At 43.0% G+C, this 121,896-nt stretch overlaps 1 protein-coding gene across 1 annotated transcript; it reads right to left on the bottom strand.

Annotated features, from left to right (window-relative positions):
* Positions 1 to 8,594: 8,594 nt before the first annotated feature.
* Positions 8,595 to 80,870, bottom strand: LOC120020517 (voltage-gated potassium channel subunit beta-1-like). Its single transcript, XM_038964220.1, has 14 exons — positions 80,641 to 80,870; positions 49,094 to 49,137; positions 47,379 to 47,416; positions 46,214 to 46,293; positions 43,993 to 44,037; positions 43,313 to 43,357; positions 41,840 to 41,883; positions 37,981 to 38,067; positions 10,361 to 10,446; positions 9,882 to 10,002; positions 9,603 to 9,697; positions 9,377 to 9,497; positions 9,167 to 9,255; positions 8,595 to 8,690 (listed from the first exon to the last, which is right to left on the bottom strand). The coding sequence occupies exons 1-14, from the start codon at positions 80,868 to 80,870 to the stop codon at positions 8,595 to 8,597; spliced, it is 1,221 nt and encodes a 406-aa protein (XP_038820148.1).
* Positions 80,871 to 121,896: the final 41,026 nt, after the last annotated feature.

Genomic DNA, 121,896 nt, shown 5'->3' with positions numbered 1-121,896 from the left:
TACAATTCATAATGTGAATGGAAATAATGGAGTTGATTTGGGTCAGAGCCCTGGGAATCTGAATGCTCGGTCTGGACCGCAGGCCACAGGAGGTCTAACCAGTTATTCACTTATTGAAATGGATCTGTGTGAAAGTACTGAGCTAGCCCTCCCTCTGACGCCCAACCTTCCTTCATTGTCTGGTTTATCTCCAGAGGTTGTAGTCTTACAACTTCAAGGTGACATCCTTGATATTCGTCGGACTCAACAACATCTCCAAACTCTAATCCACCATAAATTCAAATGTCTGAGTGAAGAGCAACAACAGAGTGCCATGGAATTCAGAAACTCACTGAGCATTCTAACCCACACTCTGACAGAGCTCAGTGAGAGTGGAAGACAGGATGTTACTGGTGCCATGGACAGGCAGTTTGACTACCAACGAAACCAACTCACTGCCACTCCAGGACTTGCATCCATGGCACAATAAAGTTATTATATTCTACTCAAGCCATAGGCTTTATTAATGCCATTCAGACTTGAAGTCGATACAACGACTTTGATAGCTGAGGTTCATAGATAGGTTCTGAACTAATATTCATACCAAAAGTTTTAGGGTCCATACACAGATCGGCTACATACTGTAGCTAGCTACACATCCATAGGCATACAGTTATTTTTATCCTCCACTACACATTAAGCAAATAGTTTGCTCGCTATGTTACTTTAGCTGTATTGCATGACAAATATAAGTAAAGCAAGCTAACACAAATGTACATTCAATTTGCAGTAAATGCTTTAGCTAGCTAGATTCTTTACGTCCACTGTTTCACAAGATGACAGCCTGGTTTGCAGGTTTTCTCAGCAGTTCCTAAAACATTAAACAACACGAATTACAAATTCATTCTCACATCATAACACTAGCTGGCTAATGTTAGCTAGTCAGCTAACTTGCTTAATAGCGATTTTTGTAAATTAACTTTATGACAGAAAAATATGCACAAACGTTTGTCTCTACATTAACTGACATATTCCTCTCAATTGTAAATGTTTTGCTTGACTCGTTATGACGTTACAACTACTTACATTTGCTTCCACCGTAATGTTTTGTCAGCCATCTTTGCTGAAGAAAGTCACCAGGGACGGGTTCGTCAAATTCATAATTGGAACCACTCAATATGATTGGTCATATAAAAACCTTGGGACCCAAATGCATAATGACTGCTCTAACTCCCCCTTGCGGTGGTCTGGAGAAATGAAGCCGTGACCCTGGGTACCTCTAAAAAAACTGATTTAAGTTTGCCTGCATTAAAGTCCCTGGCCACTAGGAGCACCGCTTCTGGAGGAGCATTTTCTTGTTTGCTTATGGCCTTATAGAGTTGGTTGAGTGTGGTCTTAGTGCCAGCATCGGTCTGTGGTGGTAAATAGACGGCTACGAATAATTTAGATGAGAACTAGATAGTGTGGTCTACGGCTTATCATAAGGTACTCTACCTCAGGCAAGCAATACCTCAAGACTTCTTTAATATTAGCATTTTAGTGTTGTATTTTGGAACAGGCTTGAAAAGCTAAGTAGCCAATAGGCAGAGGGTAGCAAACTTTGTCTGATTCTCTGTAATAATGGCATGGGAATAATAATGCATTTTATTTTGTAAAGTGGTTTCTTGCATCAAACAACAACATTTTCAGTCACCTCCTTGTCTGAAGGACAAGTGGATGAACTGTTAAGCAGATGAATGAGGACCCAAAAGCGACTTAACAAAAACAGAGTCTTTATTCCAAACTTAAACAAAACGGTACTCCTGGATATATCTTAGATGACACCTGCTCACACGCAGCATCTGATGAAGGCAAAAAACACGACAGGGCGGAACCAGGACGCCTGCTCACACGCAGCATCTGATGAAGGCAAAAACACGACAGGGCGGAACCAGGACACGGAACAGCAAACATCAAACAAAGATCCGACAAGGACAGAAGCGGAAAACAGAGGGAGAAATAGGAACTCTAATCAGAGGGCAAAATAGGGGACAGGTGTGAAAGATTAAATGAGGTAGTTAGGAGAATGAGGAACAGCTGGGAGCAGGAACGGAACGATAGAGAGAGAGCGAGAGAGGAAGAGAGGGAGGGGAAGAGAGAGGGAAAGAACCTACTAAGACCAGCAGAGGGAGACAAATGGAAGGGAAGCACAGGGACAAGACATGATAATCAAAAGACAAAACATGACATGAACAGGTTAATGTCAAGCCCTGCATGCTTTTTTCAAAAGTCTCATGGAATGTAGGTCTACATTGAACATGGAGGCTGCTACTGTAGGCTGAATCATAGAACCGCTATTTCCATTTTTATTTAAATTATGTGATGCATTTTCTCCATTTTTTTTTTAATGGTAGGCCACTATGGTAGGCCTACATTATGATCAAATAGCCACAGTATTAGAGGGAACATTGCTCCTCAGCACACATTTCTGCAGGCCCACCAACCAATGAATTTATGTTATGCCCCTGGAATAGAGCACACACAATCTCCTATACTGTTCCAATCGGATTAATATTTGAGTTTCATTCCAAATCGCAATACACACCAATTTTTCATATTCATGTTTTTTCATCAGAAATGATTTCTTATGCGTGTGTAAAATATGTAATGTTCTTATCCTGTATATTTGAATTTGATGTGTGGTTGTCTCACCTAGCTATCTTAATATGAATGCACTAACTAAGTTACTCTGGATAAAAGCATCTGCTAAATGACTAAATTGTCAAATGTAACTATTTTACATACAGAACTCATAACTGTATAAATAAATAAAAATGTATATAAATAAATATTGATGTCACAAATGTATAATTTGTACAGTTCTTTATTAAAAGTATGTATAGTGTTTAAGTAGTTGTTTCACATCTGACTGTAAAACCAAGCAGTACTACCCATCTGACAGCGAGGTGGATATATAGCGTTTTGAACCATATGGAAACTATCAAGTGTTAGATTTCAAGCAAGTACATGTCTGTCATTGAACAACCCCATTTCATGATTAGATGGTGAAACATTCTCTCTACAAGTTCTTTAAACAGTAAAAGCTAATTTACCAACATTTCGGGAAAAAAGAAAATATAGCGTTTTGGAATAAAACTCTTGATTTGATCTACACAATACATTACTATGTGAACACTTTGCAAATGGACAAGCTAGTTGGCTAGCTCGCTAACAGCTGTGTTAACTTGTCCTTGCTGGCTTGCTTGAGCAGGTTGGTTGCTAAGGTCAGAAGAGCTGCCATAAATTCCGATGAATCTTAAATAATCTCGCACCCGACACGTATCGTGTTTAGTGACACAAGTTCATGGGTAGTTGAATGCTAAATATAATCAAAGAAAGAGATTCAACTTCGCTTTGTTATTTGTAGCTAACGTTATGTGGTATCCCAGGAGGTCTACCCCAGGGGGTGGTAATAGAGGGGAGGTACGTGATGCGACGTTGGCTCCCTCTGCTGGGAGTACACGAGCTGGACACCCCGACACGGATAGCTCCAAGCGGAGGTAATTAGGGATTGTGCCAACCAGCCGTGGAGGCCACATAAAAGGAGCACTGTGGCACATCGCGAGAGAGAACTGGGAGAGACTGACACAGAGCCAAAGCGGAGAAGAAGTACCGAGCCAAACCTAAGTGATTGTCTTTGTTATATTTATTTTATGTCCTAGTAAAGTTGTGTTTGCGGACTAAAAACTCCCTGTCTCTGTGTTAGTCTCTGCATGCTCAACCCAACACCCCACAGTTTACCACAGTTAGATGGTCAAGAAAAGTTTGCATTATAGCTAGCGGCTAAGTGGTTCTCCTAAACCTGCTACGAAAAGTCAATTTTGACAAAGGCTGTATCCCTTCTAGACAAAACCGGCTTTGGCAGAGGTACCAAACAGTGCATTAGTGGAAAAAGTGATGAATCGGTGCATTGTGTGCATCAGAGCAAAAGTTTATATTCCTTTGAAATCAATAAAAGGTTTAATGTTGTTCAAATAGAACATCGAGACAATTTAGATATCTTATTGACTTCTGCGTGCTGGTGGAAAAAGCTACATAATGAAATTGGTAGCCTACATCCTTAACTTTAGAGGAACATTTTCCCAATAAAGTCATCAATTCCACTCTGACCATTACTTTCACAAATATGAATCATGTTCCTTAGTCCTGGAAACTTGTCTTTTACTTATTTTTTTTTACTACATATTTACAGTGCTGCTTGATATGAGGTGCTTTCTGAACAGAAAATACCATTGTTCACACTGGATATTTATTAATATATGTACAAATTAACAACAACAATAACAAATACAGTCTTGACTCAAAACTCAACCACTAACATAATCTCATTATACAATTTTACATTTGAACAGACATTGTATTCAGTTTTAGCCCTGCTGCAATGATAAAGGGGACAGCTAATAACTTGGATAAAATGAAAATGCTTCTCGTGGTTTGGCGGGTCATGTTTCGGAGGACTCGACCTTCGCCTCCCAAGCAGGTTGGGGAGTTGCAGCGATTTTACAAGATCGAAATTATGGACAAAAATGGGGTAAAAAAAATATATATATATATTAATATACATGTTTTAATGTTTCTGTACGTGCTTTGTGGGTAATGCTGTTTACACAATGATAGAACTACGTACATGAGTTCAATATCTGTCAGCAGAAGAGACGATCCAGAGAAATGGGAAGATCCTATGAAAATAGTATTCCAATAGTGTGTTCTGCTGTCCATCATTGAAAAAATTAAATGAGTTAACAGTCATTACAAATGTTTTGAATTTGAAATATTCAACCCAACACACACACCTCTGTTGGTATTTTAGCATCATGATGCAAAAAAAAACGAAAGATCTCATCATGTACCAAAGAGTTCATTATCACAACAACAATGCAGGGCTAGGTAAGCACTCAGGTCGAAGGGTAGGAAGGGCTCAGCCATAACTGACCATCACGGACAGTAGAGATCATTTGTACATGCCACTGTCAATCACTCTGAAGACAGGAACACAGTCCTCTGTCCAATAGTTTTTCCTCAAAATGTCCTACTGTAGTCTACAGAGGTCAGCAGGATGGATAGAGAGAGGGTTCACTTTGGCTTCTACAGAATGCAGGACAGCTGGGTGTACCCAGAGCCATGTACAGTGGCAAGACAAAGTATGTGAACCCTTTGGAATTACCTGGATTTCTGTATAAATTGGTCAGCAAATTTGTCACAACAATAGACAAACATAGTGTGCTTAAACTAATAACACACAAATTATTGTAATTTTCTTGTCTATATTGAATACATAATTTAAACATTCACAGTGTAGGTTGGAAAAAGTATGTGAACCCCTAGGCTAATGACTTCTCCAAAAGCTAATTGGAGTCAGGAGTCAGCTAACCTGGAGTATAATCAATGAGACGAGATTGGGGATGTTGGTTAGAGCTGCCTTACCCAATAAAAAACACTCACAAAATGTGGGTTTGCTATTCACAAGAAGCATTGCCTGAGGTGAACCATGCCTCGAACAAAAGAGATCTCAGAAGACCTAAGATTAAGCTGGAAAGGGTAACAAAAGTATCTCTAAAAGCCTTGATGTTCATCAGTCCATGGTAAGACAAATTGTCTATAAATGGAGAAAGTTAATCACTGTTGCTACTCCCTAGGAGATGCCGTCCTGCAAAGATGACTGCAAGAGCACAGCGCAGAATGCTCAATGAGGTTAAGAAGAATCCTAGACTGTCAGCTAAAGACTTACAGAAATCTCTGGAACATGCTAACATTTCTGTTGACGAGTTTACGATACGTAAAATACTAAACAAGAATGGTGTTCATGGGAGGACACCACGGAAGAAGCCACTGCTGTCCAAAAAAACATTGCTGCACGTCTGAAGTTTGCAAAGGTGCACCTGGCTGTTTCATAGTGCTACTGGCAAAATATTCTGTGAACAGATTAAACTACAGTTGAGTTGTTTGGAAGGAACACACAACACTATGTGTGGAGAAAAAAAGGCACAGCACACCAACATCAAAACCTCATTCCCACTGTAAAGTATGGTGGAGGGAGCATCATGGTTTGGGGCTGCTTTGCTGCCTCAGGGCCTGGACAGCTTGCTATCATCGACAGAAAAGTGAATTCCCAAGTTTATCAAGACATTTTGCGGGAGAATGTTAGGCTATCTGTCTGCAATTGAAGCTCGACAGAAGTTGGGTGATGTGACAGGACAATAACCCAAAACACAGAAGTAAATCAACAACAGAATGGCTTCAACAGAAGAAAATACGCCTTCTAGAGTGGCCCAGTCAGAGTCCTGACCTCAACCCCATTGAGATGCTGTGGCATGACCTCGAGAGCAGTTCACACCAGACACTGAAACAGTTTTGTAAAGAGGAATAGTCCATAATTCCTCCTGACCGTTGTGCAGCTCTGATCCGCAACTACAGAAAACGTTTGGTTGAGGTTATTGCTGCCAAAGGAGGGTCAACCAGTTATTACATCCAAGGATTCACATACTTTTCCCACCCTGCACTGTGAATGTTTACACAGTTTGTTCAATAAAGATATGAAAAAGTATAATTGTTTGTGTGTTATTAGTTTAAGTAAACAGTGTTTGTCTATTGTTGTGACATAAATGAAGCTCAGATCAAATTTTATGACCAATTTATGCAGAAATACAGGTCATTCCAAAGTGTTCACATACTTTTTCTTGCCACTGTATATAGAGAGTTAGGACACTTTTTTGAATATTGTTCTAACTCTAGACATTCAGTTAATTTAAATATTCCCCATGCAATGTTAATGAGGTGCTAACATGGCTGCCATAGAATGTTGACATTTATACAATGGGTGGGTCTAATCCTGAATGCTGATTGGCTAAAACCGCATTCCAGCCAGTGTCTATTCCACAAGTTACCACCAACTAAATCAATGATGTTAAAAATATATATTTTTATGAAAATATGTCAATCATTACTGGAATATGTGATAATAGTGATAATGTCCTCGAAGCCGGTGTTTGGAGGATATATTGGCACGCGTTGTCACTTAAGTCATGTACAGTGCCTAGTGAAAACCTACGCACCGCTTGTACAGTCTTCAGATTTTGCTGCCTTGAATTTAAATCTGAAACGGGATTAAATAGGATTTTTGTTTTCCTGCTGATCTAGACAATCTACACACATTTTCAAAGTGAAAGGAGATGCATAGAAAATGTCTAAACGGATTCAAAAATAAGAAGCAAAGATACCTTGATTGCATAGCTCTTGGTGGATGCACTATTGGCAGCAGTTACTGCTATGACTCATTTTGATTAAGATTCCACCAACTTTGTACAAGTTTTAGGGCAAAATATATACATTGTGTTTGTCAAAATTGCTCAAGCTCAGTCAATTTGGTTGGGAATTATTGATGTATTAGCAATATTCAAATCTTGTCTCTGATTTTAAAGCAGATTTAGGCCAAGTCAGGACTGAGACTGGACCACTAAGGAACACTAAACATCTATTCGAAAGCCATTCTGGAGTGTTTTTGGCCTTAAAATTCATATAAATTTCCTTCTGAAAAATACAATTATATCCTAGTGTTAGGTCTTCAGAGGAATGAGGCATGTTTTCCTGTAAAATTTTAGATTTCCTTTGCTCCATTTATATTGATCTGGACAAACTCCCCAGATATTGCCGGTGACATGCATACCCATAACATGATACTGCCACTACAATACTTGGAAATACAGAGGTTTTTACTCTGTGATGTGTCGCGTTGGATTTGCCCCAAACGTTTTCTTATTTAGGCCAAAAAGTGAATTTCTTTGCCATGATGTATTGCAGTATTACTTAATGGCCTTGTTGCAAATTGGATGGATGATTTAGAATGGATGTTTTACCACAGGCTTCCTTCTTTTTACTTTGTCAGACATGCCAGTAATATGGAGTGAATGTGATGTTGTTGATCCATGTACGTCTTTAGTCTCATAGTGATATCCCTGAGCAGTTTTCCATTCTCGGCCACAGCACATTTAGGAAGGGTGGCCAGATCTTTGCAGTGTCTGGGTGATATGATACACCATCCAGAGATGAATTACCATACTTGACCATACTCAAAGGGATATTTCGTGGCTTGGGATTATGTTTAACCTCCCCTGATCCATGCCTGTCTAAAAATGTATTGCAGACATGCTTTTAAAGCTCATTGGTGTCTCTGAGGATGAATCATTGTTTGAAATGCACTATACACTATCCTCTGACGTTACAAAGACAGAGGAAGTTGCTCTCAAATCAAGAGAAAGACTACTTTTACAAACAGATGGACCCCATTCAAGAAATTGTGTGATTTTTTTTATGAGCACATCTTGATAACGATGATTGTTTAGGCAAGTTTAAACTGTCTGCACTGTAGCAGAGCTGTGGCATGCATGCTTTGTCAAGTAGAGCTCTCAGTTAACAACATTGAGTACAGATTGATCTTCATACAGATGAGACAGGAGGAGGAGCTGTGCAGAACACACACACATACACAAGAACAGGGTTGGGCACACACTGGAGGTGCCATTGATGAGAACTTGTCCAGATTAGGCCTATCAATCACAGTTCTGTAAAATGGTTCTATCCTAATGTGCTTGATGAAAGTCCTTCTTACTGTGCGGTCGGTTTCCCAAGACGTGGTCAATCTCTGTGACAATGCCTGCTGTCATCTTTGGAATGACCTACAATATATGAAAAGGAGAAACAAAACATTTGATTCAGTTAGTTGTGAAGGTGATAGCAGTAGTTAGTAAAAACACCACAATAGATGTACTGTATCCAAAATATTCAACGAACAGTGTAGACTAGAGAGAGGGAACAATTTTTGAGTGCTGAGAAAGGGACGCCAGAAAAATTACATAATTTATATTTACTACGTCCATGGTCCAAGTTCCGGCCTGGTCATCAGTAAGACAGCTGGTCTAGCTCAGTTGGTAGAGCATGGTGTTTGCAATGCCAGGATAGTTGATTTTAGTCCTGGGATTACCCATATGTAAAAATTGTATCCACAGATAACTGTATGTCGCTTTGGATAAACGTGTGTTCTAAATGTCATGTATTGTTATTATTATTATATATTAAAGCTTGAAATGTATTCTTCAAAGGAGTCCTGCTCCCCTAAATGTAGACAGTATAGTATATGAGAGATGCTCCTTGCCTCCATGGCCCTCAGGTTCTCTGCAAGCTGGATGGGGTTGGATGTTCCCAGCAACACTGAGCTCACTCCTTCATTCCTCAGGCACCAGGCTAGAGAAAGAGAGAGAGAGGTTAATCAGGACAAGTCCCATGTGGAGGTAGTCCCTCCAAGACTCCAAATAGGGCAATCCTCTACATTTAGTATGGTTATCTGTCTGTACCGATCTCTTACCGATGGCTAGTTGTGGCAGAGTGCAACCCAGCTTCTCAGAGATGGTAGTCAGCTCTTTCAGCTTGGCCTGTTGTTTCCTCCCGTCCTCACTCACTATCTTCTCCTTCAACCAGGCATACGGCTGGAGGAGAGAGAATGGAGAAGGATCTTAGAAAACCCCTCAGGACCAAGCAGACATTCATAAAACCCCTCAGATGTTGTTGGGACAAGAAGATACGAGCAGTACCTTCATGGAGGCCCTGGAGCATTCTGGGATACCATTCTCATACTTCCCAGTGATGATTCCACAGGCTAGAGGCGACCAGGATACCACACCCACACCTGCAATGGCACGTGGTAGTCAGGCCACATGACAGGCAAGGTAATCATCAGACGACCATGGTACTGAAGGACAAAAGAACTGGTATCTACAGTTTACCTTTTGAGGCATGAAATATTGACTGGTATGTCAAAGACCACAGCATGCAGGCCACAGTATGCACAGTCCAATATAGATGCCACTTGCCTATCTTGTGGTAGAGCTCAGGCAGCTGTGTCTCCACCTTGTCCCTCTGGAAGAAATGATACTCGGCCTGCTCACACACTGGAGGGATCAGGTTAAACTGCCTAGCCACAGAGTACGCCTCCTAAAAGAATGAGGGATGAGAAAGAGAGGAGGAGGAAAGGGGAGAGAAACACGGTGAGGAAAGTGGCATCTGAACTCTACTGACGGCATTCATCTTTTAAAGCTTTGCATTTCTCGTCAGACCAAACTTCCATATCTTCAAAAACATTGATATTACAAGACATCACCTGCACTTTTCAGACTTCATTTACCTTTACCCCTGTAGTGTTTGTTTACTCCCTAATGTCAGACTTCAGAAGCATTCATTTCCCAAGCATGCTAGTGAATTATGTCGACAGAATCTAGTTAGTAGGTCTACAGCAAATTAGAGTATGAAGTTCATGTGTTGTGAGGTTGTGAGGAAGTGTGTTCCTGCTCACCATGATCTCCATGGCAGACCACCGTGATGTCCCCCAGTACATGGACATACCCTGGTTGATCACATGGGTCATCGCCCTCACGATCTCTGCAGAGACAAAAACAACAAACACCTGCTAGCCAAGGGATGGAACCATGGCTTTTTTGGACAAATGGGATGTTGTGAGTATTGGTGTAGGTTGGCATCTGCCCCTTTCTGCACAAAGGGAGTTGGGAGAGTATAGCAAAATAAGATAAATTATGTTTTTAAGTGATGTTCCCCTGAAAATATACATTAATTGTCCGTTTACCTGTAAATCGAAGCCTGGTTGTGTTTTGAGTGGAACATACAGAGGAAAACTGATACGATGAAGATACTCCAATGTTAAGGAGACATCAGAAAGATCACTTCTCACTAAACGATGCATTATAAAGGCTTTGTATAATTTCAGCCAGTAGTTTTGAAAGTAGTGCTCACGAGCCAAAACGGGTCCACGAAAATGTTGTATGATAAGTTACGTTCTGCTAAATAAATAAAATACAAAAATATTCCTGAAATTTGTATATGTTACGGATTCCAATTCCTACAATGTGTTAGCAATTTTAAAGTGCTTAAAATCCTGTTCAATCTTCTCAAAGGCAAATATTGACTTTTGTTGTCTAATATCCTACTGGGCACACCAAGTCAGTTCAACGTGGAGAATTGGGTAATATTTGTTAGATGAGATTCCAATCTATTTTCACCCTCTCAAAAAGACCACTAAAAGACCTAAAAGTTTGTTGAAATCACAATGTGTTATCACTATGCTTTCAACCATCTAAAAGCACAACCAAATTCCAATGGAAAATCAAATTCTGATTTTTGGTTTAGTTGTCAGCTAAATGTGTTATCATTGCGCTTTCAACCATTTAAAAGCAAAACAAAGATCAAATGGGAATACAATGTCAGATATGTTGTTAATTTATACAACAACTTAATGTGTTATCACTGTGCTTCATCTAATAGCACAACCAAATGACCTGGATTGCAGTTGAGATTACATTAAAGTACATGGTGCAAGTGTTCATTGCCGTTTGAGATTCTGTGTAGGTTATTATAGCAATTGTGAAGATTTCCATAGACCGGCGACCCTGAACATGCATGCTTTCTATGATTACATAAGAAGACATTTATTGTTACAGTAACCTCAAATTGTGGCCAAGGATGTGTTACTCATTTTTAAAACGAATAAATACTGTTACATTAGTTTGTAAGATAGCCTTACCATTGACGCTATTTACTGTCTTACAACCAAATATGAACATTTAATGGAGATGTATCTACTGCTTGGATAGTTAGATCTGAGCCACTGGCTTAATCCTATACCTTTAGCTTTTGTTGTTGGTTGAGATGGAGACGTGAATCCAACATATCATTTGTTAACTTGTCGACAAGTTAATAGGCTGTTTACCGTATTGCTAGTGTGTTATTGAATTGTTTTAGGTTGTCAACACAAACAATATCAACATTTGAAGGAGATGTTTTTTCTGCTTGGATAGCTCCATCTATGCCACTGAGCCTGGCTTTAATTCCAGTTTGTTTACAAATTAATTATTGATATGTTGGCTTTAAGTCTCCATTTCCACCGAAAATCTAACTGAAAGAATAGAACTAAATCATATCCAATCCAACTTTAAATGCACTTTAAATACAGTTTGATTTGATTTAGTTGTATTTTTTTACTTTGATTTTTTGGTTGAGATGGAGACGTGAATCCAACATACACTAAGTGTACAAAACATTAAGGACACCTTCCTAATATTTTGCCCTCAGAACAGCCTCAATTCATCAGGGCATGGACTCTACAAGGCGTTGAAAGCTCGAAACCGTTCCACAGGGATACTGGTCCATGTTGACTCCAATGCTTCCCACAGTTGTGTCAAGTTGGCTGAATGTCCTTTGGGTAGTGTACCATTCTTGATACACAGTGGAAACTGTTGAGCATGAAAAGCCTAGCAACATTGCAGTTTTTGACACAAACTGGTGCGTCTGGTGCACCTACTACCATACCCCGTTCAAAGGCACTTAAATCTTTTGTCCTGCCCGTTCACCCTCTGAATGGCACACATTCGCAATCTATGTCTCAATTGTCTTAAGGCTTAAAAATCCTTCTTTAACCTGTCTCCTCCTCTTCATCTACACTGATTGAAGTGGATATAACAAGTGACATCAATAAGGGACCATAGCTTTCACCTGAATTCACCTAGTCAGTCTATGTCATGGAAAGAGCATGTATCCTTAATGTTTCGTAAACTCAGTGTATTTATAATTAACTTGTAGATTCAATTGGAAATCAACCAAAGCTTGAAACCCCAGGCCTACATATCTATTTTTAGTTGATCCTGGACTGAATTTAAACAATAGCTGTTGGTGACTTCCCAGATACTAAATACAGTAGGCTTAAATAGCATCATTGATGATGTATGATTGATCAAGTATGGTTCCATTTAAATTGCTCTGTTGAACCTACCTTTTGGAATGACTTCAATAGCAACAGTTAATCTATTTTTTTAACATTTCAATTTCACCTTTATTTAATTAACCAGGTAGGCCAGTTGAGAATAAGTTCTCATTTACAACTGCGACCTGGCCAAGATAAAGCAAAGCAGTGCGACACAAACAACACAGAGTTACACATGGGATAAACAAACGTACAGTCAATAACACAACAGAAAAATATATATACAGTGTGTGCAAATGTGGTAAGATTAGAGTGGTAAGGCAATAAATAGGCTATTGTGGCGAAATAATTACAATTTAGCAATTAAACCCTGGAGTGATAGATGTGCAGAAGATGAATGTGCAAGTAGAGATACTGGGGTGCAAAGGAGCAACAAAAAAAAATAACAATATGGGGATGAGGTAGTTGGGTGGGCTAGTTACAGGTGGGCTGTGTACATGTGCAATGATTGATAAGCTGCTCTGACAGCTGATGCTTAAAGTTAGTGAGGAAGACATAAGACTCCAGCTTCAGTGATTTTTGCAATTCGTTCCAGTCATTGGCAGCAGAGAACTGGAAGGAAAGATGGCCAAAAGAGGAGTTAGCTTTGGGGATGACCAGTGAAATATACCTGCTGGAGCACGTGCTACGGGTGGATGCTGCTATGGTGACCATTGAGCTGAGATAAGGCGGGGCTTTACCTAGCAAAGACTTATAGATGACCTGGAGCCAGTGGGTTTGACGAGGGCCAGCCAACGAGAGCAAACTGGTCGCAGTGGTGGGTAGTATATAGGGCTTTGGTGACAAAACAGATGGCACTGTGAAAGACTACATCCAAGTTGCTAAGTCGAGTGCTGGAGGCTATTTTGTAAATGACATCGCCGAAGTTAAGGATCGGTAGGATAGTCAGTTTTACGAGGGTATGTTTGGCAGCATGAGTGAAGGATGCTTTGTTGCGAAATAGGAACCCGATTCTAGATTTCATTTTGGATTGGAGATGTTTAATGTGAGTCTGGAAAGAGAGTTTACAGTCTAACCAGACACCTAGGTATTTGTAGTTGTCCACATATTCTAAGTCAGAACCGTCCAGAGTAGTGATGCTAGACGAACGGGCGGGTGCGGGCAGTGATCGATTGAAAAGCATGCATTTAGTTTTACTTGCATTTAAGAGCAGTTGGAGGCCACGGAAGGAGTGTTGTATGGCATTGAAGCTCGTCTGGAGGTTTGTTAACACAGTGTACAAAGAAGGGCCAGAAGTATACATAATGGTGTCGTCAGAGAATCACCCGCAGCAAGAGCGACATCATTGATGTAAACAGAGAAAAGACTCGGCCCGAGAATTGAACCCTGTGGCACCCCCATAGAGACTGCCAGAGGTCCGGACAACCTGCCCTCCGATTTTACACACTGAACTCTATCTGAGAAGTAGTTGGTGAACCAGGCGAGGCAGTCATTTGAGAAACCAAGGCTGTTGAGTCTGCCGATAAGAATGCGATGATTGACAGAGTCGAAAGCTTTAGCCAGGTTGATGAAGACGGCTGCACAGTATTGTCTTTTGTCGATGGCGGTTATGATATCGTTTAGGACCTTGAGGTGCACCCATGACCAGCTCGGAAACCAGATTGCGTAGTGGAGAAGGTATGGTGGGATTTAAAATGGTCGGTGATCTGTTTGTTAACTTGACTTTAAAAAGGCAGGATAGGATAGATATAGGTCTGTATCAGTTTAAGTGGAGGTTCCTCAGCAATCATTCTCATGATAGCGCAATGGTTATAGTCAGTGACAAATATCAAAACTAAGCAGAGCTGGATGATGTTAAAACTCTGGATGGGAGACTGAAGGGATAGCTCTCCAGGAGGAGGTCTTGCCCAGCCGACAGTTTTTTTCTGATAGTGAATATTACATTGAAGATCTGACGTTGTTTCAAAGGTAAACATTTTACATATTCTATACAAGGTTTTTCTATGTTGAAAATTGGTTACCATGACAACATAATCATTTGGTTGACATTGATTACTTTTTTCAAATCTTATGTATTTTCCACATAGATTCCCGCGTCAAAATAATTTGACAAATTATACTGAACAAAAACATGAACGTAACATTCAACAATTTGAATGATTTTACTGAGTTACAGTTCATTTAAGGAAATCAGTACATCTAAATAAATAAATTAGGCCTTAATATATGGATTTCACATGACTGGGCATAGGCCAACCCACTGGGGAACCAGGCCCAGCCAATTAGAATGAATTTTTCCCCACAACAGGGCTTTATTACAGACAGAAATACTCCTCAGTTTCATCAGCTGTCCGGGTGACTGGTATCAGACAATCCCGCAGGCGGTCACAGAGTCCGAGGTGCTAAAGGAGCTCCTTAAACTTGACCCCCAAAAAAACATCTGGGTCAGATGGTTTAGACCCTTTCTTTTTTAAGGTCGCTGACCCTACAATTGCCAAGCCTGTCTCTCCTTTCTGAGGAGGTTCCCATTGCTTGGAAGGTAGCCACAGTTCATCCTTTTTTAAATGGGGAGATCAATCTGATTTTAACTGTTATAGGCCAATTTCTATTTTGCTCTGTTTATCAAAAAGTGTTGGAAAAAAGAAAAAAAGAAAAAAAGAAACTTCTGATGTCTATAGTATTCTCTAGGGTATGCAATCTGGTTTCCGCTCAGGTTATGGATGTGTCACTGCAACCTTAAAGGTCCTCAATGATGTCACTATTGCCCTTGATTCTAAGCAATGTTGTGCAACTATTTTTATTGACTTGGCCAAAGCTTTTGATATGGTAGACCATTCCATTCTTGTGGGCCTTTGGGGTCTTTGGCCTGGTTTTCTAACTAACGCTCTCTCAAAGAGTGCAGTGTATAAAGTCAGAACATCTGCTGTCTCAGCCACTGCCTGTCACCAAGGGTGTACCCCAAGGCTCAATCCTTGGCCCCAGGCTCCTTTAAATTTACATCAACAACATAACTCAGGCAGTAGGAAGCTCTCTCATCCATTTATATGCAGATGATACAGTCTTACACTCAGCTGGCCCCTCCCCGGATTTTGTGTTAAACGCTATACAACAAAGCTTTCTTAGTGTCCAACAAGCTTTCTCTGCCCTTAACCTTGTTCTGAACACCTCCAAAACAAAGGTCCTGTGGTAAAAATAATTGCCCTCTCCCCACAGGTGTGATTACTACCTCTGAGGGTTTAGAGCTTGAAGTAGTCACCTCATACAAGTACTTAGAAGTATGGCTAGATGGTACACGGTCCTTCTCTCAGCGCATATCAAAGCTGCAGGCTAAAGTTAAATATAGATTAGTTGGTTTCCTCTATCGTAATAGCTCCTCTTTCACCCCAGCTGCCAAACTAACCCTGATTCAGAGGACCATCCTGCCCATGCTAGATTACGGAGACGTAAGCTGTAGATCCGCAGGTAAGGGTGCTCTCGAGCGGCTAGATGTTCTTTACCATTCGAACATCAGATTTGCCACCAATGCTTCTTATAGGATACATCACTGCACTCCATAATCCTCTGTATACTGGTCATCTCTGTATACCCGTCGCAAGACGGTGTTGCTACCATGTTGTTGTCATGTTGTGCTGCTTCCATGCTGTGTTGTCATGTGTCGCTGCCATGCTATGTTGTTGTCTTTCGTCTCTCTTTATGTAGTGTTGTGTTGTCTCTCTTGTCATGATGTGTCTTTTGTCCTATATTTTAATTTAATTTATTTTTATTTTTAATCCCAGCCCCCATCCCCGCAAAAGGCCTTTTGCCTTTTGGTAGGCCGTCATTGTAAATAAGAATTTGTCCTTAACTGACTTGCCTAGTTAAGTAAAGTTTAGATAAATAAATTATAGAAAAAAGAAGCCGGATGTGTAGGCCCTGTATGTAACCACGCGTGGTCTGTGGTTGTGAGGCCGGTTGGACGTACAGCCAAATTCTCTTTAACGACCTTGACGACGGCTTACAGTAGAGAAATGTATATTGAATTCTCTGGCAACAGCTCTAGTGGCCGTTCCTGCAGTCAGCATGCCAATTGCACTCTCCCTCAAAACTTGAGACATCTGTGGCATTGTGTTGTGTGAGAAAACTGCACATTTTAGAGTGGCCTTATATTTTCCCCAGCGCAAGGTGCACCTGTGTAATGATCATGATCATGCTGTTTAATCAGCTTCTTGATATGCCAAACCTGTCAGCTGGATTGATTATCTTGGCAAAGGAGACATGCTCACTAACAGGGATGTAAACAAATGTGTGCAACAAAAAATGAGAAAAATAAGCTTTTTGTGCAAATGGAAAATGTCTGCAATCTTTTATTTCTGCTCATGAAACATAGGACCAACACTTAACATGTTGCATTTATATTTTTGTTCAGTATACATTGAAACAACGTTGATTTAACTAGTTTGTGCCCTGTGGGAACTTTCTCACAAACACTGTGTGGTATAAAATAAATAAAACAATTCTGACATTGTATTCCCATTTAAACTGTGTTGTCCTTTAAAATGGCTGAAAGCGCAGTGATAACACATTTACTGTAGATGACAACTAAACAAGAAATCAGACTTTGTTTTTCAATCGGAATTTGGTTGTCCTTTTAGATGGCTGAAAGCATAGTGATAACACATTAGGAATTCAACAAACTTCTGGCTGACTTTTAGAGTTGGTGAAAAAAGGTTGCAATCTCATTGACGTCTCTACCAAAATATTACCCACATTTACATGTTGAAATACTGTGGTGTGCGTGTGCCCAGTGGGTAGCTTGTAGAGGCTCTAATCAGAGTAGTAACATTTGATGTAGCAGAAGTCACCCGTAGTGGACCTTTGTCAGTTCTGTAATGCTGCCTATGACCCTCTGTAATTCAATAACCTCTCTCCTCCCACAGAAACAGTGTTTGTGTATCGCTCTTCACGCCACAATGGCCCTGCAATACCACTCTACCCTCAGGCACAAACAGAACTGACAAAGGTCCACTTTGGGTGACTTCTGCTACATCGAATGTTACTACTCAAGTTGTCTAACTAACCAGAAGCTCTATTGTAAGGAAACTAGAACATTCAATTCAATTCTATATACTTTAGATGGGGCAAATATGCTAGGCAAGCAGTGCAATTTGGTAGCTTTACAAAATCCTATATCTATACCCCAAACAAGAAAACGTTGGTAAGATGATAACACAGTACGACTCAACAGGCAGTACAGTATATACAGTGGGGCAAAAAAGTATTTAGTCAGCCACCAATTGTGCAAGTTCTCCCACTTAAAAAGATGAGAGACGCCTGTAATTTTCATCATAGGTACACTTCAACTATGACAGACAAAATGAGAAAAAAAAATCCAGAAAATCACATTGTAGGATTTTTTATGAATTTATTTGCAAATTATGGTGGAAAATAAGTATTTGGTCACCTACAAACAAGCAAGATTTCTGGCTCTCACAGACCTGTAACTTCTTCTTTAAGAGGCTCCTCTGTCCTCCACTCGTTACCTGTATTAATGGCACCTGTTTGAACTTGTTATCAGTATAAAAGACACCTGTCCACAACCTCAAACAGTCACACTCCAAACTCCACTATGGCCAAGACCAAAGAGCTGTCAAAGGACACCAGAAACAAAATTGTAGACCTGCACCAGGCTGGGAAGACTGAATCTGCAATAGGTAAGCAGCTTGGTTTGAAGAAATCAACTGTGGGAGCAATTATTAGGAAATGGAAGACATACAAGACCACTGATAATCTCCCTCGATCTGGGGCTCCACGCAAGATCTCACCCCGTGGGGTCAAAATGATCACAAGAACGGTGAGCAAAAATCCCAGAACCACACGGGGGGACCTAGTGAATGACATGCAGAGAGCTGGGACCAAAGTAACAAAGCCTACCATCAGTAACACACTACGCCGCCAGGGACTCAAATCCTGCAGTGCCAGACGTGTCCCCCTGCTTAAGCCAGTACATGTCCAGGCCCGTCTGAAGTTTGCTAGAGAGCATTTGGATGATCCAGAAGAAGATTGGGAGAATGTCATATGGTCAGATGAAACCAAAATAGAACGTTTTGGTAAAAACTCAACTCGTCGTGTTTGGAGGACAAAGAATGCTGAGTTGCATCCAAAGAACACCATACCTACTGTGAAGCATGGGGGTGGAAACATCATGCTTTGGGGCTGTTTTTCTGCAAAGGGACCAGGACGACTGATCCGTGTAAAGGAAAGAATGAATGGGGCCATGTATCGTGAGATTTTGAGTGAAAACCTCCTTCCATCAGCAAGGGCATTGAAGATGAAACGTGGCTGGGTCTTTCAGCATGACAATGATCCCAAACACACCGCCTGGGCAACGAAGGAGTGGCTTCGTAAGAAGCATTTCAAGGTCCTGGAGTGGCCTAGCCAGTCTCCAGATCTCAACCCCATAGAAAATCTTTGGAGGGAGTTGAAAGTCCGTGTTGCCCAGCAACAGCCCCAAAACATCACTGCTCTAGAGGAGATCTGCATGGAGGAATGGGCCAAAATACCAGCAACAGTGTGTGAAAACCTTGTGAAGACTTACAGAAAACGTTTGACCTCTGTCATTGCCAACAAAGGGTATATAACAAAGTATTGAGAAACTTTTGTTATTGACCAAATACTTATTTTCCACCATAATTTGCAAATAAATTCATAAAAAATCCTACAATGTGATTTTCTGGATTTTTTTTCTCATTTTGTCTGTCATAGTTGAAGTGTACCTTCAAAAAATTCAGAAAATTACAGGCGTCTCTCATCTTTTTAAGTGGGAGAACTTGCACAATTGGTGGCTGACTAAATACTTTTTTGCCCCACTGTATATATACGTATATAAAAAAGTGAAATCACACAGAGAGCTTCGGTGATACAATTACGGGGTGGCAGGTAGCCTAGTGGTTAGAGCGTTGGGCCAGTAACCGCAAGGTTGTTCGATTGAATCCCCGAGCTGACAAGGTGAAAATCTGTCTCTGATTCAGAGGTATTGGGTTAAATTCCGGAAGACACATTTCAGTTGAATGCATTCAGTTGTACAACTGACTAGGGGTCTGTCCCCCTTTCCCCCCATACCCTTACAAATGTATAGTCTAATCAAGCAATGCAACAGGATGTATTGGGTTTGGGTGTATTTCTCCATAAATAACTACAATCATGCTGTACAACAATATGTAAAACAGGGAGAGATGAAAAAAGATAGATGAACCTACATCAGTGTGATTAAAAAAATGTGATTCCCTTTCATGAGCAGCTCATTCTGTGAGCCTACAGACAGCGGAGAGTGCCAGGGTGTGTGGGTGAAACAGGTGGGAAGTGGAGAGGGGAAAATATCAGGCATGAACAACAATACATCAGTTCTGAGATGGAAGAGAGAAATGGAGAAAGAATGAACGAGATAGCTGTGAGGCGTACATTGTTCATCAGATTCGATGAATTCTTAAAGCGGCAATCAGCAGTTGAACAAAATGGAAGTGTTCTTGCTGCCACTGTTTCGCTAAAATCTCAGGGATGGGGCTGGAAAATTGCAACCACTCTCAAATTCATAGACAGACCCACAGAGTGTCTAAAACTAGAGGTGAAACGTCATAAGATTTCCGGAAACGCTTGACGAACAGACCAGGCTGGGGTTTGAGAAGACAATGAGAGAAGTGAAAAATTCTTCCTTTGTTGTTCATTTTCTCAAAATCTAAAGGCACAACCCAGATTCGAGACGACGTCTTAAAGAGCTGAACATGTGATTACTCAAACCTCGTGAAAGTGACAAACTGACACGTTTTCATTTTTGTCCAAAAACATTTTTATACCGAAGAAGTGCCTTTGATTTGACGCCCTGCACATGCGCAATTCGGCGTGAGGCAACTGTTAGAACAGACGCGCATGACCTTAGCTCACCAACATTGACATGACATGGCCTACAAGTGTGATCTGGGATTTTATTGGAGAAGCAGTTTCTGTCTATCTTTATACTGCACTGTCTTTGACAGAGCTATGGATGTAAGGACGGACCATCCATGATAACAAAATTATAGTTTTAACCATGGTTTACATTGACTTTGTTTACAAACATTGGGGTGAAACATGCTTATATTTCGGGTTCTGATGAGGCAAGACAGTTGAACTAAACTCATGAGGCATTTCTAAGTTATATTCTTCAAGAATCAATGGGTACATATCAACATTTTATAAGTCCAAAAATGGACGTACTGTAGTAACCCAGCTAACAACAAATGTTCCCACAACTTTAGAGAATGTTCCCTTCCCTCTATAGGTCATTAACTAACGTTTTCATAGGAATGTACCCAGGATGTGCTTGGAATATTTCCAAGAAAATATTCCCTTAATGTCAAATAGAACTTACCTAAAACATGGTTACCATGAACTCACTTAAGATATTCATGTTCTATACATGGGAATGTTGCAAGAACATTCATGTGTCCCATTTCTGTGGGTTAGGAGAATATTCCATGAACGTCCCACCAAACATACACAGAACATAGTTATCATGTTCTCAGAACATAAGATATTCATGTTACAGACACGTTTCATGGGAACATTGCAAGAACATTTATGTGCACAGTTTCCTGTGTTAGGAAAATAATCCCATCATCATCACACCAAACATACACAAAACATGGTTGCCATGTTCTCAGAATATATGACATTAATGTTCTAGACGGGTTTCATGGGAACGTTGCAGGAACATTTATGTGTATCAATTGTCAGGACGACGCTTTATAGTTCTAAAGAATTGCTCTCCCCCCCAAAAAAATGCTTTACACATCACGTCTTGTTACTGTTGCCGAGCCAATCAATGCCCTGATTGGTGAACCACGGATCCATTCATAGCTCGCTGTCTGTTGGCAAGGTTAGAGATACTCACACACATATTTGACATACAGTAGATGGTCACATTGTGTACGTACAGAGTCATTATTATTCAACATGTCCTCACCTGGGATTTAAACTCACAACCTCTTAGAGCTTCCCACAACGCCACCATGTTCATGTCAGGTATCAGTTAATCTGACTATTCTCATCATTGATTTGATTTACTTATTTCAGAAATGTAAGGGCTGAAATGATACTCCCAGTCCTTAATGATTGCAAGCATACCCATAACATGATGCAGCCACCACTATGCTTGAAAATATGGAAAGTGGTACTCAGTAATGTGTTGTATTGGATTTGCCTTTTTTGCAGTATTACTATAGTGCCTAGTTGCAAACAGGATGGATTTTTTTGAATATTTGTATTCTGTACAGGCTTCCTTCTTTTCACTCTGACAATTAGGTTAGTATTGTAGAGTAACTACAACGTTGTTGATACATCCTCAGTTTTCTCCTATCACAGCCATTAAACTCTGTAACTGTTTAACTTCATTGGGATAGGGGGCACTATTTTCACGTCCGGATGAAAAGCGTGCCCAAAGTAAACTGCCTGCTACTCAGGCCCAGAAGCTAGGATATGCATATAATTGGTAGATCAGGATAGAACACACTCTAACGTTTCTAAAACTGTTTAAATAATGTCTGTGAGTATAACAGAACTTATTTGGCAGGCGAAACCCAAAGGACAAACCATCCATGAATTTCTTTTGACTTCACTGTGTTTTCAATTAAGTTTCTATGGGAATCTAGATTTCTGAGGCATCTGGTTACAGTTCGTATGGCTTCCACTAGATGTCAACAGTCTTTAGAAATTGGTTGATGTTTTTCTTTTGAGTAATGAAGAAGTAGCCCTTTCCTTTCTGAGTGTCGAGCCAAGTGGACTGTTTTGTTTGCGGCGCGCGACCTGAAGCTCGCTCCACTTTAATTTTATTCGCTATTGAACACAGTATATTCCGTCTTTAATTTTATCGATTATTTACTTTTTAAAATACCTAAAGTTGGATTAGGAAAGTTGTTTGAAATGTTTGGACCAAGTTAACAGGTAACTTATTAGATAATTTTTAGTCATGTTGGGCGAGTTGGAACCGGTGTTTTTCTGAATCAAACGTGTCAAATAAATGGACATTTTGGGGATATAACGACGGAATTTATAGAACAAAAAGGACCATTTGTGATGTTTATGGGACATTTTGGAGTGCCAACAGAAGAAGATCTTCAAAATTAAGGCATGAATTATATCGTTATTTCTGAGTTTTGTGTCACGCCTTGAAATATGATTGTCATGTGTTTGTATGATGGGGTGTTGTCCTCAGATAATCGCATGGTTTGCTTTCGCCGTAAAGCCTTTTTGAAATCTGACACGATGGCTGGATTAACAAGGAATTAAGCTTTATTTTGGTGTATTACACTTGTGATTTTATGAAAGTTAAATATTTCTAATAATTTAATTTGAATTTGGCGCTCTGCCATTTCACCGGATGTTGTCAAATTGATCCCGCTAACGGGATTTGATCCCTAAGAAGTTTTAAAGTCATCATGTTGAAATCCCTGAGCGGTTTCCTTCCTCTTTAACTGAGTTAGGAAGGACGCCTGTATCTTTGTACTGACTGGGTGTATTGATACAACATCCACAGTGTAATTGCTAACTTCATCATGCTCAAAAGGATATTCAATGTCTACTTTTTTTTGTGTTACCCATCTACCAATGAGTACCCTTCTTAGCGGAGCATTGGAAAACCTCTTTGTAGTTGAATATGTGGAAAGTGGTCAAAATTCGTGCTCAAGAAGAGATCCCCATATTTGAGTGACAAACTCATTTTAACTATATCAGATAGGTATTTTAACTTTGACATTAACATATTTTGATAAGAATGTGAGAGTAGGGTGATTCCCTTAGCTCGTCTCTCAAACTCATTCCACAGAGGGCCGAGTGTCTTCCTCCCTTGTAATTGATTGATGAAGTAAGGTCACTAATTAGGAAGGAACTCTTCTCGCCTGGTTGTCTTGATCTTAGTTGAAAATAATAATAAATAAAACAGCAGACACTAGGCCCTCCATGTAAGGACTTTGACACACCTGTCTTAGCGGGTCTCAAATCCAGGCCATCAGCACCATCAGCACAAACACCATAACCACTGTCCCAATAAAGGATTGCTCTAGGACATGTGCTTATTGGGTCAGTATAGTTAGGCCCTGTCCAGTACTGAAAAAAGCCTAACCCTTCCTCCCTAGGCACTTGTGTGGATCTGAAACAACTTTATAGGTGTAAGGCTGTAAGAAATAGGGTGAACGCACTTTGAAGTAAATCTCAACTCTGTTAAAACTACACTCAAGAAACGCGTTTATTGATCATTGTGATTCAGGAGTATCATTAATATACGTTAACATCACAGGAGGTTGGTGGCACCTTAATTGGGGAGGAAGCTCTCATGGTAATGGCTGAAGCGGAATAAGTGGAATGGTATAAAATACATCAAACACATGGTTTACATGTGATCCCTGCTTTTTGTTGCTGTTTCCACCTTCCCTGCGAGCTGCCCTGTCTGGAACTGCGAGGAGTAACAGCGTAGCCTACGTTGCTACCATGAGAAAGACCAAAACCGGTGGGAGTACCTTTGAGGATAGGTCTATCACAGGTGAGGGATATTTTAGACAACCAAAAAGATTTCTATAAGCAGTTGTTACAACATCAAGCAAATAACTTCAAGAGTTGTGTACAAATACTGGTGGAGTCAACTAATAAAAGAATGGACGACCTGATCAGACAGGTCCAGGACCTGATGAACAGTTTGCAGTTCTCCCAGAGTCAGCTCAATGAGTTTAAACAGGAAAATGGCAAGATGACAGCAATCTGTAAGTCATTGAGAGAGGACTTTAGTTCTGTATGTGAATCCATGATAACAATGACGGACAAATCAGATTATCTCGAGGGACAATCAAGGCAGAACAACATTGTTGTGGGCGGAATTGCAGAATCTCCACATAAGAGCTGGACAGAGTCTGAGGAAAAAGTGAGGGAAATGATCTCAGAGAAACTGAAGATGGACCACAGGAAGATTCCCACAGGATTGGAAAACCCACCACCGGCCCACGTGACAGGCCCAGGCCAATAGTGTTTCAAGTTCAAGACAGGCCCAGGCCAAGTTTAAGACAGACCCAGGCCAATCAAGTTCCTGATGTTCAAGGACAATGTAGCTGTTTTGGAAAGAGCCAACAACTTGAGAGGAACATACATTTTCCTCAATGAGGACTATCCTGAAGCTGTGCGCCAGAAGAGAAAATAACTTATCCCGTCCATGAAAGCTGCCAGAGCGCGTGGGGACAATGCTTACATCTGCTATGACAGGCCATTGTCCACCCTCATTCCCAAAAGCCTGGAAGGGATGAGAGAGCCAAGCCTATGGGTTCATAGATTCAATCCCAGAGCGCACACACACACACCAACTGATTAATGGAATTCGTTTTTTTTTCTCTTGCTTAGTTTGTTATTTTCCATATTATGTCAATCTCTGAGAAGCTACCCAGGAAAGGCTTGACGCAGTTGTGTCCGTTTGTTGTTTGCTTCTGCCAAATAAAGTGTGCGCCTGATCACAACTCTCTACTCTCCTGCACCTGACTTCTACACCAGTAGCGCACAACCTGACACATATATTAGCCATTTCTGAGACTCATTTAGATAATTCCTTTGATGATACAGCAGTAGCAATACAAGGACATAACATCTATAGAAGAGACAGGAATGCTTATGGGGGAGATGTTTCTATAGACATATTCAGAGCCATATTCCTGTAATGCTTAGAGAAGATCTCTGTCAAGTGTTATTGAAGTGCTGTGGTTGCAGGTTCAGCTGCCTCATCTAAAGCCTATTATTTTGGGGTGTTGCTATAGACCACCAAGTGCTAACAGTCAGTATCTAAATAATGTGTGTGAAATGCTTGATAGTGAATGTGATGTTGTTGAATTCTAGTTTGAAATACTTGCTTTACTAGAAGTTAAGTGTTACATGTATGAGGAATGTATATGGTGGGGTCAATGGAGGTTGTATAAGAAAGAGCCAGCGCCCTGTATAGTTACTAAGTAAGGGTAAAGGGAATAACATGTTTGCTGTCACTGATAAGGGTGGATAGCTGTTGATTAGTTTGTGGGCCAAGGTCAGGTCAGGTCACATGAAGGGAGAAGGCACAGTTTATGACCCACATCCCTAAACTTCCTGCCTAGCAACAATAATGTAGTGTTTAGAGAAAGGAGGAGACTCTGCCTAAATGGGGGTATAAATATGTGTAAAGAGGTCTTTTTCTTTGCAGCTGTTTGACCCAGTGGCTGAATAAACTTGGTTTGAAGTGTAAAACTAACAATGTAAACAGAGAGGTCAACTTTCTTGGGGACCTCAATATTGACTGGTTTTCATCAAACAGTCCGCTCAAGAGGAAGCTTCCCACTGTAACCAGTGACTGTAATCTGGTTCAGGTTATTAATTAATCAACCTCCAGGGTGTTTACAAACACGACAGGAACAAGATCACCCACATGTAGTGATCACATTTTTTGCTTTGACTCTTATGTGGATGATCGAAAAAATATTTGTTGGTCTGATGTGATTAATAAAGAGCATCCAGACGGGTGCACTTGTTTCATTTGTGAAATTGCTTCTTCCAATTATTGATAAACATGCACCTGTTAAGGAACGGACTTTTAGAAATATTAATGGATGTATGGTTGAAAGTGATGGGGTAAAAGGAGTGGCTAATAAATCTGGCTGCAAATCTGTGGCTGATTTATTGCAGATTAAGAAAATATGTGACTAAACTCAACAACAAAAAAATAAACAAATAAATGAAGCCAAGATCAATGATATAAAGGATGATGGGGGAAACACTTTGGAGTACCTTAAATTAAATTATTGGGACAAAGACAAATTCAACTCCACCCTTCCATCAAATCAGATGGCGTATTCATCACAAAACCATTTTATGTTGCCAATTATTCTAATGATTACTTTATTGGCAAAGTGGGCAAACTTAGGCAGGAAATGGCAACAATGAACAGTGAGCCATTAAGGCCACTACTACCTGTCATACATTTAATCTGAATCTACAGGAAGGTGTTTGTCCTCAGGCCTGGAGGGAAGCCAAAGTAATTCAGCTACCCAAGAGTGGTAAAGCGGCCTTTACTGGTTCTAACAGCCGACCTATCAGCTTGTTGCCAGCTATCAGCAAACTATTGGAAAAAATGGTGTTTGACCATATACAATGCCATTTCTCTGTAAACAAATTGACAACAGACTTTCAGCATGCTTATAGAAAAGAGCACTCAACATGTACTGCACTGACACAAACGGATGATGATTGGTTGAAAGAAATTGATCATAAGAGGATCGTGGGAGCTGTACTGTTAGATTTCAGTGCAGCCTTTGATATTATTGACCATATCTTGGGTTTTCTTTAAATGGAAACCTCTCTATTTTCAAACATGTAGGGTGTGGTGTACCACAGGGCAGCTCTCTAGGCCCTGCTACCCTTTTTTATTTTTACCAATGATCTGCCACTGGCATTAAACAAAGACTGTGTGTCCATGTATGCTGATGATTCAACCATATACATGTCGGCAATCACAGCTAGTGAAGTCACTGAAACCCTTAGGAGTTGCAGTCTGTTTTGGAATGGGTGGCCAGTAATAAACTGGTCCTGAACATCTCTAAAACTCAGAGCATTGAATTTGGTACAAATCATTCCCTAAACTCTAAATCTCAGCTGAATCTGGTAATGAAGGGGTTGGCTCTTTTTTAAATTTTATTTATTAATTTAACCTTTATTTAACTAGGCAAGTCAGTTAAAAACTCATTCTTATTTACAATGACAGCCTACACCAGCCAAACCCGGACAACGCTGGGCCAATTGTGCGCCGCCCTATGGGACTCCCAATCACAGCTGGTTGTGATACAGCCTGGAATCTAACCAGGGTGTCTATAGTGACGCCTCTAGCACTGAGATGTGGTGCCTTAGACCACTGCGCCACTCGCTGTTGAACAAGTTAAGGATACTAAATTACTTGGTGTTACCTTAGATTGTAAACTGTCATGGTCAAAACATATAGAATTAATGGTTGTAAAGATGGGAGGAGGTCTGTCCGTAATAAAGAGATGCTCTGATTTTTTGACACCACACTCCAAAAAGCAAGTCCTGCAGGCTCTAGTTTTGTTTTATTTTTACTATTATCCAGTCATGTGGTCAAGTGCTGAAAAGAAAGACCTAGTTCAGCTGCAGCTGGCCCAGAACACAGTGCATGTCTTGCTCTTCATTGTAATCAGAGGGCTAATATAAATCATATGCATGGCAGTCTCTCTTGGCTAAAAGTTGAGACTGACTGCATCACTTCTTATTTTTATAAGAAACATTAATGTATGGAACATTCCAAATTGTTTGCATAGTCAATTACATACAGCTCTGACACACACACCTTTCCCACCAGACATGCCACCAGGGGTCTTTTCAGTCCCCAAATCTACAACAAATTCAAGAAAGTGTACGGTATTATATAGAGCTATTATTGCATGGAACTCCATTTCATCTCATATTGCTCAAATGAACAGCTAACCTGGTTTAAAAAAACAGATAAAGCAATACCTCACTGCACAATGCCACTCCCCTATTTGACCTAGATATTTTATGTGGATGTATTGATATGAAGGCTATGTGTTCCGCTTTAAAATGCATTTAATTCTGACCTTTAGCTGTTCTGACTATTAATGTTCTGTATTGTGTCATGTTGTTTCATGTCTTGTGTGGACCATGTCTGTAATTTCATGATTTTAGGGACAAGGCCAATTGGCCTTCAAGAGATGCCCAATCTACAACAAGGGCAACAAGGCCATTAACCAAAATAGCCAATTAAATTGCTTTGAAAACCGAAATACCCCAGCTATTCTGTCATGAAAAAAAAGTATATGTAAATGTAGATAAATAATTAGCCTACATATCAAATTGCAGGTGATGGCCAGACCTATGCTGACATGAGGGAGGCGCTTGAAAATGTAGCCAAACTTTAATGACTGTCACGACTCCCACCGAATGTGGCTCCCCTGCCTGTTCGGGCGGCGCTCGGCGGTTGTCGTCGCTGGTATACTAGCCGCCACCGATCCCTTTTTGTTTTTCTGTTTGTTTGGTCTTATTGGTTGCACCTGTCCCTTATTTTGTTTCTTGAGTTATGTCTATTTAAGCCTGTTAGGCCCGCCTATGTTCGTGCGGGATTATTTTCTGTTCGTCGGGGTGTGCATGTTTGTGTTCCTGTCCGTTTGTGCCCTGTGTTGGGTCGGACTATTTTTCTGTCTGTTTATCGCTTATGGTTTTGGGCATTCGCGTGGGAATCCCAATAAAGACGGTTTTCCCCAGTATCCTCTGCTCTCTGCAAGTGACTCTGCACCCACCACTCCAGGCAATTTGTGACAGAATCCCGCACCTGTAATGGAGTCAGCAGGAGCAGCTGCACCTCCTCTCCCATCTATGGAGGAGCGAGTCCTCCACCACACGGCCATTCTCCACCGTATCGGGTCGGCAATGGACCAGATGATGGAGAGGATGGACCGATGGGAGAGGAGTGGCCTCCCTACCTCATCCCCAGCTCCTCTTCCACCAGCAGCACCTACCCCTCCTCCGGCGTCCGGATCCGGTGCTCTGCGTCTGGCGCTCCCCAGGGAGTACGATTGAACGGCGGCTGGGTGCCAGGGGTTCTTACTACAGCTGGAGCTGTACCTGGCTACCGTTCGTCCGACTCCCTCTGGGGAGGAGAGCGTGAGCGTCCTCGTCTCCTGTCTGACGGGTCGAGCCCTGGAGTGGGCCAACGCAGTGTGGAATGGCCCAGACTTGGCGAGGGATCACTACTACCTGTTTCACCTGCGACAGGAGACGAGGAGCGCGCAGGACTTTGCGCTGGAGTTCCGCACCTTGGCCGCTGGGGCGGGGTGGAACGACAGGGCCCTGATGGACCACTATCGCTGTAGCCTCCGGGAGGACGTCTGCATGGAGCTAGCTTGTCGGGACACCACCCTCTCCCTCGACGAACTTATTGACATGTCCATCCGACTAGACAACCTGCTGGCTGCCCGCGGGCGTCCAGAAAGGGCCCTGTTGGTTCCACCTCCAGGCCCTCCCGCTCCAATCCCCATGGAGTTAGGGGGGACCGCATTGAGGGGGACCGGAGGAGGAGGCTCCTCCTGCACCAGGTGTGGTCGGAGAGGACACACTGCCGATCGGTGCTGGAGGAGCTCGTCTGGGAGTCGGGATGGTAGGCAGAGCACTCCTCGTTCACCCCAGGTGAGTTAGCACCAGACTCACCCAGGGCTCCCTGTTGGTCATATGTTCCTACTAATTTATTTTTCTGAGTTTTCTCCCTCTCTACAGCATAAGGCGCTAGTCGATTCAGGCGCAGCTGGGAACTTTATGGATCGTGGGCTCGCGTTAAGGCTAGGGATTCCCCTGGTGTCGTTAGACCAACCTTTCCCCGTGCACTCCTTAGATAGCCGACCATTAGGGTCAGGGCTGGTCGGGGAGGCCACGGTTCCACTGGACATGGTAACGCAGGGGGATCATAAGGAGCGGATTAGTCTCTTCCTTATTGATTCTCCTGCGTTTCCAGTGGTGCTGGGGATTCCCTGGCTGGTTAATCACAATCCTGAGATTTCATGGAGACAGGGGGCTCTCCGAGGGTGGTCCGAGGAGTGTTCAGGTAGGTGCCTAGGAGTTTCCATCAGTGCGACGACGGTGGAGAGTCCAGACCAGGTTTCCATTGTGCGCATTCCCTCTGAATATGCCGATTTGGCTATCGCCTTCTGTAAGAAGAGGGCGACCCAATTACCACCTCATCGACGAGGGGATTGCGCGATAAACCTCCTGGTAAACGCAGCACTTCCGAGGAGTCACGTGTACCCGTTGTCCCGGGAGGAGACAGTGGCTATGGAGACATATGTCACTGAATCTCTGGGACAGGGGTATATTCGGCCCTCCACGTCACCAGTCTCCTCAAGCTTCTTTTTTGTGAAGAAAAAGGAGGGAGGTCTGCGTCCGTACATTGATTATAGAGGTCTAAATTCCATCACAGTGGGGTTTAGTTACCCGCTACCTCTCATCGCCAAGGCAGTGGAATCATTTCACGGGGCGTGTTTCTTCACAAAACTGGACCTTAGGAGTGCGTATAATTTGGTGCGTATCCGGGAGGGAGATGAGTGGAAGATCGCGTTTAGTACCACATCTGGCCATTATGAGTACCTCGTCATGCCGTATGGGTTGAAGAATGCTCCAGCCGTTTTCCAATCTTTCGTAGACGAGATTCTCAGAGACCTGCACAGGCAGGGGGTGGTAGTGTATATTGATGATATACTGATCTATTCTGCCACACGCGCCGCGCACGTGTCTCTGGTGCGTAGGATACTTGGGCAACTGCTGGAGCATGACCTGTACGTCAAGGCTGAGAAATGTGTGTTCTCCAAACAAGCCGTTTCCTTCCTGGGTTATCACATTTCCACCTCTGGGGTGGTAATGGAGTGTGACCGCGTTACAGCCGTGCGTAATTGGCCGACTCCGACCACGGTAAAGGAGGTGCAGCGGTTTTTAGGGTTTGCCAATTACTACCGGAGGTTTATCCGGGGTTTTGGTCAGGTGGCTGCTCCCATTACCTCACTGGTGAAGGGGGGCCGGGCGCGCTTGCGCTGGTCAGCAGAGGCGGGCAGAGCCTTCAGTCGCCTGAAGGACCTGTTCACCAACGCTCCCGTGCTGGCTCATCCGAACCCCTCTTTGGTGTTCATAGTGGAGGTGGACGCGTCCGAGGCTGGGGTGGGAGCCGTGCTATCACAGCGCTCGGGCATGCCACCGAAGCTCCGCCCTGCGTTTTCTTCTCGAGGAAGCTCGGTCCGGCGGAGCGGAACTATGACGTGGGGGACCGGGACTTGTTAGCTGTAGTCAAGGCTCTGAAGATGTGGAGACATTGGCTTGAGGGGGCCAAGCCCCCTTTCCTCATCTGGACTGACCATCGTAATCCGGGCAGCGAGGAGATTGAATCCGCGTCAGGCCAGGTGGGCCATGTTTTTTATCGTTTTACGATCTCCTATAGGCCAGGCTCCCTTAATACGAAGGCCGACGCGCTGTCCCGCCTATATGACACCGAGGAGCGGCCCACCGATCCGACTCCCATCCTTCCAGCTTCATGTCTGGTAGCACCGGTGGTATGGGAGGTGGACGCAGAGATCGAGCGGGCGTTACGGTTGGAACCTGCACCCCCTCAGTGTCCAGCAGGAGTTCAGTACGTGCCGCGGGGTGTCCGTGATCGGTTGATTCGATGGGCCCATACACTACCCTCTTCGGGTCCTCCTGGTATCGAGAGGACAGTGCGAAGTCTTAGGGGGAGGTACTCTTGGTCCACGTTGGTTAAGGACGTGAGGTTTTATGTCTCCTCCTGCTCGGTGTGCGCTCAGAGCAAGGCTCCTCGACACCTGCCTAGAGGGAAGTTACAGCCCGTCCCCGTTCCACAATGGCCGTGGTCGCATTTGTCGGTGGATTTTCTCACCGACCTTCCCCCGTCTCAGGGAAACACCACGATCCTGGTCGTTGTGGATCGGTTTTCTAAGTTCTGCCGTCTCATCCCGTTGCCCGGTCTCCCTACGGCCCTACAGACTGCGGAGGCTCTGTTTACCCATGTCTTCCGGCACTATGGGGTGCCTGAGGACATAATTTATGATCTTGGTCCCCAGTTCACGTCCAGAGTTTGGAGGGCGTTTATGGAACGGCTGGGGGTCCCGGTCAGCCTGACCTCGGGTTTTCACCCGAGAGTAATGGGGGAGGCTTGGGCAAGTTGCAGCAGGGGGTGCTGAGCTGTTGGCCGGCGTAGGGGTAGCCAGGTGGAAAGCATGGCCAGCTAGTAGAAAAATGCTTATTGAAATGATCAATTATCGTAGCTTTATCGGTGGTGACAGTGTTTCCTAGCCTCAGTGCAGTGGGCAGCTGGGAGGAGGTGCTCTTATTCTCCATGGACTTTACAGTATCCCAACTTTTTAGAATTAGTGCTACAGGATGCAAATTTCTGTTTGAAAAAGCTAGCCTTAGCTTTCCTAACTGACTGAGTATATTGGTTCCTGACTTCCCTGAAAATGTGCATATCGCGGGGGCTATTCGATGCTAATGCAGAATGCCACAGGATGTTTTTGTGCTGGTCAAGGGCAGTCAAGTCTAGGGTGAACCAAGGGCTATATCTGTTCTTAGTTCTACATATTTTGAATGGGGCATGCTTATTTAAGATGGTGAGGAAAGCACTTTTAAAGAGCAACCAGGCATCCTCTACTGACGGGGATGAGGTCAATATCCTTCCAGCATACCCAGGCCAGGTCGATTAGAAAGGCCTTTTCGCTGAAGTGTTTTAGGGAGCATTTGACAGTGATGAGGGGTGGTCGTTTGACCGTGGACCCATTACGCACGCAGGCAATGAGGCAGTGATCGCTGAGATCCTGGTTGAAGACAGCAGAGGTGTATTTAGAGGGCAAGTTGGTCAGGATGATATCTAAGAGGGTGCCCATGGTTACGGATTTAGGGTTGTACCTGGTAGGTTCCTTGATAATTTGTGTGAGATTGAGGGCATCTAGCTTAGATTGTAGGATGTTAAGCATGTCCCAATTTAGGTCACCTAACAGTACGAACTCTGAAGATAGATGGGGGGCAATCAATTCACATATGGTGTCCAAGGCACAGCTGTGGGCTAAAGGGGGTCTATAACAGGCAGCAGCGGTGAGAGACTTGTTTGTGGAAAGGTGGATTTTTAAAAGTAGAAGCTCGAATTGTTTGGGCAAAGACCTGGATAGTATGACAGAACTCTGGAGGCTATCTCTGCAGTAGATTGCAACTCCGCCCCCTTTGGCAGTCCTATCTTGTCGGAAAATGTTATAGTTAGGGATGGAAATTTCTGGATTTTTGTTGGCCTTCCTAAGCCAGGATTCAGACACGGCTATGACATCCGGGTTAGCGGAGTGTGCTAAAGCAGTGAATAAAACAAACGTAGGGAGGAGGCTTCTAATATTAACATGCATGAAACCAAGGCTTTTACGGTTACAGAAGTCAACAAATGAGAGCACCTGGTGAATGGGAGTGGTGCAGGGGGGTGCAGGGTCTGGGTTAACGTCTACATCACCAAAGGAACATAGGAGGAGTAGGATAAGGGTATGGCTGAAGGCTATAAGAACTGGTCATCTAGTGCGCTCGGAACAGAGTAAAAGGAGCAGATTTCTGGGCGCGGAAGAATAGATTCAAGGCATAATGTACAGACATGGGTATGGTAGGATGTGAGTTTAGTGGAGGTAAACCTAGGCATTGAGTGACAATGAGAGAGGTTTTGTCTCTAGAGGCACCAGTTAAGCCAGGTGAGGTCACCGCATGTGTCGGGGGTGGAACAAAGGGCTAGTTAAGGCATATTGGGCAGGGTTGGAGGCTCTACAGTGAAATAAGACAATAATCACTAACCAAAACAGCAATAGACAAGGCATATTGACATTAGGGAGAGGCATGTGTAGCCGAGTGATCATAGGGTTCAGTGAGTAGCAATAGATGAGTCAGGGAGCCAATTCAGTAGTGCTACTACGCTAGGCGAGCTGGAGACATGGCGATTCAGACAGCTAGCGGGCCGGGGCTAGCAGATGGGCCTCCGGGAACATCGTAACGGAAGAGCCTGTTGAAACCACCTCGGACAGTTATGTCGGTAGACCAGTCGTGATGGATCAACGGGGCTCTGTGTCGGCAGTAAAGGGTCCAGGCCAATTGGCAAACAAGGTATTGTAGCCCAAGAATTGGCTGATGGACGTCTTTGGCTAGCCGGGAGATGGGCCTAACTCGAGGCTAGCTCCAGGCTAACTGGTGCTTTCTTCGGGACAGAGACGTTAGCCAGGAGTAGCCACTCGGATAGCAGCTAGCTAGCTGCGATGATCCGGTGTAAAGGTTTAGAGTTTGCGGTAGGAATCCGGAGATGTGGTAGAGAAAAAGCAGTCCGATATGCTCTGGGTTGATATCGCGCTGCGCAGACTGGCAGGAATTGACCGGGCTGAGGCTGGCTGATGTCCGAGTAGTCAGTGGCTAACTGACTACTAGCTTGTAGCTACTTAGCTGGCTAGCTTCTGGTGGGGGTTCCGGTTCTAAAGTATAAAAAATAGCAGATCCGTACCACATTGGTTGAGGCGGCGTGTTGCAGGAGAGTATGTTCTGTCCGTAGATGGAAATTGAGATTAAAAAATATATACGAAATATATACGAAGAAAACGATATATACACGGGACGGGACAGGACAAGACAAAAACAGACATCCGACTATTACACCATCGCTTCAGTAGGTCCTATGATTGAGTGTAGTCTGGCCCAGGTGTGTGAAGGTGAACGAAAAGGCACTGGAGCAACGAACCGCCCTTGCTGTCTCTGCCTGGCCAGTTCCCCTCTCTCCACTGGGATTCTCTGCCTCAAACCCTATTACAGGGGCTGAGTCACTGGCTTACTGGTGCTCTTCCATGCCATCCCCAGGAGGGGTGCATCACTTGAGTGGGTTGAGTCACTGACGTGATCTTCCTGTCCGGGTTGGCACCCCCCCTTGGGTTCGTGCCGTGAGGGAGATCTTTGTGGGCTATCCTCGGCCTTGTCTCAGGATAGTAAGTTGGTGGTTGAAGATATCCCTCTAGTGGTGTGGGGGCTGTGCTTTGGCAAAGTGGGTGGGGTTATATCCTGCCTGTTTGGCCCTGTCCGGGGGTATCGTTGGACGGGGCCACAGTGTCTCCCGACACCTCCTGTCTCAGCCTCCAGTATTTATGCTGCAATAGTTTGTGTCGGGGGGGCTAGGGTCAGTCTGTTATATCTGGAGTATTTCTCCTGTCTTATCCCGCGTCCTGTGTTAATTTAAGTATGCCCTCTCTAATTCTCTCTCTCTCTCCTTTTTTTCCTCCCTCTCTCTCTTTTGCTTTTTCTCTCTCTCTCGGAGGACCTGAGCCCTAGGACCATGCCTCAGGACTACCTGGCTTGATGACTCCTTGCTGTCCCCAGTCGACCTGATCGTGCTGCTGCTCCAGTTTCAACTGTTCTGCCTGCGGCTATGGAACCCTGACCTGTTCACCGGACGTACTACCTTGTCCCAGACCTGTTGTTTTCAACTCTAGAGAAGGCAGGAGTGGTAGACAAATTCTGAATGATCGGCTATGAAAAGCCAACTGACATTTACTCATGAGGTGCTGACCTGTTGCACCCTCTACAACCACTGTGATTATTATTATTTGACCCTGCTGGTCATCTATGAGCATTTGAACATCTTGGCCATGTTCTGTTATAATCTCCACCCGGCACAGCCAGAAGAGGACTGGCCACCCCTCATAGCCTGGTTCCTCTCTAGGTTTCTTCCTAGGTTCCGGCCTTTCTAGGGAGTTTTTCCTAGCCACCGTGCTTCTACGCCTGCATTGCTTGCTGTTTTGGGTTTTAGGCTGGGTTTCTGTACAGCACTTTGTGACATCAGCTGATGTAAGAAGAGCTTTATAATTGATTGATTGATGACCACATTTCCACTACCTCTCATAAATTGTTAGTACTTATTAATTCTATATAGCTGGACATCTCTCCATCGTCTTCTTGAAATGCACTTTGAAGTGAATCTCAGCTCTCTTAAAAGTACACTGCAGAAAAACAGTTTTATTGATCAGGAGTAACATTAAAACAGGGTGAAATGACCCACCAACATTAGACCACTATACCTAGAAAGCCCGAAAATTGCTGAGAGAATAGTAAGATTAACTGATAACTGATGCAGACATGGTGCTGTAGCAGAAAGATTGGATGGACATGAACCAAGATGTTGTGAGTTCAAATCCCAGGTGAGGACAAGATGAATATGAATTACTTTATAGATGCAAAATGTATTCATGTATGTCAATGTGTTTCAAATATGTAAATTGAAAACACTGAATGTTAAATAGCACTGTGGGTGTCCCTAACCTTGCCAAAGATCAGTGGTTCACCAATTATGGCCTTGATAGGCATGGCAACAATAACAACGGGTGATGTGTAAAGGAAACCCTTTTATTTTGGGGAGAACATTTCTTCGGGATCGTCAGGTGACGTCCTGACAAATGATACACAGAAATGTTCCTGCAACGTTCCCATGAAACGTGTTTAGAACATGAATATATTTTATTCTGAGAACATGGCAACCCCGTTCTGGTAACTCTAACATCAGCACATACTAAATAGGTTCTCATGAGGTTTTTGCTAACATACAATGTTCTCCTAACTAGCGGAAAACTAGACACTCAAATATCTGGGGAACATTAAGGGTAACATTGCAAAAACGTTCTCTTTCCCTAAAATTGTTAGCCTGGGATAGGATCACAGCTGGGTGTGTGCGTGTGAGAGAGAGTTTGTGTGTGTGTGCGCGTGCGCGTGCCTGTCTGTCAGTCCATCTGTCCGTCCATCTATCCATCTGCTTTGCTTTCTGTGTCTGTCAATCGGTCAATCAGTATCGTATTTAGTAGTGATGGGTACATCAGAAGAGACAACATTTGTCTGTTGTTGGCCGTGGGGCAAAGACGATCTAGCAACCTTTCTTTGAAAATGTCTACGCATGGTGCATGTGTGACAGACGTCAGCGGCTCTGGGTGACTGGCTCAGGTTGTGTACAGTCTGGACCCCCGGTGGCTTGTCTAGGGCTGAGGGAGTAAGAAGGATCCGAGCTTAGAGAGAACAGCAGGGGCTGTCTAGCCACTCCAAGAAATAAAGGAGGGGATGGAGAGAGAGAAGGCGGTTTAGAGACAAGAAATCTCTAGCGAGTTAGTGATGTGACCCACTCTGTTATAGGAGAGCCAAGAACGAGCGGAAGTAAGTAAGCGAGGCAAAGGCAGAGAAAAAAAAGAGCAAAGAGACACAAATTAGAGAAAGATAAATTAAAGAAGAGGAGCACAGTAGGGCTTCTATCTCCATGGAGACCAACCCCAAAATACACCAGCTACCCTCGAGGGGGGCTCTAATCCTGTTTCAGTAGAATGAGGGGAGGGGAGCAACACACACAGAGGCCTTGTTGAAACTTACTGAACACAGAGGGGGGGGGGGGGGGGGCAGTGTGTACATGCCTGTGTGAGTGTGTTTGTTTGCCTGCTTGTGTGTATGTGTGTGTGTGTGTTTGTGCATGCACATTACCGTGTGTGCATGTGGAACAAACGAGTGCCAAAGTAAACCAACAACAATACCATCAATCACTCCCATCCCTGAGAGTCACCCTCTCCCTCCCTCTTGTCTCTCACCCTCCATGGGGGTGTTGCTGTCGGGCCGGTTGGCAAACACCACATCCACATACTCCAGCTGCATCCTCTGTAGAGAGCTCCTCAGACCTGCGGGACAGAGAGAGAGGGACAGAGAGAGAGGGACAGAGAGAGAGAGGGACAGAGAGAGAGAGGGACAGAGAGAGAGAGAGGGACAGAGAGAGAGAGAGGGACAGAGAGAGAGGGACGGAGAGAGAGGGACAGAGAGAGAGGGACAGAGAGAGAGAGAGAGGGACAGAGAGAGAGAGGGACAGAGAGAGAGAGAGGGACAGAGAGAGAGAGGGACAGAGAGAGAGAGGGACAGAGAGAGGGACAGAGAGAGAGAGAGGGACAGAGAGAGAGAGGGACAGAGAGAGAGAGGGGGACAGAGAGAGAGGGGGACAGAGAGAGAGAGGGACAGAGAGAGAGAGAGAGAGAGAGAGAGAGAGAGAGAGGGACAGAGAGAGAGGGACAGAGAGAGAGAGGGACAGAGAGAGAGAGGAACAGAGAGAGAGAGGGACAGAGAGAGAGAGGTACAGAGAGAGAGGGACAGAGAGAGAGGGACAGAGAGAGAGGGACAGAGAGACAGAGAGAGATAAACACCTGTTAGAAACCTGCAGGTACAGAACACAACAAGCCACAGAGGATCTGAGGGAAGGTGAGGGAGACCTTTCCTCCTCTGTCTCTCTCATCCTGTCAGATGAAGGCTTTGCTGTTTGAATCCCGAGAGGGAAGAGGAATGCGGGGTAGAGATGAATGAGGTATTGTGTCTGTCAGCTCAGCTCCATTCACAAAAACTAATAGGAGAGCAGACATAGATGAAAGGATGGAGAGGAGAGGATGACAGGAAAGGCAAAGAAAAGAGGTGTGTACCTGAGTGTGTACATGAGTGTGTACATATGTGTGTTTGTAAAAGTGTGTTTACGTGTATACTGTATGAGTGTCTGCGCATGTGTGTGTGTGTGTGTGTATACGTGTGTACATTTCTGTGACAGATGAATGCCAGTCCTTAAAGTTAATCCTGTGAGGGAGTCATGCTCTCCCCTGTCACCATTCACACATCTTAATCCATGTCCTGTCATCTACAACCCGGTAATCCCAGGAACATTACACACATGCGCGCACACATGCCTGTGCACGCGCACACACACACACTAATCTGAGTCTGCTCTGCCATGATTTTTATAAGGCTCTGAAGGGACTCTATTTTGATGTGACTCACACACACTCACACGACTTGCACTGATTAGGCAGTCTTAAGGCCTCTACTTGCCTCTATTTTTGGAAGATTAGAGAGAAGTGGATAGAAGGGTAATACATCAAATTAATTCCATTGGTGGATATTGGATAAAGGAGGAAACAAGGAAGGTCATGAACAAAGTCCTGTTTAAAAATCTCTTTAAATATCCTGTCAATCAGTAAATAAAACCACCCCCCAAAAAATCCTTGTCCAACACCAGTTTGCCTCACGAGCCCTCTACTATAGGAACCAGTTTAGACATCACTCAGAGATATGAATACGGACATCAACTGTCTTTCTCGGCCCAACGATTATCTTGAGGTGACACCGCCTCACCTGCCAATGCCCTTCAAAAAAAATGCTGTGAACAGCTGTCTCTTTTAGACAATCAGATGCTGCATCGATTAGCCCGCAGTGACAGCCACATCAACAGTTTAAATAGGTTGTCATCAACTGTGTCTCTCAGCCAATCGTGTGCTTCATCAGTTCGCCTGCGGTGACATCCACCACATTATGGTGACACAGGCGCTGTGCCTCAGTATTGTTATCTATCCTCCAGACAGGACAGCTGAGCCCAACTCATTTGCTATGCTCTCTTTCTCACTTTCTCACTATGTTTTCTCACTTTCTCTCACTTTATCTTGCCCGCTCTCTTCCTCTCTCTTCTCCCTCCCTCTCTCTCTCTCTCTCTCTCTCTCTCTGTCTCTCCCCCCTTCTCCCCATTCTTTATCTCTCATGCTAAACATACGAATCTGTTCTTCTTTGGGGGGAAAGTTAGAAGCTGATATGAATGTTAATACTATATGAGAGTGCTGCAGGAGGTGCAGGCACTGCTGTGGACGGGACATTGTTGGGCTGGATCAGGGAATTAGTTTGGGGCAGCGTGCAGATTGGGGTAACCTGGGTGTCAGGTTTAGCTGTGTAATACCCTGAAAACTGTAAAATAGGAGACTGGAGGGACTGAAAGGGGAAACATGGAAAGGTAAAGTGGGAGATGGCAGGATAGGAGAGGACAGAAAATAAGAGGAGAGGAGAGGAGAGGAGAGGAGAGGAGAGGAGAGGAGAGGAGAGGAGAGGAGAGGAGATGCTCGGAGAGAAAAGAACAGGAGAGGACACTACAGGACACGAGGGTATGGATAGAGGGGTGCTCATGTCTATCATATCATATCACAAATGGACCAACTCAAGACCCAGAGACATCCGACCCTGAACGGTGGTAGAGACATACAGGTACTTCAAAAGAGGAGGTTAAAGTTCAACTGAGCACACAGGAGGAAATAAAATAAAAGTGTATTGGTCACATGCGTATGTTTAGCAGATGTTATTGCGAATGTAGTGAAATGCTTATGCATCTAGATCCGACAGTGCAGCAATATCGAAAAATTTCAACACCTAATACACACAATCTAGTAAAGGAATGGGATGAGAATATATAAGTATCAAATATATGGATGAGCAGTGACAGAGCGGCTAAGATGCAATAGATAGTAAAGAATAGATAGTGAAGGATACAATGTGTGTGCTAGCGGTGGCTGTTTAACAATCTGTGGCCTTGAGATAGGAGCTGTTTTTCAATCTCTCTGTCCCAGCTTTGACGCACCTGTACTGACTTTGCCTTCTGGATGGAAGCGGGGTGAACAGACAGTGGCTCGGATGGTTATTGTCCTTGATGATCTTTTTTGCCTTCCGGTGACATCGGGTGCTGTAAGTGTCCTGGGGGGCAGGTAGTTTGCCCCCGGTGATGCGTTGTGTATACCGCACCACCCTCTGGAGAGCCTTCCAGTTGTGGGCGGTGCAGTTGCTGTACCAGGCGGTGATACAGCCCGACAGGATGCTCTCAATTGTGCACCTGTAAAAGTTAGTGAGGGTTTTTGGTGACAAGCCACATTTTTCAGCCTCCTGAGGTTGAAGAGGAGCTGTTGTGCCTTCTTCACCACACTGTCTGTGTGTGTGGATCATTTCAGTTTGACAGTGATGTGTACTCCGAGGAACTTAAAACTTCTCAACTTCTCCACTGCTGTTCCGTCGACGTGGATAGGGGGCTACTCCCTTTGCTGTTTCCTGAAGTCCACGATCATCTCTTTTGTTTTGCTGACATTGAGTGAGAGGTTATTTTCCTGACACCACACCCCGAGGGCCCTGTCCTCCTTCCTGTAGGTTGTCTCATCGTTGTTGGTAATCAAGCCTACTACTGTTGTGTCGTCTGCAAACTTGATGATTGAGTTGGAGGCATGCATGGCCACGCAGTCGTGAGTGAACAGGGAGTACAGGAGGGGCCTGAGAACGCACCCTTGTGGGGCCCCAGTGTTGAGATTCAGCGGAGTGGAGATGTTGTTTCCTACCTTCACCACCTGGGGGCGCCCGTCAGGAAGTCCAGGGCGGGGTCGAGACCCAGGTTCTCAAGCTTAATGATGAGTTTGGAGGGTACTATGGTGTTGAATGCTGAGCTGTAGTCAATGAACAGCATTCTTGCAGCAACCAATCACAAGAGAGAGGGAGAAGAGAGAAAATAAAACTTGATGTGGATATGAAAAGGAGGGGATTATAGAGGTGAACTGGGGTATGGAGTGATGTGGAGGACAAGACAGAAGGAAGAGGAGGAGAGGAAATCAGCCACTTTACCTTCAATTATGTGCTTTCTGTTGAGTCCTCTCTCTGTCTCCGCTCTGGAAAAGAACACAGAAGTAAATATACACACAGAAAAGTATACACGAAAGGGCACACACCAGTGCATGCACACACACACACACACACACACACACACACACACACACACACACACACACACACACACACACACACACACACACAGAGAGAGACGCACAGACACACAGACATACAGACGCACAGATTTACAGTGACTAGAGCGTTGAACTTGTCCCACCAGCCTCCAATGAGCTGTCTACAAATCGATGAATAGACAAGAGACACAACAGGCCCTGGGAAGTGTCGGTAGTGACAAAACAACTTTATCGTCTGTCAGCACTGAAAATGCAATGCCCTGTAATCTGTCATGGTGGATGTCTGAGTCAATGACAAACTGTCAGCGACATCATCCTCATCTACCCAGCCCTCCCCATTACTATCCATCTTCTCTCTTTCTTCACACCCCCTCCCTTCAATCCTTTCTTTGTCTTCCTCTCCTTAGTTTATTCTTCATGCTCACCCCCCTCTCTTTTCATAATATATGCCACTTAACAGACACTTTTAGGCAAAGCAACTTACAATAAGGCTTGAATACATTTTACACATGGGTGGCCCCAGCAGGAATCAAACCCACAACCTTTTTCATTGCAAGTGACATGCTCTACTGACAGAGCCACGCAGACTCCCTCTTCTTGCTCTGAGAGTTGGGGACTGATATTCCAGGCACACAGAGAACTGTAGCGTGGGACTGAGTCATCCTGGATCTCTGGCTGTGTTATTCTCTGTTATGTTATCGGCTCCCCCAGCTGTGTGTGCGAGTCTGTTCAGAGACGCAGAGAGCCTCGTCAGGCCCCAAACAGACTGCCAGGCTGGTTGTTAATCATGGCTCTCTCTCTCTCTCCCTCTCCCTCCCTCCCTCTCCCTCTCCCTCTCCCTCTCCCTCTCCCTCTCCCTCTCTCCCTTCAGTGAAGAGGGCTGTGTCACCACAGAACCACTCTGATACTTCAAAGATAGAGCTGGTTGAGCTCTATGGTACCATGTTGCTGTGCGCTACTTTTGGCCTGAGTATGTGCACAAATCTTGGACACCCTCCTTCATCATAGTGTAAATCCAGCCTTTTGTGGCTCTAGTGCACTGTAAAGGGAAGAGCGTTTTAGTTGAGATTCGACCTGCAGAGTCAGTAACAGACACAGGAACGACTCCGACCTGACCAATTATCTAGATCCTCATTAGGAACCTCAAACAGACAGGATATGTCTAATAAAGAGAAGATGAACAGGTTAGAGCTCTCGGATGGATGATCCTTTTCAACTTCTGTCAAGACAGAACTCAGACAGTATACGGTATAGGAGAGCCTCAGTACAGACCGTTCAAAGGTCTATCCTATTTCACGCACCTCAGAATCACATTGGCGTGGTGCTCAGAATGTCTGAGGAGAAACATACTTACTTCCCTCCCCAGTAGAGCTTGGTGGTGATCACCAGACTCGACCTCCTACATAAACACAAAGGGAGAGAGATCAGCCAGACAAACAGAGGGAAAGACATGGACATCCTTATCTGTATCCTGATGAATATAGCCTTATGTTATGTCTTAATACTGTAGGGGAGTCAACAATATGGATCCTTTAGCTTTTTTGTACATGCTATTCAAGTATGCGGAAAAGTATTCTGGGACACTTTCTCTGAACTTTGATAGGATACAGTGTATCGACTCAAAGTAAAGTCAAATCCCCATTGCTTGGCTGTTTAACGATTAAATCGGAGGCGGTGAACCGACGTGAACTGAAGAAATGAAGCAGCAAAGATGTATGAGATCAGTATGTCCTGATAGCTGAGGCCTGACCACCTACCAGCCTACCAGCCTTTGCATAGCCAAGAACACATCACTTTCCTCTGATTGCCATGGTTACTGCTGCAGACCTAGTTAGCAGATGGGTGGATGAGTTATGTTGGTGATGGAATTGAGAGAAAATGTGTGGGTTGATTAACGTTTGTTAGCTGGCCCCGTCTATCTCTCTCTCTCTCTCTCACACACACACACACACACACACACACACACACACACACACACACACACACACACACACACACACACACACACACACACACTTAAAAGATGATACATACCTCCAGCACTTTTTCTTGATGATGTTCCCCAGGATTATCTCGGCTCTGTAATAAAGCAGGTATATTAACTCTAAGGGTGTGTGTGTGTGTGTGTGTGTGTGTGTGTGTGTGTGTGTGTGTGTGTGTGTGTGTGTGTGTGTGTGTGTGTGTGTGTGTGTGTGTGTGTCTACATGGTAGTAGCTGAGACAGACAGGCAATACAGTTGTCATGCATTTAATTAGCTTATTTCTCAGCGGTGCCGGTGGATAAATAAAAGGCCAAGACCAAGTGGTGCACAAAAAAGCCGCAAAATAAGCTTTTTCTGATCAAGCTCGTGCCAAATTACGGAACCACATCAGCAAAGCTACCACATCATCCTCGAGTGACGAAACATCATCGCAGGTGGAAGCTAGTAGTCCTACTTATGCATCAGCTAGCACTAGCAACCTCCCAGTCCCGACAGAGAATTCACTGCCCGGGCCAGGCAATGACAGTGGCCTTGCTCCTCCTCTACTTCCTCCGCTCGAGAATAGTGACTAGTGAAGACCTCCTTCTCTTCCCCCTCTCCCAGAAAACCAAGCTGATGACTGCCAGAGACCTAGCGGCTAGTGGACTGGTTTTACGCAGCACAAACTTTATTTCAAAGATGCGCGAGAGCAGAAGTCGGCTAAGGTAGGCTATAGCCCTGCAGGACAGTTCTATATTCACCAAAAATATTTGGGTTACTGATTAGTATGCTGTTGCATTTAAAATTTGTTTTAGAATCTGCAATGTTTGAATTACCCACTTTAATTACTGAACAAGAAAATACATTATTGCCGCCAGCCAGCATTCTGAATAGCAGCATTGCGACACAGTAGGCAGATAGCTTCGTGAAACATCAACGTTAGGCTTAACATGACAAAATTACAACCAAATACAAATAAACATGTATCCATTTAAGGAAATCTATAGGCTACTAAAAGCACTAGCACCTGACTGGCGCAGCGGTCTAAGGCACTGCATCTTAGTGCTTGAGGCGTCACTACAGACACTGGTCAGCTCATGGCACTCTGGGAGAGACCTTACTCAATCCCCTCTCATTCGCCCCCACTCCACAGTAGAAGCCTCAAACAAGGTTCTAAAGACTGTTGACATCTAGTGGAAGCCTTAGGAAGTGCAATATGACCCCATTTCCACTGTATCTTGGATAAGCAAAGAGTTGAAAAACGTCAGAGTGTTTTCTATCCAAATATACTAATAATATGCATATTCTAGCATCTGGGCCTGAGTAGCAGGCAGTTTACTCTGGGCACACTTTTCATCCGGAAGTGAAAATACTGCCCCCTACCCCAAAGAAGTTAACCAACTTGCCTAGTTAAATAAATAATAACATAATCTGATAGGCAGCCACATAGACGTCGACATTTCAGAACCATGGACAGCGATTGCCTGCTCTTTGTGAGTGGCTGACGCATTCGATTTTTTGGAGGAGAGCGGGATCACAGGGAAACTGTGCTACGCTAGTGGTGCTACACATTGGTAGGTGCCTTTACAATGTAAAGTGCTTGAGCATTGACAAAGCGTTCCAATCTGTTGCTAAATCCAACCAACCCATTACTGTGGAATTCAGTTGAGGATGAAAACCGAAGCCCCAGAATGCTGCGTTCGAAGTCATTCGGGAAGATAGCACGTTTCATACTGTATAACAGGAAGTACTATTAGAACTTGATCAAATGAACCATTGCGCATTATCAATGCTCCCCATATACACTGTATGCATCCTGTACTACGTTCAACCATGTGTGCATGGAAGTGTACATGTACTGGTGTGGGTGCCAGCTTGTTTCAGCCTCAGCTGAATTCTCCTTGTCTTGGCAAGGCAACTATGTTGAATAAACAAACAGTCTGGCATGCACCCACGCTGTAAACCTAATTGCTTTAGAACTAATCTCATTCCATATGGTTGATTCACACCACTGTCAGCTTGGCTGACCCCTGTACTTTGTGGGGTTTAGTGCTGGTCTGGAACTAAAACCTGCACTGTATGTGTGTGTCAACCCACAAAGACCAGATTAACCAGGTTGTTGTTTGTGTCGCACTGCTTTGCTTTATCTTGGCCAGGTCGCAGTTGTAAATGAGAACTTGTTCTCAACTAGCTTACCTGGTTAAATAAAAGGTGAAATAAAAAATACAAATAAAATAGCCATTCCTGCCCTCTGGTTTCAGGTAGGTAGGTAATAGGTATTCAGATCACACTCACTTCCCCCCAGCGTAAACTTCGGCTGTGTCGAAGAGATTGACCCCGTTCTCGTAGGCGATGGTCATCAGCTGCTCAGCCACCTGAGAAACACAAGAGGCTTCATCAACCCAGGAGAACAGAGAGCTGGCAGCTGAGAGGCATTCGGCAGAGACACAACAAGAGAAAAGATTTTGAAACTCAAAATGAAACGGAGCAGTTCTAGCTCAGTTGGTAGAGCAAGGGCTCTTGCAACGCCAGAACAATGGGTTTGATTCCTGGACCGCATGTATGCACACATGACTGTAAATCTATTCAGATCAATTCATCTGCTAAATAGCATATATTGTACTGGGTAGAATTCAGCAAAAACAAATGAGAGAAATACATTGCGGTTGGGATTTGTGCCATAAATGATAAAACGTTAACATTTGGAAATAGTGCCAGGGAAACTAAGCCAAAGCATGGATTGTTGTCAGACATTGTTCATAGACTGCTTACAGGGTAAGGAAACCAATGTGTCATTTTGTCGTTTGGGTGAACTATCCCTTTTTGCACTATTTCAATGTTTTAGTACCTAAATGAATATCGTCTTGTTATCTAGTCTGTGGGATCTCCCTGTTTCTATACATAAAATACACAATCCAAACAGACAATATCAACACCCTGTAATTTCCTTTGTCAACATCATCACTTTGTCAACATCATTCTACTTTTTGTACCTGCAGGCCACTTTCACAAGGACAATGCAGTCTACCCGTATCAGCGTCTCCAGTAGACAAATGTCACAGTTCAATGCCCTCACTCCACCAGTGTGTGTGTGGTGTGTGTGTGGCATGCACGTGTGTGCGTGTGGCATGTATTTAAATGTGTGTGTGTGCGTGTGTGTGTTTGTTCAACTGTGTGTGAACTGTCTCCATGTCCTTCTCTCTGTCCATGTGTGAGCCAGAAAGCCTCTGGGATTTTGGCCCATGGATCTGAGAGGCAGCAGGGTGAGGGAGTGTTAAGGCAGAGGAGGTCTTGGTGCTAACAGGAGCTGATTGGGAAGGAGACCTGTTTTGGGACGACCACACTAACCAGGGGTCCGGGATAGCTCAGTTGGTTGGAATGCTGCTCTGGTAACACCAATGTTGTGGGCGCAATTCCTTAACGGTCTCATGCATTGCTTGTAATTTGAATCCTGACTTACCTCATCTGAAATCTGACCTCCAAACGTTACCCAAGTACCTAGGAAAAATAAATGTCAAAGTCATAAATTCTGGAACAAAAAAAGCCATTTGTACAAAATGGAACATTCTAATCTTAACGTTAAACCCCTCTATGTTGATAGTGATAGAAAGTGTAAGCACAAGTCACCCAGCAATTGCTAGCTTTGGACACAGAAATATGACTAACACTCTCAAATCCAACATCTAACAAAAAAATGTGAAAGGTCAGAGGGCACAGTAGGATAAATTCTGGCATTGTCAGTACTCATCCTCTTGTTTCTCTCCCTGTCACAACCCTGGCCTCGACTCGACTTACCCATGATTCACCACTGCTAAACCCACCCTGGGTGGAGCTGCGTGTTTGTGTGTGTGTGTGTACGTGTGAGTCCTTTCATGTGTGTGTGTGTTACGACGCTAACTTTGCTCCCAGTCTTTGCAGTGTAAAGCTACAGCCCCTCTGTCCTTGTCAGAATCGCCTAGCATCACCCCAAAATAATTCAGTTACTGTGTGTTTACTGTTTGTTGACTTCTCCCTTTACCCTCAATTACCCCCTCAGTGTTTCAGCTGGGTCATTAGAGTTGCTGTACAAGGCAATAGGCGAGTATGACTTATTTGCCTTGCTCAAAAGCACAAGGATGACTTTATATTGTACTATTACTGCACACACACACACACACACACACACACACACACACACACACACACACACACACACACACACACACACACACACACACACACACACACACACACACACACACACACACACACACACACACACAAACACACATAGAAGATAAACACAAAGAGCGTGTTTATCTGTCGGGTTGGCTGACAACATCATGAAAATGATGCGTATGCATCAACGGGGCCGGAAGCCGAGCTTGTTGTGATTCTGAACGGTCAGATAGCTAGCAACAATGACAAGAAGCTCCCATATGGGGAATCGTAGGCGGCTCGTTTCATTTTCTCTTGTTCTTGATAGCGCGTCTCGTGTTGAAGTGTTTTGACTCCTTTCATGTCAACGTTAATATGGTTGAAATTCGACAGCTGGCTAAACAACAACTACAACAGTGTATTACAACATGTGCTCCTTCTTCTAAGCCGACTCCGTCTGTTTTGCCCCGTAGTTGTGCACTAGTCGATTTCGTTGCTTAAGTATTCATAAGGCAGATGAATTAAATCAATCCTATCAAAGAGCCTGTTTACCCCCTGGAAGGTGCATTAGATATGGGTGATAATTGAGCAGCTTGTTTTCTGAAACCAGGAGCACTGATTAAATATTAACAAGAATAGGATTAAATTACTGTAAATAGCTGCACACTGTCCCTCAACACTCAGAGTATAGAAGATGCTAAACTTTGCCTCTCTGTATCTATGTCACTCGCATACACACACACACACACACACCACACGTACACACACACACCACACACACACACACACACATACACACACACCACACACACACACACACACACACACCACACGCACGCACCACACACGCACACCCACACGCACACGCACACGCACACGCACACGCACACACACAACCACTTGCATCCCTTTGCACAAACCCATAGGACATAATAAAGCATTAGTACCTGGAAAGAGTTGAGCTGAATACAGAGGTCACACATGGATGCGAATCAAATCATTAGCAATGTGTCACTCATGCTAACTAAACGTACTCACCGAGGCCCAAACAGGAGACACGCAGGCCTGATTTCCCCAGGTTCCTGTAGGAAAACACATCCCATAATGTTACTGAGATGAAGAAAACTAGTGTTGCGTGTTCATGATATTAGAAACACACACACACACATACACACACGTCCTCTTGTCTCTTGACAATCTAACAATGGCATGCTATTTGATGGGATGTAAACACATGAGACATGTACACAATTCACTGGCAGCCGTTTGCTCCGTTTTGCGCCGAACAATTGAAAAGGAACAGAAAATCAATTGTAATCTCTGCGCGGAGCGTTTAATAATGGTCATTGTGACCTTTATTGACCTCCTCGTATTTGATATGGGAGAATCATTGGAACACGGGGTCACCTCTGTCGCTGGTCCAATCATGAATCAGAATTGAGAGATTACTGGGAGAAGAGAGTTGATTTAGCCCATCTATCACACACTACACTCTCACGTTGGATTTTCTCTGGCCCTGAAGCATTGGGATGTTTTTAAAAGCCCCTTGAGGACTATATGGGCCGATTGGACTTGTTTCATTACTTCATACTGTACCTCTGTGGGGTTTGAAATTATATGAACGATTTTGTACAAAACTATAACTGTTTTAAGTAAGCCATCAATCTTTTTTCAGTCTAAGATGTTTTTTTCCAAATCAGACTCTTAAAGAAATACACACAGATATTTTTTAAATTTAACCTTAATTTAACTAGGCAAGTCGGTTCAAAACAAATTCTTATTTTACAATAATGGGCTCGCACACACAACAGAGATAACAGACAATTCTACCCTAAAACATTATATTGTTATTGTCTGCCAAACCCTCCCGTACCCGGACCATGCTGTGCCAATTGTACGCCGCCCGGGATCGAACCAGGGTCTTTACTGACGCCTCATTCACTGAGATGCAGTGCCTTAGACTGCTGCGCCACTCGGGAGCTCTTACACACATACAGTATACACACATGCATGCACGCACGCTCACATGCACACAAACTCGCACACACAACAGAGATAACAGACAATTCTACCCTAAAACATTATATTGTTATTGTCTGCCTCAGGAACACAACACGACTATCTGTAGCATCTGCCACCATCACCACTGCAGTGCTATCTTATTACTCTAATACGACTGCGATCCCAAAAACGTTCACCTTTCTCTATCTCTCTCTCTCTCCACCCTCTCTCTCGATCTCTCTCTCTACCCACCCACCCACTCTCGCTCTCCCCCCCCCCCCCTCTATCGCTCTCTCTTTCTTGCTGTCCCCCTGACCATTAACTCTCTCACAGTATACCTCTGATCTATGGCTCTCTTCTAAAGCCTCATTTATTCCAAGCTAATTCTCAATTTCCTCCTAGCTGATCCACGCTAATACAAAAAGAGAGGGAGCGAGAGAGAGATAGAGTTCCTCTCATGGAGTAGGAGAAAATAAATAACGACTGGAGAGAAACCCAAGGCCATTGATCTACACACATGCACGCCTGCACACAAACACACTCATGCACGGTAGCATGACTATGCACGCACGCACGCACACACTCCATTACTCACTGTAATGCAGGACTAAACGTCCTCACATATTCCTGAATCAGAGGAAACAACAACGTCTATCTGTAAAAAATATGCCGCTGCTCTCAGGCAAAGAGATGTTTTGACTGACTCCATTCTCCAATAAGATTACCAACACCGTTAATGACACTGTTAAAGGCTGAGCAAACAACTAATGGGCCTTGCAGGACGAGACATGGCCATTTGAATCTAACCCCATGCTATCAAACATCACTTCAGACCAATACAATTAGGCATGTACAACATAAGGCTAAATCACTCACAACCACTGGCAAAACTGCGATGTAGGGCCTTAGACCACTGCGCCACTCGGGAGGCCCCCAAGCCGCGCTTCTTAACACCCACTCGCTTAACCAGCTGCACCAATTTGTCGGAGGGAACACCGTTCAACTGCTGACCGACATCAGCTTGCAGGCGCCCGGCCCGCCACAAGGAGTCACTAGAGCGCGATGAGCCAAGTAAAGCCTCCCCCGGCCAAACTCTCCCCTAACCCGGACGACGCTGAGCCAATTGTGTGCCGCCCTATCGAACCCCAGGTTGTAGTGACGCCGCAACACTCTGGTGCAGTGCCTTAGACTGCTGTGCCACTAGGGAAGCATCTTATACACATTCTAAGATCACTTCTTTCTAATAAATCCTGCAGAGTGATGAGTGCACCAGGGATCACATCTGAAAGGGTTCTAGATTACCCTGCAGAGCTCTTCCTGTAGACCGAGAGATTTGTGCATCGTTTGGGAAGGTAGCTATCAATCTCTACTGGCTGACCTCAGACAAGGTGTCTCTCGTTAGTGAAGCAGCATATGTAACGAGCTACGGGGCGTCAGGGCTGGGGTGGAGACACCAATGATTCCAGAGATGAGACTTTACTCAAGTCTAGAAGTGGAGGGAGAGGAGTGGGAAGGTTTAACCTTGAGAGTTGTAATGTGTGTTTGTTTGTTTGTGCGTGGGTGCGCGTGCGTGCGTGCTTGTCTGCTTGCCTGTGTGTGTGTTCATTTTGCAGAAGACATTTGTTCTAGGCTAGGCCATTTACATAGTATAACACATTCAGTACAGTCAACATGCAAAACATATAGTACATTAAACACAGTTTCTTATGCATGGGGGATGCCTAAATGTGAAAAAGCCTTAAAGTGGAATGTCAAATGAGCCACACGAAGACACCCCAATCGTACAAACCGACCTGTCACGCCACATAAACATCCCCTGCTACGTCACTATAGCTACTCGCTAGCGCTATTTTTATCCCATATTCCAACATCCTCTGTTTAAATAGATGATCAAATTAACATCTAGTGAGACTTCTTAAATCACACCCTGAAAATGGTGGAATAGTCACCACTTACACTCGAGGAGAGATATAATGAATCCCTGAGAAGCCGTTTCATAGCTATCTCATCAAACTTAGACTATGGAAAATAACTTTGAGGGAAAGTTAGGATATTAGGGGCTGCCAGAGAAAAGCTATGAAGCAGAGAGAGGAAATCATAAGCTAAGCCTGCAGACGTTGCTCAGCGATCGCCTGAAATTGTCCTTGACTGACACTTGGTGGACCGAGAAAAGAGGGTGAGGAAGAATAGGGAGAGAGAGACAGAGGGGAGGGAGACAGACAAGTAGATGGAGGAAGGAAATGGTACAGAGGGAATTGGAGTGATAGAGGGAGGGAGGGAGGGAGGGAGGGAGGGAGGGAGGGAGGGAGGGAGGGAGAGAGGGAGAATGAGAGGGAGAGGGAGGGAGAATGAGAGGGAGAATGAGAGGGAGGGAGGGAGAATGAGAGGGAGAATGAGAGGGAGAATGAGAGGGAGAATGAGAGGAAGAATGAGAGGAAGAATGAGAGGAAGAATGAGAGGGAGAATGAGAGGGAGAATGAGAGGGAGAATGAGAAAGGGAAAAAGAGAGAGAGAGTCCAACATGTAGATAGTCACAGAGGGGAGAATCTAAAAGTCCAAAAGTCTATTCAGATCAAACACACTTCGCTAAATGACACAGAATGAGAAATGTGAAATGACAGCTGGTCCCCCACAGGGTTCAGTCAGTGTGTGTGTGTTTGTACATGCAACTGTCAGTGTGTGTGTGTGTTTGTACGTGCAACTGTCAGTGTGTGTGTGTGTGTTTGTACGTGCAACTGTCAGTGTGTGTGTGTTTGTACGTGCAACTGTCAGTGTGTGTGTGTTTGTACGTGTGTGTACGTGTGTGTGTGTGTGTGTGTGTGTGTGTGTGTGTGTGTGTGTGTGTGTGTGTGTGTGTGTGTGTGTGTGTGTGTGTGTGTGTGTGTGTGTGTGTGTGTGTGTGTGTGTGTGTGTGTGTGTGTGCGTGCGTGCGTGCGTGCGTGCGTGCGTGCGTGCGTGCGTGCGTGCGTGCGTGCGTGCGTGCGTGCGTGCGTGCGTGCTTTCGTTAGTACATGTGAAATGTGAAATGACAGCTGGTTCCCCACAGGGCTCAGTGTGTGTGGGTGTGTGTGTGTGTGTGTGTGTGTGTGTGTGTGTGTGTGTGTGTGTGTGTGTGTGTGTGTGTGTGTGTGTGTGTGTGTGTGTGTGTGTGTGTGTGTGTGTGTGTGTGTGTGCGTGTATGTGCAATCGTGTGTGTCTGTGTGCGTGCGTGCATACCATGTGTGTGTGAGTAAATGATCTGTGCATGTTATGGGGCCCAATTAAACTTTAATACTGGACCCCTGGAATTGACTGGACATCAAAGGTACTGAATGGGGGAGGGAGATGGGTCACTTACCCAGCACAGCCTCTTTGGAACTTGTGTATGGAAAATTCAACATCTCGAGTCTCCCTTGGTCACTAATTACATCGGTGGGCAATTTACTGTATTATAGAGCTAGTGTTTAATACATAGGTTTGCTAAAGACACTAACATACAGTTGAAGTCAGAAGTTTACATAAACCTTAGCCAAAAACATTTAAACTCAGTTTTTCACATTTCCTGACATTTAATGCTGGTAAACATTCCCTGTCTTTGGCCAGTTAGGATCACCACTTTATTTTAAGATTATGAAATGTCAGAATAATAGTAGAGAGAATGATTTATTTCAGCTTTTATTTATCACATTCCCAGTGGATCAGAAGTTTACATACACTCAATTAGTAGTTGGTAGCTTTTGCCTTTAAATTGTTTAACTTGGGTCAAACATTTTGGGTAGCCTTCCACAAGCTTCCCACAATAAGTTGGGTGAATTTTGGCCCATTCCTCCTGACAGAGGTGGTGTAACTGAGTAGGGTTTGTAGGCCTCCTTGCTCGCACACGCTTTTTTAGTTCTGCCCACAAATCTTCTATGGGATTGAGGTCAGGGCTTTGTGATGACCACTCCAATATCTTGACTTTGTTGTCCTTAAAACTTCTTATGGCTGGGAGGCAGTATTGAGTAGCTTGGATGAAAAGCGTGCCCAGAGTAAACTGCCTGCTACTCAGGCCCAGAAGCTATGATATGCATATTATTAGTATATTTGGATAGAAAACACTCTGAAGTTTCTAAAACTGTTTGAATGATGTCTGTGAGTATAAGAGAATTCATATGGCAGGCAAAAACCTGAGAAAAATCCCACCAGGAAGTGGGAAATCTGAGGTTTGTAGTTTTTCAACTCTTTGCCTATCCAAGATACAGTGGAAATTTGGTCCGATTGCACTTCCCAAGGCTTCCACTAGATGTCAACAGTTTTTATAACGTTGTTTCAGGCTTCTACTGTAAAGGAGGAGAGAATAAGAGCTGATTGAGTAAGGGGTGCTGCCAGAAGGCCATGAGCTCGTTCAGGCTCGCTCACGTGAGAGGTAGCTGCGTTCCATTGCATTTCTAAAGACAAAGGAATTCTCCGGTTGAAACATTATTGAAGATTTATGTTAAAAACATCCTAAAGATTGATTCTATACATTGTTTGACATGTTTATACGAACTGTAATGGAATGTTTTGACTTTTCGTCTGGCCTGCGTGTCGTGAATTTGGATTTGTGAACTGAAGGCGCGAACAAAAGGGAGGTATTTGGACATAAATTATGGACTTTATCGAAAAAAACAAACATTTATTGTGGAACTGGGATTCCTGGGAGTGCATTCTGATGAAGATCATCAAAGGTAAGTGAATATTTATAATGCTATTTCTGACTTCTGTTGACTCCACAACATACCTGTATGGCTTGTTTTTGTGTCTGAGCGCCGTACTCAGATTATTGCATGGTGTGCTTTTTCCGTAAATCTTTTATCAATGTTTATTGTGAGTATTTCTGTAAATTGATGTGGCTCTCTGCAACATCACCGGATGTTTTCGAGAAAAAAAACATTACTGAACATAAAGCGCCAATGTAAACTAAGATTTTTGGATATAAATATTAACTTTATCGAACAAAACATACATGTATTGTGTAACATGATGTCCTATTGTAACGCTCGTCGTTAGGTGGAAGAGAGGAGGACCAAAGCGCAGCGTGGTATGTCTCCATATTTATTGGAAACACTTAACACGAACAAAAACAATAAACAGAAAATGAAACTAACGACGCTACAGACCTGAACATGTGAACATACAGACAACAAAGAACGCAATGAACAGGAACAATCACCCACAAACAAACAGTGAGAACAGCCTACCTAAATATGGTTCCCAATCAGAGGAAAGGTAAAACACCTGCCCCTGATTGAGAACCATATCAGGCTAGTTGACAACCCTAAACCAAACATAGAAACACATAACATAGAATGCCCACCCAGCTCACGTCCTGACCAACTAAACAAGACTGAACAAAGGAAATAAGGTCAGGAACGTGACACCTATGAGTGTCATCTGATGAAGATCATCAAAGGTTACTAATTAATTTTATCTCTATTTCTGCTTTTTGTGACTCCTCTATTTGGCTGGAGTTTTTCTGTGACTAGGTACTGACCTAACATAATCAGATGGTGTGCTTTCATCGTAAAGCCTTTTTGAAATCGGACACTGTGTGGGATTAAAAACAAGTTTATCTTTAAAATGGTGTAAAATACTTGTATGTTTGAGGAATTTTTATTATGAGATTTCTGTTGTTTGAACTCAGCCGTAAGACATTTTAAACCATTTTGCCACAACATTGGAAGTATGCTTGTCCATTTGGAAGACCCATTTGCGACCAAGCTTTAACTTCCTGACTGATGTCTTGAGATGTTGCTTCAATATATCCACATTTTCATTTTCCTGCCTCACTATGCCATCTATTTTGTGCAGTGCACCAGTCCCTCCTGCAGAAAAGCACCCCCACAACATGATGCTGCCACCCCTGTGCTTCATGGTTGGGATGGTGTTCTTTGGCTTGCAAACTTCCCCCTTTTCCCTCCAAACATAACAATGGTCATTATTGCCAAACAGTTCTATTTTTGATTCATCAGACCAGAGGACATTTCTCCAAAAAGTACGATCTTTGTTCCCATGTGTTGTTCCAAACCGTAGTCTGGCTTTTTTATGGTGGTTTGGCTTCTTCCTTGCTGAGCGGCCTTTCAGGTTATTTCGATATAGGACTCGTTTTACTGTGGATATAGATACTTTTGTACCTGTTTCCTCCAGCATCTTCACAAGGTCCTTTGCTGTTGTTCTGGGATTGATTTGCACTTTTCGCACCAAAGTACGTTCATCTCTAGGTGACAGAATGCGCCTCCTTCCTGAGCGGTATGACGGCTGCGTGGTCCCATGGTGTTTATACTTGCGTACTATTGTTTGTACAGATGAACGTGGTATCTTCAGGCATTTGGAAATTGCTCCCAAGGATGAACCAGACTTGTGGAGGTCTACAATTGTTTTTATGAGGTGTTGGCTGATGTGAGCAAAGAGGCACTGAGTTTGAAGGTAGGCCTTGAAATACATCCACAGGTACACCTCCAATTGACTCAAATGAGGTCAGAAGCTTCTAAAGCCATGACATCATTTTCTGGAATTTCCCAAGCTGTTTAAAGGCACAGTCAATTTAGTGTTTGTAAACTTCTGACCCACTGGAATTGTGATACAGTGAATTATAAGTGAAATAATCTGTCTGTAAACAATTGTTGGAAAAATTACTTGTGTCATGCACAAAGTCGATGTCCTAACCGACTTGCCAAAAAAATAGTTTGTTAACAAGAAATTTGTGGAGTGGTTGAAAAACAAGTTTCAATGACTCCAACCTAAGTGTATGTAAACTTCCGACTTCAACTGTACATACACTACCGATCAAAAGATTTAGAACACCTACTCATTCAATTATAATTATTTTATTTTTTTACTATTTTCTACATTGTAGAATAATAATGAAGACATAAAAACTATGAAATAACACATATGGAATCATGTAGTAAGCAAAAAAGTGTTAAACAAATCAAAATATATTTTATATTTGAGATTCTTCAAATAGCAACCCTTTGCCTTGATGACAGCTTTGCACACTCGTGGCATTCACTCAACCAACTTCACCTGGAATGCTTTTCCAACAGTCTTGAAGGAGTTCCCACATATGCTGAGCACTTGTTGGCTGCTTTTCCTTCACTCTGCGTTCCGACTCATCCCAAACTATCTCAATTTGGTTGAGGTCAGGGGATTGTGGAGGCCAGGTCATCTGATGCAGCACTCCATCACTCTCCTTCTTGGTAAAATAGCCCTTACACAGCCTGGAGGTGTGTTGGGTCATTGTCCTGTTGAAAAACAAATGATAGTCCCACTAAGCGCAAACCAGATGGGATGGCGTATCGCTGCAGAATGCTGTGGTAGCCATGGTGGTTAAGTGTGCCTTGAATTCTAAATGAATCACAGACAGTGTCACCAGCAAAGCACCCCCACACCATAAAAACTTCTCCTCCATGCTTTACGGTGGGGAAATACATATGTGGAGATAATCCGTTCACTCACAACACATCTCACAAAGACACAGGGGTTGGTATTAAAATCTCAAATCTGGAGAGACAACTCCTCGTGCTTACCGTGGGGAGTGAGTGACCGGTCAAGCACCATGCTATCCGGTTCGGCGCACCATGCCTTCAGTGCGCATCCACAGCCCGGTTCGCTCTGTGCAAGCTCCCCGCAGTGGCCGTGCTAGTGGGCATTCAGCCAGGACGGATTGTGCCGGCTCAGCGTTCCTGGCCTCCGGTGTGTCTCTTCGGCCCAGGTTATCCGGCGCCAGTTCTACGCACGGTGTCCCCGGTTCGCCAGCACAGCCCAGTGCGGCCTGTTCCAGCTCCCCGCACTTGCCGGGCTACAGGGGGTATCCAGGCAGGACGAGTTGTGTCAGCTCTGCGCTCCAGACCTTCGGTGCGCCTCCACGGTCCAGTGTATCCTGCGCTGGCTCTACGCACTATGCCTCCAGTGCGCCATCATAGCCCAGTGCGTCCTGTGCCAGCTCTCCACACTCACAGAGCTAAAGTGAGTATCCAGCCAGGATGTGTTGTGGTAGCTCCACTCACTAGGCTGCCAGAACGTCTCCTCAGTCCGGTGAGACCTGTTCCGGCTCCAAGTCCGAAGCCTCCAGCGACGGTCCCCAGTCCGGAACCTCCAGCGACGGTCCCCAGTCCAGAGCCTCCAGCGACGGTCCCCAGTCCGGAGCCTCCACCGACGTTCCCCAGTCCGGAGCCTCCAGCGACGTTTCCCAGTCCGGAGCCTCCGGCAATGATCGGTGGTCTGGTTCCTCCGGCGGTGATCTACGGCCCGGTTCCTCCAGTGAAGGTCCATACACCAGGGCCGCCACCAAAGCGGAGAGATCTGCTGGCGGAGGGAAGTCTACGTCCCGCACCGGAGCCGCCACCGTAAGGGATGCCCACCCAGACCCTCCCCTTTAGAGTCAGGTTTTGCGGCCGGAGTCCGCACCTTTGGGGGGGGTACTGTCACGCCCTGGCCATAGAGAGGCTTTTATTCTCTGTTTTTGTTAGGCCAGGATGTGACTAGGATGGGCATTCTAGTTTCTTTATTTCTATGTTTGTGTGGTTCCCAATCAGAGGCAGCTGTCTATCGTTGTCTCTGATTGGGGATCATATATAAGTTGTCCTTTTCCGTTGGGGTTTTGTGGGTAGTTATTTTCTGTTTAGTGTCTGCACCTGACAGAACTGTTTTTGTTTTTTTCCCTTTGTTATTTTGTTCGAGTGTTTTTTGATTAATAAAACATCATGAACACTTACCACTCTGCGTTTTGGTCCATGTATTCCGACAAGAGCCGTGACAATACACAAGAGTCACAAACAGTACGGCACAAAACACAGACACACTCACACTCACTCACACATACAGAGGGGCATCCAGGCATGGAATGATAATCTCCCATTCTGGGAGAAAATGCCAGCGTAAGCAAATATTCTTCCCATTACCTTTATGTGGATAAGACCAAAAAGAACAGGTTAAATAATTTGCAACTACACCTCTCAAAGTCAGATGTGAGAAACGCCAATGTCTGGGAGACACTCATCTATTACTGAATGATGCGTGTCTTCGGGAAAGAAAGGAGCTTCAGGTGATAACGGTTTGGTTCTAGACTGGACTGATGTAGGGTGTTTGAGATAGGGGGTTGCAGACTGGAGTGAAGTAGGGGGTTTGAGATAGGGGGTTGCAGACTGGAGTGGAGTAGGGGGTTTGAGATAGGGGGTTGCAGACTGGAGTGGAGTAGGGGGTTTGAGATAGGGGGTTGCAGACTGGAGTGAAGTAGGGGGTTTTGAGATAGGGGGTTGCAGACTGGAGTGAAGTAGGGGGTTTTGAGATAGGGGGTTGCAGACTGGAGTGAGGTAGGGGTTTTGAGATAGGGGGTTGCAGACTGGAGTGAGGTAGGGGTTTTGAGATAGGGGGTTGCAGACTGGAGTTGAGTAGGGGGTTTGAGATAGGGGGTTGCAGACTGGAGTGGAGTAGGGGGTTTGAGATAGGGGGTTGCAGACTGGAGTGGAGTAGGGGGTTTGAGATAGGGGGTTGCAGACTGGAGTGAGGTAGGGGTTTTGAGATAGGGGGTTGCAGACTGGAGTGAGGTAGGGGGTTTGAGATAGGGGGTTGCAGACTGGAGTGAAGTAGGGGGTTTGAGATAGGGGGTTGCAGACTGGAGTGAAGTAGGGGGTTTGAGATAGGGGGTTGCAGACTGGAGTGAAGTAGGGGGTTTGAGATAGGGGGTTGCAGACTGGAGTGGAGTAGGGGGTTTGAGATAGGGGGTTGCAGACTGGAGTGGAGTAGGGGGTTTGAGATAGGGGGTTGCAGACTGGAGTGGAGTAGGGGGTTTGAGATAGGGGGTTGCAGACTGGAGTGGAGTAGGGGGTTTGAGATAGGGGGTTGCAGACTGGAGTGGAGTAGGGGGTTTTGAGATAGGGGGTTGCAGACTGGAGTGAGGTAGGGGTTTTGAGATAGGGGGTTGCAGACTGGAGTGAGGTAGGAATTTTGAGATAGGGGGTTGCAGACTGGAGTGAGGTAGGGGTTTTGAGATAGGGGGTTGCAGACTGGAGTGAGGTAGGGGTTTTGAGATAGGGGGTTGCAGACTGGAGTTGAGTAGGGGGTTTGAGATAGGGGGTTGCAGACTGGAGTGGAGTAGGGGGTTTGAGATAGGGGGTTGCAGACTGGAGTGAGGTAGGGGTTTTGAGATAGGGGGTTGCAGACTGGAGTGAGGTAGGGGGTTTGAGATAGGGGGTTGCAGACTGGAGTGAAGTAGGGGGTTTGAGATAGGGGGTTGCAGACTGGAGTGAAGTAGGGGGTTTGAGATAGGGGGTTGCAGACTGGAGAGAAGTAGGGGGTTTTGAGATAGGGGGTTGCAGACTGGAGTGAGGTAGGGGGTTTTGAGATAGGGGGTTGCAGACTGGAGTGAGGTAGGGGGTTTTGAGATAGGGGGTTGCAGACTGGAGTGAAGTAGGGGGTTTTGAGATAGGGGGTTGCAGACTGGAGAGAAGTACGGGGTTTGAGATAGGGGGTTGCAGACTGGAGTGAAGTAGGGGGTTTGAGATAGGGGGTTGCAGACTGGAGTGAAGTAGGGGGTTTGAGATAGGGGGTTGCAGACTGGAGTGAAGTAGGGGGTTTGAGATAGGGGGTTGCAGACTGGAGTGAAGTAGGGGGTTTGAGATAGGGGGTTGCAGACTGGAGTGAAGTAGGGGGTTTGAGATAGGGGGTTGCAGACTGGAGTGAAGTAGGGGGTTTGAGATAGGGGGTTGCAGACTGGAGTGAAGTAGGGGGTTTGAGATAGGGGGTTGCAGACTGGAGTGAAGTAGGGGGTTTGAGATAGGGGGTTGCAGACTGGAGTGAAGTAGGGGGTTTGAGATAGGGGGTTGCAGACTGGAGTGGAATAGGGGGTTGCAGACTGGAGTGAAGTAGGGGGTTTGAGATTTATTTTTTATTTATTTTTATTTCACCTTTATTTAATTAACCAGGTAAGCTAGTTGAGAACAAGTTCTCATTTACAACTGCGACCTGGCCAAGATAAAGCAAAGCAGTGCGACACAAACAACAACACAGAGTTACACATGGAATAAACAAGCGTACAGTCAATAACACAATAGGGAAAAAAGAACGTCTATATACAGTGTGTGCAAATGGCGTGAGGAGGTAAGGCAATAAATAGGCCATAGTAGCGAAGTAATTACAATTTAGCAATTAACACTGGAGTGTTAGATGAGCAGATGGTGATGTGCAAGTAGAAATACTGCTGTGAAAAAGAGCAGAAAAGTAAATAAAAATATGGGGATGAGGTAGGTAGATTGGATGGGCTATTTACAGATGGGCTATGTACAGCTGCAGCGATTGGTTAGCTCCTCAGATAGCTGATGTTTAAAGTTAGTGAGGGAAATATAAGTCTCCAGCTTCAGCGATTTTTGCAATTCGTTCCAGTCATTGGCAGCAGAGAACTGGAAGGAAAGGCGGCCAAAAGAGGTGTTGGCTTTGGGGATGACCAGTGAGATATACTTGCTGGAGCGCGTGCTACGGGTGGGTGTTGTTATCGTGACCCGTGAGCTGAGATAAGGCTGAGCTTTACCGAGCAAAGACTTATAGATGACCTGGAGCCAGTGGGTCTGGCGACGAATATGTAGCGAGGGCCAGCCGACTAGAGCATACAGGTCGCAGTGGTGGGTGGTATAAGGGTGACAAAACGGATGGCACTGTGATAGACTGCATCCAGTTTGCTGAGTAGAGTATTGGAAGCTATTTTGTAAATGACATTGCCAAAGTCGAGGATCGGTAGGATAGTCAGTTTTACGAGGGTATGTTTGGCGGCGGGAGTGAAGGAGGCTTTGTTGCAAAATAGGAAGCCGATTCCAGATTTAATTTTGGATTGGAGATGTTTAATATGAGTCTGGAAGGAGAGTTTACAGTCTAGCCAGACACCGAGGCATTTGTAGTTGTCCACATATTCTAGGTCAGAACCGTTCAGAGTAGTGATGCTAGTCGGACGGGCGGGTGCGGGCAGTGAATGGATGAAAAGCATGCATTTGGTTTTACTAGCGTTTAAGAGCAGTTGGAGGCCATGGAAGGAGTGTTGTATGGCATTGAAGCTCGTTTGAAGGTTTGTTAACACAGTGTCCAAAGAAGGGCCAGATGTATACAGAATGGGGTCGTCTGCGTAGAGGTGGATCAGGGAATCACCCGCTGCAAGAGTGACATCGTTGATACATACAGGGAAATGAGTCGGCCCAAGAATTGAACCCTGTGGTACCCCCATAGAGACTGCCAGAGGTCCGGACAACAGGCCCTCCAATTTGACAAACTGAACTCTGTCTGAGAAGTAGTTGGTGAACCAGGCGAGGCAATCATTTGAGAAACCAAGGCTGTTAAGTCTGACAATAAGAATACGGTGATTGACAGAGTCGAAAGCCTTGGCCAGGTCTAGGAAAACGGCTGCACAGTACTGTCTTTTATCAATGGCGATTATGATATCGTTTAGTACCTTGAGCGTGGCTGAGGTGCACCCGTGACCAGCTCGAAAACCGGATTGCACAGCGGAGAAGGTACGGTGGGGGGTTGCAGACTTGAGTGAAGTAGGGGGTTTAAGATAGGCGGTTCAAGACTGGAGTAGAGTGGGGGGTTTGAGATAGGGGGTGGTTAATGTAAATATCTTACGTCAGATTCCGCCTGCAGGGATCTGTCTCATGTCTCGCAAAGGGCAATGGGATACATCAAAAGTAGTTTGGCTACGATGTGCTGTTCAACATTCAAAGATATTAGTTAGGACCTAAGTCTTAGGTGACATCGTCTGCTGAACCCCATTTCTGCCTCAAACAGTCGTAATTCTCCTAAGCTTAAACAATGCATCTTTCAATAAAGATGACGTTCTTTTGGTGAGAAAGTTGCACCATTATACAACTAGCTAAGGATTTTTGTGATTCATGAAGCAGTGTTTCTGAAGTTTGACAATGAAAGCTAGCATAAATGTGTCCAATATTACTTGCAGGTTGGCATTTGTTGTCATTAATCTTACCCTGGAGGCAGCTCTGCAGAGCTGGCACAGCCACAAAGTCATAAAATCTGATTTGAAACCTAACCCTAACCTAAACCTAACATTAACCACACTGCTAACCCTAATGCCTAACCCTAACCTAAAATAAAACCAAAAAGCACATTTTTGTTTTCATTCATTTTTTACAATATAGCCATTTTTGACTTTCCCATCGAGCTGGAATTGCTCAGTTCTGCCTCCAGGGCAAGATTCGTCACAATAAAAGTCAACCTGCAAATTATTTAGCTATCGTTAGCTGCTCGCTGAGCCAGTCACTGAAACGATGCTGCTATTAACCATCTATTGAGGAGAGTTTACTAAGTGCTGCACAGGCAATGTTGAATGCTTCCAACAAATGCTAGCTAGCATTATTATGAGTTTTCATGAAGCAGCTGTTATGCTGCGAGTGATTGCAGTAGCCTTCCCAAGTCAACTGCTGTGTTCAGCTGACCCAACCATACAAAGTAACATTATCAATCGCAGGGAAACATGCTTATTTGCCAACTGATTTCTGATAACAGTCCCTCTTCAAGGGAAACTTCACCGCTACACTAGACACTATTTTGGGTGGTTTTCCAGTCTCCCTACATAATCATGAGAGATGAGATGTGTTTCAGACATAATTATGCACCATAGCCGTATATTTGAATTTTTGCACCAGGAGAGTGATGTCATCGCTTGATTGAGGTGTCATGTTTTGTAGCAATTATTGTGGCCTTTGTGTTTCGCCGATTGCACAATCACGCTAGTCGTGAGTAGATATGGTTGTCCTTGTTCAATAGTGCCATTGGACTTGTCTCAACGATGTTCCTATCTGCCACGACATTAGATTGACTCATTTTCCCTGGCTTTGTAAAGCCCTACTTCCTTGTCAAATTGTGTTCCCGCGCTCGAAGGCGGGCTTTTTGAAAATGGGAGCAGTACTCGTTTTCTACAGGCTAACGGGAGCTACGTTACCATGCACTGTCTGTCCGAAATTGGTAAATAATTCCAAAGGCTGCTTTTGATGATTTTCATTTCCAAGAAGTCCTTGACGACGAAAAACGTTTTAGTGTTCTTTTACAAAGGGACATACAGCCATTTTTATTTGAGCTGGAATACACTGAAGAGGAGTTGAGACAGCGAGAACACAAGTTGTGAGACCAGCAAGCAGTGATGGCGATTCACGACTGGTGGAGCCTATGCGGGTGCTGTCCACTGAGGTATAAATAACGGTGTTCAAGCACAGACAGCTCTTACTGGAGAACCTAGCCTAGCTAGCCTAGCTAGCCTCATTGCATCTCATTAGGAGCAAAACAATAAAGGAATGACTTTGGCTTCATGAGTCATATTAGTCGTTAAGTAACTGTACCTGTGTTGTTGTAGCTAGCTAGCTAATTAGCTAGCTAGTGAACATGTGTCTGTGAGATGTGTCATATTCTGCATCGTGCTGCTACATTAGGAATATAGACAGTACACAACGATTGTCCATTAAAGTCTAATAGAGTTTTTGTAATTCTCTTTCAGACAACACTGCTTGGTGGCCTACAGATTATTTTTTGAGTTTGTTGTACATGGGGAGAAGCTAGGGGACATTCAAGCAATTTATCCCTCACAGGATGGACAGTATGTTGAATACAAAGAAGTCGTTGACTCTCAAGAGGAGATGTGAAAGGTCCCAAAACAACAATCTCCCCTGGTATCAAAGTGACTCCGAACACCTCACTGTACCCCGCAAGCACACCATATGCAAGCATTCCCTTTGTATAACTGTAGTATTTATTATAGGCGTTAGTAGTATATGTTTCTTCTACTGTATACACTGAGTGTATAAAACATTAGGAACATGTACCCCTTTTTGCCGTCAGAACAGCCTCAATTCGTCTGGGCATGGACTCTACAATGTGTTAAAAGTGTTTCACATGGATGCTGGCCCATATTGCCTACAATGCTTCCCACAGTTGTGTCAAGTTGGATGAATGTCCTTTGGGTGTGTCACGCCCTGACCTTAGAGATCCTTTTTATGTCTCTATTTTGGTTTGGTCAGGGTGTGAGTTGGGGTGGGGAATTTAATATTCTATTATTTGTATTTCTATGTTTTTGCCGGGTAGGGTTCTCAATCAGGGACAGCTGTCTATCGTTGTCTCTGATTGAGAACCATACTTAGGTAGCACTTTTTCCCACCTGTCTTTGTGGGAAGTTAACTTTATTTGTTGGCACTTAGCCTTAAGCTTCACAGCTGCCTCTGATTGGGACCCATACCAGGCCAACATAGAAAAAAAAAAAATGTATTGTATGACACATATTATATCTTAATAACATATTCATGGACATATACTGTGAAATGTCCCTTTCATTTTGGGGCTGCATGTCTCCAACTTCAGGATAATTTAAACAGGCTAATCATTTGTTTTGTCAGTCAATGTAGAGCTAGCTATCTAACTATGTAAGTAAGCTAGCAACAACAATTTGCTAAACAGCTGGTTAAGTCACTGCACTGGCGACCGATGTCCTTGCTATGAATTTTTGCAGGAGATAGCCACCGCTTTGTTTTTACTTTATCACAATTGCAAACTATTAAATCACTGTCACAACGTTTGTAATACATTTGCTAGTTTCTTTCGTGCAAGGTCATACGCGAGGACAGGGATATCATAAATCAGGAACTATGTTTTAGTTTTTTTAATGGCGGATGCTCTGGAATGAAAAAAATGGAATATGAGTTCCACATCCTACAAGACAGATCGGTTGAGGGACGAGCATCGCTTAGGAGTGACGCCATCTGAATCGAGACAATGGCTTAAGGTCTGATAAGTTACACGTTTATTAAAACCGGTTGCTCAAAGCCAGATCGGGAGGACACACTGCTTGCGTCCCAAATGGCACACTATCCCCTATATAGTGCACCACATTTGACCAGGGCTCATTTGGATCTGGTCAAAAGCAGTGTACGTAATAAGGATTAGGTTGCGATTTATTCTAATTATTTACATTTTAGTAATTTAGCACAGGGTTTCCCAAACTCAGTCCTGGGTCAAACAAATGTGACTATGATTTCTGTTTCCCTCTAAAAGTTGCCTTTGAAAGCTGGGCTATTTGTCACCATGTCAAAACGAATATTAGTTGAGGCTTTGGAGAACTCCCCCCTCCCCACATCTCTCTCGCTTTTTAACAGTGTGAATACACACACACACTGCTGATCTGTGATAGGCGACTGTCCAAGTAAACAGTTCACTGACTCTATGCACACTCACAAGACCATATACACACATTACTGTATATATTCACTCACTCACACTTGCTACACTGACAACCTCACACAAAACCCACACACATTCACATATACTACATACGCACACACACACGCCGACACAACACAAACACACATACACACATACACGCTTTTACACTCATCATATGATGATGCTACTCTGTTCTTTATTTGACTCGTATTTGTATCTATCCTGATGCCTAGTCACTTTACATTGCCTTCATATTTACCTCAAGTACCTCTTACTCGTGCACATTGACATGGTACTTGTACTCCCTGTGTATAGCTCCATTCTTGTGTATTTCATTCCTCTTGTGTTACCATGTTTCTTTTATAATTATTTGTTTACTCTGCATCGTTGGGCATGGCTCGTAAGCAAGCATTTCATAGTAAAGTCTACACTGTTCTATTAGGCACATGTGACAAATACATTTTGATAGAATTTTTCCATTCCATTGGTTCACTAAGCTTGTAGCATCCCATTCTGCACTTTTTAGATTCCATTGGTTCACTAAGCTTGTAGCATCCCATACCCTACCAGCAAACTGGTGTGAGACTTCCTTATAAAGACGTAGAATCATTCAGACTGGAAGATACTCTCTCCAATTCTGAGAGCCCCCGCTTGTTGGGGAGTTGCAGCGATGAGCCAAGATCTTAATCACGAAATTGGGGCGAAGAAGTGGGTAAAAAAAGTATATTCAAGGGTTTTTCTTTATTTTTACTAAACTATGAAATAACACATATGATATCATGAAGTAACCCAAAATGTGTTAAACAAGTCAAAATATATTTTATATTTGAGATTCTTCAAATAGCCAACTTTTGCCTTGATGACAGCTTTGCACACTCTTGGCATTCTCTCAACCAGCTTAATCTGGAATGCTTTTCCAACAGTCTTGAAGGTGTTCCCACATATGCTGAGCACTTGTTGGCTGCGAGAGTGTGCAAAGCTGTTATCAAGGCAAAGGGTGGCTACTTTGAAGAATCTCAAATATAAAATAGATTTTGATTTGTTTAACACTTTTTTAATTACTACATGATTCCATGTGTTCTCGTAGTTTTGATCTCTTCACTATTATTATACAATGTAGAAAATAGTCAAAGTAAAGAAAAACCCTTGAATGAGTAGGATGTTCTTTTGACCGGTAGTATATATGTAAGTATTTTTCACATCTCCATGACAACTGTGAATGACTCTAACAGCCGTATTATCACGTTGTGGTTCCGTCTGGTCGCGCTGCTCGCGCTCTGTATCAGGATTACACCCTCAGATGTTTTCCCAATGCGACATGTGAGGCAGAGCGTGACAGCTACACAAACACACACACACGAGGATGTACACACTCACACCCACACCCCAGTGGCAGTCAGTGCCGTTTAAGATTAGGAGGACGGCACCAACTTTACACTCGTGGGAATTGGCCTATATTAAAATGTTTCTTACAGAATAAATGTGAAAATGCATATGCATAAGAGTGGTAGCAATTGAAAGGTAACAGTTTGGAGATTATGGGAAAATGATTCGACCAAAGTTGAGGACACAACATTTCACCTGACACAAGACTGAATCCAAACATTACACTGTTGATTTCATGTGGATTTGACATTTATTGTACTTTTCTCTGCATTTGTTGATATCGAAATCTAAAAATACTTTGAATACATTCCCTGACATGATAGAAATATTAATGGAAAATGTGGGGGGGGTGCAACATAAGAAACAATTACAAGGGTTTGAGTGAGAGGTCAAACTGCTGTCTCCAAGTGGCCACACACCTCTCTAATGCGTGCACAGTTCCTAAGTCATTTCAATGTACTTTTATGACTCTAAGAAGAGTCTTCAACTATAAGGTGCTTTTTTGAGCTCTCCTAGCTGTGCTGTTGAGGAACCAGATCAAGAACACTTGTAGTTGTTTTGTTTGGAACGCAACCCTGCATCTCTGCCATCACAGAATTACTGTTGTTGTTTATGCAATCAAAAACATCTTCTTATAAATGAAAGGAGTCTTGAGTCACTGGCATAGTGGAAACCCCCACAGCAACCGCAAGGCGGAGAGGCCTATGAGCTCTGAGGTCTCATGCGCCCCTCATCTCAAATCTATGCCAAAATATTCTCATTTCGACAGTAACCCTCTTTTTTTAATTTTCACATGTAGCAAGTGAAGCATTTGTGTTGTCCAATCTGCATGGGTAGACGGTGATCCAGACAGACAATATACACTGAGTGTGCAAAACATTAAGGACACCTTCCTAATATTGTGTTGCACACTATCGCAGGTGGAAGCTAGTAGTCCTACTTATGCATCAGCTAGCACTAGCCTATCTCCCAGTCCCGACAGAGAACTCACGGCCAGGGCCCGTCTTAATGTTCCAGTCTAGTTGGTGCTAAAGGGGATGAAAGGGGTGCTCTGTTGCATCCCACAGTGTGAGTGACGTTTGGTGTGGCGTTCTTTTATGTTTTTAATTTGTACACTTTGTTTACAAACAATCTGCCATCTGTCAACGATGGATTCACAGTGGTGGGGTGTTGGACTGATCTTGTTGATCGTGTACATACCCGCTACAAACGGACTAAATTATGAAAACGCTGCTGGCAGCGGAATCCAATACAGCAGAGAGTTCTACTACCATGCAACTCAAACACGAACGCGATGGATATCCCAATGGCCCATCTAATCCTGAGTGTCTGCGAGTGGATTACAAACCCAAATGCAAATGTGGAAAACGCGGGGGAATCAGACAAAAAAAATAATTAATTAAAGACCAAACCTCCCTTACCCACCACCTTGCTGATCAATGCGCATGCACTGAGGGAAAAAACCAGGAGGCCTGTTTGCTGCCATTTACTGAGACTTGGCTGGATGACAGAGTTCTGGACAGGGAAGTGGAGCCAGCCGGCTTCACTCTGGTCAGAGTGGACCGTGATCTGACAGTCACAGGGAAACATCACAGTCTGCCTGCTTGTCAGGGACCAGTGGTGTAAATCGATCCTGGTAAGAAAGAGCCTCTGTACCCCCGACATTGAACTACTGTCTGTGTCACTGCGACCCTACTATCTGCCGCGTGAGTTCCCCCAATTGTTTGTTACCGTTGTGTACATTCAACCGAAAGCTAATATAACAAAGGCATCAGAGATGATTTATAATCTGTCACAGAAACTGGAATCCATCTCCCCCGACGCACCCACATTTATTTTAGGAGATTTTAACAACTGTACTTTGCACAAAGTCCTGCGCACATACCACCAGTATGTGAAATGTCACACTAGGAAAAATAAGACTCTTGATTTGTGCTATGGGACAATACCAAATGCGTTCTCTGCCACCACCAGACCTCCCCTGGGGACATCAGACCACAATGTTGTCTACCTCAGGCCAACCTACTGTCGCCTCCTGGAGAGGGAGAAACCCACAGTTAAAACTGTCCAGATCTGGAACGACAACAGTATCACTTGTCTCCAGAGGTGTTTTGACTGTACTGTGTGGGAGGTACAGTGGCTTGCGAAAATATTCACACCCCTTGGCATTTGATCTATTTTGTTGCCTTACAATCTAGAATAAAAAATGTTTTGTGGTTTGTATCATTTGATTTACAGAACATGCCTACCACTTTGAAGATGCAAAATATGTTTTATTGCGAAACAAACAAGAAATAAGACAAAAAAACTGAAAACTTGAGAGTGCATAACTATTCATCCCCCCCAAAGTCAATACTTTGTAGAGCCACCTTTTGCAGCAATTACAGCTGTAAGTCTCTTGGGGTATGTCTCTATAAGCTTGGCACATCTAGATACTGGGATTTTTGCCCATTCTTCAAGGCAAAACTGGTCCAGCTCCTTCAAGTTGGATGGGTTCCGCTGGTGTACAGCAATCTTTAAGTCATACCATAGATTCTCAATTGGATTGATATTTGGGCTTTGACAAGGTCATTCCAAGACATTTTAATGTTTCCCCTGAAACCACTCGAGTGTTGCTTTAGCGTTATGCTTCGGGTCAATGTCCTGCTGGAAGGTGAACCACCGCCCCAGTCTCAAGTCTCTGGAAGAGTGAAACAGGTTTCCCTCAAGAATTTTCCTGTATTTAGCGCTATCCATAATTCCTTCAATTCTGACCAGTTTCCCAGTCCCTGCCGATGAAAAACATGTTCTCGGTGTCATCACTGTGTTCTCGGGGGAAGAGAGGTGTTGGATTTGTGCCAGACATTTTTCTTGATGGCCAAAAAGCTACATTTTAGTCTCATCTGACCAGAGTACCTTCTTCCATATGTTTGGGGAGTCTCCCACATGCCTTTTGGCGAACACCAAACGTGTTTGCTTATTTTTTTCTTTAAGCAATTACTTTTTTATGGCCACTCTTCCGTAAAGCCCAACTCTGTGGAGTGTATGGCTTAAAGTGGTCTTATGGACAGATACTACAATCTTCGCTCTCTTTGTTGCCACTCTGATTAATGCCCTCCTTGCCTGGTCCGTGAGTTTTGGTGGCTCTTGGCAGGTTTGTTGTTGTGGTGCCATATTCTTTCCATTTTTTAATAATGGATTTAATGGTGCTCCGTGGTATGTTCAAAGTTTTGGATATTTTTTGAAAACCCAACCCTGATCTGTACGTCTTCACAACTTTGTCCCTGACCTGTTTAGAGAGATCCTTGGTCTTCATGGTGCCGCTTGCTTGGTGGTGCCCCTTGCTTAGTGGTGTTGCAGACTCTGGGGCCGTTCGGAACAGGTGTATAAATACTAAGATCATGTGACACTTAGATTGCACACAGGTGGACTTTATTTTGTGGCTGTTGAACTTCCTGAGCCAATGGTCACAGCGGGTCAAAACAGGTCCCCAAGTGTCGGACACACGCAACACCAACACAGGCTCTCCTCAGGGATGTGTTTTGTCCCCACTCCTGTACATCTTGTACTAGTTCCCATCCTGACAGACACCTCGTTAAGTTCGCTGATGACACTGCCTTGATCAGCCTGTTGCATGATGACGAGGAACACCATGGCCCGGTCCTAAATTACTTTGTAGAGTGGTGTGACGAATCACACTTGGTCCTCAATACCAACAAGACCAAAGAGATCTGCACAGACTTCAGGAAGCGTATCTCTGCAACATCTATCAGAGGTCAGAACATAGAGATTGTAGAGGAACACATACTGTATATGGGTGTCCTCTTGAACAATAAGCTTCAGTGGAGTAAATGTACAGACCTGATCTACAAAAAGAGTCAATAGAGACGTTCTCAAAAACCTGGGATATTTTAATGTAGACTGTACTATACTGACTCTGTTTTACAAATCTTTCATTGAGAGTATTTAAACTTTTTGTATTGTTTGTTGGTTTGGCAATTCCACTGTCAGCCAGAGAAATATGCTGAGAAGGATTATCACCACAGCAAGCAAGGTACTTGGAGTCAAACAGACAGGCCTGGATGAGATGTTTAAGGTCAGGGCCATCCGCAAGGCTTACAAAATAATTTTAGACCCAAGCCACCCCCTGTACCCGGACTTTGAACTACTCCCCTGGGCGCAGGTATAGGGCACCCCTCGGCAGGAAAAACAGAACTAGACAATAATTTGTGCCAGGTGTGATATCCCTCCTAAATACCTCGGGCTGATGTTCCTACTGACCCAGTAAGGCCAGCAGGCTAGTCTCTTTTTACTGGTATGTAACTGTTATGCAAGTTGTATTGTCAATTTGTTTTGTTATGTAAACGCCACCTTAAAACTTCACTAGGGTAGGGGGCAGCATTCGGAATTTTGGATGAAATGCATGCCCAAATTAAACTGCCTGCTTCTCGGGCCCAGAAGATATGATATGCATATAACTGGTATATTTGGATAGAAACCACTCTAAAGTTGCCAAAACTGTTAAAATGGTGTCTGTGAGTATAACAGAACTGATTTGGCAGGCGAAAACCTGAAAAAAATCCATTCAGGAAGTAGTTTTTTGGGGGGTTTTGTAGTTTTCTATTCAATGCCATTACAGTATCCATTGACTTAGGACTCAAATTGCAGTTTCTATGCCTTCCACTAGATGACAACAGTCTTTAGAAATTGTTTCAGGCTTGTATTCTGAAAAATGAAGAAGTAAGAGCAGTCTGAATGAGTGGACCCTAAAGTGTCACAGAGCTTTTTCATGCGCGAGACGGAGAGAGTGCGTTTTTTGTTTACCTTTTAAATTGACAACGTTATTGTCCGGTTGAAATATTATCGATTATTTAGGCTAAAAACAACCTGAGGTTTGAATATAAACATCGTTTGACATGTTTCTATGAACTTTACGGATACAATTTGGATTTTTTTGTCTTCCTGTTTTGACTGCGTTTGAGCCTGTGGATTACTGAAGAAAACGTGCGAACAAAACGGAGGTTTTTGGATATAAAGAGACTTTATCGAACAAAAGGAACATTTATTGAGTAAATTAATGTCTGCTGAGTGCAACCATATGAAGATCATCAAAGGTAAGGGATTAATTTTATCTCTATTTCTGACATGTGTAACTGATTCACAAGAAGTTAATCTTTAAACCTATGTAAAATATGTTTTGTTTTCAGAATTTTTACAATGAGTATTTCTGTATTTGAATTTGGCGCACAGGAGTTTCACTGGCTGTTGAAGAGGTGGGACGCTACCGTCTCACGTGCCCAAGAGAGGTTAAACATGTACATGACACTGCAACAAAATTTCCCCATGGGGACAATGAAGTCAGTAAAGTAACGTGACAGTGGCCTTGCTCATCCTCTTCTTCCTCCCCTCGAGAATAGTGACAGTTCCTCTAGTGAGAATATCGGTCCTCCATCTCCTCCTCTCCCAGAAAACCAAGTTGATGACTGCCAGAGACCCAGCGGAGCTCATGAGAGCGACCCCCCCTTCTGTGACCACTGGTAAGCCTAAGAGTGATGAGACAGATAGCTCCGACAGCGTGGAGTCCGAGTTCCAAAGTGTAATATAAATAGGCTACCAACTAAATACTGTAAGTGCCTTCAGAAAGTATTCACTTGACTTTTTTTCTAAATTTTGTTATGTTACATCCTGAATTTAAAATGGATTCATTGAGATGTTGTGTCACTGATTGACACACAATACCGCATAATGTCAAAGTGAAATATTATTTGTAGAAAATGTTCGAAATTAATAAAAATGTAAAGCTGAAATGTCTTGAGCATTCAACCCCTTCGTTATGGTAAAACTAAATAATTTCAGGAGTAAAAATGTCCTTAACATAATAAGTTGCATGGACTTTCAGCAGGACAATAACCTAAAACACAAGGCCAAATCTACACGGGTTGCTTACCATCTATGGCAAGACTTGAAAATGGCTGTCTCGCAATGATCAACAATCAACTTGACAGAGCTTGAAGAATGGGAAAATGGGAAAATAACGTATAATCCACGTGTGCAAAGCTTTTAGAGACTTACCCAAAAAGACTCACAGCTGTAACCGCCTTCGACAAAGTATTGACTCAGGGGTGTAAATTGTTATGTAAATGAAATATTTCTGTGTTTTATTAATCAATAAATGTGCAAAAATTTCAAAAACATGTTTTCACTTTGTCATTATGGGGTAATGTGTAGTTAGGTGAGAGAGAAAAACATACATTTAACAATTATTAATTCAGGCTGTAACACAAATGTGGAATAAGTCAAGGGTATGAATACTTTCTGAAGGCACTGTAGGTATAGATAGGGTAGACTGCATTGTCTGCATAATGAAACAATCCCTAGCAAGCTATTGTTTTGACGGTGGACTGATTGTATTATTTGGCATTAAAAGACTGGTTTTACACAGCACAACTTTCTATACAAGCTGCGAGAGAGCCCAAATACAGCTAAAGTAGGCTAAAGGGCAGTTGTATATTCTAAAACAATCTATTGGTTACTGATTAGTATGCTGTTGCATCGAACATTCATTCTACAATCTGCAATTTTTGAATTTCCCCTTTTAATTACTGAACAAGTAAATACTCTACATTATTGTCGCCAGCCAGCATTCTGAATAGCAGCATTGCGACACCGTAGGCCTATGGATTCGTGAAACATCAACATTAGGCTTAACATGAGGAAATGGCGACCAAATAAAAATTAACATGTATCCATTAAAGAAAGCAAAGATATAGAATACTACAAGCACTAGCATTCAGGTGTGAATCACAATAGACAAACATAGGCTCATTCTGTTCAGAGCAACCCAGGGAGTGACGCCATGTCATCTTGCAACTGTACAAACATAGTGATCATCAACATTGAGACTGTATATGAGTTTTATGATAAGAAAATGTGAAGTGCACATTTGGACTCACAGGTGCTTGGCATGTTTGTATGACATCAAAGTGGAATTTATTAAAATCCTCAACGCCTCATTTTACAAAATACATTAGGTCCTCTTAATTTACAGCATTTCCCTCACTCAGACAACAAAAAATGTGCTAAAGTTGTCCAACTAGTGGGAGGGATGGGACCAACTTCTTGTGCGTGCGATGCTCAAGTTCAGAACAGCAGCCAAAACTCATACAGCGCATTGAAGTGCAGAGCCTCAGCTCCAATTTAAGGACTTATTAGTGCCCAAATCTGCCATTTTCAATCCTTACACAGGTACAGGCATGGCCTTATTTCTATTATAGCATATTGAAAATTCCAGAAAATTATGTCATGGCTTTAGAAGCTTCTGATAGGCTAATTGACATGATTTGTGCCAATTGGAGGTGTACCTATGGATGTATTTCAATGCCTACCTTCAAACTCAGTGCAGGTACCACGTTCATCTGTACAAACAATAGTACGGAAGTATAAACACCATGGGACCACGCAGCCGTCATACCGCTCAGGAAGGAGACGCGTTCTGTCTCCTAGAGATGAACGTACTTTGGTGCGAAAAGTGCAAATCAATCCCAGAACAACAGCAAAGGACCTTGTGAAGATGCTGGAGGAAACAGGTACAAAAGTATCTATATCCACAGTAAAACAAGTCCTATATCGACATAACCTGAAAGGCCTCTCAGCAAGGCAGAAGCCACTGCTCCAAAACCGCCATAAAAAAAGCCAGACTACGGTTTGCAACTGCACATGGGGACAAAGATCGTACTTTTTGGAGAAATGTCATCTGGTCTGATGAAACAAAAATAGAACTGTTTGGCCATAATGACCATCGTTATGTTTGGAGGGAAAAGGGGGATGCTTGCAAGCCGAAGAACACCATTCCAACCGTGAAGCACGGGGGTGGCAGCATCATGTTGTGGGGGTACTTTGCTGCAGGAGGGACTGGTGCACTGCACAAAATTGATGGCATCATGAGGGAGAAAAATTATGTGGATATATTGAAGCAACATCTCAAGACATCAGTCAGGGAGTTAAAGCTTGGTCGCAAATGGGTCTTCCAAATGGACAATGACCCCAAGCATTCTTCCAAAGTTGTGGCAAAATGGCTTAAGGACAACAAGGTCAAGGTATTGGAGTGGCCATCACATAGCCCTGACCTCAATCCCATAGACAATTTGTGGGCAGAACTGAAAAAGCGTGTGCGAGCAAGGAGGCCTATAAACCTGATTCAGTTACACCAGCTCTGTCAGGAGGAATGGGCCAAAATTCACCCAAAGTATTGTGGGAAGCTTGGGGAAGGCTACCCGAAACGTTTGACCCAAGTTAAACAATTTAAAGGCAATGCTACCAAATACTAATTGAGTGTATGTAAGCTGGGAATGTGATGAAAGAAATAAAAGCTGAAATAAATCATTCTCTCTACTATTATTCTGACATTTCACATTCTTAAAATAAAGTGGTGATCCTAACTGACCTATAACAGGGAATTTTTACTAAGATTAAATGTCAGGAATTGTGAAAAACAGAGTTTAAATGTATTTGGCTAAGGTGGATGTAAACTTCCAACTTCAACTGTAGGTGAACAGGTCAAGAGACAAATTGGAGTAATCAAGACAGTGACACATTCAATAGTGCATTGCACACTCTTCCCTGCATCTAGCTTATCTGGGGTGTAATCATTAGTCCGAACTAAACTAAAACGAGAGTTTCTATTGTACAAATTCAGGTAGGCTCTCCCCATTTTATTCAGTTTGCTTCCATTTAAGAAACAATTTGCAACAGAATTGGCAGAATGAATACACCCTGATCACTTGCACACACAGTTAACTTTCAAAGCAGCCACATACAGCATCATCACTTTGGTCCTTGTATAATTCCTTCTCTCATCTACACACTCTCCTCCTCACCTTCTCTTGTGGACTTCAGTGCACAACACAACAGCTGTCTGTGAGCAGCCGCAATAACCTCTCCAAGCCAAACCGTCATACCACAACCGCTAACAGCTACACAGCCTACATCGTTGTCACCATGTTAATGTTATAGTCAACAAACTAGATCTAACGGATTAGTAAACCTACAATCCATGTGTACAATCACTCACGACAGTGTATGGCAAGCAGTTTAGCAGTTACACTGGGGGGCCTAGGTGGCAATAAATTAATACAACCGAACGCTTACCATGACTTGGAAAAGTTGCAGTGTTGGATAGCTTTAGCCAGCTAGCTAACATAAATAACATTCCTCTCTGTTTGAGTCAGGTTGTTGAGTAGGCTAAATTAGCTGCATTAGCTAAGTACATGAAAGGTAAACAATGAAGAAAAAAATACAACAAAATATAGCTAGCTCTCTCTCTTTGTCTCTGCTGCTTCTCCTTCATTTTTGAAGAAATTAATTAGTTCAAAACTGTTCAACTATTGTTTTTCTCTTTCTTTGAGTCAACTACTCAACACATTTTATGCGCTGCTTTGCTAGCTAGCCGTTTTCAGTAGTAGATTTATTATCTGATTCTTTGATTGGATGGACAACATGTCAGTTTATACTGCAAGAGCTCTGGTAGGTTGGAGGATGTCTCCGGAAGTTGTCATAATTACTGTTTAAGTCTATGGAAAGGGGTGAGAACCATGAGCCTCCTAGGATTTGTGTTGAAGTTAATGTACCCAGAGGAGGAAGGAAAATAGCTGTCCTCCGGCTACACCATAGTGCTACCCTAGAGGGTGCTGTTGAGGGTACTGTAGACCTTCAATGCAAAACAGTGTGTTTAATCAGTTATTTGGTGACGTGAATATATTTAATATAGTTTAATCTAAAAGGGATAACCTTTTTAAAGGAAGTTGATGTATAGCATTTACTCATACTTCTTACTTTTACTCAGGTATGAGATTAAGTACTTTTCCCACCACTGTACTTAAGTACATTTACAAACATATGTTTTAAAAAAAACTTTTACTCAAGTAATATTGTAATGGGTGACTCACTTTTACTTTAGTCATTTTCTATTGAGGTATCTCTACTTCTACTCAAGTATGACAATTGAGTACTTTTTCCACCACTGCGATTTCCTCATCTTCATCAAATCCATTCACATTCAATTGCTGTAGTTGCCTCCATTGTAAAAACTGTCCCTTCTCTCTCCAACTGTTTCTGCTGTGATACAATGACCTCACACAGACATCTTACAGTAAATGTACAGATCATTAAGCCTCAACGAGTATTTCATATTATTATTATTATTATTATTATTATTACTATTATTACTCTTCCTCAAGTAATTATTATGTATTTAGTTATATACTGTATACTTACATCATACACATGGAGTATGCATAAAAAACTCTCCAAAGCTCTATATTTCATAAATGAATGCTTTACAAGTCATGAATAAGGTATCGTAACCACACTACACACATGCACTGGTGCTGAGGAAAGCAGGAATTGTCATTTATATGGTTACTGTACATAATACACATAAACCTACACATCTCTTAAACACATTCTAAACAACGTATACATTTAAACTAAAACATTCTAATTCCCTCATGCATGTATGGATGTCATCATTTATTGTTCATAAACCTGCAGTCAAATTTAACTGTAACAGACTGAGAGCTAACAGACTGACTAACAGACTAACAGACTGTCCTTGCACCTTGTACTGGGACCTCAAGTCACTGAGGAGTGGAGCTCGTGTCCTCCACTTACGCCAATCCATAAACAGTCACCATATACAAGATTGCTCAGTAACTCAACCTTAAACACTATAACTCAACACTTAATGGTCAATACACTCTGTATGGAAAACTGTGCAGTTCATGACTGTATGACTCATTACGTAAGACTCTATAACCGCTTGAGTCCCACCATCACTCCGGCCTGATTTTTTGCTTCTAAGCCTTCTTAAACATTGTGTACTTGAGCTACAGACTTCTGTTTTTAGTATTGGATTTGTCTATTTCTTCTGCAACCGCTGATACCAACCAGCGATTGACGGGGGGCTGAACTAGAGCGGTGTTTGTGAGAAGGGTGGATCTAGAAAACGGTTCTTCTCACAAAGACGTCTGAAAGTACAAATGGTTTGAGCTACAAACTATTCACAAGCCACATAGAGTGCCTTCAGAAAGTATTCCAAGTGTTGTTGCGTTACAGCCTGAATTGAACATGGATTACATTTAGATTTCGTGTCACTGTCCTACACAATGCCCCATAATGTCAGAGTTGTAACTAATTCATGACAAATGAAAAGATTAAATGTTTTGAGTCAATAAGTATTCGACCCCTTTGTTAAGGCAAGCCTAAATAAGTTCAGGAGTTTAAAAAAAATTCACAAATAAAATACGTTGCAAGGACTCTGTGCACAATAATAGTGTTTAACATGATTCTTGAAGGACTACCTCATCTCTGTACCACACACAGACAGATAATTGTAAGATTCCTCAGTCGAGAAGTGAATTTCAAACACAGATTCAACCACAAATACCAGGGAGGTTTTCCAATGCCTCGCAAAGGGCCCCTATTGGTAGATTGGTAAAACAAAAGCAGACTTTGAATATTCCTTTGAGCATGGTGAAGTTATTAAGTACACTTTGGATGGCGTATCAATACACCCAGTCATCACAAAGATACAGGTGTCCTTCCTAACTCAGTTGCTGGAGAGGAAGGAAACTGCTCAGGAATTTCAACATGAGGCCAATGGTGACTTTAAAACAATTACAGAGTTTAATGGTTGTGATAGGAGAAAACTGAGGATGGATCAACAACATTGTACTTACTCTACAATACTAACCTAATTGACAGAGTGAAAAGAAGGAAGCCTGTACAGAATAAAAATATTCCAAAACATGCATACAGTTTGAAACAAGGCAATAAATGAATACTGCAAAAAATGTGGCAAAGCAATTAACTTTTCATCCTGAATACAAAGTGTTATGTTTGGGACAAATCCAATACAACACATAACTGAGTACCACTCTCCATATTTTCAAGCATAGTGGTTAAGGACTGGGGAGTTTTTCCAGGATAAAAAAATAAACGGAATGGATCTAAGCACAGGCAAAATCCTAGAGGAAAACCTGGATCAGTCTGCTTTCCACCAGACCCTGAGAGACGAACTCACCTTTCAGCAGGACAATAACCTAAAACACAAGGCCAAATCTACACTGGAGTTGCTTACCAAGAAGACAGTGAATGTTCCTGAGTGGCCGAGTTACAGTTTTGACTTAAATCTGCTTGAAAATCTATGGCAAGACCTGAAAATGGTTGTCTAGCAATGATCAACAACCAATTTGACGGAGCTTGAAGAATTTTTAAGAGAATAATGAACAAATGTTGCACAATCCAGGTGCGGACAGCTCTTAGAGATTTACCCAGAAAGACTCACAGCTGTGATCGCTGCCAAAGGTGCTACTACAAAGTATTGACTCAGGCTTGTGAATAATTATGTAAATTAGATTATTTCTGTATTTAATTTTCAATCAATTTGCGAACATTGCTAAAAACATGTTTCACTTTGTCATTATGGGGTATTGTGTGTAGATTGGTAAAATCGTTTTTCACATTTAATCCATTTTGAATTCAGGCTGTAACACAACACAATGTGGAATAAGTCAAGGGGTATGAATCATTTCTGAAGGCACTGTAAGAGTCGTTAGAAGGTAAGGACTTCTGTTCTTCTACATAGATCATAGGAAATCCCAGTGTCTATAATACTGTAATATGCTCACATAGTTGCTGTCACAAAATCAGGTGGATATTAATTTCCAATTTATGTACTTTATCACGTTTTTTGCAACTGTTTGTCAAATTATGTTGTGTTTTACTTGTAGCCCTGGTTGCCCTGAAAAGAAAATGGTAAAACACTTCAATGTGACACTTCTTGGTTCCATGTGGGTCTAATGCTTTATAACACATGAATGAATAAGCCACTACAACAATAAATCGTAAACACTATACGAAGACTCATTACTTAAGAACCAATAACTCATTGACTAAGCATGTATAACACATGAATAAGCGCTCATTACCACAATTACAACAGTAATTCATCTACGTACCGGTACTTCATGCCAGTGAGCTTGGCGGTGGATTCCTTAAGGTTGTGGTGGTAGCGGTTGGTAAAGGAGCCCAGGCTGCGGGCGATGAGGGCCACCGTACGGAAGCGTGCCCGCGCCTGGCTGGCCGTGTTTGCACTGGTGGCATTCTGCTTGCTGTGCCCTCCATTCCCCGGGGGCCTCAGCCCTCCTCTTCCTCCGTCCTGGTCCGAACATGCAAACGACACCTGCATGGTGGTGGCTGTACTGTCGGTGGTGGTGGTGGGCTGCTGGGGCTGCTTGCCAGCCTTGCTCCAGTCTTCACTGGGTTGTATGTGTCTGTAGTGTCTTTGTCTCTCCTGAAGTGGTTTTTGTCTCCTTTAGTGGTCATGCACTTCACTGTTTTGTCGAAAAGTCCCCTCTCATTCTACCTCTTTCTCTTCTGTTTGTTATACCTGGCTCTCTCTCCCTTCTCTTTCTCTTCCCTCCTCTTCTCGGGCTAGTCTGTGTCACGGAGGAGGTTCTCCGGGAGCAGGGGACTGCAGTGGAGGGGTCTCCTTCACCCTCCAGCGTCGGCTAAACCCTCCAGTCAAGAACCAGGAGTGGGAGCGGACTGCACTGCATACAGAGCAACACACACAGCCACACACAGACTCGCTCACACACAGAATCTCTTACACACTCGCAACCAGATCTTAACAGACCAACACAAACACTTTCGCTCTCTCACACACAGACCTAAATCTTCAGTCTTCCAAATCTACACACTGCCACATGCGGAGAAAAACATTCTTACACCGAGCCAGATATCTACAGCGTTCAGAGATTAAAAGAATGAAGAGATTCTTGGATTGTCCTTCAACTTCGAGGAGAAGTGAGCTGTCCCATGAGGAAAGCAGGAGTCCCACTAAGACTTGCATCCCACCAGGACCTCTGGTAGTGTAGAGAGCTGATGTGCAGGCTTTCTAGCCCAGGAAATCCCGCTTCTAAAAGTCCCCCGTGCCGAGAAGAGAAGGACAGCTTCCAATGCTCTGCTCAGAAGGAAAACGTGCTCCGTTTGATACATAGACCCCAGAATGATAGTGAGGAGGAGGAGAAGGAGGAGGGAAAAGGACGAAGCATGATCCCTCTCTTCTGGAAGGAAAGGACAGGCGTACAATGAGAGGGGGAGTGAGGAGCCGAGAAGGAATGCATGGTGGTGAGTGTGAGAGTGAGCGAGGGAGTGATTGAAAGAGAGAGACAGGCTGCTGCCTCTAAATGACTGGCTGAAATGACCACAGTTTCCTCACTAGCGACACACAGAGAGAGGAGAACACAGTGTGGATGGAAGGGACAGAGCTGAAGCCAAGTTGTGTGTGTGTGTGTGTGTGTGTGTGTGTGTGTGTGTGTGTGTGTGTGTGTGTGTGTGTGTGTGTGTGTGTGTGTGTGTGTGTGTGTGTGTGTGTGTGTGTGTGTGTGTGTGTGTGTGTGTGTGTGTGTGTGTGTGTGTGTCAAAGAGTGTTTGTTTATTGAGGTAGATGCTCAGTGGTATTATAAGCATAGCTGCATTAAGTATGGGTGCAGGGGGTGCTACAGCAACCCCTGGTGGTGAGATGGTAAAACTGCAGAAGAGGTATAAGAACTTGTGTTGTTGCAATTAAAAACTGTTATTATATTTTTTCCCATTGCGTTATTGATAAAAAAATAAAATAATATTGGCTATAATATAGTGTAATACAGTATATAAAAATGTAAATAAAATCTTCAAACTGTACAACCAGGCCTCGACATTGCACTACCGTGAGGTTGAACGTTTCCACTTGATTCCTTTCTGTAGGCTAATAGTAGCATTTACAAGGTCAATCAAAATCAAAATGTCTCCGATTAAATATCTATTGTCAAAATGTATATATTACCACGACTGAATTCCTGTAGTACAATGTACAATGCTTCCCATGGCGCCCCCTTCTGGCTAGTGGGGGAAAAAGTAATAGTGGGGTTTCAAAATGTATATGACAAGGTCAGCGATCCCGGATAAAATTAACAAACTTCCACAAAAAGGGAAAGATGTAGGAGGACTATCCATACCAAACTTTAAATTGTATTTCCAGGCACTTCTAGCAGTTCTCCCCATCCTAAATAGGTTTAGACATGATTATTATGCCCCCTGACTGAGTATATAGAGACATATGGTGTCTTCTATTGCCCTGGAAGAGGTGTTCGTCACTGATATATCACTTCAACAATGTAAACAATGCTTTGGTCCTATTATTTTCTCACACAATTTCTATTTGGCGGAACATTTTTAAACAACGTAACTGGGAATCAAAACGACATGCCCCATATGCCAATATTTCACAATAATGCCTTTTCGATTTGGAAGGCGGCTTTTTGCTTCCCCCCCCAATAGTCCAAATGTGGAATCCGTACCCTTACCAATATCATGGACAGTAATGGTTTGAGAACATTCCAAGATGTAAAAGATACATAGACATTACCAGGCAACTGTTTTCTATATTTACAACTTAGGTCATCTATGCTGGCCTTTGGAGTCCCTTGGGAAACCGAACTACTGAACCATTCGATGATGGGATTTATAAAGAAATTATCTGTGCTACTGAAAGGACTGATCTCTATAATATATAAGCAACTTTTATAAAGCTAATATTCTGAGATTGCCATTACACATGTATGGTCCACAGAACAACCCTTTAACTGGAACAGAATATGGAAAAATATGACCTTGGCATCTCGTAATCTGAACCATCAATTTATACATTTTAAGTTTGTTCACAGACTGTATGTAACACCAAGGAAACGTTTTACGATGACATTGGCCCCAACTCCCAACTGTTCACTGTGTCCCCTAAATCAGGTAGGCACATTCCTTCATATGATGTGTGAGTGCCCTGCAGTTAAATTATTCTGGAGCAAAGTTACCAAATTCATTTGAAGTGCTTGAATGTAAACCTTCAATGCTTTGAATCCATTATCTTACATACAATTGATAGCTCCTGGAATCTTTCAATCAATCAGAGATGATTACTGCTGGCAGGCAGCGCTGCCTCAGTGGATGGATACATGTTAGCTGGGTGGGATTGGGGGAATGGGATGGGAGGCTGGGGGTGGAGCACCACTTATTTTTTGGTTTATTTTCCTATTTATACTTCATTTATAATTACTTAAACTTGAAATGTGATCCAAATGATCAATATGTTGTAGTTATGTACCTTTGTAATGTTTTTTAATCTTATTTTTGTCTTCTTCTTCTGAGTGGCAGCCCACAGGTACAATGTATGAGATAATTAATAGAAAATATATGTAATATGAAATTATATTAATTAAAATATTTTACCTGTATCCCCCCACGAAAATATTTTTTTAAATCCTGGTAGCCAACCAAAGCAACCTGCTATCACAGCAGCCCCAAGGAATGAAAACAATGAGCATGCTGCATCTAGCACAGCAGTCCACACGGGTCCAGGCCCTATCTGACTGGCGCCGAAACGTTAGCCTCTGAGGAGCAAGATACTAACTCCACTGGCTGCAACAGCTCCACGTTAGCCCCGGCACCAGGCAGAGAAGCATGCTAGGCCTACTGCACCCACAGAGAACATTTGGGCAGCCATGGCTGAGCTAGCTGATCAGCCTTTCCAACCCAAGGAGGACTTCACCTTTATGGAAAGCGTATCCCGTGCACTTAAGCCAGGTTGTTTCGACAAATGGTACTGGCTGCATTATGCCAAGGAAGACAATTGAGTGCTATGTTTCTCATGCGTTTAAGGCAGTGGAGAAAATGCTTATCAATGATGAAAATGTTAGATTCAATCGCATTTTTGTTAAATGGTGGTTTTGTAAACTGGTGCAAAGCAATCAAGAGATTCTGGGAACATGAGAAATCACACTTGCACACAGATCAATTACAAAAATTGCTTGCTTTAGGTAGCACACCGATCAATGCCTTGCTATCAGACTTGCTGACATCCAGACTTCGGAGAGACTGGATGAGATCCTTCTACAGTTTGATCACACTGTACAGAGGGCGATAGTCACGCTCATCTGAATGTGCCTTTCTATATGGATTGACAGCTGATTGCATCACTGACGTGAGCACGATGTAACAGTACTCATGCAGTCTACAGTACGTCGACCAGAACCTGGAGTCACACTATGATTTTGGGGGGTTTAACCATGCCCCCGACTCCACAGCGAAAATCTGTTCTTGCGTGTGAAGGATATTTGCGTTTAAACATTTTCCCATGGAACAGCTCAAAGGGATTCTGCTTTGATGGAGTAAGTAACACGTCAGGCTGTTTTTCAGGTGTACAGGCTCGACTGAAAGAGGTATTTCCAGGTACCATGTGCAGCATGTGCACTGTAGGAACAATTCACTGGATTTCGTTTTGCAAGAAGTTACCCGCGAGGTGAGCCTTGTGGCTGACACACTGAACGCTGTGCATTGTGTGGCCGTCGTCATAAGGGAATCACACAAGCGCAAACAGTTATACAAGTTGCTTTTTTGTTGTGGAAGAAGTAGTGAGCAACATCCTAGGCCTGTGTCCAACCATGTGGTGCATGCACACAGTGGCGATTTTAGTATGGAAATCTTGGTGGGGGAAAATAAAATATATGTGGGATGTATGCCAGCAAAGCCACTACACAACACAACACTAAACAATAAATGAATTGCACTATAACGGTGATAAAAACGGTGCCCACAAACTGTTAGGGTCTACATAAAGCTGTCCCAACAGCAGTCTCAACAGCAGTCCCACCATCTTACCACTGCTACACTAGGCTATCAGCGGAGCCTTGTCTGGCAGCGAAACAGCTCATTCAGCCTCATGTGCTGCCTTTAAAAAAACATAGCTGATATGGCTGACTTGCTTAAACAAATGTGGTTTCTACTGACAATTGAGATGTACAAACTATGGCATAAGGGGACGACAAGCGGATAAGAGGCTATCCAAAATGTCGATTAAGACATTAATAAGCGAGCTAGGACGGACGTTGTCAATATAACTATTTGTTCAGCACTTTTGAAACGTACTGCGACAGAATTCAGAACATGGGCCGCTCTTACAGTTTTCTCCCTGTACACCAAGTCAGAACCGTCGGACAAATAAAGAGGGCATATAAGCAGACAATGAAAGCTCTACAATATTCAATGATTACATTTCTCAAAAACAGGTTATAGGCTACATGTGCACCACCAAGTCAGAACAGTAAGCAAAATTAAGAGGTGAAAATAGACCAAATTATTAGGGTGAGGCACATGGGCTACTAACACAACATACACTTAGTATTACTTTCTTAGCTACAGTATACATATCTCCCTGGCATATTACATCATTTATGCAGAAGCATACAATACATTTTTGGAGTCACTTGAACAGGAATTCTAAACATTCAACATTGGTCATGCGGTCAATGAAGCATGATTTGTGCCGCGCTCAAAACAACTGTTAGCTCGGAACTGCAAAATCTGACTTTAGTGAGTTCAAGTCAACTGGGAACTCGGGGAAAACAGTCCTTCTTGTGGGCAAATTTTGTCATCAAACTTTGTCATTAAAATCTGGCATTCTCTGGATTTATGGTGCGTTCAAGACACTGGGAACTCTGAAAAAAATGTTTTGAATCATGATGACGTCAGTGATCTTCAGGTCGTAGCTCTGGAAACAGGTCCGAGTTCCCGATTTACTTCCGAGTTGGATGAAAGTTCAATACGTATTTCCCCAGTTGTAGCTCGTTTTCCCCGAGTTCCAAGTTGACTTGAACTCACTAAAGTCAGATTTTGCAGTTCTGAGTTAAACAGTTGTTTTGAGCGCGGCTTAAATCATGCTTCATTGACCGCATGGCCAATGTTGAATGTTTAGAATTTTAAATTAGGAAAATAGACCCTTAATCTTAGACTTGGGACCACACAGCCAATCCACTGAATAGAAGGCTAATGATTGCTTTGCAATGCACTGATTCCTTCCAAACCACTCATTGTTGAATTTGCTATTTCCAACTTGTTGTTTAATGTTTATGTCCAATGCCTGATGAGCACCGATACGTTTTATCTATAATTTCTCTTCATTACTTGTCTTCATATGACAAGGATTAAAAAGGATTTGCCAGTAGATTGTCGACTTGATTCATGATGCTGACTGGTAGCTAAGATTTTGAAAGTATGATGTTGACATGATCAGTCCAATCAAAGCTACTGTATATATAACATGATTTGACATCATTTTATCTGTGTCCAATGACCTTGAGCCTTCTTGGATGGGCACTTCTAATGTAACTATATGTCAGCACCCAAGGGGCTAGAATTTTAGACCTCTACACTTAGACTTGGCGGTGACGTACTGTCCCCATGAGTGACAGAACACTGAGCCAATTACGGCGCAACGCTCCGTATTTTCTGCTGGCTTGCCCCACCACCACAGAAAGCACTGAGCTAGACTGAAACACCTGCATTTTGGAGCTGCCTTACTCAAGAAAACAAAAAAGAGACTTCAAAACATCTGGGAGGCCAAACCTTGAAGCCCAGCCTCCAGGGGGACCCCAATTTAATAATAATTTGGATTGGCAAAAATCACAATGTATGGGCATTTTGTCCTTTTTTTTCACCCAACTCTTAACGTAAATCCAATGACATGGTGACGTTTGGTTGATTTCACGTTGAATTCACATTAGTTGAAAACTCAAAACTAGAGCTGACGTCTGTGCCCAGTGGGAAGTCTAATTCTGCTGAGCTCTTCTTAAATAAGCAACCAGAAGCTATCTGTTGTGTTCACATATCTAAGTGATACGAGCCAGAAACAGTACTGTGAAATGAAGTATAACCCTGTTCTACCCTGCCTCTGATATGCTCTGCTCCGTTCCACCAGAGCTGCATGCATGTGTTCCTTTACTCCAGCCTCCCCCACAGAACAATGATGTGAAGACGCAGGATTTCACAATTCCCTGAGTAAAGCAAACCCCAGGGCCATGGGAAGACTTACGTATATCCTTTATGAATTAATTTGATAACTCTGAGTTGTATCTGTCTGTTGATGTTTTAGAATCGAATACACAATGTTGTACATTGTATTTCTGTAAATCCGATGGGTTCTCTTTTGGTTGCTGTGCCAAGAGACATTGTGTCTTCTTGTGTCTAATGTTTACTTGTTGTATTAGAACCCAATGGAAAAATGAAGATGAATTATAATTATATTTTATTTTAACAAACTCAGTGCAAAAAAAGAAAGAAAAAAAGATTGGTAAACTATATTTATTTCCTTCTAATTTAACCATAACAAAATGGTCCACAACAAACTTAGCAAAAGACTATGATTTACCATACTCAAAGTACTGCATCAAGTACGCCAAAAGATTTTCACAGAGACATCCAAAAGCCTACTACCATGAGGCAAGGGTGAGTTTGGGTAGATCTAAGCTGTGAGACCTGTGAGAGACACAGTCCGGTACATGTTAGGTAGAGGTTGAACACGGTGCTGAGATGTCCATCACGCTTGTGCCTCAATGCCTGTAAGCCAAAACGTCCTCCTTGTTCAACCCATTTAAAAGTATGTCACTCAAAGTTGTCAACTAGAACTGACACATTCTAGGTTGGAAGAATCCCCGACGGGCAATGATGACTCTGATTATCCCCCGGCTAACTACTTTACCACAGTAAGAATCTATAAATGAGATGTGGAAGAGACGGCTTAGATTAGAATGTCACTGAGACAGAGACTCAGCCTATATAAGAAACTGTGATCAGCACACAGGGGAATATGAGAATGCACAATTAGGTTGTTAGAAACTCCACAAAACTGAAGATTGAGTCCCCCTATCTGCTTTGTTCTCCAATAAATATACATAATTGACTTCCTCGTTAAATAAAGATAAAATAAAAAACATAATTCAGCAAGACCAATTTATGAATCACATTATCAGTGTGCTTCATTTTATTGCAGGCAATTCCTTTCTCAAACCCGAAAACACACAGTACACACCAGTTGAGTTGTCACCAGGAGTGTAGGCAAGACTTCATTACGTAGAAACAACCGTGCATATATTGCACATAAGAGAACACACTATGGCAACCTGTGTTTTTCTATGGCATTCAGCGGGATCCGGGATAATTGCTAGATGAACTAAACTTCCTGTTAAAAGAACCGGGTTGAATAAACGTTTTGAATGAGGTTGTGAAGTCACTGCTGCTTCTGTAGTCTTTCTCTCTCTTTCTCTCCATTTCTCTTTTGATTTCTTCATTTCTTTCTCTCTCCCTCCTCTCTGCTGCTTTCTTTCTTTCTCTTCCTATCGCTCTCATTTCTTATTTGATTTCTTTCTCTCTCCATCCCATCTCCTTCACGCTCCTTTCTTTTCCCCCCGTCTCCTTCCCCCCCTTCCCCCTCTCTTTCCCCACCAGCCCATCTGTTCCCCTCTCTCCATGCTAAATCACCATTCACCACGCCGCTCTCTGTCTCCACGCCAGACCATACCAAATCGCTCATGTTGTAGATGTGCCTGGGCACAGTAGTCATTAACACGCAGCTCATATCTAGAACTACAGAACCAAACTACTAGAACTAGAATCAGCCTCCAATGGCGTTGGCATTGACTCCATGCTAACTTATTAGGCAACTCAAATATTACCCTGGGCCTTTTCGCACGAATGTACTGCGGATCAGAAGGAAGCTGAGGGAGAGAGAGGGGTATGGCCAGGTAAAGGTAAAGTAATCTGTTTTTTTGTCAGCAAAGCCATGGTATTGATCTTATGTGTATCACTGAGTAAGGGAAGATTTAGGCTGATCAAGGTTATGGTTGCTCTGGTGATTCGTCATCATCATCACCACCAGCACCATCATCTTCGAGTCAATTCAAATTCCAATTCCAACATTTCTTAATTGAAAAGCATTGAAGAGAATTGGAATTGGAATTTAAGTGTACTTATTGAATTGTCTGGAATGGAATTGACCCCAACCCTGATACAGTTTACAGTGATAAAGCGGTTAGGGAGTCATTACATTCAGATTCAAAAGGCCCTATCCCTGGCATCAGTGTTGGTGACGTGTGTTCGCCTGAAGCACATCAACCATAGTACAAAGACAGCTGTAAAGGATTAGAGGTTTACTCGAAATGCTTGGCGATGAGATTTTCAAATATAGTTCTGTAAAAGGCATACAGTATGCACAAATGAGGATCTTACAGCTAGCTATAGGCGTTTATATGATAAACTATAGGTTTTTCTTATGCTATATATACACTCCCCTCTGTGTTTTTTGCTGAACAAAAATATAAATGCAACATGCAACAATTTCAAAAATGTTGCTGAGTTACAGTTCATATAAGGAAATCAGTCAGTAAATTAATTAGGCCATGATCTATGGATTTCACATGACTGGGCAGGGGCATTGGGGAGCCAGGCCCACCCATTGGGGAGCCAGGCCCAGCCAATAAGACTTTTCCCCACAAAAGGTATTTATTACAGACAGAAATACTCCTCAGTTTCATCAGCTGTCCGGGTGGCTGGTGAAGAAGCCATAGGTGGAGTTCCTGGGCTGGCATGGTAGCATGTGGTCTGTGGTTGTGAGGCCCGGTTGGATGTACTGCCAAATTCTCTAAAAGGACGTTGGAGGCGGCTTATGGTAGAGAAATGAATGTTCAATTCTCTGGGAACAGCTCTGGTGTACATTCCTGCAGTCAGCATGCCAACTGCACGCTCCCACAAAACTTGAGACATCTGTGGCATTGAGTTGTGTGACAAAAATGCACATTTTAGAGTGGCCTTTTATTGTCCCAAGCACAAGGTGCACCTGTGTAATGATCATGCTGTTTAATCAACTTTTTGATATGCCACACCTGTCAGGTGGAAGATTATATTGGCAAAGGAGAAATGCTCATTATTAACAGGCATGTAAACACATTTGGCCACAAAATTTGAGAGAAATTCGATTGTTGTGGATATGGAATATTTCTGGAATCTATTATTTTAGATCATGAAACATGGGACCTGCGTTGTCTTGCCTGTGTGCTTATGGCCTCTGTACGCCTATGTAGATAATCCATTGAAAATCTGCCGTTTCCAGCTACAATAGTCACTTACAACATTAACAATGTCTACACTGTATTTCTGATCAATTTGATGTTATTTTAATGAACAAAAAAATGAGCTTTTCTTTCAAAAACAAGGACATTTCTAAGATACCCCAAACTTTTGAACGGTAGTGTAATGTATATATATACACATATCTTTTTAAAATCTAATTTCCTTTATTACTTTCCACTCACCCTACCACCCCTCCCCTAATTGGAGTAAACTAATGATCAACAACACTAAGATTTCTACTTTCAGCTTATACTGTACATACTAAATGCATTTTACAGACACAATCTATTTTACAACAGTTATACCTCTGCCCTCAACGTCGCCCATCTATTTCTGATGTCCATCAAGTTTGATTTCACTTTGCCATATATTTTAAACTGTGCTGTTTCATAAAAGTTCTGAACCTATATACATTTTACAGACACATTCTATTTTACATTAGTTATCATGTTGTTATTAGTCCCACCCTTCAGCTCCCTTCAACCTCTCCCATCTATCTCTTAACACCATCCATATTGGATTTCTATTTGCTATATATTTTTCAACCCTGCTGTGATGTTTCGAAAAAGTTCTGAACCTTTCTATTCTCCTAGTTTTTACAGATTGTAAATTAAAGAAAAATATTTTTTCTAAAAGTATTGTTATATTATTGATCGATTGACTATGACATTTCAAATCACCCTTTAGTGTTCTCTGCAGAATTAATGTTGCAATTCTTCAGCCATTCCTGGACATGTGACCAAAAACAAGCTACATATGGATAGTACCAAAATAAATTATCTAATGACTCCGTCTCTTCACAGCAAAATCTGCAGAGCTGGGAAGGTTGTATCACCCATATATATAACATTATATTTATTGCAAGAATTTTGTTTAATAATTTACATAGAAAAATTCTATGTTTTGAATCCGGCATCATTTTGCGTAACAATTCATAAACCATGTGCCACGGTACATTGAAAATCTCTTCCAAACTATTTTGCAATCTATATGGCACAGCTGTCAATTTTTTGGTCCTGAAATGAAACTGGCATACTTTTTTATTTAGGGCAATTTTCTTTAACCAATTTTCCTACTTAATGCAGGGCTGATAGACAAGTTCCTTACTTTTTCCCCTTTCCACTTGCTTCTTTCATTTTTGCGTTAATGCTGCAATTAGTTGGTAGAGCAGGCATTTCCATATATTTTGTTAGCTGCATGTGTGACATAACTCCTATTTATGATATAATTTACAAAGGTTATAGCTTTTTTAGAAATGGTTATACCTTTTTATACCTTTTTAGAAATCGAAATAGTTTTTATCAATTTGTATATATGAGTTTAACCACAATATTTGTTGTAATATTTGTTCTGTCTTTTCTGGTGGATTAAACTAAAATTGCATCCAACTTTCTGTGGCTTGTTTTAAAAATAGCGATATTTTGGAGATGATTTCATTTTCAAATAACCGAAAGTGAGATGTTGTAATCTGAATAAAGGGAAAAAGACCATTCTTGAACATGGGCTGAGAAATTCTTACTAATTTGCTGGAGAACCAGTTTGGATTAAACTATAACTTCTGTATGACTGACACCTTTAGTGAGAGGTCTAATGCTTTAATATTTAATCATTTCTGCCTTCCCGAATTCATATTAAATAATTAAATAGGCCCTTTTAATTGTGTCAGGCTTGCCATTCCAAATAAAATTGAAAAAATGTTGGTCATATAATAAAAGAAACAGGTCACCAGTCATAGGCAAGAAAATGGGTAAACTGGGATATGAGTTAATCAGGGTGATTTTTCCAGAAATATACAGGTATTTTCCTTCCATGGTAGCAAGATCATATATATTTTTGCTAACCTTCTATTAACATTTTATGGAGTGGGATCATTTCTTTCTTTCGGGATATGTATGCAGAGTGTCTACATCACCGTCAGACCATTTTATTGGTAAACTACACGGTAATGTAAAAGTTGTATTTTTTAGTGATACAATAAGTAATATAGTACACTTATCATAATTTGGTTGCAATCTAGAGAGGTTAGAAAAATTATCTAGATCCTCTATAAGGCTGTGGAGGGACCCAAATTGTGGATTTAAAAGACAACATGAATCATCAGCGTACAATGACACCTTTGTTTTTAAGCCCTGGATATCTAACCCCGTGATATAATATTGTTGGATCTGATTTTAACAGCTAACATTTCGATGGCAATAATCAATAGATATAATAATAGTGGACAACCTTGTTTTACTCCTCTTTGACAGTTTAAACTTTAGTAGCCATTATTTACTATTTTACCTCTAAGATTACTATAAATAACTTCAACCCATTTTATTAGAGATTCGCCGAAATTGAAATATTCCAGGCATTTATATACAGTTGAAGTCGGAAGTTTACATACACTTAGGTTGGAGTCTTTAAAGCTTGTTTTTCAACCACTCCACAAATTTCTTGTTAACAAACTATAGTTTTGGCAAGTCGGTTAGGACATCGACTTTGTGCATGACACAAGTAACTTTTTCCAACAATTGTTTACAGACAAATTATTTCACTTATAATTCACTGTATCACAATTCCAGTGGGTCAGAAGTTTACATACACTAAGTTGACTGTGCCTTTAAACAGCTTGGAAAATTCCAGAAAATGATGTCATGGCTTTAGAAGCTTCTGATAGGCTAATTGACATCATTTGAGTCAATTGGAGGTGTACCTGTGGATGTATTTCAAGGCCTACCTTCAAATTCAGTGCCTCTTTGCTTGACATCATGGGAAAATCAAAAGAAATTAGCCAAGACCTCAGAAAAAAATGTGTAGACCTTCACAAATCTGGTTCATCCTTGGGAGCAATTTCCAAATGCCTGAAGGTACCACGTTCATCTGTACAAATAATAGTATGCAAGTATAAACACCATGGGACCACGCAGCCGTCATACCGCTCAGGAAGGAGACGTGTTCTGTCTCCTAGAGATGAACATACTTTGATGCGAAAAGTGCAAATCAATCCCAGAACAACAGCAAAGGACCTTGTGAAGATGCTGGAGGAAACCGATACAAAAGTACCTATACCCACAGTAAAACGAGTCTTATATCGACATAACCTGAAAGGCCGCTCAGCAAGGAAGAAGCCACTGCTCCAAAACCACCATAAAAAAGCCAGACTACGGTTTGCAACTGCTCATGGGGACAAAGATTGTTCTTTTTGGAGAATTGTCCTGGTCTGATAAAACAAAAATAGAACTGTTTGGCCATAATGACCATCGTTATGTTTGGAGGGAAAATGGGGAGGCTTGCAAGCCGAAGAACATCCCTACAGTGAAGCACGGGGGTGGCAGCATCATGCTGCAGGAGGGACTTGTGCACTTCACCAAATAGATGGCATCATGAGGGAGGAAAATTATGTGGATATATTGAAGCAACATCTCAAGACATCAGTCAGGAAGTTAAAGCTTGGTCGTAAATGGGTCTTCCGAATGAACAATGACCCCAAGCATACTTAGTTGTGGCAAAATGCCTTAAGGACAACAAATTCAAGGTATTGGAGTGGCCATCACAAAGCCCTGACCTCAATCCCATAGAAAATTTGTGGGCAGAACTGAAAAAGCGTGTGCGAGCAAGGAGGCCTATAAACCTGACTCAGTTACACCAGCTCTGTCAGGAGGAATTGGCCAAAATTCATCCAACTTATTGTGGGAAGCTTGTGGAACGCTACCCAAAACGTTTGACCCAAGTTAAACAATGTAAAGGCAATGCTACCAAATACTAATTGAGTGTATGTAAACTTCTGACCCACTGGGAATGTGATGAAAGAAATAAAAGCTGAAATAAATCATTCTCTTTACAATTATTCTGACATTTCACATTCTTAAAATAAAGTGGTGATCCTAACTGACCTAAGACAGGGAATTTTTACTAGGATTAAATGTCAGGAATTGTGAAAAACTGAGTTTAAATGTATTTGGTTAAGGTGGATGTAAACTTCCGACTTCAACTGTATGTGAGAATGCTGTTCACATACCACCTGGGCCGCTCCTCAACACTGTGGCCCCTCAGGGGTGTGTTCTTAGTCCCCTCCTGTACTCCCTGTTCACCCACAACTGCATGGCCAAACACGACTCCAACACCATCATTAAGTTTGCTGACAACACAACAGTGGTAGGCCTGATCACCGACAATGATGAGACAGCCTATAAGGAAGGGGTCAGAGACCTGGCAGTGCGGTGCCAGGACAACAACCGCTCACTCAATTTGAGCAAGACAAAGGAGCTGATCGTGGACTACAGGAAAAGGCGGGCCGAACAGGCCCCTATTAACATTGATGTGGCTGCAGCGGAGTGGGTCAAGAGATTCAAGTTCATTGGTGTCCACATCACCAACGAACTAGAGAGGGTAGTGCGTACGGCCCAGTACATCAGTGGGGCTAAGCTTTTTTGCCATCCAGGACCTACAGTATATACTAGATGGTGTCAGAGGGAAGCCCAAAAAATTGTCAAAGACTCCAGTCACCCAAGCCATAACACTGCTGAACAATTAATCAAATAGCCACCAGGACTATTTACATTGACACACCCCCACGCTATTTGTTTTTTACACTGCAGCTACTCACTGATTAGTATCTATGCATAGTCACTTCACCCCTACCTACATGTACACATTAACTCGACTAACCTGTACCACCAAACATTGACTCGGTATCGGTACCCCCTGTATATAGCCTCATTATTGTTATTTTATTGTTTTTATTATTTTTTACTTTAGTAAAAATGTTCTTAACTCTTTCTTGAACTGCAATGTCGGTTAAGGGCTTGTAAGTAAGCATTTCACTGTCAGGTCTACTACACCTGTTGTATTTGCCGCATGTGACAAATAAAGTTTGATTTAGTTTATTTGTAGCAAAAATAAACCAGTGGATCCTTCTGGTCTGGAGCCTCAACTGCCTAATTTCACTAGCTAGTTCCCATTGCCATAAAACGTGTTCATGAACATGAACCCCTTATTTATTCGTTATCTTGTGTGGAATGTTTGCACTGACTCGGTCTCTGCATTATCCACCGGGTAACTGTCAACTTGTGAGTCTAAAAAACAGACCCTGAAGGTGACGTCATCTGCATTTGTCAGTATAAATGTAATGTTCAAAGCCATCATTTTCAAATACAGATGTTACTGTAAGTGCACAGAGGTCATTTGGAGATTATAATTTGTTTCAGATGCAACCTTCCGGTGACTTCCCCAAACATTCAACAATGGATGACAACAATGAACAACTTAAATGAGCAAAACATGTAGATTCTTTAAAGCACTCATTTGGTTGTCATGAGTCATTCATTCAAACTTTTTAAATGTATACCATAGCATGCTATTGTGATTTAGTGAACTTTATAATTTCGTGCATTGAATTTGAATGTAGCCTAGCTATAGCATGTGAGGTAAAAAGCAACATTTTCCATTCATTAAAATACATGCCAACATATATTTATGAAATATATGTTGGAATGTATTTTACTAGCAACCACAGCATACTGTCAAAATGTATTTCCACAACATATATTTAAATATATAAAAATATATGTAGAAATACAGTACTAGTAAAAAGTTTGGACACACCTACAGTACTTAATATTATTTATTTTATTTATTTTTACTATTTTCTACATAGTAGAAAAATATTGAAGATCTCAAAACCATGAAATAATAGATATGGAATCACAAAGTAAACCAAAAAGTGTTAATCATATCAAAATGTATTTTATATTTGAGATTCTTCAAAGTAGCCACCCTTTGCCTTGATGACAGCTTTGGACACTCTTGGAATTCTCTCAACCAGCTTCACCCGGAATGCATTTCCAACAGTCTTGAAGGAGTTCCCACATATGCTGAGCATTTGTTTGCTGCTTTTCCTTCACTCTGCGGTCCAACTCATCCCAAACCATCTCAATTGGGTTGAGGTCGGGTGATTGTGGAGGCCAGGTCATCTGATGCAGCACTCCATTACTCTCCACACCCTTCGTCAATCACCCCTTATACAGCCTGGAGGTGTGATTGGTCATTGTCCTGTTGAAAACCAAATGTCCCACTAAGCGCAAACCAGATGGGATGGCATATCGTTGCAGAATGCTGTGGTAGCCATGTTGGTTAAGTGTGCTTTGAATTCTAAATAAATCACTGACAGGGTCACCAGCAAAGCACCCCCACATCATCACACTTCCTCCTCCATGCTTCACGGTGGGAACCACACAGGCAGAGATCATCCGTTTACCTACTCTGCGTCTCACAAAGATATGGCGGTTGGAACCAAAAATCTCAAACTTCCACCGGTCTAATGTCCATTGCTCATGTTTCTTGGCTCAAGCAAGTCTCTTCTTCTAATTGGTGTCCTTTAGTAGTGGTTTCTTTGCAGCAATTCGGCCTGATTCATGCAGATGCAGTCTCCTCTGAACAGTTGATGTTGAGATGTGTGTCACGCCCTGACCATAGAGAGCCCTTGTTTCTCTATGGTGTAGTAGGTCAGGGCGTGACTAGGGGGTTTCTATTTTATATTTTATATTTATATATGTTGGTGTTTTTATATGATTCCCAATTAGAGGCAGCTGGTAATTGTTGTCTCTAATTGGGGATCATATTTAAGTAGTTATTTTTCCCACCTGTGTTTGTGGGATATTGTTTTGTGTTTGTGCATGTGCACCACTTAGTCACGTTTCGGTGTTCGTTTATTGATTTATTGTTGTGCTTTTAAGTTTCACTTTTGAAAAAAATATGTGGAACTCAACATCCGTTCCGCCTTTGTCCCGTTCTTACGACAACCGTGACAGAATATCCCACCAACCAAGGACCAAGCAGCGTGCAACGATGGGAAAAATAAGTTGGACCTGGGAAGAAATCATGGAAGGACAGGAGGACCCTTCCTTGGCAGGAGTCGCAGAGGACGCAAGAAGGACGGCAACGACGCCGGGGACCGCGGCCACATAAACCCCAAGAATGTTTTGGGAGGGGGCACATGGAGCTGGCGGCTGAGCAGAGGGAAGAGCCAGAGACCACCTGGGAGGAGATAGAGAGGTGGTCGGTCGACCCAAGGAGAGTACCAGAGCCCGCCTGGGAGTTGATGGAACAGTGTGAGGAGGGATACCGGAGAATGGAGTTGGCTAGGAGTATGCGGCAACGCAGGCGTTTGGAGGAGCGTGTCATCAGTCCGGTGAAACCTGGGCCGGCTCCACGCATCTGGCCTCCAGTGCGCCTCCTCAGTCCGGTATGTCCTGTGTCTCCTCCTCGCACTCTCCCTGAAGTGCTTATCCCCAGCCTGGTACGTCCTGTGCCTGCTTCCTGCACTCGCCCTGAAGTGCCAGAGACGTTCAGGGAGGCATTGGGGAAGTTAGGAGAGAGAGAAAGGAGAGAGATGTTGTGCAAGTGTGTTCTGCTCAACATCCGACCAGGGGATCTGGTTAGCAGTCTGGTGCAACTTGGGCTGGCTCCACCCTTCTGGCATCCAGTGCGCCTCCTAAGTCCGGTACGTCCTGTGTCTCCTCCACGCACTAGGCCTCCAGTGCGCTACGTCCTGTGCCTGCTCCTCGCACTCGCCCTGAAGTGCGTGTGTCACCAGTCCGGTGCCACCTGTACCGGCTCCACGCACTAGGTCTCCAGTGTGCCTTCCCAATCCGGTACGTCCTGTGCCTGCTCCTCGCACTCGCCCTGAAGTGCGTGTCACCAATCCGGTGCCACCTGTGCCGGATCTACGCATCAGGCCTCCAGTGCACCTCCCCAGCCCGGTACGTCCGGTGCCAGCTCCCCGCACCCGCCCTGAAGTGCGTGTCACCAGTCCGGTGCCACCTGTGCCGGCTCCACGCACCAGGCCTCCAGTGCGCCTCCCTAGTCCGGTGCGTCCTGTGCCTGCTCCCCGCACTCGCCTGAAGTGCGTGTCACCAGTCCGGTGCCACCTGTACCGGCTCCACGCACTCGGCCTCCAGTGCGCATTCACAGTCCAGAGCTTCCGGCGACGGTCCCCAGTCCAGAGCTTCCGGCGACGGTCCCCAGTCCAGAGCTTTCGGCGACGGCCCCCAGTCCAGAGCTTCCGGCGACGGTCCCCAGTCCAGAGCTTTCGGCGACGGTCCCCAGTCCAGAGCTTCCGGGGACGGTCCACAGTCCGGAACCTCCTGCGACGGTCCACGGTCCGGAACCTCCTGCGACGGTCCACGGTCCGGAACCTCCTGCGACGGTCCACGGTCCGGAACCTCCAGCGAAGGTCCACGGTCCGGAACCTCCAGCGAAGGTCAACGGTCCGGAACCTCCAGCGACGTTCAACGGTCCGGAACCTCCAGCGAGGGTCAACGGTAAGGAGCTTGTTGGCAAGGCGTCCAGTCCAGCTCCATGGCCGGAGCCCTCCTCTGCGCCAGTGCCCAGTCCAGACACGGCGTTCAGTCCCGCTCCATGGCAGGAGCCTCCCTCTGCGCCGATGCCCAGTCCAGGCACGGTGTCCAGTCCAGCTCCAAAGCCGGAATCTTCCTCTGCGCCGGTGCCCAGTCCAGGCACGGCGTCCAATCCAGCTCCATGGCCGGAGCCCTCCTTTGCGCCGATGCCCAGTCCAGGCACGGCGTCCAACCCAGCTCCATGGCCGGAGTCCTGCTTTGCGCCGATGCCCAGTCCAGGCACGGCGTTAAGCCCGGCGCGATGGCCGAATCCGGGGTCTGGGCGGGCGCTACGACCTACACCGGAGCCGCCACCAACACTAATCCCCCCCCCCCCCCCCCCCACCCTACCCTCCCCATTTGGGGTCAGGTTTTGCGGCCACCTTTGGAGGGGGGGGGGGTACTGTCACGCCCTGACCATAGAAAGCCCTTGTTTCTCTATGGTGTAGTAGGTCAGGGCGTGACTAGGAGGTATTCTAGTTTATAATTTCTATGTTGTGTTCTAGTTTATATTTTCTATGTTTGTGTTTTTGTATAATTCCCAATTAGAGGCAGCTGGTAATCGTTGTCTCTAATTGGGGATCATATTTAAGTAGCTATTTTCCCCACCTGTGTTTGTGGGATATTGTTTTGTGTTTGTGCATGTACACCACTTAGTCACGTTTCGGTGTTCGTTTATTGATTTATTGGTGTGCTTTAAGTTTCACTTTTGAAAACAATATGTGTAACTCAACATCCGCTGCGCCTTGGTCCCGTTCTTATGACAACCGTGACAATGTGTCTGTTACTTGAACTCTGTAAAGCATTTATTTGGGCTGCAATTTCTGGGGCTGGTAACTCTAATGAACTTATCCTTTGCAGCATAGGTAACTCTGGGTCTTCCTTTCCTGTGGCGGTCCTCATGAGAGCCAGTTTCATCATAGACGGTTTCTGCGACTGCACTTGAAGAAACTTTTAAAGTTCTTGACATTTTCCGGATTGTCTTAAAGTAATGATGGACTGTCGTTTCTCTATGTTAATTTCAGCTATTCTTGCCATCTTCTGTATTTTTTTATATATATATTTTTACCATTATTTAACTAGGCAAGTCAGTTAAGAACAAATTCTTATTTACAATGACGGCCTATACTACCCCTACCTTGTCACAACACAAATGCATTAAGAAGGAAGAAGGAAATAAATTCCACAAATGAACTTTTAACAAGGCACACCTGTTAATTGAAATGTATTCCAGATGACTACCTCATGAAGCTGGTTGAGAGAATGCCAAGAGTGTGCAAAGCTGTCAACCCTAGCAAAGGGTGGCTAATTTGAAGAATCAAACATATATTTTGATTTAACTACATGATTCCATATGTGTTATTTCATAGTTTTGATATCTTCACTATTATAGAAAATAGTAAAAATAAAGAAAAACCCTTGAATGAGTACAGGTAGGTTTCCAAAGTTTTGATTGGTACTGTATATGGAACCTAATGTTGTAATATGTCCATATATGTTTGTACATATAAGGCTTAACATATACTGTATATAGATGTCTGTAAAAAAAAAAATATGTCAATATATTCTTTTTCCGTATGAGTATGATGAACTTTTATTAAAATCAGGCTCGTTGACATAACAAACAAAGAGCCTTTTATGCCATATTTGGAGACACACCAGTACATTCTACTGTTGACTTAACACACGAGGACGCCATACCATATTTGGAAAAACCTTTCAGTTTGTGGCCTTATTTACATACATTAGTTGAGAATATGTTCACGTGTCAGTGGGTGCCATTTAGTTGATCAGTTCCTTGTGCTGACCTTCATAGTTCCAAGTCAAGAGCTAAAACAGAATCATACACTATACACACTATCACATACACAGATTCTAAAACAGAATCATACACTATACACACTATCACATACACAGATTCTAAAACAGAATCATACACTATACACACTATCACATACACAGATTCTAAAACAGAATCATACACTATACACACTATCACATACACAGATTCTAAAACAGAATCATACACTATACACACTATCACATACACAGATTCTAAAACAGAATCATACACTATACACACTATCACATACACAGATTCTAAAACAGAATCATACACTATACACACTATCACATACACAGATTCTAAAACAGAATCATACACTATACACACTATCACATACACAGATTCTAAAACAGAATCATACACTATACACACTATCACATACACAGATTCTAAAACAGAATCATACACTATACACACTATCACATACACAGATTCTAAAACAGAATCATACACTATACACACTATCACATACACAGATTCTAAAACAGAATCATACACTATACACACTATCACATACACAGATTCTAAAACAGAATCATACACTATACACACTATCACATACACAGATTCTAAAACAGAATCATACACTATACACACTATCACATACACAGATTCTAAAACAGAATCATACACTATACACACTATCACATACACAGATTCTAAAACAGAATCATACACTATACACACTATCACATACACAGATTCTAAAACAGAATCATACACTATACACACTATCACATACACAGATTCTAAAACAGAATCATACACTATACACACTATCACATACACAGATTCTAAAACAGAATCATACACTATACACACTATCACATACACAGATTCTAAAACAGAATCATACACTATACACACTATCACATACACAGATTCTAAAACAGAATCATACACTATACACACTATCACATACACAGATTCTAAAACAGAATCATACACTATACACACTATCACATACACAGATTCTAAAACAGAATCATACACTATACACACTATCACATACACAGATTCTAAAACAGAATCATACACTATACACACTATCACATACACAGATTCTAAAACAGAATCATACACTATACACACTATCACATACACAGATTCTAAAACAGAATCATACACTATACACACTATCACATACACAGATTCTAAAACAGAATCATACACTATACACACTATCACATACACAGATTCTAAAACAGAATCATACACTATACACACTATCACATACACAGATTCTAAAACAGAATCATACACTATACACACTATCACATACACAGATTCTAAAACAGAATCATACACTATACACACTATCACATACACAGATTCTAAAACAGAATCATACACTATACACACTATCACATACACAGATTCTAAAACAGAATCATACACTATACACACTATCACATACACAGATTCTAAAACAGAATCATACACTATACACACTATCACATACACAGATTCTAAAACAGAATCATACACTATACACACTATCACATACACAGATCCTAAAACAGAATCATACACTATACACACTATCACATACACAGATTCTAAAACAGAATCATACACTATACACACTATCACATACACAGATTCTAAAACAGAATCATACACTATACACACTATCACATACACAGATTCTAAAACAGAATCATACACTATACACACTATCACATACACAGATTCTAAAACAGAATCATACACTATACACACTATCACATACACAGATTCTAAAACAGAATCATACACTATACACACTATCACATACACAGATTCTAAAACAGAATCATACACTATACACACTATCACATACACAGATTCTAAAACAGAATCATACACTATACACACTATCACATACACAGATTCTAAAACAGAATCATACACTATACACACTATCACATACACAGATTCTAAAACAGAATCATACACTATACACACTATCACATACACAGATCCTAAAACAGAATCATACACTATACACACTATCACATACACAGATTCTAAAACAGAATCATACACTATACACACTATCACATACACAGATTCTAAAACAGAATCATACACTATACACACTATCACATACACAGATTCTAAAACAGAATCATACACTATACACACTATCACATACACAGATTCTCAGTATACAGAACAATAAAAATGTGATATATTCTGTTCATCACCACTTACTAACTCTATTGGACATTGGTGTAGTTGTATTTTTATTTTACCTTTATTTAACTAGGCAGGTCAGTTAAAAGAACAAATTCTTATTTTCAATGACGGCCTAGGAACAGTGGGTTAACTGCCTTGTTCAAGGGTATTGATCGTTCACATACTGTTCTGCTGAACCTGTAACACATTTCACGTAGGGTCAAGAACACAGGGGAACTGATGAGCATACCTGACTCCTCCCCTGAGGTCACACCCGATTGGCCTATTACCCATGAGACATGACCAATGCGATGAAAGTGTGTGTGTGTGTGTGTGTGTGCAAATTAGAAACATTGCAGTTAATGTGTGATGGTGGATAAGACCATGGGTTTCATAGTGCAAAGATTACCATCTAGTGTTGGAGGACAGCCACTACAGTAGTGATATGAGATGCTCATGTCTCTGTCTTCCCTGTACTATAAGACCCTTTATGTGGGTAGAGGAAGGCGGACAAGTCCTTACAGAAAAACCCACACTTGAGGAATGGTTGTGGTGCTATAATCTCATACACTTCCAACAGCACACCTTTACAGTGGTTTATATCTTTCCAACTGACCCACCAAATAAACACATCTTTAAGCCCAATTTTTGGTAGAAAAGACAAGTGTCGTCTGGGTGGGTCGCAGACACTCGTCTGGAGTGCTGAGCGACAACGTCTGTGACCCTCCAGTGCTCCTCCACGTCTTTTTGCTTTGTTGTCACTTTTGTCTGCAACTTGAATTTTCTACCATACATTTGGCTTTAGCCAGGGTGACTCACAAGGCATTAGCCGTGACCCCACTCCTCATCCACCATTTTGGAAACACTGCCACCTGTATGACCATAAACCCTCAACATCTCTCCAACTGCTCCCTGTCCTCCTCAGTAACATGTGGAGGTGTTATCTACTGTTTTGAATATTTTGTGATATTAGGTACAGGTGGAGAGAGGCATGTTGCATTGAATATGTCAAAATAGCATTATTGAACACTTTTGGTAGCAAAACTCAACAGACATAAGATAATGAAACTGTCACGCCCTGGCTATAGAGAGGATTTTTATTCTCTATTTTGGTTAGGCCAGGGTGTGACTAGGGTGGGCAGTCTATGTTCTTTTTTTCTATGTTGTTGTGTTTCTATGTGTTTGGCCTGGTGTGGTTCCCAATCAGAGGCAGCTGTCTACCGTTGTCTCTGATTGGGAGCCATACTTAGGTACCCTGTTCCAACCAGTGTTTGTGGGTAGTTGTTTTCTGTTTCGTATCTGTACCAGACAGAACTGTTTCGGTTATTCTTTTTGTCATTTTCGTGTTTAGTGTTCGGTTATTGAATTAAATATGAACACGTACCACGCTGCACCTTGGTCCTCATCTTCTTCTCTTGAATGCCGTGACAGAAACACTAAGTTCCATGGACATTTTATTCATATTTATTTAAGTCAAGCTCATTGACGTAATGAACACAGAGCCTTTAATGCCATATTAAAAGACACATCAGTACATTCTATTGTGGACACAACAGGAAGCCATGCCATATTTGGAAAAACCTTTTCGTTTGCGCTTTTATTTATAGACATGAGTTAAGTATACGTTCATGGGCCAGAGTGGACCTTCATAGTCCCAGGGAAAAAGCTCAAACAGAGTCATACACTATACACGCTATCAAAAACAGGTTCTCAGTCACAGGAGGCTGCTGAGGGGAGGATGACTCATAATAATGTCCGGAATGGAGTGAATGGAATGGTATCAGACACATGGAAACCATGTGTTCGATGTGTTTCAGTACCATTCCATTTATTCCTTTCCAGCCATTATTATGAGCCGGTCCTCCCCACTTAAGGTGCCACCAGACGCCTGTGTTCTCAAGTATACAGAACACGAAAATGTGCAATGTTGCATTGTGTTCTGTTCATCACCACACTTACTAACTCGATTGGACATCGGTGTAGTGATATTGATCCTTCACATGCTGTCCTGCTGAACTCGTTACACGTTTCACTCTAGGGTCAAGAACACAGAGGAACTGGTGAGCATACCAGACTCCTCCCTGAGGCCACATCTGATTGGCCTATTACTCACGAGACACGAGCCATGAGAGGAGAGTTGAAACCCACACTGCGTATGCAAATGAGAAACATTACAGTAAATGGCTGCGTTCCAGGCCAACTACATTGCAGACGCATGCCAGATCTCACAATGGATAGGATAGGTGTCTAACATTTCATCCACATCATGTGATATAGCAATCTGACACTGACTGCTCAGTAGATAATGTAGCACGTAACCATTGGTTGATGTAATGCAACATTTGCAGTGTAGTCTTTTCATAGTGGAAGGACAGTCACTACTATACCCTGTACGGTCAGAGGGGGACCCTCCACCTCCATCTCCCCACATGGTCAGACCATGCGTGTCAGTAGAGGAAGGTGGAGGGTCCCCCTCTCTCTGTGGCCCATTTGGGGATCTTCACTGATGTTTAAGAGACAAATCCTTGAAGCAAAATCTACACTTGAGAAATGTTTATCATCGCAGAGTTCTTTAGAGAAGGGAACTGTACTGTATGTTTAGATGTAACGGTGTTTGTCACTCATGAAACCAAATGTACAGTGAGGAGGAAAAAGTGTGTGAACCCCTGCACAGTTTACACTTCGTGTTGTTTCAGAGTCTGAAACGTTGAAACTTTTAGGCCAAGGTTCAATCGGATGAAGCATTAACCGGCGATTGCCGACACCCGCATAGCCAATGTTTTGGCGTCGGAGGTGTAACTGCGTCGGAGCTGTCAAAATCGGTGAGCAGCTACTCTTGATCATTGTCATGAACCCACACCCATCCCACTCGCTTCAGAGGTCCAGAACAAGAATGCGTAGGCCATATAGAAATACTGATAATAAACAACTTGAAAATGATGAAGATTTCTATCAGCCTAATCGAGGTGTCGATTACATCTCACATTCCAGTGTTCGAACATGTAAACAAGGCCGCATGGGACTTCTCTTAATGTGACTCCGTGCAGCCAATGGCAATGTCCACTTTAGGTATAATGCCAGGAGCCGCTTGTGGAGTTGACAGCTCTAACGCAGTTCCACCACCGACACTGCCAAAACAACCACTATGTGGATGTTCGCTAAAGCGGATCTGATTGAATAGAGCCCTTAGACGCTAGGGTTCAGAATTTTTTTTTTCTTAAAATATCGTTCCCAATGTAAACGGACATTTTCTCTGGCCCAGATCGTAGAATATGCATATAATTTACAGATTAGGATAGAAAACACTCCAAAGTTTCCAAAACTGTCAAAATATTGTCTGTGAGTATAACAAAACGTATTCTGCAGACGAAAACCTGAGAAAATATAACCCGGAAGTGATATATATATATTTTTAACTGTGTTTCCTGGACCGTCTATCCTCCATTTAAAGGGGTATCAACCAGATTGCTTTTCCAATGGCTTCCGCAAGGCTGTGAGCAGGCTTTAGACATAGTTTCAGGCTTTTATTTTGAAAAATGAGCGAGATGTTTCCTGAGGATTGATTATAAAAAACATTTGACATGCTTCTACGACCATTACGGATACTTTTTGGAATTTGTCGAACGGAACAAGGCTGTAGTTTTCTCAGTATAACGCGCAACCCAAATGGCGTTTTTTTGTGATAAAAGTAATATTTATCGAACAAAAAGAACATTTGTTGTGTAACTGGGAGTCTCGTGAGTGGAAACATCCGAAGATTATCAAAGGTAAGCGATTAATTTGATTTCTTTTCTGACTTTCGTGACCAAGCTACCAAACTATTATAAGGCTAACTGTTGTAGCATTGATTGCTACACTCACAAAAGCTTGGATTTCTTTCGCTGTAAAGTATATTTTCAAAATCTGACACGATAGGTGGATTAACAACAAACTAAGCTGTGTTTTGGTATATTTCACTTGTGATTGCATGATTATAAATATTTTTTGTAATATATTTTAATCTGATACGTTTGGGAATTTTCATCTTCCTTTCAGGACTGGAACGAGGCTGTAGTTTTCTCAGCATAACGCGCAACCCAAATGGCGTTTTTTTGTGATAAAAGTAATATTTATCGAACAAAAAGAACATTTGTTGTGTAACTGGGAGTCTCGTGAGTGGAAACATCTGAAGATTATCAAAGGTAAGCGATTAATTTTATTGCTTTTCTGACTTTCGTGACCATGCTAATTTGGGGCTAGCTGTTGTAGCATTGATTGCTACACTCACAAAAGCTTGGATTTCTTTCGCTGTAAAGTATATTTTCAAACTCTGACACGATAGGTGGATTAACAACAAGCTAAGCTGTGTTTTGGTATATTTCACTTGTGATTGCATGATTATAAATATTTTTAGTAATATTTATGCATTTGGCGCCCTGCAATTCTAGCGGTTGTTTATGAAAGTGATCCCGTAAAAGGGATCCGTAGCGCAGAGAAGTTAATGTATTTATATTTTTTACACTTACCCTTTTTTGGAGGCTGCAATCCTTACATGATCAAATATTATTTGGTATGTGCACTCCCTATACTATTATGTCTGGCGCTCTAAACACTGTAGCTACAGCCATCTGTGACTTAAACTTTTTTCATCTAAGGAACATAGCAAAAATCTGAAACCTACTTTCACTTACGTTCTTCTACCTCTTCCACTCTGAATAATCTCCAACTCATACAAAACATGGCAGAGTCCTAAAAGGAACCAAAAACTGAGCACATTACTCAAATTCTTGCCTCACTTCTCCTAGCCAAAGAACCCTTTTGGAACCATCTTTTACACGGACACACTCTCACCTACCTTAAAGACATGCTCATGCTCATTGACTTGACTTCTGTGCACCCAGCAGAGTCAGACATTTTATGACTTGAGACTCGACTTGATAGAAAATAAAATAACTTGAGACTTAACTTGGACTTAGAGCCTCAAGACTCAGGACTTTGACTTGAGACTGATGACTTCAAGTGATCTGGCCAGGTTACGTAATGTTTTGTCACTCATTTTGTGGCACAGTCTTCATGGATTATTCTCCACACAGCCAGCGACCGTAGCCACAGCATCACTCTTGCAAAACAAAAAATGCAACAGATTGGCTAGGGAAAGGCATACTCGGCCCTCTGATTGAACCATCAAACTGTCAATCAAGTTGTTTCATGTTTGATATGATACATTTGACCATTTCCTACCCTCTGAGTGGGCGCAATGTTTATTGTGCACATAAACATGTGCAAGATTCATGAGGTAGAAATTCAGTTTATTTAATTCAATGCACGGTTTTCTTTGTTCATATTCCCCGGGTTATGACGGAGTTCCCCGATGTCTCTGTCATTCTGGCTGTGCATAATAGGAGTGCACACGCCTTAGTGCGCATAGACATATGCTTTGTAGCCTGCGAGCCATGCTTTGGAGTCAGTACACTGATTAAGATAAAAATGATTGTTCCATGTATGAATGGTGAGGAAATATCCTTAAGTCTGACGAATGTAGCAATGTAGCAATCGGTGTGGAAATGATGTGTTGAAATTGAAAAATTTGAGTTTGCGAAACACTTGAGATCCTATGCACAATGTAGCCTAATCAAATGTCCAATGTTAGGCGTAAAGTGGAAATGCAATGTATCAATGGGACGCAACTAAAGGATCTAAAGATACTGCGTGTTTCAATTTAAATAAAGGGGACAAAACCTATAATGGGATGAAATGTTTAGTGCATCTAAAATGCCCAACTTGCACATGTTCAAAGCAAAATGGGTCAATATGTTGAAACGGATGACTGTTTTAAGCATTAAAAGAGGAGTAAAGGGCATTGCGTTTAGCAATCATCAACAACTGTGTCATTGTAAATTGAGTGAATTAAAAGTGAATGATGACGGATTAAATCGCAAATAAATCCCAACTGGAGAGGGCAAGGAGCATTTAAATTCACTCTATGCAGACCGGAGAGGCAAACTTGGAGTGTGTACGCAAAATGAATGAAATAAAAGTATTCTTGTTGAGGGAGGACATTTTGAAACTGTGAATGAGGGTCTTGACGCATTTGATGTTGTTCTCAATGACTTTAAGAATGCTCATGAATCTGTGCTAGAGCTGGTCACAGAGGAGGAACAGGAACAGGAGAGCATTAACTATTATCAACCAAGAATTAGGATTCATGAAAGAGGTGTAAATATGGAAAAATGCTGAACAGGAGCCAAAAACACTCATTGAACCACATGGCAGCATTTCCAATGTGTAAAAAATATCAAGTGAAATAAAGTATTCTAAGGCCGCATCATCCTCAGTGTCCTCTGCACCCCTAAAAGTTGAGGCAGTGGGAGCAGTTCTACTCACTCGCAAGCGTCATTACAGGGCAAACATGCATTGGAATTGGAGAAAGCTCAACTGGAACAACAGAAAGCTCAACTGAATGCTAGGATAGAAAAAAATGGAACTGGAAACGGACATAGCAGCTTAAATTGCCAGACTGAAGGTCCTGGAGAGTTTTAAGTCAATTTCTCAATCCCATGCTGTGGCAGCCCACTTACTAAGCCCAGAAGATGGAATTAACTCCTATTTTGAGAACCAGGATCCCGAGGTCTTTTAGGAACCTGAACCATCACCTGTTGAGTTTTCAGGATTAAGTGCAGTTCCAAAAAAAAACACTACAAAGGGTTTTACAGCTAAAGCTTAGCCCATGGAAAATCTGAAAAGTCGATCTGCTTCCACCATGAACAGAAATGGCACATCATGTCGTCGCAAACGACCACTCCACTTTGTGGGGAATATGTCCACTAAACACGAATCTAAATGCCCATACCTGGAAACAGTCCTGGAGGACTGCTTAACTTGTCATCCACTAATTGATTCCGGCGCGACAATATCGCTCATCTCTCAAACATTGTTCAATGATCTCAAAAGAGCTTTGAAGCCAACTAAACGTTGGTTAAAAGTGGAACGATGCGACACTACACTTCGAGGGATCACTCAGACCAACTCGCCTCTCACATTGAGAGTCATGCTGAAACTTCACTTCCAGGACGTATCGCTCGTTCACCATGTGTATGCTACCAGCCTCGAATCTGTACCCCTGCTACTTGGAGCAGACTTGATGGATCGGTTACTCCCACTGATGGATTGGAAAACCAACCAGGTATGGTCACAGGCCACCGTGCCTTCTCCACCGACCACACTGTCTTCCCCTAGCGCTAGCTGGAACGCAGTCATTCACGAGGTGTTACGGATACAAGTATCCTGTGTGTATCCTGTGTGTATTTCTGTTCTCTCCTTCTCCCCTACTCACAGGTGACAATCATCATTCCCCAATCAGTCATCAATCAGTCCCTAATCAGAAGACACCTGCTCCTTTTCTCCTACCCAATCACATTCCCTTTCCCTTGGTTTAAAAACCCTGTCAGTTGTGTTCTCTAGAGCTCAATCTCTCTGTCAATGCCATATGTCTGTAGATCCATTGTGTGGTTTAGCATCTACATGTCACTTTGTCCCCACCTGTGAGTATTGGTTTTGTTATGGTGTTTGTTTGACGGTGGGAAAAGGGGGTACCAAGATAAGTCGCCCATGGGCATACACTACCCGTAGGTAAACTTTGTTAAATACACTAGTTAGAACTGGGCGGACCACCCACTGTATTTTTGGTTAGTTAGTTAGCTGTTGGTGAAGTAGGCTAGTCTAGCTTAGGGGTGTTTGTGGATACTTATTATTTCTTTCCTTGGGTCCAGCTCAGCCCCTTTTCCTGCTCCCCCCATTACCGTGTGTTTGTAAATAAACCCTGAGTGTTTGACGGTAGATATTTTAGTTGTCGTGGTTATTTCGTTCTCACTCTTACTTTGTCACTACTATAATTTGCATGAGTTATGTTACGGGTCCCATTGCCATCCCCCCTAGACTGTCGGGCCAAAGGGATTCGTAACACGAGGGGTATCTGTCGAAAGCACCCCTTGAGAAAAAGATGTTTCGAAACCTCTTGGTGCAGAATCCGATCCAATGAGATATTACGATATCTCGACACATTCCATCAGCAAATCTGAATGACCATTCTTTTCATGATTTCGAGCCAGCTGTTTCTGTGAATGAGCAATTTCCCTCCTCCTTGCAGTCGTGCAATACGGTAGTTGAGATGAACTTCTCTTGCCCTTCGGACACTTCCGCAAGCACTGCGGCCGTCTCAGCAAGAAAAACATTGATGCGCAGAGTATACTCTGCTTCCGATGATACACCTTCCGCTTTGTGGTGGACTGTCACCCCTTACAATGACACTAATGTCGTCAGTCCAGCAACTGACCCGATGACTCCCACTGGTGAAACACTTTGCGATATCACAGACCAATATCCTCGTCTCAGTTCACAGGTACTGAAGAGGTTGCCACATGCGGACGCGGTGGTGACTAACAGGCCTCGACAGCCACTGAGCACAAACACCAGGAGATTTGGTTGAAAGGTTACAGCCATTCTCATAATTGGGGTGGCAGGGTAGCCTAGTGGTTAGAGCGTTGGACTAGTAATTGAAAGGTTGCAAGTTCAAATCCCCGAGCTGACAATGTACAAATCTGTCATTCTGCTCCTGAACAAGAGTTAACCCACTGCTCCTAGGCCGTCATTGAAAATTCAAATTTGCTCTAAACTGACTTGCCTAGTTAAATAAAGGTTAAAAAAATAACAACGCGGCCACTGACAAATTGTACATAGGGTCCGACCTTTTCGTTTGCGCCTCGGACACCAACACCACCCGCTGGTGGGGGGGGGGGGGGTCCCGAGACACAAAGGGGGGGAATAGTAGCCCAGACCCATGGTGAACCTCATCGAGGCCGGTGGGAGGGGTCGAGACTATGGGCAACACCGTATGAGACCGCCAGAGCATAAAATAAATCTAGTTGTAAACTCCCCTATGAGAACAGTGAGGAGCAGACAGGCCCCTAGACGGGGGATAATCTTAGAACACATCTAAGATATTTCTGAGGTGTACCACACTGGTCGTAGAAGTCCATGGGACTTCCACCTCAAACAATTGGCAACATTTTTTTTAAATAGTCATGCATTGCCATGTGTAGGTTCAACTACAATACAACTAGTAAAATGCTCTAATCATGTGTTCCGGTAAAATAATATTTCAGAACAAATTGGTAGGACATCTGGTCCCCTTGAGTACCAGTACCTATAACAGCAACAGTCATTCCAGCTACAATCAGTAAGAAGGTTAGAGACCTAACCAATCAAATTACCCTTGACATCAGCGACATAGTAGTTAGGAGTCACTCAGAGTGCAACACGAGGAGGGGAATCTCCAGTGCACTCTTCCAATGGTTAACACACATGCCACTAATAAATAGAATCCTCCATTCAGGAGGAAAATTATTAGAAGTCATGAACCATGATCACACCACGTACGACTGGTCCAATACTTAAAGAGTACTTCCGTCGTGAGGTTAGCTCCTCCGTGGATAACATAGCTATGAAATAGACTTCTTCATACCTATCGCCACTACAATAGTGGAAGACACAGTGACTTGTAGTAAAACCACCACAGACACCAATTCTGACTGACCTCCAGGAATTGACCTGAAAATTACCTCACTCCATCAGACTCATCCTGAACAAGTTGTAATCTGCCAGGATACTTGGATACTTCTTCCCTTGACATGCGCGCTTGTGTAAGCATAAATGCACATGCACAACCAATTAGGATTTATGCTAGGATCACTTAAGGGTCCGAGCAAAATACCAGTCTTAGTAAAGTTGAACATTTACTTTGAGGCCTTTGACTCTACAGCTACAGTACTCACCAGTTTTCTTCCTAGAAGTCCATAGGTCATCCCTGTAGACTTCCCAAAACTAGTGCCTTACAGCTGTAGACTTATTATGTAGTTATCAACTTAGGATAGTGCCTTAGCAACACACCAAGTAGGAAAACACTAGATTTGACATTAGAGACAATGCCATGATAGTCATTTTGCCAGGACATTGGACGTATATAGAATACAGTCCAGTTAGATGATTTTTGTGTGAGAACTATATTTTGTATATCTTTTGTTTATGCTTTCATTCTTTTTCGGTTCAGTTCCTTTGACACTTAGGAAGTGATAGAGCCATAAACAAAGTCCCCATACAACCATCACTTAGTGCCACAACGCCGCTCATTGGGGAATGAATGTAATTATATGTATTTTGTGAGTGTGTGTGCATTGTTAACATCTGCCTAAGTTACTGCCCAGATCTTCCAGTCTGGACGACCAGACGACGGGTCCGGAATGGCGATCCCAAATCCAGACACCCACTGCCCATCCTTGTGGCGGCCTGCCCCGCTGTCAGAGAGCCTACCAAGGTAAACCACCAGAGGGGGGGACGTCAATGGCAATCACCAACCAGGACATCCCCTGGCCACTCCTGTGGTACTTTGCAGCTTCCAGGAACCTACCAAGGTAAACCACTAGAGGGGGACCGCAACGGCGATCACCAACCGGACATCAACTGCCCATCCTTATGGTGGACTGCTCCGCTTTCAGAGATCCTACCAAGTTCAACCACCAGAGGGGGACTGCAACAATGATCTACAAACCAGGGGGGACTGTCATGACGTGGCCCTCTTTGGGTATAGCGAGTACCCTCCCCCTCTCTCTTACCACCTCTCTCCCTCCTACACCCAGGCTCTGTTATCTCAGGTCATAAATTCCATGAGGAGACTCTCTTCCCCCCCGGCCATGCGGTATAGAGAGAGGGTTCATAGTAGAACAAAGGAACTTCTTCTACCTCACAGAACTTGAGAACTGAACAATATCCATGTTTTGGAGAATGTGTAAACGGTCGGTGGAGAATCCAGATACAACCGGTCCATTATGTTTAATGTTTGTGACCTCATGAGAGACAATACAGCCACATTACCATAACTCTGTTTATTCAAGAGTCTCCGATTTGCATCTAATTATTGTATAAAATGAATGAGTAAAGATGAAACTATTTGTGATTTTAAACTGTTTAATGAAGAATCCAATTCCCTTTAAAGTTTAACTAAGTCATTGGCCTGCCCCATGAGCACAGACATTGATCTGGCATCATAGGACAGCCTTTTCTGCTGTTCCGAATATAACCCCCACCTGGAGAATCCCACTTCAGACCATGCGTACCTTGATCACAGAGGGGGCAAAGGTTTGAGTAGAGACCATAAAAACCTCAGTATAAGCTAAGGTTGTAATGGTTGTTGAAACTCTGAGACTATCGATTCCGACAGAATAAGAGCAAATCTTCAAAACGAGTCAAAACTACTAGTCTGCAGCTAGAAGTTATGTCGACCTGAAATGCGAAGACCGACAACCACCGAAACATCTATTCTATAAGAACATTTCTGAATGGGACTCTGAAGTATCCATTCTAACCACGAAAGACTCCAGGGACGCAAAGAGAAGTTCAGATGAACTTTCCAACAGAAAGACGGACGATTCCAACAGAGATCATGACGACACACTGAGCATAAATATATATATTGATTGCAATTATTCCCGAATGAGTGAGCATTCATGTGCAAAGGATTTGTATTTCTATCAATATAATTATCAACTGTGTAGTGTCTTGTCTTTCGCGCCCTTCTCAGTCCCTTTGTCTACCAAGCCGCCATATCGGTTTAGCCCACTAGGGCACATCCCCTATCATTTCCTTGTAACCATATCTACTGTTTGTTTGTTATGCATTTCTGTGATTATTTAGTTACTTAGTAAATAAAGGATTTTGACGATTGATGTATGGATGATTCATAGTGAAGGCTGGGTTCGTGCAGATAACCAACAACTTACGACGTTTGGAATGAGACTAACGTGAGGTAAAGAACAATTCATTAATTAGAAGACTAATTGATCAGATATTAAAATATCTGAAAAGTTATATTAGGAAAATTATAACTTTGTAATCTGAAGATTTTCCTTGGTGCCCCGACTTCCTAGTTAATTACATTTACATGATTAGTTTAATCACGTAATAATAATTACAGAGAATTGATTTGATAAAATAACAGTCTTCAATTTAACTTCTTATGGCTGCAAGCCCGACGTCGGTACACTTATGACAACAGACAGCTCAAGTGCAGGGCGCGAAATTCAAAATATATATTTTTTTAAATATTTAACTTTCACACATTAACAAGTCCAATACAGCATATGAAAGGTACACATCTTGTGAATCCAGCCAACATGTCCGATTTTTAAAATGTTTTACAGGGAAGACACAATATGTAAATCTATTAGCTAACCACGTTAGCAAAAGACACCACTTTTTTTACTCCACCAGTTTTTTACTCCATCAGTAGCTATCACAAATTCGACCAAATAAAGATATACATAGCCACTAACCAAGAAACAACTTCATCAGATGACAGTCTGATAACATATTTATTGTATAGCATATGTTTTGTTAGAAAAATGTGCATATTTCAGGTATAAATCATAGTTTACATTGCAGCTACAATCAGAAATTGCACCGAAAGCAGCCATAAAACTTACAGACACCAACGTCAAATACCTAATTACTCATCATAAAACATTTCTGAAAAATACATAGTGTACAGCAAATGAAAGACAGGCATCTTGTGATTCCAGCCAATATTTCCGATTTATTAAGTGTTTTACAGCGAAAACAAAATGTAGCGTTATATTAGCTTAGCACAATAGCCAGAAACACTTGGGCGCCGACGACTAGTTCACATCTACGACAGATATATGAAATAGCATCATAAAATGTTTCTTACTTTTGCTGATCTTCCATCAGAATGTTGGACAAGGTGTCCTTTGTCCAGAACAGTCGTTGTTTGGATTTAGAACGGCAACTTTCCCTCTTCATTTAGCACGCGCACTAGCCAAGTGGCACGGATCTCTCCATCGTCAACAAAGTCAGAGAACGGAACACGGCAAAACTCCCGAAAAAAATTCAATAATCTGATTAAACTATATTGAAAAAACATACTTTACGATGATATGGTCACATGTATCAAATAAAATCAGAGCCGGAGATAGTAGTCGTCCATAACGGCAGCTAAACAGAAGGCAATCCCACTGTCCACCTCGCGCTCCCAAGAGTACCGGAAATGAGGGACACGTCATACAAAGAGCTTGTATTCCAATTCAGACCAAGATAAACACTAAATTTCTTCTCTCACAGCCTCTTGACATCCAGGGGAAGGTCTATGAAGTGCACGTAGACTCTTACGTATCATGCCCATGTATAGGCAGGAAGAAGAACAGAGCCTCGATTTCAGACTTTCCACTTCCTGGTCAGGAAGTTTGTGCCAAATGAGTTCTGTTTGACTCACAGATATAATTCAAACGGTTTTAGAAACTAGAGAGTGTTTTCTATCCAATAGTAATAATAATATGCATATTGTACGAGCAAGAATTGAGTACGAGGCCGTTTGAAATGGGCACCTTTAATCAGAGCTACTCAATACTGCCCCTGCAGCCATAAAAAGTTAATGATGCCAAAGACACAACACCTTCAAGGCCCTTACCTGGCAAACCCTCATCTAAGTCTTGCTAAGATTTCGGCACAAGCATATTGCCATGATGGCAGACATCGAAGGAATGTTCCATCAAATACGTGTCCATGAAGATGACTTAGACTTCTTGCAGTTCCTATGGTGGTAAGATTGTGACACTAAAAAAAGAATAAAGGAATACAGAATGATGGTACATCTCTTCAGTGACATATCCTCTCCAAGTTGTGCAAACTTTGCACTGCGAAAGACGGCAGAAGATAACTGTGAGTGTACAATGAAGAGGTGAGTGAAACCTCAAATCAGTGGCCACCGAAGAACAAGCCATAGCTCTCACACAAAAAACAGAAATGGGTTCAAGTGGACCAAGTGGGTCAGCAACAGCCGCACTGTGCTGGCTTCTATCCATGATGAACACAAAGCCAAGAAGAACTGGAACTGGAGAACTAGAGAAAAGCTGCCTGTAGAAAGATCACTTGGAATCTGATGGAACATTGAAAGTGATGTGTTTACCTTCTGAGTCACTGTCAAAAACAGACACCTTACAAGAAGAGGTACTCTCTCAACTGTCAGCTCTATTTACAATCCATTAGGTTTCCTTGCCCCATATACTAGATACTGATTCCTGCATCAATTCCCTGTACAGGTTCATCTATCGAAGAGGCCCAGTAACAAGTATCAGAACAGACAATGGCACAAACTTCGTTGGAACACAGAGAGAGCTAGGAGAAGCTTTGAAAGAGCTGGATCACAACAAGATACAAAATGCATTATTATTGATCCTGGGGCCCAGCAAAATTAAGGCAGTAAGGGAGAGGTTGATCCGACTGGTGAAAAATATCCTCTATTCAGCAAGTCCTGGATGATAAGGCTTTGCAGACAGCCTTGTCGGAGTTGAGGCGATCATGAACGACTGTGACATATGTGACATATGACCCTAATGATCTAGAACTCTACATCTGAAAGCAAAGCCAGTCCTGCCGCCAGGACTATTCCAGAGAGGAGACCTATACTCACGAAGGAGATGGAAGCAAACACAATATATCACTGACTTCTGGAAGAGATGGATAAATCAAATGAAATCTAATTTTATTGGTCATATACACATAGTTAGCTTGTGTTCCTAGCTCCAACAGTGCAGTAGAATCTAACAATTCACAACAATACACACAAATGTAAAATAATGGAATTAAGAAATATACTGTATAAATATTAGATTGAGAAATGTCGGAGTGGCAGAGAATAGAATACAGTATATACATATGAGATGAGTAAAGCAGTATGTAAACATGATTAAAGTGACTAGTGTTCCATTATTAAATTGGCCAGTGATTCCAAGTCTATTTATATAGGGCAGCTGCTTCTAAGGTGCAGGGCTGCGTAACAGGGTGGAAGCCGGCTAGGGATAGCTATTTAACAGTCTGATGGCTTTGAGATAGAAGCTGTTTTTCAGTCTCTCGGTCCCAGCGTTGATGCACCTGTACTGACCTCACCTTCTAGATGATAGCGGGGTGAACAGGACGTGGCTCAGGTGGTTGATGTCCTTGATGATCTTTTTAGCCTCCCTGTGACATCGGGTGCTGTAGGTGTCCCGGTAGTTTGCCCCCAGGGATGCGTTGGGCAGACCCCTACCTACCTCTGGAAAACCCTGTGGTTGTGGGCGGTGCAGTTGCCGTACCAGGCGGTGATACCGCCCAATAGGATGCTTTCAACTGTGCATCTGTAAAAGTTTGTCAGGGTTTTAGGGGCCGAGCCAAAATTCTTCAGCCTCCTGAGGTTGAAGAGGAGCTGTGTGTCTTCTTCACCACACTGTCTGTGTGGGTAGACCATTTCAGATCGTCAATGATGTGTGCGCCAAAGAACTTGAAGCTTTCCACCTTCTCCACAGCGGTCCCGTTGATGTGGATAGGGGCGTGCTCCCTCTGCTGTTTCCTGAAGTCCACGATCAGCTCCTTTGTTTTGTTAACGTTGAGTGAAAGGTTATTTTCCTGGCACCACTCTCCCAGGGCCCTCACCTCCTCCCTGTAGACTGTCTCGTCATTGTTGGTAATCAGGCCTACTATTGTTGTCGTCTGCAAACTTGATGATGGGTGAACAGGTAGTACAGGAGGGGACTGAGCACACACCCTAATGGGGCCCCTGTGTTGAGAATCAGCGAAGTGGAGGTGTTGTTTCCTACCTTCACCGCCTGGGGGGCGGCCCGTCAGGAAGTCCAGAACCCAGGTGCACAGGGCGGGGTTCAGACTCAGGGCCCCGAGCTTAATGATGATCTTGGAGGCTACTATGGTGTTGAATGCTGAGCTATAGTCAATGAACAGCATTCTTACATAGGTATTCCTCTTGTCCAGATGGGATAGGGCAGTGTGCAGTGCAATGGCGATTGCATCGACTGTGGATCTATGGGGCGGTAAGCAGTGGTCAAATGTTTTTCCAGATTGATACAGTCAGTGTTGGTAGAACTTCGGTAGAATTTTCCTCAAATTTGCTTTGTTAAAATCCCCAGCTACAATAAATGCGGCCTCGGGATGTGTGGTTTCCAGTTTGCATAAATTCCAGAGTAGTTCTTTGACGGCCGTCGTGGTATCGGCTTGAGGGGGAATGTACACCACTATAACCGAAGAGAATTCTCTTGGGAGGTAATACAGTCAGCGTTTAATTGTGAGGTATTCTAGGTCGGGTGAACAAAAGGACTTGAGTTTTTGTATGTTATCACAATCACACCATGACTAGTTAGTCATGAAACATACACTCCCACCTATCTTCTTCCCGGAGAGTTCTTTATTCCTGTCTGTGCGATGTACTGAGAACCCAATTGGCTGTATGGACGGGGACAGTATATCTCGAGAAAGCCATGATTCCGTGAAACAGAGTATGTTACAATCCCTGATGTCTCTCTGGAAGGAGATCCTCGCCCTGAGCTCGTCTACTTTATTATCCAGAGACTGAACATTAGCGAGTAATATACTCGGAAGCGGTGGATGGTATGCACGCCTGCTGAGTCAGACAAGAAGTCCACTCCGAATACCTCTTCTCCACCGGCAATGTTTTGGAGCAGCCTCTGGAATAAGTTAAATTGCCCTGGGTGGTACAAACAAAGGATCCAATTCGGGAAAGTCGTATTCCTGGTCGTAATGCTGGTGAGTTAACTAAGAGAAACTTCAGTCCTGGTGACCTTGTTTTCATCGTCGATGACACAGCCCCAAGGAACTCTTGGCTGATGGGGCGTGTGGTGGAGGCTTTGCCAAGGGCCCAAGGTCTTGTCCGGAGCGTCATGGTTAAGACCAAGACCAACATCTTACAGAGACCTATCAATAAACTCTGTCTGCTCCTGGCGACGGCTGACTGAGACACACACACACAGCGCTCCATCTTTGAATCACGTGCACCTCTGATTCTTGGCTGTTGAACGCTTGTTGAGCGCTTGAATTTTGGATGTTGAACACTCAAAAATTCAACTCTGGGACTGAGATCACTGGATTCTTGTTCTATATCCGACCTTGTATATTTGTATATATAGCTATGAACTGTAATACTGCTCTGGTATAGTGTGTCTTGTGTATTGGCTCTATTTTTGAATACTAAGTCATTGTTATGCTTTCAGTGCAGTTAACATTTAGGGGCCGGTATGTTAGAGCCAATTTTAAACATATTTGTATAAAAGACAGAACATACAGAGCTCCGCGTATGTGTGTGTGTTTATATTAATGCATGTGATGAAATATTAGGTACTTACCTATGTGATTTATACTTACCTGATTGAAATACAGTGCATTTGGAAAGTATTCATACCCCTTCCCTTTTTCCACATGTGATTACGTTACAGCCTTATTCTAAAATATCTATATTTTTATGTCTCATCAATCTACACACAATACCCTATAATGACAAAGTGAAAATAGGTTTTTAGAAATTTTTGCTATGAGACTCGAAATTCAGCTCAGGTGCATTGTGTTTCCATTGGTCATCCTTGATGTTTCTACTTCAATTGATTGGACATGATTTGGAAAGGCAGACAGCTGTCTAAACAAGGTCCCACAATTGATAGTGCATGTCAGAGCAAAAACCAAGCCACGAGGTCGAAGGAATTGTCCATAGAGCTCAAAGACAGGATTGTGTTGGGGCACAGCTCTGGGGAAGGGTACCAAAAAATGTCAGCAGCATGGAAGGTTCCCAAGAACACAGTGGCCTCCATCATTCTTAAATGGAAGAAGTTTGGAACCACCAAGACTCTTTCTAGAGCTGGCTGCCAGGCCAAACTGAGCAATCAGGGTAGAAGGTTCTTGGTCATGGAGGTGACCAAGAACCCGATGGTCACTGATAGAGCTCCATAGTTCATCTGTGGAGATGGGAGAACCTTACACAAGGACAATCATCTCTGCAGCACTCCACCAATCAGGCCTTTATGGTAGTGTGGCCAGATGGAAGTCAGTCCTCAGTAAAAGGCACATGACAGCCCGCTTAGAGTTTGCCAAAAGGCACCTAACGGACTCTCAGGACAGATAGTAATGGCGCCGACAGAGATGGTCGCTTTGCTTCGAGTCTTTAGGAAACTATGCAGTATTTTGTTTTTTATGTATTATTTCTTACATTGTTACCCCAGGAAATCTTAAGTCTTATTACATACAGCCGGGAAGAACTATTGGATATTAGAGCGACGTCAACTTACCAACATTACGACCAGGATTACGACTTTCCCAAAGCGGATCCTTTGTGTGGACCACCACCCAGGACAATGGATCTAATCCCAGAAGCCGACCCAAAACAACGTCGCCGCAGAAGAGGCAGACGGAGCAGCCTCTTGGTCAGGCTCCGTAGACGTGCACATCACCCACCGCTACCGAGTATACTACTCGCCAATGTCCAGTCTCTTGACAACAAGGTAGATGAAATTCGAGCAAGGGTTGCCTTCCAGGGAGACATCAGACACTGTAACATTCTCTGTTTCACGGGAAACATGGCTCTCTTGGGATATGTTGTCGGAATCGGTTCTCTGCCAAGGATTCTGCTGTGAATAAAAATGTACATTTCATGAGCAGAATGTCGGGGGGCTGGAACATAATTGCAAATAATTTGTAGACTGCAAATTGAGCGCAAGAAGCCCAAACATATATCATATTTGACTAAAACATTATAATTTCAAGCATTGCTTATATTTGTATAGGATCACGTGTCTCTCTAATTTACATAGGAATAGATTTTCAAAATAAAAATAATTTGGAGCTGATCTCTTTTATGTCCAACAATGACAATCCCCCCCCCCCCCAAAACAACTTAAGGGGCCAAATAAAACCAATGCTGCCAGTTGGGGAACCCTGCCAGTCTCAGTCACTAGATC

The sequence above is a fragment of the Salvelinus namaycush genome, chromosome 25 (genome assembly GCF_016432855.1).
Source record: "Salvelinus namaycush isolate Seneca chromosome 25, SaNama_1.0, whole genome shotgun sequence".
NCBI classification, from domain to species: Eukaryota; Metazoa; Chordata; class Actinopteri; order Salmoniformes; family Salmonidae; genus Salvelinus; species Salvelinus namaycush.
Note: the sequence above shows the minus strand (reverse complement) of the source record. Positions and strands in the feature narration are given on the sequence as shown.

Coding starts and splice junctions, on each gene's coding strand:
- LOC120020517 (XM_038964220.1), bottom strand. CDS start 80,870: ATGCAGGTGTCGTTTGCATGTTCGGACCAGGACGGAGGAAGAGGAGGG. Junction 44,038..46,213: donor GAAGTTTACGCTGGGGGGAA/GTGAGTGTGATC, acceptor GCTTTATTACAG/AGCCGAGATAATCCTGGGGA. Junction 9,256..9,376: donor TCTGCCACAACTAGCCATCG/GTAAGAGATCGG, acceptor CTCTTTCTCTAG/CCTGGTGCCTGAGGAATGAA.